This window comes from Silene latifolia, chromosome 4 (assembly GCF_048544455.1).
Source record: "Silene latifolia isolate original U9 population chromosome 4, ASM4854445v1, whole genome shotgun sequence".
NCBI classification, from domain to species: domain Eukaryota; kingdom Viridiplantae; phylum Streptophyta; class Magnoliopsida; order Caryophyllales; family Caryophyllaceae; genus Silene; species Silene latifolia.
Genome location: NC_133529.1, coordinates 1422942 through 1567120, shown reverse-complemented (window position 1 = coordinate 1567120; position 144179 = coordinate 1422942). Strand labels below are relative to the sequence as shown.

The 144179-nt window shown below is 37.6% G+C and overlaps 8 protein-coding genes and 2 long non-coding RNA genes across 16 annotated transcripts; 2 read left to right on the top strand and 8 right to left on the bottom strand.

Moving 5' to 3' along the window:
• The first annotated feature begins 18603 nt into the window (after positions 1–18603).
• Positions 18604–22558, top strand: LOC141652497 (uncharacterized). The gene is made up of 3 exons (XM_074460005.1): positions 18604–18982; positions 19782–19911; positions 21569–22558. Exons 1-3 carry the CDS (start codon positions 18850–18852, stop codon positions 22329–22331), a joined length of 1026 nt encoding a protein of 341 aa, XP_074316106.1. The 5' UTR covers positions 18604–18849; the 3' UTR covers positions 22332–22558.
• Positions 22559–29219: 6661 nt separating this feature from the next.
• Positions 29220–30332, bottom strand: LOC141652498 (uncharacterized). Its single transcript, XR_012547212.1, has 2 exons — positions 30044–30332; positions 29220–29961 (listed from the first exon to the last, which is right to left on the bottom strand). It is a non-coding gene; the product is annotated as an uncharacterized LOC141652498 (long non-coding RNA).
• Positions 30333–31114: 782 nt separating this feature from the next.
• Positions 31115–31933, bottom strand: LOC141653873 (uncharacterized). Its single transcript, XM_074461740.1, has one exon. It carries the CDS (start codon positions 31931–31933, stop codon positions 31115–31117), a length of 819 nt encoding a protein of 272 aa, XP_074317841.1.
• Positions 31934–32647: 714 nt separating this feature from the next.
• LOC141652496 (pre-mRNA-splicing factor SLU7-A-like) lies at positions 32648–38713 on the bottom strand. Its single transcript, XM_074460004.1, has 9 exons — positions 38573–38713; positions 37105–37268; positions 36891–37003; positions 35420–35845; positions 34497–34632; positions 34114–34413; positions 33604–33820; positions 33184–33287; positions 32648–33052 (listed from the first exon to the last, which is right to left on the bottom strand). The coding sequence occupies exons 1-9, from the start codon at positions 38586–38588 to the stop codon at positions 32909–32911; spliced, it is 1620 nt and encodes a 539-aa protein (XP_074316105.1). The 5' UTR covers positions 38589–38713; the 3' UTR covers positions 32648–32908.
• A 24514-nt stretch (positions 38714–63227) lies between these two features.
• On the bottom strand, positions 63228–65738 carry LOC141651968 (patellin-4-like). The gene is made up of 4 exons (XM_074459653.1): positions 65479–65738; positions 64803–64927; positions 64168–64309; positions 63228–63516 (listed from the first exon to the last, which is right to left on the bottom strand). Exons 1-4 carry the CDS (start codon positions 65653–65655, stop codon positions 63241–63243), a joined length of 720 nt encoding a protein of 239 aa, XP_074315754.1. The 5' UTR covers positions 65656–65738; the 3' UTR covers positions 63228–63240.
• Positions 65739–69376: 3638 nt separating this feature from the next.
• LOC141652495 (stromal processing peptidase, chloroplastic) lies at positions 69377–85947 on the top strand. 4 transcript variants are annotated; one of them, XM_074460002.1, is made up of 26 exons: positions 69377–69697; positions 69791–70069; positions 71083–71326; positions 72366–72613; positions 73198–73396; positions 73536–73583; positions 73709–73816; positions 73916–74104; positions 74203–74496; positions 74712–74813; positions 75295–75429; positions 75534–75758; positions 76457–76660; positions 76752–76919; positions 77386–77535; positions 77883–78020; positions 78593–78820; positions 78920–79069; positions 79238–79340; positions 81380–81503; positions 82381–82501; positions 82604–82684; positions 83154–83255; positions 83387–83537; positions 85308–85445; positions 85632–85947. In XM_074460002.1, the coding sequence occupies exons 2-25, from the start codon at positions 69861–69863 to the stop codon at positions 85388–85390; spliced, it is 3804 nt and encodes a 1267-aa protein (XP_074316103.1). In that variant the 5' UTR covers positions 69377–69697; positions 69791–69860; the 3' UTR covers positions 85391–85445; positions 85632–85947. The 4 variants fall into 4 exon arrangements, with proteins under 4 accessions (XP_074316103.1, XP_074316104.1, XP_074316101.1 ...); XM_074460003.1 differs by having other exon boundaries at positions 69491–69697; positions 85734–85947; XM_074460000.1 differs by having other exon boundaries at positions 69491–69697; positions 85293–85445.
• A 23958-nt stretch (positions 85948–109905) lies between these two features.
• Positions 109906–112015, bottom strand: LOC141651967 (uncharacterized). Its single transcript, XR_012546917.1, has 3 exons — positions 111831–112015; positions 111623–111732; positions 109906–109930 (listed from the first exon to the last, which is right to left on the bottom strand). It is a non-coding gene; the product is annotated as an uncharacterized LOC141651967 (long non-coding RNA).
• A 2100-nt stretch (positions 112016–114115) lies between these two features.
• On the bottom strand, positions 114116–120573 carry LOC141652494 (casein kinase 1-like protein 10). 2 transcript variants are annotated; one of them, XR_012547211.1, is made up of 15 exons: positions 119823–120553; positions 119594–119634; positions 118583–118652; positions 117937–118085; positions 117745–117840; positions 117573–117643; positions 117369–117430; positions 117199–117262; positions 116989–117073; positions 116355–116481; positions 116153–116226; positions 115999–116062; positions 115342–115466; positions 115045–115192; positions 114481–114587 (listed from the first exon to the last, which is right to left on the bottom strand). XR_012547211.1 is itself a non-coding variant. In XM_074459998.1 (14 exons), the coding sequence occupies exons 1-14, from the start codon at positions 119896–119898 to the stop codon at positions 114315–114317; spliced, it is 1377 nt and encodes a 458-aa protein (XP_074316099.1). In that variant the 5' UTR covers positions 119899–120573; the 3' UTR covers positions 114116–114314. The 2 variants fall into 2 exon arrangements, 1 of the variants encoding a protein (XP_074316099.1); XM_074459998.1 differs by lacking the exon at positions 115045–115192 and having other exon boundaries at positions 114116–114587; positions 119823–120573.
• Positions 120574–122374: 1801 nt separating this feature from the next.
• Positions 122375–132182, bottom strand: LOC141652491 (uncharacterized). 3 transcript variants are annotated; one of them, XM_074459994.1, is made up of 15 exons: positions 131942–132182; positions 130894–130979; positions 130556–130786; positions 129743–129917; positions 129303–129386; positions 128898–129139; positions 128588–128801; positions 128308–128387; positions 127587–127671; positions 127080–127211; positions 126875–126988; positions 126737–126784; positions 126563–126650; positions 125066–125122; positions 122375–122645 (listed from the first exon to the last, which is right to left on the bottom strand). In XM_074459994.1, exons 2-15 carry the CDS (start codon positions 130896–130898, stop codon positions 122530–122532), a joined length of 1671 nt encoding a protein of 556 aa, XP_074316095.1. In that variant the 5' UTR covers positions 130899–130979; positions 131942–132182; the 3' UTR covers positions 122375–122529. The 3 variants fall into 3 exon arrangements, with proteins under 3 accessions (XP_074316095.1, XP_074316096.1, XP_074316097.1); XM_074459995.1 differs by having other exon boundaries at positions 130884–130979; positions 131942–132158; XM_074459996.1 differs by lacking the exon at positions 130894–130979 and having other exon boundaries at positions 131942–132012.
• A 2329-nt stretch (positions 132183–134511) lies between these two features.
• Positions 134512–139907, bottom strand: LOC141652493 (biotin carboxyl carrier protein of acetyl-CoA carboxylase, chloroplastic-like). Its single transcript, XM_074459997.1, has 7 exons — positions 139435–139907; positions 138089–138133; positions 137819–137982; positions 136491–136797; positions 136158–136229; positions 135260–135325; positions 134512–134778 (listed from the first exon to the last, which is right to left on the bottom strand). Exons 1-7 carry the CDS (start codon positions 139582–139584, stop codon positions 134755–134757), a joined length of 828 nt encoding a protein of 275 aa, XP_074316098.1. The 5' UTR covers positions 139585–139907; the 3' UTR covers positions 134512–134754.
• Positions 139908–144179: the final 4272 nt, after the last annotated feature.

Sequence of the window (144179 nt, the reverse complement as noted above, 5' to 3'; positions counted from 1 at the left end):
GTTCCGGTCATTTGTTGTCCTTTTCCATTTTTGGATGTCTCAGTCATTTGTTATCCTTTCTATTTTAAGAATGAACTTGATGAGTAATTTGATCATTCACATTCAATTTGTTCCACTTGTCATTTAGTTATTGGGCCTCTCCTCTTTCCTTGGTCTTTCCGCCAAAACCAAAGGACAACAATTGACCGGGACGAGTACTATTGTAAGCCCTAGATGGCTAGTTAAAATGTTTCAACTATATGGTGTCGGTCACTAAGTCATGATCAATTATGCATCAACTATCAAGTGGAGATAAAGTGCGATTATCATAAAATTAGTTAGGTTTTATGTTAGTTAATTACTTTGATTTAATCATATGATTGGTTCTTCATTAAAATAATGGGATTAGGAAGCATGCAACTAGGCGTGTACGCCCCCATTTCCCGTCCCAATTACTCTGGCGGCCACTATGTAGCCATCTTCGCGATCATTGTATGATAGATGATTTCGATTTTAATCATTTATTTATTTTTGATTAAAATACTAAACAAATGATTGAGATGCAGGGAATAATTTATTTTCCAATGCAAAATCTTATTGGTAAGCATAATTCTGAATCAAGACTACGTCTCATAATTGTAAGTTGTATTTATATACTCCCTCCTATCCACCGTTTTTTTCCCATATGAAAAGGGCACAAAGTTTAAGGGTTGGAGTATTATAATGGTTAAAGTACAAAAGTGGGGTTGAGATATTGTTGAAGGGTAGTGGTAATTAGTAATAAAGCAAATACAATTAAGACTTAATAAAGCAAGTGCACTTTTTGTTAGTACTAATTATTTTCCCAATTAATACCTGTTGGAATTACTCCAAAACAGCATACAACTTTAACAACTACACTAATTAAGTTACAATAATTAATAAAAATACATTCATTTTTTTTGGAGACATGCCTCCAATTAATAAAATTACATTGTTTGTTTCAAACTAAGTACCGAAAACAGAAATTACATTAATTAAGTTACAACAGTTAACAAAATGAGACGATTTTTTTTGTGATTCATGGACTTCAGATTCTGTCTTGGGGTTTCTTCCTCCTCTTCAACCAAGTTGGTTGTCCTTGAAGCATAACCATAAGTGTCAAAGTCTAGTTACTTGGATGCAAGTTGCCATAATTAGAATTTTGGCACCAATATTCAAAGATTTTTGGCACCAATATTCAAAAATTTCAAAGAAACATTTCATTTCAAATAAAATTTATGTTCAAAGATTGTGCAAAGTTCAGATGGGTATATAAAGTATAGGTAGATCATTTATTACATCCAAACAAAAACAAACTTTCATTTACTCCAGCAAAACAAAAACAAACTTTCAATAAATGAAGATAAAGAATCTCACAAATGCAGAAAGGTCAAGAATATCACAGATTTTACTGGAAAGATGTACAGATGGAAAACCAAAACATGGAACAATGTCAGAAATAGCATTACAATTTGGGGTTTGCAGGAAGACAATCACAAACATATGGAATATAGCAAGGAAACAGTATGCAGCAGGCCAAGCAATCAATGTCAACAGCAAACTTAAAGGCAGAAATATGGCTCACAGATGCAAGTTTGACACTGAAAAGCTTGAACAGCTTGACATGCTTAAGAGGACAACACAGGAAGAAGTTGGAGCGGTTTGGGTGTAAGTCGATCAACAATAAGCGGATGGGTAAAAGCAGATTTAATAGACTCTCATACTAATGCAATCAAGCCAGGTTTGACAGACAACAACATACTTGCTAGATTAGTTTATTGTCTTGAACATTTGCATTATGATCATGTGACTAAAAAATTTACTTTCAAAGATCAAGGTAATGTTATTCACATAGATGAGAAATGGTTTTTCATAACCAAACCTTCTCAAAGATTTTATGTAGGTAAAAATGAAAAAAGACCACATAGAACATGTCAATCAAAGAGATTCATTACCAAAGTTATGTTTATGTGTGCTGTTGCAAGACCCAAATATGGGCCTAATCAGGAAATTATTTGTGATGGGAAATTGGGTTGTTGGCCATTTGTAATGGAGGTACCAAATTCGAGAGGAAATCAAAAAACAGATGTGCAGGAACATTAGAAACCAAGTGTATTGAGTCAATCACAAAGCAAGTTACTAAGGATATGTTAATCAATCAAGTGATTCCAAAGAATTAAAGCTCAATGGCCTTCTACTTGCAGCAAGCACATTCTCATACAACAGGATAATGCAAGACCACACATTAACAACAAAGATGCAGATTTTAGAAGGGCAGGAACAGAAGATGGGTGGAATATTGAGTTCACTCATCAACCACCAAATTCCCAGATTTAAATGTACTTGGACTTGGGTTTTTTTAGAGCTATTCAAATCACTCCAACAAAAGAAAAAGTCTAAAGTAGTAAAAGATCTTGTTGACAATACCATGAAAGCATTTGAAGAGTTGGAAGTCAAAAAACTCAACTATGTGTTCATCACATTGCAAGCATGTATGTTAGAAATTATGAAGCTTAAAGGTGGGAATGACTATCCTCTGCCTCATATGCACAAGTCTAAACTAGCAGCTGCTGGTTTACTACCCGACTATTTGAATGCTGACATAGAAATGGTGAAGGATTGCGTAAGATATGTACAGAATGTTGGGGATGCAAGTTCTATAAGTGAGTTAGTAGAATCACTAGGTAGTCTAGGTAACAGTTCAGAAATAGGGGAAACAAGTTGCAGTAATGACCCAACAGGTGACATCGAGCCTGTTGGTAGCCTTACTGAGGATTATGGTGTTACTAATGCAAACGGTCTTACTAATGTAATGCGGTTGAAGATGATGCACCATGTATGAAGTACAGTAGAATCAGATGGACGTGACACATTTTGCAGCAAGAATGAAGCAGTCAATTTCACAAGTGAAAACAGCAGTCCATCAAAATCAAGTAAAACAACAAGTATTTTGAACTGTATTTTGAACTTTGCACAATGTTTTTTATGTCATTTGGAACTTCCAGATCAATGAAACGTTAATGGCATTACTGCATTTATAGTACGACTTCAACAACATTTACGATTATTGACCAGGCAACACAATCCATGCATAGCCTCATCACAATCACTTGTGGTGGCGTAATGCATGGATTATCTTGGCAAAGTAGTGCCCTCAAAATTGTCATTGGGCACTACAAGTGAAAATTAAGAGGAAAAAACAGAAAATTCTCGCAATAATCATCACCAGTCCATCTAAAAACAACAAAAAAGAAAAGGAAACAGAAATAGACCTTCCTAGCATTCCCACAATCCAGATCTTCCGTTATCTGGTCCTGCATGCACGTTTCAGGAACCCACTCATCAAGTTCCCCATACGAATCAGGTACAAAATCTTGTGAATCAGGGACAGGAACCGATTCTTCAGGGAAACCAACAGAATCTTCAGGGAAACCAACAGAATCAAGCGCATAACGAAATATTGGAAATATTTTTGAAAGCTCGGTCAAAAACCAAAGTTGATTTTCAGGACTTTCACGCCTCGCAATCATCTTCTTCAATCGCCTCTCAGAATCAAGCCTTAAAAACTCCGCCATTTCTTCCCTTGCTTTTTCATCATCGTCTTCTCCCAAGATCTCCGACTTCACATGATTTCTCTTCTCCCCATCATAATCTTCACCAACACCATCAAATTCAACAGTAGAGTTGTTGAACAAACATGGACCTTCTTCAATTTCTCGAGTAGTAACAACTCGGATCCGGAGTTATATTAGCAAGGACATCAATTTTATCGCGATTATGAAAATAAGACATCGACATGACGCTAGTTTGATTCGATGAGAATAACGAAAGGGGAGATCGAAAAGAAAGGGGAGATCGAAAAAGAAAGGAGAGATCGAAATGAAAGGGGAGATCGAAAAGGGAGGAGAGAATTTGTGAAAATGGCGGAAGGGAGATAGTGAAAATGGCGGAAGAGAGAGAGGGTGAGATAGGATTAGGGTTTCTGGTGGGGGGGTTTAAAAAGGCGCGAGAGATTAGTGGGTTGGGTTAGTGGGGTAATTAGTTGGGCTGGGTTAATTGGGTCTGCTAATTTTGTTGATTTGGGTTAAGTTGGTGTTGAATTGTTGGGTTAATATGGGGCATAGTGTGTAAATATAAAAACATAACAAGGGTATTGTGGTAACTTTACAAAAAAAAACTTTCCAATTATGGAAATAGGGAACAAAACCTGAATATTCCGTTTTAGGAAAAAGGGAACAAAACCATGGATAGGAGGGAGTATTACTTTAAAAAAAAGTTGTATTTATATATGTTCCGGGTGTAAATCCAGAGCAGATGTTTGATACCACTCGTAGCTAGTAGAATGATGTCCTTGCTAGAATCCTTCCTGCGGTCTCCTGAAACGATGAACAAACTGAGGGCTCGGCTTTGGCCGAGCGTACTCACTCCGACGCTCAAGTCAGTAAACTTAGAGAGGTAAGTCGTTGTTACTTGGCTAAGAGTGTATCGTAGAGAGATAAGGAAGATATTACCAGATGAATAGTGGTTATTAGGTCAATTTGTGGATCCTTTCCTCAATGAAGGTTGAGGAGTATTTATAGGCATTCACCTTTTGTCACGTAGTGGCCAAGTGGCCAAGTGGCTCATTAGGTGGAAAGACCGTTTTACCCTCGGCCGATGGACCTGAGGAGGCTAGCCGAGGGTCTTGGATATGAGTACGCGGATATGCGTCCCTACCGCTAGTTATGTCTGCCGAGACCCAGTGACAGGCCGATGGATTGTGTCGGCTAGGCTGTCTAAGTCGTTGATTTTGCTATGGATACCCTTGACCTTGCTCGATATGTTGACTTGGTCAGCGGTGCAGAATATGCCCCATCAATTTGCCCCCAGCGTAGTCTATGCCGTGGCATGGGCTCCGATGTATGTTGAGCGTATATTCTGCAAATATTTTGCAAAAGTTTTTGCGTCGGCTTCTTCTGATGCATCGGCTTGATCATTCGTAGGCCTACTATATCCCCCCTCCATATGGATGCGTAAAGGGTATCCGATGTGGGAAAGAATGATGATGCTTGCGAGACCAGTGGTCCGTGAGTGCTTAGGTTATTTCGATTGCCCCGGCCGTGCTTCATGGGTTGGTCGATCGTGTGGCCGGCGGAGAGCGGGAACTTAGGAATTTTCTGAGGGAGATGAACAGGCGGAGAGATGTGAATGGGCGTGTTGAATACGCTTGGTAACTGTAGTATTGATTGACATTCAACTGTTGCAACGATTGACATTCCATGGTTGCATGTCTGACACGTGTTTGCTTGCTGATTGGTTGACGCTTCATGGGCTGTGCCCTGATTGGTCCTTCTTTATGGGCTTTTTCCTATAAATAGGGCAGTTATTCCGTGATTTTGGCCATTACTTTCATTTCCTCAAATTTTCGAAAATTTTCTCCCAAAATCTTCATCTCTCTAAACTTTCAGGGGCTTTCTTTTCTTCAAATTCTCGATCTTCGATCCGGCGAGTGTTTTTCTCTGAGGTAAACAAACAAATTTTCTCTTATTTCGCTAGTAATTTGTTGTGAACATGTCTTCTGCTGATGCTGGGACCAGTGCTTCTGCGCCGGGGGGTTCCTCGCCGCGTTTTGAGGAGGAGGGGATACTAGATGCCGTCCCGTTAAGACACTGGGGCCCTAGGTCCCCTTCTCCCGTAGCTGATTTGCCCCTCGTGGAGGAGTTGGAGGATGAGGATGATGTTGATGTTGTTAATGATGACGGTGATGAGAGGGCTCCTGTTGGTGGTGGAAGGACGACCATCTCGGATCATGGCGAGGCTTGCACGACTGGCCTCGACCGTGTGTTTACAAATAAATTCGCAAGCAGCTCCGGAGAGACTCTTTTCGGAGATCATTTCTTCTTCGGTGAGGGGTATAAAATTGTTATCCCTAAGGAGGGTCAGGCGGTCTGCTGTCCTCCCCCGGGTCATATCGGCGTACATATTAGGCATCTGGAGTTTGGGCTCCGGTTCCCTTTGAATGAACACGTCATGGCCATTGTCAAAGCTATGAACGTCGCCGTGGCCCAACTGCATCCGTTGGCCATGAGGACGATAGTCAGCTTTGTATGGACCTGTCTGTTTCGGGGAGGTTCCATCAGTTAACTTGTTTCGTCGCCTCCATAGCCTTCGGCCGTCAAAATCTGGCAAAGTGGGGTGGTACAGCGTACAGACGGAACCAGGCTATGTCACCGTGAACAAGCTTACCTCTTGCAAGGACTGGCAGGGGCGATGGGTGTACGTCCGAGTGCCGGAGGACTACCCATTGCCTCGGTCTTTCCAGAACCCCGTTTACTTACGGTGTGAGACCCGGGAGGAGTACGAGAGACACGTCACCCAGGGTAGCAAGGTTAAGATGGACGCTTCATTCGTCCCTCTTACCTCGGATGAGGAGCGGGCAATGCGGCTATTTGATGCTTTGAGGAGGGTTGGTCGCCCCGACTCGTTATTCTTCGAGATGAGTGTTATGCCGCGTCGGCCTCATACCGCCCTCACCGGGGTGAGTGGGGTCGGTGTGAGGCCCACCTTTGCTTGTTGTGCCCCTTTCTTCAGAGCTTTGTTTTCTTTCCTTTATGTAACCCTTGTTTTGATTTCTTGCAGATCGGTTTGGGCGGGATCTGTCTGAGAAGGACTTGAAGAGGCTAGGGCTTGATAAAGACGGGAAGGTTGTTACCCGGCATCCTACGGCTGATTCGAAAGATCGCAGGCTAGCTCCCAACGAAATCATGGAGAAACAGACGAGGGGGTTAGATCGGGAGACGGCCAGGTCACGGGTTCTTGGGGGCGTGCCGAAAAGATCGAAGAAGGCAGCGTCCAAATCGGCGGCGGTATCAACGCCAACTCCCTCTTCTACCCCGGTGGTCCAAAAGGATCATGTGGAGGTGATCAACATTACCGAGGAGGAGGCGACCGTTGCTAAGGTCCCTTCTCCGAAGAAAAGGAAAGACCCACCGTCTGCCTCCACCGCTGCCGGGGAGAATCCTGCCTCCACCAGCCCTCCAAAAAAGAGGGTCCAAACTGGTACGGATCTAACCTGCAGTTCGGATTTAGCCGGTTCATTGGACGTTCCTGATGACAGACTTTCTGATGTGTCCATGCACGGTGACATGGATGCTCTGTGTAAATTTTTTGTAGATCCATCATCGGCAGCCGGCGTTCTCACTGAACGTCAAGCAGGGAAGCAGCCTGAGAAGGCGACTGAGAAGGCGGGTGACAGGAATGTCACCGTTGACTCCACACCCCGAGAGGCTACTCCTCCGAACTCGTGGCGGAGGGTGAGAGAATATACAAGAGTTTGGGGAAATGGAGCCGTCTAGCCGCCTCCCTCATCATGGAGCGGAAAAAAAGCCGCGAGCAATCTGGGCCACTGATTGCAAAGCTCAAGCTTGATATCTCTGCTGCGAAAGGGGAAGCCGGGAAGGCTAAGCGCGATCTCGGTCTTTGCCGAGAAGCGTGTGGAGGAGGTTGAGAGGCTGCTGAAGGCCGAGAGGGCCAAAGTTGAGGAGGCTGATGGTGCCACGGCCAAGATGATGGCGGAGCGGGATAGGTATAAGGAAACCTACGACGTTGTGGTTGCCAAGAGGGATGAGTGGGAGGATCTGTTCCGGAAGCAGGCGGAGGTGCTCAGGGACACACAGGCTATCCTTGCTCAAAAGGAGAAGGATATTGACATGCTTCAAGGTGATCTCCTCCCTAAAATGTGCGCCCAATTCCGGGACCAGGCCGAGGAGGCGGCCAAGGAGGCAATAAGAAAGCTCGTGGAGGCAGGCTCTATCCCCGATGGCTTCCCGTGGGATAAGTATGACCAGCTCCTCGATGAGATGGCCGAGGTCGATGGAAACAGCCGCCGAGAAGGAGGAGCTGGCGAAGGAGGAGCTGGCTAAGGCGGCCTGTGAGGCAAAGGAGGCCGAGAAGGAGACTGAGAATGTCGGGCCCTCCTTTGGGCCGGTCACCGTAGACGCTGCTGCCTCTGATGGAGGGCGGCATGAGGCATAGGGAGACGGGCGGTCGTCACCAGACTCACCCGGCGTCTCGGATAGCCTTAGCTGTTCGGGGGCCAACTATTGAGCCTTTCCTCCCTGCCATCTTTTGGCGCTTCAATTGATATGCTTGTAATCTTTTGCTTTTCTTTTTCCTTGTTTGTAAACAAAACAACTTTCTTGGTAGGTTGTGTTTAGGCTTGCCCTTATGGGGACTACCGTCGTCGTATTCTTCTCTTAACTTTTTTTTTTTTTAACAAAGTTTATCCTTTCGGCCTCTGGCTTGGCCGAGGCATTGATCTACCACCTTTGTTTGTCCTTTTGCGTTTATTAATTGAGTGCCTTCGTTTTTGCCCTTGGTATGGCCGAGGCGGTTTGAATGCACATCTCAACTGAGTAACGTCTTTTATGTACTGACCGATCGTCCTTGTCGCCTTGACCAATTGTCAAGGTAACGGGGTTATGGCTCGCAGCAATTCTTCTAGCGTAACGGTCATTGTGTCCCCGTCGCTCTCGGCCAATTGCCAAGGTAACGGGGTTATGGCTCGGCAAAGAATTCTTCTAGCGTAACGGTCATTGTGTCCCCGTCGCTCTCGGCCAATTGCCAAGGTAACGGGGTTATGGCTCGATAGCAAATTCTTCTAGCGTACCGGTCATTGTGTCCCCGTCGCTCTCGGCCAATTGCCAAGGTAACGGGGTTATGGCTCGGCAGCAATTCTTCTAGCGTACCGGTCATTGTGTCCCCGTCGCTCTCGGCCAATTGCCAAGGTAACGGGGTTATGGCTCGGCAGCAATTCTTCTAGCGTACCGGTCATTGTGTCCCCGTCGCTCTCGGCCAATTGCCAAGGTAACGGGGTTATGGCTCGGCAGCAATTCTTCTATTTGGGTGGCAAACTACGGAGGGGACAAGCAGTTGGATGGAAAAACTTGGTTGTTTCTTTATTTAAGATCACGCGTTGGGGTGTCCACATTGGGTTTTGACACCTCCGCCGCTACACAAAGTACTTTCTCAAGTTGTCGGTGTTCCAATGGCTCATCAAAGGCACACCCTCCATATCTCGTCGGCCGGTATGTACCGGCCTCATTTCTTCAACCACCTTGTAGGGACCCTCCCGATTGGCGTCGGTTTGCCGTGAATATTTCCTTTGTTGGTGGCGGCCGACTTTCTTAGGACTAGGTCTCCTACTTTTAAGTCCCTTTTGTGGACTCTTCGGTTGTAGGCTCTTCTCATACGATTTTGGTATCTTTGCCAAATTGAGGCGTCTTGTATCCCGGCTTTCTTCGACCAGATCTAGGGAGGCTTTAAGGCCTTCCTCATTTTCGACCGGGTTAAAGGTAGCCGTTCAATGTTGGCACCGTCGCCTCAATCGGTAGGGACTCGCTTCGGATCCATAGACTAAGTGGAAAGGGGAGTACCCCGTTGCTTCTTTCTCCGTGGTTCGTAGGGACCATAGGACGCCGGGTAGTTCGTCGGCCCACCTTCCTTTAAGGTCTTCCACTGTCTTCTTCAAACCGTTGAGGATCGTTTTATTGGTCGCCCCGCCCGTCCGTTGCTCTCGTGGGTGGCGGAGACGGAGGAGTATGCGTACTTGATGCCAAGCTCTTCTAACCGTTCATTATCGTCACTCCAAAATTCTCGGCCGTGGTCGAACACCATGACTTGGGGCAATCCGAAACGGGTTATAACATTTTCCCAGATTACCTTTCGACGGCCGCCGTGGTCTTCGCCGAATCGCTACGCTTCAACCCATTTGGTGAAGTAATCAACGGCGACGATCAAAAACTTCCTTCCTCCGGAGGCCGTTGGAAATGGCCCTAGCATGTCCATCCCCCATTGTGCGAAAGGGAGGGGGCTAAGCACCGCGAGGTCTCGGGAAGGAGCGTGTATTACCGGGGCGTGCATCTGGCAGTTTGCGCATTTCTTGGTCTTCGTTCTGGAGTCCTGAAGCATGGTGGGCCAGAAGTAGCCGGCTCGGAGAGCTTTGTGGGCTAGCATTCTTGCCCCCATGTGGTGTCCGCAAATGCCCTCATGAATCTCTGTCAAGATAGCTCTGCGTCGGTTGGACCGACACATTTCAAGAGTGGTCTTATTACGGACCTTCATACGTTCCCCTTCGAATACCAAGTACCTGGCGGCGATCCTTTTGAGCTTAGCCGAGAGATTGCGGTTATCCCAAGCAACTCACTTGTGAGCTTGTATTTCATTATCGGAGTCATCCACGTTGTCTCGGTTTCTACGTTGCCCATCATGCCGACGTCCTCGATGATACTCTTCGTATTCCGATATCTACCAAAGACGGTTCGGTGATGTTCTTGATGGTTGAGTTGGCAAGTTTGGAGAGAGCGTCGGCCCGGTTGTTCTCGGACCTGGGGATGCACTGAATTTTGAAAAACTTCAATTTTGCTGTGTCGGCTTTTACCCTTTCCAGGTATCTTACCATCCCATCGTCTCGCGCCTCGAACTCTCCTCTGATTTGGTTGGTAACCAATAGTGAGTCCGTCTTTAACACAATGTGTTACGCTCCGTGACCCCGGCTAGTTCCACCCCCGTTATTATCGCCGTATTCGGATTCGTTGTTTGAGGCCGGGAAGGTGAACTTCAAAGCGTACTCAAACTCGTCCCCGTTTGGGCTGATGATAAGGATGCGGCGCTGCTGCGCTGTTGGTTGTGGAGGACCCGTCGGTGAATACCTCCCATACACCGGGTGTATCTCCTCTTGATATGTGCACTCGGCCAGAAATCGCAAGTGCTTGCCCCTTTATCGAAGGCCTTGGTTTGTATTCAATGCCGGCGGATAGCTCCACCGCCCACTTGACGAGTCTGCCGGATTGTTCGAATTTTTCCAGTGCTTTCTCTAATGGCTGGTCGGTTAGGACCGTCACGGGATGGGCATCGAAGTAGGGTTTTAACTTTCTTGCGGCAATGACGACGGCGAAAGCCGCTTTTTCAATCAGCGGGTAATTCCTTTCGGCTGGCAACAGTGTGTGGCTGACAAAGTAGATTGGATGTTGCTGTTTGTCTTCTTCCCTGATGATCACGGCGCTGACCGTGGCCGAGGTAACTGCTATGTAAAGGTATAACGTCTCCCCTAGCATCGGCCTGGACAGGGTCGGGAGGGTCTGAAGATGAGCTTTTAGTTGTTTGAAAGCTGTGCTCTGTTCTTCCCCCCAGCTGAAGTCTTTATTCCCTTTTAACACTTTGAAGAATGGGGTGCTCTTGTCGGCTGATCGAGAGATGAAACGGGCGAGAGCCGCCATTCTCCCGGTCAGTACCATAACCTCTTTTCGGTTCCTTGGTTCCGGCAGTTTTAAGATTGCTTGGATTTTATCTCGGGTTGGCATCAATGCCTCTGCACCGACGAGTACACCGAGGAATTTACTCGCTTCGGACACCGGTTGCACTTCATTGGGTTGAGCTTCATCCTGTACTTCCTTAGTGAACAGAATGTTTCCCGTAAGTCGGCCAAGTGCTCGCTGTCGGACTTGCTTTTCACAATAGCGTCGTCGACGTAAGCCTCGATGTTTCGCCCTTTTTGACTTTGGAAAACTTTGTCCACCAGTCTGGTGTACGTTGCACCGGCGTTTTTCAAACCAAACGGCATCATTTTGTACATGTATGTGCCGTTCGCGGTAATGAACGCGCATTTAGGCATGTCCTCCTCATCCATGAATACCTGGTGATATCCCGAGAAGGCGTCTAGCGAGCTCGGCATGGTGTAGCCTGCCGTGGCGTCGATTAAGCTATCTATCCGAGGCAAAGGGTAACAATCCTTGGGGCATGCTTTATTAAGGTTGGTAAAATCTACGCACATTCTCCATGCCCCCGATGACTTCTTTACCATTACGACGTTGGCTAACCACTCAGGGTAAGTACAAGGCGTGATGAAGCCCGCTTCTAGTAATTTATCTACCTCGGCCTTGATGGCGTCATCTTTCTCGGCTGAGGAGTTTCTCATCCTTTGCTTGACAGGGCGAGCGGTGGGGAGCACGTTTAGCTTGTGGATGATTACCTCCCGGCTCACGCCTGGCATCTCGGCCGCTGAGTAGGCGAAGACGTCTTTGTTCTCCCTCAGCAGATCTAGGAGAGCGGCTCTGAATTTTGGTTCCAGGTCGACGCCGATAGTCACGGTGCGGCCTGGATCAATCTCTACCTCCTCGGTCTCCGCTCCCTCCACCATGCCGACGGTGGTATCAATGGGTTTGCCATCCTGTCGCAAGGATGGGCTTTTCCCCTTTTCTGATTTCTTCGCCGTTTTGAAGGATTGCAGGTCGCACCCTCTGGCGGATGCCTGGATATTTACCACCTCGTCGTTCTCGTTCTTCGAGGTGAGTTTATGCGCTTCCCCCCGGTCCGAGACATACATCAATGTCAGAGCTCGGATGGACATCACGGCGTCAGCCGCACTCAGGGTGTCTCGGCCTATGAGGACGTTGTAGGCGGATGAGCCGTCAATGACCACGAATTCCGACATAACGTTCTTGGCTGCACCTCGTTCTCCGAACATCACTGGCAGTCTGATTGACCCCAGGGGTACCATGCCGGCCCCAGAGAAGCTGTACAATGGGCTGGTGCAGGGGGTCAAGTCTTCAACCTTCAGACCGAGGCTAAGAAAGCATTCTCCGTACATAATATTTGTGTAAGCGCCTGTGTCAATTAGGCACCTCTTCACCAAGTGGTTGGCTATGTCTAGGTGGACTGTAAGTGGGTCGCTGTGAGGAGCGACGACTCCTTCGTAGTCCTTCTTTCCGATGGTCATATCGGGGATGTTGGAAGCGGGGGTTGCTAGGTTGGGCACAAAATTGATGGCCTGATATAGCTCATTCAGGTGCCGCTTGTACCCACGAGTGGACTCGCCGTTCACGTTGCCCCCGATGACGACATTAATTACTCCTTTCCGTTCTAAAACGGGTTTCCTATTCGATCCGCCGGCATCCGTTCTTCGGCCTCCGGCGATATATCTGCCTAGGCTCCCCTTTCGGATCGGTTCTCAATGGCATCTTTCAGATGTCGACAATCGTTTGTTAAGTGGCCGGTGGAGCCGTGGTACGCGCAATATTGGCTGGTGTCGCCGTCGCCCCTTGGCTTAGGGGGCCTTTCCCACTTCTGACCTTCGCTCCTGCTCAGGGCGAAGACTTCGCGCGCGGATACAACCGGGGGGTGTGATCATTGTATCGCTTTCGGTAGTATGGTCTTGAACTCCCCGGCGCCCGTCAAGTTCTCGTTTCTGGTGGGTTTATCGGACCGTGACCTATTGTCGCCACGGTGCCTTTCTTCCGGCCGTCCTCCCGTGCTTTTCTTTTCTCGAGGGCTCGCTCGCTGGGCCTACCTGTTTTGTGGTAGTCTTCTACTTTGATGGCCTGATCGGTCATTTTCCTGACGGCACTCAGCCCCAAACCTCCGTGTTTGATGAGCTCGTCTTTTAAGTTTCCCTTCGGGAGGCCTTTCATCAGTGCGAAAGCCGCTAGTTCGGGGTTGATCTCCCGAATCTGTTGGACCTTGCCGTCGAACCTCTTCACGTAGCTTCGTAGAGACTCGCCCTCCTCCTGTTTGATAGTCAGGAGGTCCGACGTCTCCACGACCGTCCTTTTGTTGCAAGAATACTGGGCTAAGAAGGCGTCCTTTAGGTCGGCGAAACAATATATCGAGCCGTCGGGGAGCCCCTTGTACCAACTCGAGCCATCCCATGCGGGTCGTTGGGAAGACCCGCACTGGACTTCATCGGGCTGCTCCCATACCGACATGTGAGACTCAAAGGCCTCGGCGTGGTCGGTTGGGTCACTATCTCCTTTGTATGTGAGCGCCGGCAACTTCAGCTTGGGTGGCACGGCGATGTCTAGGACATAGTCGCTTAGGGGCTGCTTGACCACGTGTCGGATGACGCGCGGCGACCGACTCCTCGCATTTCTCGTCCGGCTCCTCTCCTCGTAGCGAGAAGGACTCCTTCTTTGATTTGGACTTCCTCTCCGACTCTCATGAGTCGGACTTCGCTGGTTCCCCCGGGGTGTGCCTCGTCGGTGTTGCGGCGACGCTGTCCTCTCCCGAGTGCGAGATGGACTTATGTTTACCACGACCACCTTGGGCTCCTCCGGCGTCTTGATATGGTCTGCTTCTCCCGGTGCTCCGTTCAAGTTTCTTGGAGTCACGTTAAGGCCCCGTTCTCTGGACGCCCGCCGCTTGTGTTGGCGTACTGTGTGAGTGGTGTACTCCCGATCAGGTCTAGGAGTGTCTTCAGTTTCGCTATGTCAACCACCTGTCCCATGATGGTGACCTGGTTGACGGGCGGCGGTGTGTCCGGTAATGTCGGCATTCCGAATTCCGGTTGGATTATTCCGCCGGTGGAGGTTTGCACTACTCCAGAATGGTGAAATGTATCATCTTGGTGTGGCTCGGTTTCGTCGGTCACGACTACTTGTTGCTTTGACATCTTAGCTTTTGGGGTGGGTTTTTCTTGTGTTTTTGTTTTTGTTGTTTTGGGAATGAATGTGACTAGCTTTTAGTGTCTAATTCCCACAGACGGCGCCAATTGTTCCGGGTGTAAATCCAGAGCAGATGTTTGATACCACTCGTAGCTAGTAGAATGATGTCCTTGCTAGAATCCTTCCTGCGGTCTCCTGAAACGATGAACAAACTGAGGGCTCGGCTTTGGCCGAGCGTACTCACTCCGACGCTCAAGTCAGTAAACTTAGAGAGGTAAGTCGTTGTTACTTGGCTAAGAGTGTATCGTAGAGAGATAAGGAAGATATTACCAGATGAATAGTGGTTATTAGGTCAATTTGTGGATCCTTTCCTCAATGAAGGTTGAGGAGTATTTATAGGCATTCACCTTTTGTCACGTAGTGGCCAAGTGGCCAAGTGGCTCATTAGGTGGAAAGACCGTTTTACCCTCGGCCGATGGACCTGAGGAGGCTAGCCGAGGGTCTTGGATATGAGTACGCGGATATGCGTCCCGGCAGCTAGTTATCCGGCGAGACCAGTGTGACAGTAGATGGATTGTGTCGGCTAGGCTGTCTAAGTCGTTGATTTTGCTATGGATACCCTTGACCTTGCTCGATATGTTGACTTGGTCAGCGGTGCAGAATATGCCCCATCAATATATGAACTAATTGATTATCTAACATGGTTGAGGCTGTTGAGCAAGACTAGATCTCGATGTTGTTTAAGGTTTACTATATCAAACTGAATTGAGAACGACAATTAGTAGTTAGACATGGCTCATCAATGACTAAATTTGAATGTTATAGTTTACGCTTAAGTAGTCGATACGAAATAAACGACATACGAGGTATAAATTATATAACAATTAAATGGATGTAAAATTTCGGATTAATTTACGCTTATTTGCGGGAAAAAAGAAAATATTGGCCAAGGCCAGGTAAGGCTCGGGTTGATATTTATGCGTCATTTTCTAGATATTGACATACTTCACTTACGCTCTGTTTGGCAAAACTACCTGAAAAGGTAGCTGAAATCTGAAAAGGTAGCTGAAAACTAAAAAGCTAACTAAAACCTGAAAAGCTAACTGATAAGGTAGCTGAAAATTAGGAGCTGATAAGGTAACTGATTATATAAAAATGTGTTTGACAAACTAGCTGAAAAGGTAGCTGATTTTGGTAAAATGACGTAAAAGGATATGAAAATTATTTAATATTATAGAATAAAGGGTACAAAATGGAAAATAAGTCATTTCAGATACCTGATTTCTCAAATGCTACCTGATGTAGCATTTCATTTCAGGTACCTTATTTGACCAAATAAGCTAGTTGCCAAACACTTGCAAAAAAATCAGGTAGCTGAAATTTTGGTCAAATAAGCTACTTTGGTCAAATAAGCTACCTGAAGTGTCGTGCCAAACGGAGCCTTAATCATAAATATCAACCCGAGCCTTACCCTGACAACCTTTTTTTTTTTTTCTTTTTTTTTTTGTATATAAATATTTGGGTAAGACGGTCTTACAAAAGTACAATATATTATAAAATGGTTTTATGGCAACTACGAAGTGTTTTTTTACACTAATATAAGCATGGTTTTCTTGTAATTTAGATTTGTTTCATACTCTACAATTCTTGTGTAAAAATCGCCTTACACCAGAGTATATCAGATATAATTATAACACAATTTTTGAGTAGGTCTCCTGATAGACGGTCTCTTAATAAGTTTATTGAAAGACTATTTCATAATTTTTAGAAAAAGTGGTACTAAAGGTAATAAAATAGTACAAATTATGATTAAAAATAAAATGGGTACTTTATATTATGTAAGTAGGTACGAAATTACTATGTCACGATCAACAACAAAAGGGTCACAAAATACAAATAAAAGATTACGAAAGATTGGTCTATCAATAACTTATTGAAAGATCGTTTCTCTCAAGTTTTAGTGCAAATTATTTGGGGTTTTGGTTCAAGATTAATGCCCTGGTTTTTTTAGAATGAAATTGTGTGAATTGAACTGAAGGTTAAGTTATAGAATAGAAAGGAATATGAAATTATGGAAATGTTAGATTCCGAATTGATTTCTTCTTAAAATTGTTTGTTTCATTTTAAACTTGTAAAGGGGGAAGAAATGGAGTTTGAAACCAAGAAGGGAAGGTGAGTATATGATTTTAAGGGTTGGAGCGAGATTAGAATCCATCGAGTATCTTAACACCATTCCAAAATATCTTAACTAAACCATAGAATGGATCAAATCCATTTCATTTCATTCCAAAATAGTCAATCGAACGTCCCCTAAAGACTTCATCTAATATCGATGGCATAAACCAACGATCGTGGCACGTTTGGCCAAAACACAGATACATAGTTAAGACGAAAACCAGTATAGCGCAAGAAGGTAAACAACGCTCATAGCCACGTAAGGCGTCTACACATTAGGGTTCACATTCTTAACTTATAGTATCATATTACATAATTAATCGCTAAATTTATCGATTTAATTCGTTCAAAGCATCCCAAGATCGTACATTAGATGCGATAAATTTTTATCAAATAACAAGAGATAATAAAGCGAGATACCAAGCTATTTCCGACTTCCTGATTAATTGGAGTACACCGAATCTAAACATCATTGGATAGCGAATCGTAGTCCTAATAATAGTAATTTCTATATGTAATATTTTGGTATAACAAATCTAATCCAATACAATCTCATTTGATATAGTCCTAAAAACCAAACTTAAATGTCCTATGCAAAAAAGTAAAACTATCTCATTATGAAATCAGTTTAAATCTCGATCAATACCCAAATACAAACGTTTTCACACAAATTTTGTACTATTTTTAAGGAATGTAGTCAAATCAAAATTGCAAATACTTCAAAATCATCGAAAAAGAAACAATCTCCCTTTAATTCCCAAACAAACTTGGACTAACAACAATGAATAAAATGCGGTATTTTAATGACCAAGCACACCCAAAACGAGTAGGCCTTTCACACAAATTTGAACTAGAGTGAGTTCCTATTTTGATTTTTTTAAAACGGACATACACACTTTAAAATCAGAAAAAAGAAATAATATACATATACATATGTATACATGGAAAAGTTTTATGCTAATCCCTAATCATTTTCACAAATTCTTTTCTTAGATGGACATATCTATCTTAAACATTAATAAATTAAATAGATAGATGAAACAGAAAGTAAAAATATTAGGGACATGACAAAATCTTTACCATCTATAACGGAGTAGTATTTGTCCCTTTACCCTTAAAACGGATATATTAGTTTTAAAGAATCAATTGAATTATTCGACTTTTGGGGGTGTTTGGTAGCCGACATATTGAGCGATTTTTAACATATTCAAGGACTTTAACATGTTTGACCAATCAATATGCTAATTTCAGTGTTTGACAAACACTAAACTGTTAAATCATGCAAATGGGTCTGGGCCTTACCCGGATGGAGGAGAGACGGACCACTCAACAACACAAGGGAGGTTCATCCTAAAACCAATTGGCAATATGAGGAGTAGCCCCCTTGGTTATAAAGTGGTACAATCTCTCTTTCTCCTTCAATGTGGGACACTCACATATGGGATAATATGAGATTCTTCACAAAACACCATATTGAAACAACATATTTTGGGTCAATATGCTGTTTTACAATATACTGCTTACCGAGCATATTGATTAGCATATTCTAAACTTACAACATATTTTGGGTCAATATGCTATTTTACAATATACTGCTTACCGAGCATATTGATTAGCATATTCTAAACTAGTCTTATGATAAAATCTGCCATTTATATAATCTGCTTTTTATATTATTCGATGTTTATAAATTTTAAACAATACAATATACAATTAGTCTTGCTGAAGACGGGTCAGAGTAAGTGACGGATAATGTCACTCACAAAACGGATAGGGGGGACAAGGTGGGACACCCCCATATGCTTCCCTCTCTCCTCTATTTGGGTCATTTATGAGGGAAAATGGTATCCGTCACTTCAAAGTGACGGATACGTGCCGTCACAAATGAAATTTTGTGTACAATATATTCGTCTTAAATTACAAGCCGATATTTTTCATTATATCACCCCTTTTTTTCATGCATTGTGGGTTGTGGGCCCAAAATAATATAATAGTGACATAATTCAGAGTATTTAAATTGCACTAAAAACATATTCTCTGTGTATTTGGGAAGTAGTGAGACACATTTAACCCCCATTGTAAAAATCACAAAATAGAGAGAGATTTTAGAGAGTTTTAATTTTCTCTCATAAACACAAGAACTTTATCAATTAATCTCATTTTCTTCATTCATTTAATCTCATTTTCCTCAAAAAAATTAAAACTGAAGTATATTTAATCAAGAGATTAAAAGGGTTTAATTTAAATTAATTATAGAAAAATGGGAAGAGCTCCATGTTGTGAAAAAATGGGATTGAAAAAAGGTCCATGGACTCCTGAAGAAGATCATATTCTTATCAATTATATTCGTCAAAATGGTCATAATAATTGGCGTGCTCTTCCTAAACAAGCAGGTAAATTTATTTATCTTTACTTTTCCGTTATATAAATGAGTCGTAAGGTCAGTACAATTAATCAGGACTCGACCGACACTTCCTCGGTCGAGGATCTACATTGGGTGACATCGAAAACCCCAATAAAATTCTTCTATGTGGATTATGTGCATGGAATTTATATCATGTTTTGTTAATTGAAATTAATTTAATTAATTAATTAATTAATTAATTAATTAATTAACATTTGGGTTATTTTGTTTTCCGCAAATTCTTGTTTCAGACGGCGAATACATCATGTTTTGTTAAGTGAAATTAATTTAATTATGTGAAGAAACCCAATAAATCCCAAATGCAAGTGTTTGACCCAAACCCGTTTCCATGATTTAACAAATTAATTAACATTTGTGGGTTTTTTCCCCGCAAATTCTTATTTTAGACGGATGAAATTAACCCGGATAAAAAGTGAATATCAATTTTTTTTAGAAATTGACAATTTTAGTCATAACTTTTTACAGCAAGTCTAGCTATAGACGGATATATCCGATATCCGTCTATAGCAAGAGACGGGTCAAATACCCATAAAGTGGTGACATTTTTGGGCCCCACTACGCAAGTTGTTGTTTGTCTTATGCGTAATGTGGTATGTTACTTGGCCCGTCTTTAGTTATAGACGAATAGTTGCGGTCTATAATGAGATTTTGTGAACTTTTTACTATTAAATGGTTACTTTTTAATATAAAAGTGGTGATATTTTACCTGTGTTAAGTTAAAACCGTTTTAAGGTAGATTTGACGGATTTTTTTATGGTAAATGGTAGGATTGTTGAGGTGTGGTAAAAGTTGTAGACTGCGTTGGACAAATTACTTGAGACCAGATATTAAGAGGGGTAACTTTACTCAAGAAGAGGAAGAAACTATCATCAAATTGCATGAAATGCTTGGAAATAGGTATGTTTTGTCTTCCAATGTGAAAACATTATTGAATTGTTTGTTATAAATTCAAGTTTTTTAATTAGTTTGTTAGCTAAAAAATTGATGTATTGTTTGGTCAAACTACCTTGTTTATTGATGATTTCTTTGCATTGTTGTTCAGAAAGTTTGACTATTTTTTTTACGCTGACCGGCACAAAATATCATAGACTTGTGCCGGTCAGCGTAAATGTTAATGTAAAAGGTTAAATTGTCTATATCACTTATTCTATGCGAATATTAATTATCAATTTTTCTAATCTGAGTATAAAACGAGTGATACCGTATATATATCATAGTATATCTGAGTGTCAATAATTATGGTAGAAAATAACTCAATTTTGGTATCATATTTTCTTGATTTTTTAGGTTAAAAATTAAGACTAATTATCATAAAAATCCTAATATTTCCTTCTAATTAAAGCCCATTTCTGATTTATTGCTCGTTTTGTCAAAATTGGCATGCGCATTTACATTTTAGTCAAAAAAGAAAAATCTAATTTTTTTTTGTAAATTATGAATAAATTGACTATTCTTTAAAGTCATGACCGCATAATTCTTTTCAAATGCGGTGCATGAATCTTGCCTTGACTAGTAACATTTCCGAGATCAATTATCATTAAAATGCATGCCAAAATTGAAACATTTGTTTCATACAATTGTTCAAACATTTGCATCTCAAATATTATGACATATTGACAATGTAATCAGAATTGAGAACTGTCACACTTGCATCATTAATACATTAAAATGTTATTAGAAAATAGGAGTACTTATTTAATGCGAGTATTTTTTGGTTACATATTTTCATAAATTATAGAATAAGACGGTCTATTTATATAAAAACTATTCATTTAATACTAATAAATGATGTATTTTTTCATATAATAAGATCGTCTCAAAGCAAGACTGTCTCACACATTAAATATTGTATTATTTTATGTGTTGTTAGCATTAATCCATCATGATTCACGATGATGTGGGCCTCATTATATTTCGTCGGATACCCAATTGACTATTAATATATATGGGCTACTTATTAAAAGATTCCTGAATTTTTCTGACTGAAATATATTCATTTGCAAATATTGCAAGTTGCATTTTAATGCTAATACATTAACACAAATTCTCATTGAAGACATGACATATCCGTCACAAGCTGAAGACGGATACCATTTTACCTCACAATGTACCCACTTTTTCTCTCTCTGCAACACTATTCATGTGGTCCCCTTTCTCCACTAACCCATTTTGTTACCATTTTATCTCACAAAATATCCGTCACAAATGGTAACCCGTCACAAGGGAGACCAATTGTACATTAATCACAAAATTCATTGAAGACGGCACCTAACCGTCACTTTGGAGTGACGGATACCATTTCCTCTCACAAATAACCCAAATAGAGGAGAGAGGGAAGCACATGGGGGTGCCCCCACCTTGTCCTCTCTATTCGTTTTGTGAGTGATATTATCCGCCACTTGTTCCGACCCGTCTTTAGCTAGACTACTTGTACATTAATTAGGCACTAAAACTGGTTGATTTGATTAATTATTTAACAAATCAAGTCGGACTATTCCGTTTTAAAAGAGACTTACGGATCTAAACTAGCACGGAAATCTTTTGAAAATCTCAGGTGGTCGGCTATAGCAGCAAGGCTCCCAGGACGAACTGATAACGAAATTAAGAACGTGTGGCACACTCACTTAAAGAAAAGGCTACCTCCTCCGACCGACAATCCCGACAGTGGCGGCTCCACCACAACCACCACCACCGGCTCTCCTGCTTCCACAGTGGTTAATGTGGTTACGGGACCGACAAAGAAGCGGTCCCGAAAAGTGAATGTGTCCAAAAGGAATGAGGTTCCCAAGAAAAGGGTATCAACAACTCACGAGAAGAGCAAGGAACCAAGTGGCATTATTATGGGGTCTAGTGACATTAATGTCAAGACAATGTCTACAAGTTCAATTAAGATTGAACCTGTCTTACCACAACAATGCACTAGTTCAATTAAAATTGAACCCGTCTCACCTCGACCGTGTACTAGTGAAGTATCAACCGTCACTAGCACCAGTACTAGTAATAATAGCGAAAATGACACTAATCAAGTTGAAAACGACCCTAATCAAGTCGAAAACCCGGGTTTTAATCAAGATTACTTGGGTGATTTGCCTGAAATTAACGACGATTTTTGGATGGAAGTGTTGTCGGTCGAAGATACGGCCATTTCTACCGTCGAAGACTTGCCTAACATTTCGGAATCCAAGGATGGTATTTTGGGCACAGAGCCGGTGTTCGAGACTGAGTTTCCTAATGATAATGCTGAAGATATGGATGTTTTCTGGCATAATCTGTTGACGGAATCGGAAGATTTGCCCGAAATTACAGAAATGTTGTAGAGATCTCTAGTGTTGTTTAATTGAGTTTAGTTAGATTATTATGAGAAGTTGTTGATTTAACACAGTAGTGAGATATCATCCATATGTAGCTTGTGTAAAACCAGGTTTGGATGTCAAGAGAAACTTAAACTAGTCCATTTTGTTACATAACTTTTTATTGGAGTTATTTAGTTAATTAATTAGCTAGAATTTTATACAGAGAGCTAATTTAAGTATTTTGTCACCAATTTTAGTTTGTATTTTCGTTTTAAGTTAAAGTCTCGTTATTCTTTGGTTTTTATGATGGAATAATGATGTAAAGGGATATACGAGTACTTGATTAATCCGGATTTGATTTGTTGTAAAGTCGCAATCACTCAATATTCATGATGGGGGCATCCAAAATTTACCATTTTGTATTGTGAGTATTGCAACAAAGGTGGTAAAGTTACATACATTCGACTCTTTTTTGGTCTTCCTTGTCATTTGCGGAAGAACCAAAGTACCCGAAGTCTAAAATATTATACATAGTACCCGAAGTCTGAAATATTATACATGATAGCCTGCAATTCGCGTATAGTGGGCTAACTGTTTTTTTACCAGGTGATAGATTTCAAACTTGGAATTCAAATATATGGACTATCGATAGACGGTAAATTGTTCAAAAGTTTTAATCACTAGACTCTGCTCTTGTGAGGTTTTACATATTTTATGGCGAAGTTTTCCCAAATCATAATCACAAAATCTCATTTGTGACGGCACGTATCCGTCACTTGCTCCGACCCGTCTCTCACAAATGACCCAAATAGAGGAAAGAGGGAAACACATGGAGGTGCCCCCACCTTATCCCCCCTATTCGTTTTGTGAGTGACATTACCCGTCACTTGCTCCGACCCGTCTTCAGCAAGACTAATTGAATCATAATACCATTAATGAATAGTTTATAATACTAATTAAACTAATCGACATCTTATATTACGGATCTGTAACAATGACGAAAAGCAATATACTCAACACATAAGCCTATATGAATGATGTTAATCACTATTGATACACATAATCTTTTCTCCTAAAAAATAAAACCATACAATTGTAAATTTGTAATAATTGTCGGACAAAATCCAAATCATTAATTTGTATTTTTATCAAATTCTGGGCTGATTTTGTTCATAAGATTCCTGATTAAAGCAGATTTTATTGAGATTTGTCTCTGAGTATTTCGTCATTATATGGTTAATTAATCAGTGAGTAAAACGTGTCGTTTTGTGTCTTTATTTAGTGGGCTTTGGGAGCCTGGGAGGCCCACTAAAGGAACCATGCGCCCAAACTAACAACGGCGGCCGTTTTGGAAGAACCCGCAAAACGCACAAATTGTATTTTTATTGCACAAATTGTCACCTATAAAACGGACTTCTTATTACTAAAAACAATCGAATAATAATAAATTTTATTACGGTTTTTCTAATAACTTATGCCCACTAGGCATAGGATAAAAAACCCAAAAAGGAAAGAAATAAATGCATTCTTGTAAAAAAAAAGTAAAAAGTGATAGAATATTACAATTTTCCATGAAAATAACATTTAATTCTTTCCTTTTTGGGTTTCTTATCCTATGTCTAGTGGGCATAGGTTAGAAAAACCCATTTTATAAATAGAAGTAAAATTACTTCGTATAAATTTATAGTTGTATCATTATATATGAATTATGATATAAAGTAATGTAATGACCAACATGTTTAAATTGGTTCATTGTCATCATAGTAACAACCCTACTAGCTTAATTCTCCACATCACATTTTTGAGCTAGACACTTTTAAGCTACAAATTTTCCCAATGGTTAAGCTATAAGAGTTGTTGCTTAAATTGACTTATATACATTTATTTAATTGGCACATATCTCTTTGTGGGTCCATTTGAGCTACTAGCTCCATGGAGCTAGTTGCTCAAACTAAGCTAGTTCATGTGAAGCTCTCCAATGGTTGAGCAACTAGCTTGAAACTTTTAGATTTTGCAAGCAAGTCCTTTTGTTCAACCATTGGAGATGCTCTAACAAGTTCATGTGTTTGATAAATAAATGAGATATTAATATGGAATAGTATATTGGTCAGAATGTACTATTTCAAAGAATGCATTACTTTAAAGATGCTTATAGTATCATATTCAATTTATACATGAAAAATAATAAATTTTGACATATAATCTGCTAATTATAAAATATTTTTCTTAATCATGTCAATTAGATTTGGGTATAGTTTGGCAATCAACAGAAGGCTTCAGAAGCAGATTTTAAATAAAAAATAATAGTAGCATAATGTAGTTAGCAGATTGATTAGCAGCACATTTTATTAGTAGATTTAGAAAATGTGTTTGGTAAATAACACATTTTATTAACTTAAGTTAAACTTATGTATTAGTGAATATATATTGCAACTAGCGTCATATTGAAAAGCGGTAGATTATACTGGCATAAATCTACTAACCAAACTTACCATTTACCACACACATTTTTTAGCATATTGATAAGTCTATTTACTTTTTAATCCCGATGTATTTTTTCTTTCCAGTATATTGTTTACTGAATGGGGCCTTGATAGTTATAGCTATCACTAAAATTTGTTAATCATATACTACTAATAAATTTTGGTGAAATAATCAAGAAAAATTAAGCAATGAGATTTAATTTCACTTCTCGACTAAAGTTATTGAGGTTGATTGCTATAAATGAAATTTAAGGGGGTTTTATTTCGCTATTGAACATAACTCCAAGGAAAAATTAGCACTTTCACGTTATCCGCAAAAGTGACAAGTTAAATAAATAATTTAAACATAGATTCATCCAATTGATTGAAAAAATAAAAGTGGTCATGTTTGCTAAACAAACTAGTTTAGTTTGCTTATTAATACAATATTTTTGTATGGATGGTCATGAAGTTGAGCTCCAATAAAGTCCGTCGTTATTATTTTGGTAGTGCATCGGTCCAATATGTCTTCCTCATAATGGAATCGTGGAACAATGAGATTAAGAAGGCCGCATTATTGGAAACTAATCATCTAATTTTGAGTTTAGTGATGTGGAATAATTAATTGGATAACCACTCACCCGATTTATTTCCTCGGATGTCGAAATTATATAAATTAATAATATAGCTCCCGTTTAAATGCACGGTATTTTAGATATAGATATTAGAGAATTTGACAAATAATTAAACTAATGCAGTTTACTTCAATTTCAAAAAGGGTAGAAAATTTGTATATATAACTCCAGTGAGATATTTTATTAGCATTATTTATGTAAAAATTAAACAATGATTGATGTTATAAAATTAATTAGTAGATAAATATTATTTAATAGTAAATATAGATAGTGAATACTAATTAATTAGGAAATAAATATTGTCAAATACAATATCACTTAGGCGGGAAATTTAAGGGGGAAAATTTGGAGATGTGTTAAGAGTTGGGATCCTCTGTCCCATTTGGTGTCCCAATGTGTGTGTCACTCCAATCACCTTCTAACACATCAACAAATTAATATAATTATTGCAATATTTTATTTTGCAACAAGTGATGTGTCAAGAGATAAGTGGAATGGTACACATAATGGGACATAAAAGGGGGACAGAGGATCCTTACTGATGTGTTAATCTTTTAGTATATATATATATATAGAGGATAGGGGATTGTTATTATAATTATTAGTTACCTTACTTAGTTAATGTATATATAATTGTTATTAGTTACCTTATTTAGAAATATTAAATTGATGTCATATGACTTTTTTATTCATTTTTTATACACTATATCTGGTCAAGTTTGACATATTAAATTGATGCCATATGACTTTTTATTAATGAAATTACCTATTTGTTCAAAAAATAGTATCCGCTAGCTAGATGAGAATTATAAGTGAGTATTTTAATTGGTATATTGATCGTGCAGTCTAGTACATACAATAATAAAAGGTACACAATATTCACTTAATACGCATTTTTCACCTTTTATGATTAAACCTACAATAAAACTTAGGCCCTGTTCTTTCTGGCTTTTTAGAGTTTAATTGAATCAATCAATCAATGGAGTCAATCAATCAATCGAAATAATCAATCAATGGAGCCGAATCAAATCAATCAATCAATCGAATGGAGCTGAGCTGATCAATCAATCAATAGAGCTGAAATAATCAATCAATCAATAAAGTCAATTGAATCAAATAATCATATTAATATTAATAATAATAATAATATTTAATATTATTGTTATTATCAACTGTACTAATAATAATATTCATAGTATAATACTATTTATACTAAAATTAATATTTTTAAGAAAAAAATTATAATATTATACTCCTCTCCCTAATTTGTTGTCCTATTTCATTTTGGGGTGTCTCATTCAATTATTGTCCTTTCTATTTTAAGAATGAACTTGATGATCAATTTGATCATTCACACTCAATTTGGTCCGCTTGTCATTTATAATTGGCCCCTCCTCTTTCCTTGGTCTTTGTGCCAAAAACCAAAGGACAACAATTGACCGGGGTAGAGGGAGGAGTATATGAATAATCATAAATTATAATAATGAAAAAATAGTAATTTTTTACTAATAATATTCTTAATAACAATAATAAATAATAATGTCAATATTAATAATGATATTAGTAAAAATAATTGTTTCGAATAAAAACACTCAAGTAAGCGTTGCTCGAATCCGGGTCGGGTCAACGCGCTCCTTTCAGACGATGACACCTCGAACCTATGCTTGCTCTCTCCGGATGGATCTTTCACTCGTAACAAATATGGCCTCGGAGGGTTAGCAATAGGTCCTTCTCTGATGCCTTACGGTACTGGTGGATAGTTGGGACCTTGCTTGAAGCTAAGGTTTCCGTGCCTTCTCATAGTAGCTCGAGTAGTCTTACTTCTAGAGAGAGGAAGTTGTTGGTAAGAAGTATTTTACCATTGATGGGTGAATAATAAGGTATTTATAGATTTCTATGTGTACCTCAAATGATGGCTGGCAAGCATGGTTACCATATTCGCTATGAATACGCCTTATCGATTCGCGATTCGCTTATAGAAAATGTGTTATATGTATTTTCGAATCGAGTTGATAGAATTCGCTTTTAACAATTCGTGATTCGTAGAGTATCAATCGAATCCGTAACCATGTTGGCAAGCGTGTTGACTTGTATGACCCCGTATTGGCTATTGGGTCAAGTCGGTTGAGCGTGCCCCATCAATAATATTAATAATAAATGTTATTAATTTTAATAATAATACCAATAATTATAACAACCACAACAACAACAACAATACTAATAATAATAATAATAATAACAATAATAATAATAAATAATATTATTATTAACATTAATAACATTATTATTCATTTTAACAACAACAACAACAACAACAACAACAACATCATTATTATTCATTTTAATAATAATATTCATAATAATAATAATAATAATAATAATATTCATAATAATAATAATAATAAATAAATTATTAATAACATTATTATTAAATATAATAATAATAATAATAATAATAATAATAATAATAATAATAATAAGAGTTTGGTTCTTGTGAGTTTTGTTTCTTATGGTGAGTTGTGAGTTTGTGCTTTGAAATCTCAGCCACTAGATTATATTAGAGATGAATGGCCAAGATCTAATCTTACCTCTCATATAAAATCACTATCATTTACTTATTTTCTCTTTTTTCTAGTGCTACTTTTTTTTTTTTCTTTTTTTTTTATCTCCTTTTTTTTATCTCGTGTTATTATGCTTTTTTACAACTTAATTTTTTTTTTCTCTTATGTTTTTCTCTAATTTTCTCATTATGTTACCTTTTTTTTCTTTTTCTTTTTTGTACCATATTTTTTTTTACTTGAATTTTTTTTACTCTTATTTTTTTTACCTCGTGTTATTATGCTGTTATTTTGCTTGTTTTTTTTTTTACGACTTTGATTTTTTTTCTCTTTTTTTTACCACATGTTATTGTGCTGTTATTGTTATTCCGCTGTTATTGTGATGTTATTCTGCTTTTACTTTAATTTTTTTACGACTTTGATTTTTTTTTCTATATTTTACCACATGTTATTGTGCTGTTATTCTACTGTTATTGTGATGTTATTCCGATGTCACTTTGATTTTTTTTACTACTTTGATTTTTTTTACTATTTTGATTTTTTTACTGTTTTTTACTGCGTGTTATTGTGCTGTTATTCTGGTGTTATTGTGATGTTATTCCGGTGCCACTTTCATTTTTTTACGACTTTGATTTTTTTTTTCTTTTTTTTTACCACGTGTTATTGTGCTGTTATTCTACTGTTATTCTGTTGTTATTGTGATGTTATTCCGGTGTCACTTTTGTTTTTTTTACTACTTTGATTTTTTTTTCTCTTTTTTTTTTTACCGCATGTTATTGTGCTGTTATTCTGGTGTTATTGTGATGTTATTCCGGTGTCACTTTGATTTTTTTTACCACTTTGATTTTTTTACCCTTTTTTTCCGTGTTATTGCGTTGTTATTGTAGTGTTATTGTAGTGTTATCCGTTTGTGATCTACAACTCTACCATCTACTATTTGTTTTGGTAGTAGTTCAGCGGATAATTCCATTTGGATATTTTTGGGTTACTTGAAACACACGTGAAAACTCATAATGCTGGTACAATTATGACTGCTTACTTGAAGACCGTACTTGTACAAAACAATTCAGCTTTCTCAACTCTTGGATAGATCAGCCTGATTACCTGTAAACTGTTCAGGATAATTGGCTTAAGAGCTGTAGTGGGTCTGTTATGTATAGACTATTTAGAATAGTAGTGATATTTCTGAAAGGGTGAGGAATGCTAAGGAGTTGCTTTTAGATTGCCAAACAGAGTCATTAAGTCAGCCTACTAATATAATATCAATCTCATGGACCTAGACTCCAATTTATTTATTGGATAAGTACACATTACTGAAAAATTCTGAGATGAACATCTTGTATCAAAGGGCTATGATACAACATATCAAACTTAAAGATTGGTCCTCTAGTTATTTCTTTGCTAGAATAGCTAAAAGAAGACAACAATGAGTCACAAATGACTCATTTGTATACGATCTCAACCTCGACCAGCATATTTCCAAGAGCACTCCGACAGTGCAGGTACAAGACATCATCATGAGGCACCAACGTCTTAAGTAGCCTACAGAACTCCAACAGCATCATAGCACAATACGCACTCCCGCTTCTGCTCTTTCCCCCCAAGCTCAGAAAACGTCTAATGCACTCATCCGCGCACTCCTGCTTCTTCTTCTCCGTCGACCTATACATCATAACTAACGCCTGAGCAACCGCAACTCCGAGTCAAACACACCAATTTCATCTCAGACCCCCACCCCCACCACCACCTGCGCTTGCGCCAACCGCAATCAACATCCCGTTAAACTCAGGCGAAACCCCTCATCATCAAGCTCATTTCCAGCAGCCAATAACTGCCCCTTCACGCACCAATTATCAATTATGAATCCGACTCAATTCCACCAGCAGCTGTCACCAATTCGACAACCGCTTACGCAACTCTGCTCATCCTTGTTTGACAATGTCGAGCACAACCTCAATACCGACTATCGAGCCAAACCATGGCCCAAAGTGAGGCTTAACTGAGTAAATTAAAAAGCACATAATGAAGCAATGATAGGAGCGAAATCGAAGGCACGACGAGAATCATTAGAGGCTGCATACCTAATTAATAATTTTGATGATAATTCCAGGAATTGATTTTTGATTTCGAATTGCTAATAAAATCAGGAGAGTTTGTATGAAGAAGCTTTCTTGATAAATTGTGTTCATGTGCGTCGTCTTCATCTCCAATTTCCTTGAACATTTATTGGTAAGTGTCATTGGAATGTGTTTTTAGGATGGAGATTTGGGACATTATACCAGAGAATTAATAGAAGAGAGAGAGAGAAAAAGTAAACAGGGAGATCCAGGATGATTGATGAGTAAAAAGTCGCGCCAATTATTTATTCGTTGGTTGCTTGGTGCAATCTCAGTCATAAGATTTTTTTTATCTTTACCATAAAAGACAGGCTTGTTTGTTCATTCAATCTCAGCCATCTATTTCCTCTTATTTAATGGTTGAGATTTTCCAAACTCACAACTCACCATAAGAACCAAACTCACGAGATCCCGCCTCTAATAATAATAATAATAATAATAATAATAATACTATTAAAGAATAATATTAAAAAATAGTATTATTGATAACAAAATTAATAATAACTATTAAATTTAAGATGAGTAAGACAAAATGAAATTTGAACTTAATGGAAATTAATCAAGTGAATCAATCAATGGAGTGAAATGAAATGAATCAATCAATCAATGGATGGAATGAATCGAATCGAATGGAATCAATCAATCAATCGAATGAATCAATCAAGTAAAATAAGTTCAAAATAAGCCAGAAAGAACAGGTTAGTCATGTAAATTTAGAGTTGATCAAACTGTAAATGAATATTGACACTTCTGTAGAAAATGGAGGGTTCATTTTTAACGGTTCAAAATTTATACCGAAAAATAAAAGAAAAAAGCTTTGAAAAGAGAAACATAATATGCACTATTATATTTTCTTGTAAGAGGAAATGAACCGGCCCATACATACTACTGTAACTAGCTATGGACTGACCACATACAAAAACAAACAAATGAAGAAACAAAGGCAAATTATTTTTCCTTAACAAACCCTCACAAACAATATAAAATGTAAACAAAATATTGAAACGGAACCACAGACGGAATAGTAGGTAAAATCTAGAGGGATGGACAAAACCAAAATGGAGTACAATAAGAGGAATTTGATCTATGTCCATCGTAAAATGGACGAATTGTTCTATCATTCATCTTGAATATACCCATATCATGCCCTCTGAACCCGTTTGTAGGCGGAGCTCGATAATCATCGCAATAATATATGCAATTAGTTTCACAACCAACCTCCGTACTACACACGGAGATAGTAGCATTAGCACCCACAAACAATGCAACTTTACCCAAATCATGTATTTCTTTTAAATTATTGGAATGAGACTTAATCTTATGAACCCTAAAATTGAAAGTCAAATAACCCTTAAATTCACCATAATCTTCAATTTTAAAATCTTTGTAGTAATCAACACGTGACCTTGGCATTATGTAGCGTGTAATTATAAGCGTTTCGCCACCCGACTCAACAAAGTAGAATTTAATAGACCGCATTGACGGTTTTTCCATCCAATTTTTTCCACCTTTAGCATACGGTCTCAGAACTTGAGGATGTTCAATGTCACCAAGGTCGCAAATAAACAGCTTCATATCACTGTCGATAAATAGCAACGATCTTAAACGAGTGGAATATGTGACGTCCACCAAGTATGTAAAGTTGTTATCGTGGCTAGATCGCCTAAGAATTGGTGTCCATGGCGAATCCCCTGGCTTGGCAATAGAAGCAAGCATATCATTGTGTAATACGACCACAAGCCAAATACCATTATTGTAATCAGTAGCGGAACAAGGTGAGTCGCGGCTTATATGACTATGACTATGACAACCATTGTCTCGAGGCACTAGTAGTAAGACAGCTCTTTCCATCATTGTTGTCAGAATCCCGATTCAATCATAACCCTTGACATAGTCTTTAACATTAAATCGTCTCACATCATAGCTTCTCAACGCTGTATAGACATAGAAACTCCTAGGCTTCTTCATAACATCATAGATCTCAGTGTTGCCATCAGTTAGCATTAGCAATGGCATTTGACGAGTCCACTTTTTTCTTAGTTCTGACTTATCCGAATCAGTAACCGAGTACCAAGATTGACAAACACAAGAGAACATGACATAATCTTCGACTGTTGCCATATAATTCTCAACAATTCGCCTCAATAAATCATCCGGAAGTCTAGACCAATCAACCCTTGTCATCTTATTAGTTTTCTTCTGAATTTTCTTGAATCACAAAATAATTGAGAGAATAATAATATTTTTTTTTTTTTGATTTCACAATAAGGAATAATAATAATATCAGTGTTACCAACATTAAAGATCACAAGATATATGGAGTATAAATATTGAGATCATATCACATTAATTAATCAAATATATACATTTCCCATATGGTATCAATTAAAGTGACCAAATAATATAATATCTTTTGTAATGTAATAAAGGAGAAGGTTGAAGACGACAGAGTAAGAGAAGGTCGATAGCAATTCACAACAAATAAAGTGTGTTTAAAAGACTATTATTGCCTGATGATTTGATAGTTTAATACCTCGAGATTCTTTTCGTTTTACCCAAAACAATTCATTTCTTTTTGAAGCGAAAGGAATGATAAAAATAGATTAACCACGGAAAACCTTGTTCTATCGTGTCAAACATACAAACTTTCTTAATACATAAGCTTTTACATCGTATTCTAGTATGGTAAACACATGAACGGAAGGAATTCGACAATCCAGTTCCTCTTTAACGACATTATCAAGGAAAATAAATCAAAAGAAATCGTCAAAGAAAATTTCCGTTTTTAACTATTTAGCAGTAAGCACAGATTCACTTAAAAAGGAGACCTCACAGGAAATCCTTCATTGGATCTTCATGATGCACCCTCTTCATTCTATATGCTTCCATCTCTTCTGGCGTCACGCCATCATCGTATTTCACATTAAACTTCCTCTTCCTTTCATCTGTCTCTTCTCTCTTCCTTTTATCCTCCTACACAAGCAGATTAATATACAGAAACGGATGAGAACATTCCTAATCAAATTATATGGTTAATGGGTTGATCTCACATGTACGACTTGTCTCTTTTTGTGTATCATAATTTATACTTAGGAGGTCGTTACCTTCTTAAGAGCTTCAGCCAGTTTCTTGTCGTTGAGAACCAAATCATCAGGCACGTCAGTTCCCCAAGTGGCAAGCCTTCTTTCCTCAGCAACTACTGGTTTATCTGTTGCCATACACAAAATAAGAAGCAGTAAGCAATTATGAGAGAGGATACTGCCTCCGTTCCATTATATTGTCCCGATTCTTACTTTAGAAGCCAAACGATCTGGGCTTTGATTGATATTTTCTCATAATGCACACTAAATGCAGCATTGTTCAAATCTTGATATGGAAACAATACGAGTAGTTTCAATGAACAAAGATGGAAAATACCAACTGTTTCAGAAATTAATGTCAAAGTTGAGATCACTTGACCGACAATGATCATGTCGACAGTGAACAAAGTGGATCAACCACTGAAACAGATCAAAGAAACACACCTTCAGAGGCTTCTTTACGTGCAATATTTGCCTTCATCAAATCAGCTGATGCTTCAGCAGCCTCTATACCAGCAGCACCAGTACAATAGCTGTTTCGAATTGTCTGCTTGCAGCATTTGTATCCCCACTGGAAGTCTTTCCACCATGACCCCCAAACACTTGTGTGATTATTTGCGTAAACATCTTCTTCGTATTTACTCTTCGGAAGTTCCATTTCCTATCAATTGCATACAAGTCAAATGTACAGTAAGTCACCAAAAATGTTTTATATCCCAATCTGCTACAGCTAAGATGAATTAAATAGTTTAAGTTTGCTTTGAATTGTATTTTATGTAAGCCCATGAAATTCGACTACGACGTCTCACTTTCCCTCGGACTAAAGTGACAAAACATGTCTAGAATTGAAACGTAAACTACTGATCAGATCAACCAAAATGAAAAAGTGAACTGCTGATCAGATCACTCAAAATGGAAAATGTAAATAATCAGAGAGTAGTTGACAGAAATTACCTGGCCCTTGATTATACGTCCAGCGCGATCGTATTCAACTTGATTCTCACTTTGACCAAGCAGGAGCTCCCGTGGAATCTCCTCCTCCGTTGCAGCATTACCATATTTCTCCTCTATAGTATCCTTGACACGGGACTTCAACTGCTCTTTAGCAACCTTAAAATTCTTGTAACATAACTCAGCTTGAGATGGAGCTGCTTGCATGTGAACATCTTGGCCCTTGTCAAATGCCTCCCAAGCATGTAAGTTCAACTGCTTGAACTCCAAAGCTTGACCACTGAGCCTGTTTTGATTATCACCCTAAATAGAGAAGTATGTTATCAGAAGACAGATGTAAAGACAACTTAATCATGCAAGCAGCTAAATTTAACGTATTAACTTACTGCGTAAAACTTCTCATTGGGATCAGCATCTGGAAGAGGATCTTCACGCATTGACCGTGTTTTAGGGTCATAGTAGGCAGAATTGACGTCAAGATTTAAAAGATACTTTGCTGTATCCTCCCGAATACGCAAGTTCCTAAAAATTTTACAGACAGGCCAAGTTAAGAACAAGATGTAGCATTACTTTGAAAGACAGAGTAACTTTTCAATCTAAATTTTATTAGAAACTAAGCCCACAAGGCCACAAGCAAAGGCGACGCCAATGAAGAACACAAAATGAAGACTAGGAAGCAATGAAATCTCCTTATTCCTTCACCAAATCAACTGACTCTATGAAGGGTACACCGAAAAGTCTACAAAATCAAGCAAAATTCTCCTTTTGACATATCATGAAATGACTGTTTTGCAGTTTGCACGACCAACATCTTTATGAGTTCCTGGCTTAGCCAATGCATCTCTACTATTCATCCTTCTTTCACTGCTTAAACATGTGCCATCAGCAAACTACATAACAAACAAACCACCAAGCGAGCTACAACAACAGTTTGAGCGAATAAATTTCTATTATTGTTTCTTCTTTCAGCTTCTTGGGCACATCTACTTATTAACGAGTAACAAGCCAATGCATCAAACATTCAAACGACGATGACATTTTAAGTGTGTGTAACTGAAGCGCCCAACATTACTCCAAAAACTGTAGACATCTACTTATCTATGAATACCAATCACGACCCTTAATATACACGACATTGCATAGTACAGTGATAAGTTTTGTAAGTTACAGAAATCAGGGAGCGAGGCAAATGATTCTGATAAGCACTCGAGTTGCCTCTGGCAGAGCTAGGTCATTTGCATAGAGCCCAAAAAGTTGATGGCCTTACATTGTAAGACCAACCGAGATACTTTCAAGAGAGATAACTCACCTCACGGTTCCAGTACTTCCTCCACCAGTTGTACGCACACGCTTCTCAACTTTTGCAAAATCCATCTGCTTGCTCTCATCAACCTTTGCCTCATCAACTTTCAAGTCGTCATCATCATCTTCTTCTTCTTCATCAATAGCAACCAAGGCCTCAACCTCCTCAACTGTCTTGTTCTTTTCTTCCAGCTTTTTCAGTTGTTGTTCCTTGAGATACTTTCTCCTTGCTTCCTCCTTAGCCTCGTGTCGATGAACAACATAAGCATAACTTGCGGGATCAAAACCATTCCATCTATCACGCTTTCCATCAAAATTTAGTTCAAACTCCTCTATTATTTCATCAGCAGCAATGTGTTTCCCGGTGAATTTTGCTCCCAGTTTCCGAGGTCTATCCATGCACGATTTTACATCATGAGTCATGGCACCACAACTGCAGAAGTGCGGATCCATTGGAGAAATTAGATGGATGAAAAAATACTAAAATCATCACCGAGGAAATAAGATCCACTAAACTAAGTTTTAATACTAGTATACTAGTGGTAGTAGACTAATGGTACCAGACACAACAGAACATAGAATAGGATGATTTGACTGTACTTAACAACATCATCAACTGTCCTACCATAGATTTAGGGTCTGTTTGGATAGGAGAATTTGGAGGGAAAAAGAGGGGAGGGAAAGGAAGGGATGATAAATCCTTTGTTTGGTTAGCAAAATGGAGGTGGAGGGATTTTGAGGGGAGGGAAAATGAATCCCTCCACTTCCCCCCTCCAAGCCAAATTATTTCCTCTCCAACAAAGGCAAAATTTGGAGGGAAAATGACCTCCTCCATTCTCCCTCCCCTTCCCTTCCATCCCTTTCTCTTCCCTCCTTCTCCCTCCCCTCCCTTTCCCTCCACTTTTGCTATCCAAACACACCCTTAGGGAATCTAAGCCCAAGTATTTTGGGCTTTAAACTTACTGGAAGGTACAGCATTAAGTAGAATAATCATACAGGTCTAACTAAGGGCAGTCCTATAAAGGAAAATGATTTTGTCCACAGTACTCACTTGTCAGAATTACAACTCTAAGGGTGTGCTTGGATGGAGGGATTTGGAGGGAAAGGAATGGGAGGGAGAGTAAGGGATTTAAAATCCCTTATTTGGGTAACAAATAAAGGTGGAGGGAAGTGGAGGGGAGGGGGAATTTGAAGGGACTCCATCTTCCCTCCTCTGAGGCAAATGAAAATCCATCCACCATAGGAAAGATTTGGAGGGAAATTGTATCCAAACATACACTCCCCATTCCCCCTCCTCTTCCTTTCCCTTTCCTTCCTACCTTGGTATCTAAACAAGGCCTAAAATAAGGATAGGCAGAACTTACACTTGTGTTACCAACAATAGCAATTTTAACAGCTTTAAAAGACTACAGAACAACAAAATCAAAGTACACACACGAAACTAGTGCGGGCAGGAGTAGAAAATAAGCAAAACTTACTTGGCACAGGCACCCTTCCGATACTTAGTTGCCTGAAAGCCCTTTTCGCCTCTATTATACCACGACTTGGTATAATTAGGATCAGATTTCCATTTCCTTTGATGTTTCAAACTCTGAATGGAACAGAAGATAAAAACTTGTAAGTTCTCAGCTTTACATGTCACATAATCAAATCACACATAAAAAAGAAGTCTGCTAATGGGTTATAACTTACAGGTTTATCTGAATTAAGGTACCACGGAGCAGAAGACATATACTGTGGAATGTGAGGATTAATTTCCTTTCCATCTTCATCGACCTCGGCTGGCGCAAGCCCAGCTTTACGAGCTTCCTCCAATTCCAGCTGCTTTCTATGGTCTTCTCTGGACTTAAATGCCACTGCAATAGGTTTCCAGGAAGTTAAGTCAAATTGTAAGTAGCAAGCTTCACTTTCACACACATCATATACCACATATACGCAAAACAGAACAAACCATATTTTCCCTCCACTCCAAATCCTACACCCCCAGTCCCCCACCCACTGTGCCAATCGAACAAAGGAAATCGTCTCCCTCAAAATCCCCCTCCCCCCTCCTCCTTCTTTCTATTTCCATTTCCCTTCAAATTCCGCTATCCAAAAAAAGGGTAAGCGCTTATTTGAATAGGGAGTATTTGTTAAGGTGTAACAGAAAACATGACTTGAGGAAAAAAAAAAGGAGAGAAGTGAGGCCGGTGAAGGGAAAATAAAGAGATGATGAAGGGTGTAGAGAAACTGTTACACTCCTATATGGGGGGTAATGCATTATGCTAGGGAGGTTAAATGAGGAAGATACGTTTTCCCTTCCAATACTAAATTCCCTACGTCATCTTTTTCTTCTATCCCCATCATCACTAAATTCCCTACGTTTTCCCTTCCAATACTCCATACAATTACCCCAATCCAAACAAGCCTATCAAAAATAACATCATAAGAACTCTGACAAAAATCATAGGTAACCCGGACCATCCCAAAGGCTAGTCAGATTGTCAGAGGTATGTTTCCATTTCACCGGTGGCATATACCGCATTTACACACACAGATAACCACAGTTTCTTCACTGATATATATGAAGGGAGTGCTTGGATTGGGGATCCTTATCTAAATTTACACAGTATGTAAAAGAACTCGACGAAAATCACAAGCAAGTTAATAACTTTCGAAGTAAAGCAGGCAAATTCAATCTAACAACGACAAAAACAACGTATAGGATGTCGAATTCTATAACATAAGTGCACTACCTCGAACCCTAACTTCGGAAAACAAGCACATAACCCCAATTAGATGACTTAATTCAATAACTATAGACAAAATCATATGCAACCTAATATCTTTCGACCTAAAGCAGGCAAATTCAATCTAACAACGCAAATCGAATTCTATAACATAAGTGCACTACCTCGAACCCTAACTTCGAAAAACAAGCACATAACCCCAATTAGATGACTTAATTCAATAACTATAGACAATCAAATCAAAACCCAATACAATCAAATCAAATTCAATTCAAAATCCAACTAATACGAGCATTTATTCGTTTATTGGCGCAATTTTAAGTAAAAACGACACAAAATTGCGCAAAATAGATCAAATTGACACCTAAAACAAATTACTGTACATGCGAAAATTAAGAAGAAATCGAGGAAAACGTTAATTGAAGACATACTTGATGCAGTAGCCATGTTTGGCGAAAATTGGGATTGAAATCAAATTGGGGTTTTAAATTGATTGGATGATAAAGAGGGGGAAACAAATAAACCCAGCAATTACAATGGCCTGAAAAAAATTGGGTATTTCAAGGTATATAAACTTAAATCAAATTGGTCTAATTGGGTATTTGGTTCAGTCGATATTTGGAGAGACGGTTCCTCAAAAAATTTACTGGTCGAAGACTAAATTATGATTTGATGTTCTCAGAAATGATACCAAAAATGATAAATTGGGTATTGGGTTAATAGGGGTGTTTATCGGTCCAAAATCGGACCGGACCAGATGAACCCGCGGACCGAATAACCACATATCTCAAGACTGCAGACCAGACCGGTTAGGAGGGGACCCGGACCGGACCGGAACCCTTTCGATCCAGTTTTTTCCGGGTATGGACCGAACCGGTACTAATTTATAAGGCAAATCTTATCTATCTATATTAATACAAAAGACAATACTCATTCCTCAAATTCAAGTGCCACGTCATTAATGCAAAACTTTTTTTTGAAATTCAAGTATGTTATGGTGGGGCCGTTAGTGTCTGAATGTATTTATTTCTTCAGAATTCCATCTTTTCAAACATGCGATAAATTCCGTCTTAGACCAAATTCGATGAAATAATATTATGAAAAAATTCTATGAATCAATATTATAAAATAATTTTATACATCCCGAATAAATGAAATTAATAACATATAAGCAGAATGAATTACAAATCGGAATAAATGAAATTGAATTACATAATTTATAAAAAAAATTAAATAATAATAATGATGGGGCATATTCTGCACCCGCTGACCAAGTCAACCTATTGACCAAGGTCAAAGTTAAAAGACAACAAGTCAAAAGAAAAACGGCCTAACCGACAAAGCCTGTCGGCCTGTCACTTGGGTTTCGGCTCGGCAACTAGCCGGTCGAGAGGCATGTCCGTATACTCGCATCCAGTCCCCTCGGCATGGAGTCAACCAGGCTTGTCGGCCTGTCATGGGTCCCTCGGCCGAGGGTAAGACAGTCTTTCCACCTGCTACGCCACTTGGCCACTACGTGACAAAAGGTGAAAGTATATAAATACTCCATATCTCTCATTGAGAAAGACACTGGAAAATCTGGTATAAAACTCCCTTATCTCTCTACAATATACTTTGCCAAGTTAAACATACAACTTATCTCTCTAAGTTTACTGACTTGAGCGTCGGAGTGAGTACGCTCGGCCCCAAGCCGAGCCCTCAGTTTGTTCATCTTTACAGGAAAGAGTGAAAGGAAGAGACGAGCAACGACATCATTCTACAAGCTCAAGTGGTCACAATCCTGCTCCGGAATTACACCCGGAACAAATAAAATTACATAATTACGAGAATGAATTACATTTAATTACGGGATAGAACATAAAACGCGAATGAATTACATACATAATTTTTTAAAACTACATGGTATAATAATTTTTGTTTAAAAAATAAATTATGACGGGGTATTTACTTGGAGTATAAAACTCGGCAACTTAACTAATGTAGTGTATCATGAAAATTTTCAATTTTTAAAATAACTTGCACATGTTAAAGTTGATTATTAGATTATACTCCGTATTTCTTTTATACGGATGTAAAGTTTTGTATGTATGCAATTTTTATTTACAATAGTAGATTACGTTATTTCCTCATAAACCAGTGCATGTGAACACGTGTTTGTAACAAATTTAAACATTAATTATGTAGATCGTTGATTTAGACCAACTGGATAAGTACAATAGAAATGCAAAAAAAAAAAAATATACATCCAAAAACATTAATACCGGCCCAAATACATACCCGTGCAATTTTGCACGGGTTTAAAACTAGTTTAGTTTTATTTTTTAATGTGGACCGGACCGGAGACCGGTCACCATATTTTTTGGGACCCAGAGACCGGACTGGTATGTATCCGGTCTGAACCGGACGGACCGGCCAGTTCAGATCGGTCCGAACCACTTTTTGTTCACCCCTAAAAAAAATGGACAAGAATTTTTGTTTGAGTTCTATACCAATGATCGGTCCAGGTTAAAAAAAAGATGGTTCCGTTGGTACAAAAAAAAAATCAGGATACCTCATCTCTTTATATTCAAAAAAGATTTAAAGTGGGTAGAGAAATAACAAGAAGATATTGGAACATCTATTTGGAAGAGATGATGGAGGCGGGAGTTCAATTGGGTATACTCCGCATAATATATCAAGGTGTATTGATAAAAATGATTGGCAAGTTTGACCCCTGGCTAGTTGCTACTATGTAGCTCTCCCGTTAGAGGCAGTCTAACTTCAGGACCGACTTAGCCCGCTCGAACGCACCCCACCCATCAAGTCGATTTTGACCCAGTCGTGTGACTCGTGCCAGCCCAAACCGACTAGTCAAAAAGTAGGGGGGCTAGGGTCAACAAATCCAACCGGACCCCCCCCCCCCCTCGCCCTAGACCCGTCCCTTAACCTGTTCGGGGCCGATTCCGATTCCACGTCTAACAGGCCCGGCCCGATTCCACCTCTACTAGGCTCGGCTCGGCTCAATCCGGGTTGACCCCCTACGTCGGGCCCATTCTAGGTCCGCTTAGCCAAGCTCAGCCCGAACATATGACCACCCTTATCTCCGGGCTACAATGTACAATTCTTAACAATGCCACAATTGAAGAGTATGCCACCACTACAAATTTTGTTGTTCTTGAAAGGCCAGATGCATATAGCCCAAAATATATGCGATTTTGAACAATTCTTTTTGTTTGGGCCAATTAGTCAAATAGGTATCCATTGGCCCATTCAGTTTGAGTAAATCCGGTAGCCGGAAATGCGTGTGATACTGAAATGAGTGAAATCTATCGAACATCGATTAGGCTTAGGCTCCGTTTGGCAGGACAATTCAAGTAGCTTATTTGACCAAAGTAACTTATTTGACAAAAATTTCAGCTACCTAATTTTTTTGCAAGTGTTTGCCAAGTAGCTTATTAAGGTACCTGAAATGAAATGCTACCTCAGGTAGCATTTGAGAAATCAGGATCTGAAATGACTTATTTTCCATTTTGCACCCCTTCATTTTATAATATTAAATAATTTTCATATCCTTTTACGTCATTTACTAAAATCAGCTACCTTTTCAGCTAGTTTGACAAACACATTTTTATATAATCAGTTACCTTATCAGCTCATAATTTTCAGTAACTTATCGGTTACCTTTTCATGTTTCAGTTACCTTTTGAGTTCTGTTAAGAGAAGAGCGGAAAGGGTTCATATTGGCTTATTCCCTCATATATATGTTTTGAAGGCCGCATTAAACAATCTAACTATTTAGACTCATATTTTTTAGCTATCAGAGTATGAAATTGTATTATTTTTGTTGGGGAACTTTTTAATAGTTTCTATTAAGTACTCCCCTTCAATAATCACACTTAATATGCAGTTAGTAGTCTTTTTGAAGTCGTTGTGTGCTATGAAATACTCGTACAATCTAGCACGTTGTTATTGTCGTTAAAAACATGATATAATTATTCTAGATTAAATAATCATGGAATTCAACAAAGATACTAAAATTTGACTAATCAACGCGGGTTCGGAAACGGGCAAAAACCTTAGGGTATGTTTGGATTGGAGGATTTGGAGGGAAAAGAAAGGGAGGGAGAGTAGGTGATTTAAAATCCTTTGTTTGTATAGCAAATGAGGGGGGAGGGAAATGGAGGGGGAGAGATTTGGAGGGATCCAATTTCCCTCCTTTAAGCCTAATCAAAATCTCTTCAATTGTATTTCATTCTTTATAACGGTTTTTCAAATATATGTCATAACGACACACATTAATAAACTAAATATAGTCAAATCCATAAGATATTTCAAGGTGTTCCAGTGTTCCACTCATTATGATAAAAATGAGTTTATATTATACTTAACTACTATAACATCTTGTGAATATTTCCACATTGAAAAAAGAAATATTTAAAATACAAATAAAATACAACTATATCCTAAGTCTAAGGCAAAAATTATGATAATAATACATAAATTAAGGAGCTAAGTTAGGATAGTTAGCTACTCCATAGTAGTCCATACTACGGAGTAACATATAATAACAATATTTTATTATTTTATTATTATTATGCTAAAAATACGTATAATGAATGTAGATTTAGCTAATAGTTTCTTTATTCTTTCATTAATAATTTTTTTATTAGTCCGTAAATCCCGTAATATCAATCTCTTAATTTTTTGTTTTTTTTTTGTTTTGATAAATCTCAATATTAATTTCTTACGACGTGATTCATATGGGATCTAATTCCCTAATAAACCCTAGTAATCCTAGCTCCTCTATCATTCTCGAATTCAGCCGTAACGCACCTCCTTCGTCATCCGGCATCCATCTTCGGGTTGAAATTGAAAAGCGCATAATGACAAGGGGTGATTGGTCTAGACTTCCGGATGATTTATTGAGGCGAGTTGTTGAGAATTATATGGAAACAGTCGAAGATTATGTCATTTTCTCTTGTGTTTGTCAATCTTGGTACTTGTTTGCTCGTGGTTTGGATAAGTCTGACCTAAGAAAAAAATGGACTCGCCAAATGCCGTTGCTAATGCTAACTGATGGCAACACTGAGATCTATGATATTATGAAGAAGCGTATAAGGAGCTATAATGTCTATAAATCGGCGAAGCCGAAGGAGGATGATGAGAGACGAATATTTAATGTTAAAGACTATGTCAAGGATTATGAATTCGAGACAAATAGACATTATATTCAATGTTATCATCATAGTGATGAAGATGAGGATAATGATAACGATAATAATAATAATCCAATAAGATGTATGCTGAAGCTGAGTGGTGGGAAGAAAAAGTGTTACAGAGCAAGTCTCCCTGAAGCCTATGGTAGGTCTTGTTGGGGTTCGCGTTATGGTTGGATTGTGACCTTAGGTTGTGATCGACAAATGTGCTTATTAAACCCTTTTACCAAATCTACCCTCCCGCTCCCTTCCCAATGGACCTTCCGCTATCATTGGAAGCAAGCGAGTGGCAAAACTATTCGATGGACATTTATTGATAAAGCGGTCTTACTTCTATTGCCTCGAGACAATGGTTGTCATAATTATAGTCATATAAGCCACGACTCACCTTGTTCCGCTACTGGTTACAATAATGGTATTTGGCTTGTGGTGGTATTACACCATGATATTCTTGTTTCTATTGCCAAGCCAGGGGATTCGTCATGGACACCAATTCTTAGGCCATCTCGCCGTAATAGAAACTTTACTAACTTGATTGACGTCACCTATTGCGCTCGTTTGAGATCGCTATTATTTATAGATATTGATATGAAGGTATTTATTTGCGACCTTAGTGACATCGAACATCCTCAAGTTCTGAAACCGTATTTTCAGGGTCGAGAAAATTGGATGGATATACCGGCAGTGTTGTGTGATAAATTCTACTTTGTTGAGTCGGGTGGCGAAACGCTTATAATCTCACGCTACATGCTGTTGGAGGGCTATTATGGTTGTGACCCTGGTATTAAAATTGGAGACTATGGTGAATTTGAAAGTCACTTGACTTTCAATTTTAGGGTTCATAAGATTGAGTTTGAGACAAAAGAATTAAAAGAAATATATGATTTGGGTAACGTTGCATTGTTTGTGGGTGCTAATGCTACTTTTTCTGTATGTAGTACTAAGGTTGGTTGTGAAGCTAATTGCGTATATTTTTGCGATGATTATCAAGATCGACCTTTTAATAGGTATAATGGGCATGATATGGGTATGTTCAAGATGGATGATCGAACAGTTCGTCCCTTTTACGATGGACATAGATCACATTCCTCTTATTGTTGTCCATTTTGGTTTATTCCATCTCTCTAAATTTTACATGATAGTAGTTTATGTTTTGATTATTAATTTACTATTTGTACTTTTCAATTCTTTTGTAATTCCGTCATATGGTCTACACCAAATTTATAATAACCAGGTAGCTATTTTGCATACTTTAAAATTTACGGTTCTATCTATGTTGAACATTTTTATAGGTATATTGTCACTTACAACTCAAGCCTAACACAATTGGTAATATTCTTGATGCTGTTTTGTAAATCTACGTTACGCCAAATTGGTGCCTAAAAGGCTAAAAGTGTATATCGTCTATTATATATCATGTTTACGCATTCAAATTTGTTACTTTGAGTTAAATGATTTTATGTTGGATTGTCTATTTTTGTTTGCATTTTATGTACATTTACCGTATGTCACTCTTAAAAGAAAATTAGAAAATATGCAAGTAAGGCGATACTTAGGGCACAAGTCTTGCAGAAAAAAGAAAAAAGAAAATATAGTCTATGAAAGTTATGAAAACTCCAATCTAGCTTCTTTATTGAGTAACAATTTTGAAACATCATTTATATATTTTCTGTAGTATACCCGTACATTTTTGCACGGGTCTAAACTAGTACTCCGTAATAATTAATTTAATTGCCCGTGAGGTAGTTAATGGGATGGGAATAATTTGAGTATGTCGTGGTTGTTATTGCTTCGTTGTAAGCATGGCGGCATTGCTACTTGGCTTCTCTTGGCTTGACATACATGAAAAAAAAAAAACAATTATTTCAATTGAAACCAAATTTTACATAATTCAATTAAGATATTGAAATAACTACTTGTTTTACATGCAAATACCGATTCATAATTGAAAATCTTTGGTGAATTTTATTGATTTTAAAAGGGGAGAAGAGAGTTTAGGTTTCTTTATTGAAAAGAAGGGTATTGTATGGAAAGCAAATGGAAAAATATCCATTATTGAGTAAAATGTCTACATGAAAGAGCAACTACGTTAGTATACTAGTTTTAAACCCGTGCAAAAAAATGCACGGGTCGTATAGCAATTGCTATTATTAAATACATGGCATAAAAATGAGAGTAATCAAATGTGCAATGTCGTGATAATATAAATAGTTCACTATTGGAAATTCGACATACATATAATTTCAGTTACTATTTACTATTCACTACCATACGATGCAAATTATGTGCTACAAATGTATTAGTTTAAAACTTTATTAAATACTCAGAAATTTCATGTTGTCGTACTTGATGTACGCTTATTATTGTCGCATATCAATAGTTTCAGGCCTTGTTTGTTTGTAACCTTGGAGATAAGCACATAAAAATGTTCATGATTGAAGACCGGTTTTGGAATATAAATGCTTACTTTAGGTAAGAACTGGTCATGACTTTTGCTTATTGTCATCGCAAAACAAATAGCTATGGGGATTGCCTTCTATTGAAGTGGACTTAAAATTCATTGGAATCTGAAAGATAAGTGTAATGCGGGCAATATGCAGTCTATCACCGTCATGGCTCTAGTTAAAACTATACACCTAACTACGCGAGTCCCTAAATTTATCACTATTAATATAAAATTTAATGCATATAATACGGGTTATATGTACGAAAGATAAGTACGAAGTAAGTTAATAAAATAAATTTGAAATTTGGTAAACGATGAACCGTGTATACCTGTTAAAGTTTGACCTAGCCCAACCTGTCATTTTGAAGGTCATGTCCGACAAATCTTGACTTAGGACCCAATTAGGCCGAAAAAATACGTTAATTTAGGTTGAAACACCACTGACTCCCTGGATCAAAGATAAATGAATCTTAAATATGAATGTAAAACATATAAGTCACTAATATAATTTTTAAAAAGCTAATATTTATATAATCTAATTGATATAATAATTAAATATTAATAATAATACTTTAAATTGTACAACTAAAAATTCAGTTTTATGATAATTCTAAAAAATCAAATGAATAAGAGTACTGATTAATCAAACAATGCTAAAAAATAATAATAATTTTTTCACATATTACTCGGCGATATATTTCTCTTAATTAATAAGAGTACTGACTAATCAAACAATTCCCGAAAATAAAATTCCCCAACCCCATATACCCAATGCGGTTATTATGAGATAATCAAAATAAGTATGTATCTTATAAATGAAAATAAGAAAACTTTAGTTTTTATATTTATTTCTCTAAAAAAACGTAAGCGATAAATCTGATTTCATTATTAATATTAGATTTAGTGCAATTTTTTTAAAAAATTCGATCCAAAAAATATTATCAAAAACTCATTGTGACCCGTACACTGATCCTAACTCGACTCGTAACTCGTATAATCTTACTTATACTTTCACCCGACCTATATAACGTCATTTATTTAAGGCAATAATTATATGTTTAGGTAAAACCCTAACATATGTACTTGTCCATTCTAAAAATAAACAATGAGTTAATTAAGTCGGATAAGTCAGGGGCTAGAATCGAAACAATGAACATCACTTAAACAATGGGTCGAATTTGCCAGCACTTACCCACTATAAAACCTTGTTGATCCACCTTATAGATAAGCAATAAAACACACGTATTTCAATTGTTTTGATAATAGAAAAAAAAACCCTGATAATATACCACTCCTGATCATCTTATTGCCTTTCATTTCACTGCTATTATCATCCTTAGTCCATTTCTTAATTCTTTTCACCCAATTTAACTTGCTTCATTATAAAAAAAAAAATTCCCATAATACCGATCCTAAAACGGACTTAATACTTTGTCTAGATTTAATACTGCTTACTAATTATGTTACGGAGTATATTTTTGGTGGATGTTTTCTTTCTCAGTGGATGTTTTCTTTTTCATTTTTTTCTTGTTTTACAAAAATTTCTTTATAAAGGAAATTGAAGCACATGAAAAAAAAATATAATTGTGCCCAAACTTTCTGTTTTAATGGTTAGTAATATTTTTTTAGAATACTTTTTTATTATCATATTTTAATGAGCGAAAAGATTGAGATCTGGTACTTGCATGTTTATAATTTATTTTTTTTACTGCTAATGTGAAGTGTTTTTATAAATATGTGAGGATTTCACTTTTTTTTTTCATAAAGTGTAATTAATGAAAGAAAAGGAGAGAGAGTAATTAAAGATTGTGATGAACATGGAAGGCCCTACTTAAATAAAAGTTTTTTAAATCCTAAAAATTATTAACCAATCAAAAATCTTTAAAAAAAACCTAGCTTTTATACTAGATAGATTGGTAATTACTCTAGGAGGGTAATAGGGAGCCATCTTAATTAAAAAAAAAAGGTTTTCTAATCTATTATGTCGGTCTCCCATGAAACCTGCTGACCTACAATGCTATTGAGAAAATCAGGAAAATAAGGATTGGAATAATATAAGTACAATTCCTAAATTACCCTACCTTTTTATAAATAACTAGTTTAGATCCCGCGCAATGAATGCGCGGTATTTATAGAGTTTTTATTTTTATATTACTTAATAATGCTAAATTAATATCTCATTAATTTTTCATATTTCATGTCATTATATTTTGATATGAGATAAAAATTGAATTGTAAAATTATTCAAGAAAACCGAGTAAAATTGAACTGCAAATCATTTTCTCGTTATTGTATATTTTTCCGAGAAAAAAAATTAAAACTGAAAATTAGTCAAAGAGAATTGAGTAACGTGCTGAAATGTATTTTTTAAAAACTATTTTTTATACCACAAAGCTAATGATTCCAATTTATTAATTCTCTCATTTGTTTTTGTCATGAAAGTAATCAAAATAATTTATTGTTTTGTTTATACATAGTATGAGTCAAGTCATGTTCAAATAATAACATCAATAAAAGATTTAATAGTTAATAACTTTATATTATTTATATTTTAATTAAAATAGTATAGTTTAGTGTTTAGTGAAAATTATAAAATTTGATGAAAAAGTTAATATTTAATGAAAAAAATTATATAATGAAATACATTATAATTATTAATTACTTTATTATTTAGTGAATACAATTAAATTAGCAATAGTTTCCTTATTTATAAAGATGCTTTTTGGAGGGAAAATTTTGGAGTTCACCTATTCATTTAGTAAATAGGGGATTTCACACTCGAAATTTGGTGTAGGAAAATAAAAAATGCTAAATAATTTACCAAAATACTCGGGTTGTAAATAAATAATACTGTATATAATACTGAAAGGTTTTTTTTTAAAAACTCAAAAAAGAAAGAATTAAATATATTTATTGCAAGGAAATGTGAAAGTGAGAAAATATTGCAACTTTCCATAAAAATATCATTTAATTATTTCCTTTTTAGGTTAGAAAAACCGATACTGAAAATATCATAACTTTTTTCCTCAAAAAAAAAAATCTCAAAACTTCTACCGCACGAGAATATCTCCTACAAATGGATTATTTATGGTAAGTAAATAATACAAATACCATATTCTGTACCTACCAAAAATATGCACCCTATAATTTCATTAATAATATTCCCTATAATTCATTAATATATATTGCTGACCCCAACTTATTTTGGGATTAAAGGTCTGAGGTCTAAATGATACATTGATGGATATGATTGTTATCTCCTAGCTCTATCATTCATGGTCCCGCCTCCATCTTTGGGTTGCCGTAGACGTTTTATTGCTGGCCATTCCTTTACGTTTCACTTCCGCTCCATATTCTCGCCTCTACACGACTACGACTACATACACTTAAGGTATAGTAACTTATGTTTGCTTTTCTATCGATTTCACTACCATTTATTTTGTTAAACGGGTCCATACAACTAGTCGGGTTCCAAGTTTTATATCACGTTTTAGTATTGTTTTATCATTTCTGATCTTTAATTAAAGTCAGTTGTTATCGTATACTCCTAATAAGTTTATTAAAGTTAGGTTTTTTATTTTTTTAAGTGAAGAAATTGATAAGAACAATGACAAGGAGTGATTGGTCTAGACTTCCGGATGATTTATTGAGGCTAATTGTTGAGAATTATATGGCAACAGTCGAAGATTATGTTATGTTCTCTTGTGTTTGTCAATCTTGGTACTCGGTTGCTCGTGATTCGAATAAGTCTCAACTAAGAAAGAAGTGGAGTCGCCAAATGCCGTTGCTAATGCTAACTGATGGCAACACTGAGATCTATGATGTTATCTATGAATCAGCGATGGATTCTGAAGCAAGCGTGTTATTTAGAGTTAAAGACGTAGACTATGTCAAGAAGCATGAACTGCAGAGAATTAAATATCTTCATAGTGATGGAGATGATGATACAGATGATGAGAATAATAGTGAAGAGACGAATGCAACAAGATGTATGTTGAACCTGAGTGGTAGGAAGAATAAGTGCTACAAAGCAAGTCTCCCTGAAGCCTATGGGAGATCTTGTTGGGGGTCGCGTTATGGTTGGATTGTGACCTTAGGTTGTGATCGACAAATGTACTTGTTAAACCCTTTTACCAAATCTACTCTCCCGCTTCCTTCCCAATGGACGTTCCCCTTTCCATGGAAGGGAGCGAGTGGCAAAACTATTCGATTCACATTTATTGATAGAGCAGTCTTACTTCTAGTGCCTCGAGACAATGGTTGTCATAGTCATAGGCCCTGTTCTTTCTGGCTTTTTAGAGCCGAATCAATCAATGGAGCCAAAATCAATCGAGCCGAAATCGAATCAATGGAGTCAATCGAATCAATCAATCGAATGGAGCCGAGCTGATCAATCAATCGAATCAGCTAGAGCTGAATCAATCAATCAATAAAGTCAATTGAGTTTGAATCGAATCAAATAATCATATTAATATTAATAATAATAATATTTAATATTATTGTTATTATCAACTGTACTAATAATAATATTCATAGTATAATACTATTTATACTAAAATTAATATTTTTAAGAAAAAAAATTATAATATTATACTCCCTCTGTCCCGGTAATTTGTTGTCCTATTTCATTTTGGGGTGTCTCATTCAATTATTGTCCTTTCTATTTTAAGAATGAACTTGATGAGCAATTTGATCATTCACACTCAATTTGGTCCGCTTGTCATTTATAATTGGCCCTTCCTCTTTCCTTGGTCTTTGTGCCAAAAACCAAAGGACAACAATTGACCGAGATAGAGGGAGGAGTATATGAATAATCATAAATTATAATAATGAAAAAATAGTAATTTTTTACTAATAATATTCTTAATAACAATAATAAATAATAATGTCAATATTAATAATGATATTAGTAAAAATAATTGTTTCGAATAAAAACACTCAAGTAAGCGTAATTGCTCGAATCCGGGTCGGGTCAACGCGCTCCTTTCAAACGATGGCACCTCGAACCTATGCTTGCTCTCTCCGGATGGATCTTTCACGCGTAACAAATAGGGCCTCGGAGGGTTCGCAATAGGTCCTTCTCTGATGCCTTACGGTACTGGTGGATAGTTGGGACCTTGCTTGAAGCTAAGGTTTTCGTGCTTTTTCATAGTAGCTCGAGTAGTCTTACTTCTAGAGAGAGGAAGTTGTTGGTGAGAAGTATTTTACCATTGATGGGTGAATAATGAGGTATTTATAGATTTCTATGTGTACCTCAAATGATGGCTGGCAAGCATGGTTACCATATTCGCTATGAATACGCCTTATCGATTCGCGATTCGCTTATAGAAAATGTGTTATATGTATTTTCGATGAATCGTTGATAGAATTCGCTTTTAACAATTCGTGATTCGTAGAGTATCAAGCGAATCAGTAACCATGTTGGCAAGCGTGTTGACTTGTATGACCCCGTATTGGCTATTGGGTCAAGTCGGTTGGGCGTGCCCCATCAATAATATTAATAATAAATGTTATTAATTTTAATAATAATAATACCAATAATTATAACAACCACAACAACAACAATACTAATAATAATAATAATAACAATAATAATAAATAATATTATTATTAACATTAATAACATTATTATTCATTTTAACAACAACAACAACAACAACAACAACAACAACAACAACAACAACAACAACATAATTATTCATTTTAATAATAATATTCATAATAATAATAATAATAAATAAATAAATTATTAATAACATTATTATTAAATATAATAATAATAATAATAATAATAATAATAATAAAGAATAATATTAAAAAATAGTATTATTGATAACAAAATTAATAATAACTATTAAATTTAAGATGAGTAAAGGTGAAATGAAATTTGAACTTAATGGAGCTCAATCAACAATCGAATCGAATGGAGCTGAGCTGAAATTGTGAATCAATCGAATGGAGTGAATCAATCGAATCAATCAATGGAGCTGAATCAATCGAATCGAGCCGAATCAATCGAATCGAACTGAATCGAATCAAGTAGGTGAAAATAAGCCAGAAAGAACAGGGCCATAGTCATATAAGCCTCGACTCACCTTGTTCCGCTACTGATTACAATAACGGTATTTGGCTTGTGGTGGCATTACACCATGGTATTATTGCTTCTATTGCCAAGCCAGGGGATTCCTCATGGACGCCAATTCTTAGGCCGTACCGCAGTGATAACAAATATTGTTACTTATCGGACGTCACATATTGCACTCATTTGAAATCGCTACTATTTGTCGACTGTGAAATGAAGGTATTTATTTGCGACCTTAGTGACATCGAACATCCACAAGTTATGACACTGTATTTTAAGGGTCGACAAAATTGGATGGAAAAACCGGTAAACATGCTGTGCTGTAAATTCTACTTTGTTGATTCCGGTGGCAAAACACTTATAATTTCACGTTACGTAATGGTAAGGCAAGAACTTGATTACTACGAAGATTTTAAAATTGAAGATTACCGTGAATTTGAGAGTCACTTGACTTTCTATTTTAAGGTTCACAAGATTAAGTCTCATTCCAATAATTTAAAAGAAATCCATGATTTGGGTAAGGTTGCATTGTTTGTGGGTCATAATGCTACTATTTCCGTGTGTAGTACGGAGGTTGGTTGTGAAGCTAATTGCATATATTTTTGCGATGATTGTGAAGGTCCGCGTACAAACAGGTTTAGTGGGCATGATATGGGTATGTTCAAGATGAATGATAAAAAAATTCGTCCATTTTACGATGGACATAGCTCAAATTCCTCTTATTGTTCTCCATTTTGGTTTTGTCCATCTCTCTAAATTTTATGTATTACTCATTTACGTACTCCCTTCGTGGGCCCGTCTCATTATTTTGTTTACATTTTTTATTGTTTCTTAGTATATTTAAAGGAAAAATAAATGGGACAAATAATTTACACCTTTGTATAATACTCTTAGTGTGTATCTTTTGGTTGTCCATCCCTGAAGTAAAACGCTGAAGACTTGATTTTTGGACAAATAAGACTCAAAAATGGAAACTAAATTGAACGAAAATGGACTCAACAAATGGATTGATTTGAACACAAATAAATGCTAACCACTTGATGTGAATATGCATTTGAGTTTAAACTCATCAATATACTCAAATTGAACACTAAAACGGATTGTTTTAAGGACCAACAAAGAACGCAAGGACTGATTCAAACGCAAAGAAAGGACTCAATCAAAGCAAAACAACAAAACAGCTTGTTTAGATGAGTTAAACATCTCAATTGAGTTGATTAACATGACTGGAAACAATGGAAATGGAATTACAACAATGAAAGTAAGATTGTAATAAACATTCAAATGACAACTTCCTTGGTTGTAATGGGATTCGAAAACATAAGCTGGTTGGGACAATAATGAACTCAATTAAATAGACTAAAATGATTACAATTCAGACTAAGATGTGAACATATATGGGAGAGGATATCATATATGTTAATAAAAATAAAATGATACCATCTTAAACTGAAATGTAACCATAATAACAATCCTTAATTGGTCTTAAAAATGTCAACAATTAAGTGAGAAATGTGACCACTCTAAAAGATGTTATGCAGGATTTGAAAAAATGTTATAGTGACAACATTTGTGCATGAACGTAGTGACATAAAACAATAGGTGACAATGTAACCATGTTAGCTTATGTTGTTACACACTAAGATGGTAACATTGTAACACATTCTTTTTTTTTATGCATTTTCAGGTGATAAATTTTGAACACAAATAAATATGTGACTATATGTTTATGAAAAGATGTTATGCAGGATTTGAAAGAATGTTACAGTGGCAATATTCCGCAGCTTTTATTCCAAGTAAATTCCCTCAAAGATCACTACATATGACAAGAGCAACCAAATATGCAACTTCGATTAAAATGGTAACACTGTACACTAAAATGGTAACATAATAAGACTGACGGTATAAACTTTTCCAACCAAATTTGCATCTTATACCGTTGAATTCTTTGTGCTCTTCCTCGCCTCCATCTTTTCACTGTGGTTTCAAAGATCCCAAAGAACGCAGGAAGTGGTCTTTGAAGCTTGAAAATCCATCGCATAGTTTGTACTCTCACTAAATATGGTCACAATGAATGCTAAAATGGTAACCTTTATGCTGACTCTATACACATATATGTTAATCTTCATATTCATCAATAATCTTTATCTAAAATTGAATCTACAACAACACCCATGCTCCAAATTTCCATTTAAAATATTGCTCTAAAATCTCATCAACAAAGACAACAACTTAAAGAAGAAATAACAAACCATTACTCATCAACATCGTCACAAAATTACCGTCATTACCAGCAACCAATATTTGTGCAATTTTAGATGTAGATTTGGAAAGAAAATGGTTTATTTGTTGTTGTTTTAATTTTACATGAAGGATCTTAGATGAAGATGAAGATGAGTATTTGGAGGTTAAGCATTTTTTAACAAAGAAAACATGTTACAATAAGAAAGAAAGATTGGGGAAACATAAGAAGGAAAGAAAACAAACCTTTTATTCATCAACATCGTTACAAATCACTACTACAAATCCAGGCAACTACAACGTCCCTTTAACAACGCTTATTAACGAAAATCACCATAAGACGTTGTAGAATGGATGGCACAAATTTTACTAAACTTAATTACAACGGTTATGTGTTGATAACCGTTGTTATAGGTTTTAACAACGGGTCAAACTTGCACAACCGTTGTTAATATAAAAACTAATAACAACAGTTTACTCTGTAATACATTATAACCGTTGTTAATAATTTGGCGCAAAGTTAGTGAAAAGTAATTACAACGGTTATATATAAACCAGTTGTTAATACTTTTTAATAACGGTTTTATAAGGACCCGTTGTTAATATATTCTCTAATGACAACGGGTTTATATGTAAAAACCGTTGTCAATACTTTCCATAATATAAACCACACAAACATAGATCAGCTACAGCCACAAACACAAACCTAACAGAAACATACACAAACACAAACACACACTTTCTCATCATCTCTTTCTCATCGTCGCTTTATCATCTCCGTCACTGTCGTTGTCATCGTCTCTTACTTTCTCTAATTATCAGGTAAATATGCATGGTTTAATTTAGGTTTTGTCATCTCAGTCATTATTTTCTTTCTCTAATTATTTCATTTGCGTGTGTTTTTATTGATCATTATGTTCTTTCTCTAAGTATTATTCGCTTAATTAGTGTTGTCACTGTTGTTTTTCTGTGTTTATTAGCTTGTAAAACAAATTAAATAAAATAAAACAAAGAAGAAGATGATAGATAGGAATGCATAATAAACTTAATTAATTAATATATATATATATATATATATATATATATATATATATATATATATATATATATACATAAAAAACGAATTACATTGCTAAAAATGCAATTCTTAGATATGCATAGAGAGTCTTATTCTCTTCTATGATATTCATCCTCTCCTCCTTTGCTATTTGGAGGTTTCTTTCAGCAGTTGCTATTTCGTCATATAGCTGCAACATCTGCTGCTCTGTCAAGCCATTTTTTTTGGCGTCCTTGAGTGCGATCAGAGCTTTCTCAAGGTAGCTGCTTCTGAACCTGTCCTCGATGTCTAGCAACCGGCGGATGAAACTCTTGTTGTACTTGGTCATAATACACGTCTTACGGATGGTATCATTTATTGTTGAAGGAAGTTTGGAGTTTGTTTGAAAGATTTAGGGTTTGGAGTTTATTTTAGCAGTTTAGGTTTTGGAGATAGTGAGATAATGGAATGGTTATTGAGATAATGCATAAATTTATACTTAGTAATGTGTCGTTTGAGTTGTTAATTAATATATGTTTAGGAAGTTGTGCCATCATATCTGCTTCAAATCTTATAACCTTTCTCATTCCATATATTGTCCTTTCATATGCAGGGATTTGGCAGTAATAATGCATGCATCGGAATTATAACGGGCCTAATGCATGCATCTAGTAATATATAATTTAATTTAAATTTTTTTTTAAATCAACAACGGTTATTTAAAAAAACTCGTTGTCTTTAGTTATAACAACGGTTTTTTCTACTGTAACCGTTGTTATAACTTTCCCACCAAAATTTAGTCACACTTTCCACAACGGTTTTTTCTACTTTAAACTGTTGTTAATAGTTTTCACAACGGGTTACTTAGAAAACCAACCGTTGTTAAAACCTTTAATAACGTCCGCTTTTTTATATAACAACGGTTTTTAACCGTCTACCACTACACTATCCTCGTTCTCAATACGATCAATATAATCGTCTAAAACCATCTCTAAAACCAAGCTACCATGTTCATCTGACATTTTTTTTTTCGGAAAATGCACGCGATGCCCTTGAACTTTGATGTTTTGCCCGAAATACCCAATTTTTTAATCCGGAAATCTTTAAGAGGCTATAACTCATGTTTACGTGCTCAGAAAGTGACGATTTTTTTTTTCAAATTGATTATCTTTTCGAGAACTACGACTTGAAAAAAAAAATTGTCGTGTTTGGAATTCGTGACCAAGAGATATGGTCACTCAAAGTTTTTCGGTAAAAAAACTTGGACGTACAAAAACTCCTAGCCACGAGATCCAAATACGACAATTTTTTTTTTCAAATCGTAGTTCTCGGAAAGATAATCGATTTGAAAAAAAAATTTATCACTTTCTGAACTCGTAGACACGAGCTATAGCCTCTTAAAGTTTTCCGGAACAAAAAATTGGGTATTTCGGGCAAAATTCGAAACTTCAAGGGCACCACGTGCATTTTCCCTTTTTTTTTAGTGAATAGTATTTGTGCAATTTTAGATGTAGATTGTTGTTTGAATTTTACATGAAAGATCTTAGAAGGGGATGGAGATAAATATTTGGAGGTTGAGCATTTTTGAACAAAAAAAATATACTGATGGGGAAGTGGCTCACATCAAAATAAAAGGTGATATGTTGGGGTGGGGTTGGTACTTTATCAATAAAATAATACTCCCTCCTATTCACAATAAACCTCTCATTTCATTTTGACACAAAAATTAAAGAAACACACTACCCCACCATATAATTAAATTTGGACCACACAAATACACTACCCCACCATACAATTAAATTTGGACCACACAAACACTTACCAAAAAAGGAAATAGGAAATTTATTGTGAATAGACGGAAAAGGAAATAGGGAAGTTTATTGTGAATAGGAGGGAGTACTCTACCAACAAACCCATATACAATAAACAATAAGCCTATAAACAATAATCATAAACAACTCAACCCACTTGCATTTGACCCGCCCCATTTCCTACGGATACAGCACTATTCGATCTGTCTCTCCCTTGTGACGGATATAGACCGTCTTCAATGAGAATTTGTGTTTATTTAATTAGCCTCTCTTCTCAACTCAATTCTTATTTCTATCTCCTATTTATATTTTAATTACTTATGTTAAAACATAAGTTAAAATGTCACAATTTACATAAAATGTTGCAATTTACATACATTCAACGGGTCTAACATATCAAATACCTTTAATATAATTCTAATAAATGATGGTTGTATATTATCTGATATTCAAATCTAATATTTATCAAATATTCGAATTTCCAAATATGGACTATTTATATTGTCAAGGTATTGAACACTTAATCACGCTCAATTATATGTTCATGTATCTAATGATAGCGCCTGCTATTACGACCCGTGTATTTTTATACCGGTATAAAACTAGTTATCTAAAAAGCTAAACCAAATTTCTTAAAAGTCAAAAAAACCATCTTGTTGCCCATAGAAATAGAAACAACAATTTGTTGCTTATTAAGCTTGAAAAACAAAAAACTCATTTTCAATAAGTTAGGCCAAACATGCTCTATAGACGAAATGGTGAAGGGAAGGTAAAAGAGAGTAAAATGGAATTATGACCGAATAATAACTAGTAAAAAAATGATTTTTTTAAACTATTAAAAAAAGGATTTTAAACAAGGGTTACCGGTTGAATAGGTAGCCTTTCCATTTGTTCTATTATGCGAGAAGGGTTGTAGTAGTTGGTAGTATTCTTAGCTAATTTAAAGTATAGCGTATTTTAAGAAGGACACTAATAGTTCAGAATATTCATATAAAATAATTCTAATAAAAATGGTTGGTGGGTTATACCCCCTTGGCTAGTTGCTACTACGTACCTCTCCCATTAAAGGTAGTCAAGCCTCATGACCAACTCAGCCCGCTCGAACCCGCCTCACCCATCAGGTCAATCTTGACCTAGCTGTGTGACTCATGAGTCATGCCAGCCCAAGCCAACCAATCAAACGGTAGGGGGCTAGGGTCAACAAATCCAACCTGACCCACCCTCGCCCTAGACCAGTCCCCTTAACTTGCCCAAGTAGATTTCGATTCCACCTTTACCAGGCTTGGCTTGGCTCGACTCGGCCCGGGTTGACCCCTCCCCCTCCTCCGGACCCGTTTTAGGTCTGCCAAGCCAATCCCAGTCCGCACTCTGGGTCAGTTCGACTCAGCCCAGCCCGTATATATGACCACCCTTACGACCTTACCCCGGGCTACAAGTACAATTCTTAACAATGCCACGACCAAAAAGAACGGCACCACTACAAATTTTGAAGGCCCAGATGCCTATAGCTCAAAATACATCCACTTTTGAACAATTCTTTTTGTTTGGTTCAATACGACAATTAGGTACCTCGTACCCCCATTGGCCTACTCACTTTGAGTAAATTCGGTAGTCGAAAATGTGTGTGATACTATAATCTATTGAATATCGATTATGCTTAAGCTATGTTCTTTTTAACTTCATCTCAATTTTGGACCTTTGAATTCATCGATTAAGAGAAGAGATGCAAAAGGGTTCATATTGTCGTATTCATTCCCTCAGTGCATGGAATGATTGTTGGATTAAATAAAGTTGACTTTTCCAACTTTTGAAGGGTGTGGGTTTGAGTTATTCTCTTGATTTATCCTTGAAAGTTGATGACCTTCTTAATGATTCTAGAGACTAAGATTTAAGTAAGATTGATTTTATTCAGTCTGACGAGATTCGAAACAAAATTCTTGCTACTATAGCACTATTATCCCAAGGGATGAGATTGATGATACCTTCTACTGGAAATACTCTCCTAAGGAAATTTATATTGTCAAGACGAGTTACTTTGTGGTGTTATCTCGTGAGAGGATAATATATTCTTCAGCTAAGATCAGTCGAGAATGAATACGAATATTATAAGCTACTGCAAAAGCAAGTTTTTTTTTTTTTTTTGATGACGAGGGGTTGAATCCCCCCCGAGCCCATGCATTCCCGCACCACCAGTACATGGACCATGTAAGCCACCCCTTTCGGAGCTGCAGTGGCCAAGTGATCATCGCCCCAGTTGGGAGTCGAATCCGGGACCTCTTAACTCCTGCATTTCTGCAAGTTTCAAGGTTTAACCCGACTACCACTGGACTAACACCACTTGGTTAACAAGAGACTTTAGAGCAAGTTTTGCATCTTTATGTCTTGAGTAAATACGAAATCTATTATTTGGAAAATTTTAGCAGGTGTTTTACCTTCTGAATATGAATGTATGAAGAGCAGACTACCTGGTGATTAACTCTGTTTATTCTGTGATTCTTCCTTAAGCTGCTTAGAGACTTTGGAGCATATGTTTAGGGACTGTCCCTTCTCGCATAAAGTCTGGTTTGGTTACCTCTTGGGTATTAAAGTTAGCATTGAAGATAATGCTGTAATTAGGGTATGGATTTTGAATTGGCTGCTTTACTTTGGAAAGATTAAGGATGGAACCTCTCTTATCCAATCTTTTATTGATACTCTCTGGTAGATATGGGTTGCTAGGATTGATACTCTTTTTAAGTGAAAGGGAACTGTTTGATCAAATTAGAGAGACCTCTTCCATTATGTGGTCTACGTGTAATAGTTTTAACCAGAAGGTTGGTGCTATGATGTGTTTGAATGATGATTATGATGAAGAATAGAGCTCTAAAATCATAAACTATTTTCCATTTAACATTACTGGTTCTCCATGCCCTGGTAAGTCTCTTGGAATAAAAAGTGATACAACCTGGACTCGTGATAGAACGGTTGTAGCAAGTCGGGTTGTCTTTGATCAGCATGGGCAAATCAATGAATGTAGGAATTTGAGTTGTTATGCCTCCTCTCCACTACAGGCTGAATCAAGGGCCATGATGGAATCAATCAACAGGTCAAGATAGTATATCAACGGATAATAAAGTGTGTATTAAAAAAAATTAAAAGTCTCGCTAAGTATTTTTATTGTCTTACTCTTAGTTTTATCCCTAGGACTCTAGGAGCCATAATAGAATACATCACTCCATAGCCCATAGGCAATGTAAGCTATTTATTTTCTCTTGTAAAAAAACAAAAAAAAACCTCCCCTTCAATAATCACAATTAATTATGCAGTTAGTACTCTTTTTGAAGTCGTTGTGTGCTATGAAATACTCGTATAATCTAGCACGTTGTTATTACCGTTATAAGCATGGTAAATAACGTGAAACAAAGTCTATAATAAAAATGATAATAATTCTACATGAAATAATCATGGAATTCAACAGATATACTAGAATTTAACAAACCAACGCGAGTTTAAAAATGGGCAAAAACCTTAGAAAAAAAGCAATCACGGGCTTATCAAAAACTGGTTTTGACAACAATTAAACTTACATTCATTGTTTAGGAAAGTGAGCATGCAAATATTGCCAATAGAAACCAACAATTAAACCATCATTCACGTATGGGTTTTTATATGATTGTATTTTACTTGGTCATTCTTTATAACGGTTTTTCAAATATGTGTCCTAAAGACACGCATTAATCAACTAAATGTAGTATGATTCATAAGATATTTCCATGTGTTCCACTAATTATGATAAAAATGAGATTATATTATACTTAACTATAACATCTTGTGAATATTTCCACATTAAAAAAAATAAAAAACGTATGGAGATGGACTTAGGCCGTGTGATAAAGGTGTGGGATCCGGACGAAAGTGTTTGACTTTCACCAAAACACTTTCTTAAATTTTCTTTTAAATGTCTGTTGTAAATTTGTAATATATGAGTGAATATTAGTACATAAAGACATACTCATAAATATAAAACTGAGTCTCGTTTTTACTAATAGAGTCATTTTCGATTATAGTTATTCTTTGTAAGTGTCGTATGACGTTCTATTAATGAAATTATTCTTCTATTTCAAAAAAACAAAAAAAAACTATAGTCAAAACCTCATCTCGAGGAGCAAAAGCTGTCAAAACAAAATGGTTGATGTATAATTTTTTATTGTTTATGTATTATTATATATGAGTGTTAGAGAAGAGTATATATTAATGAAAAGGAGAAAAATAAAAAAAATTGACGACAACAACCACAATAATAACAATTGTCATAGTAAAATACTAATAATCGTAATAATAGTCGTGGCAAAACCTAATAATTTGTGGCAAAATTTTAGTAAATTTATTGAACTTCGGTCATGTGATAAAGGTGTGGGATCCGTATGGACGAAAGTGTTTCACTTACACCAAAACACTTTCTTAAATTTTCTTTTAAATTAATGTCTCTTGTAATATATGAGTGAATATTAGTACGTAGAGACATACTCATAAATATAAAACCGAGTCTCGTTTTTACTAATAGATTCGTTTTCGATTATAGTTATTCTTTGTAAGTGTCGTATGACGTTCTATTAATGAAATTATTCTTCTATTTAAAAAAAAAAACTATAGTCAAAACCTCACCTCGAGAAGCGAAAACTGTCATAACAAAATGACTGGAGTATAATTTTTTATTTGTTTGCGTATTATTATGTATGAGTGTTGGGGAAGAGTATATATTAATGAAAAGTAAGAAAACAAAAAAAATCGACGACAACAACCATAGTAATAACAATTGTCATGGTAAAATACTATTAATCGTAACAATAATCATAATAAATTTGTTGGATTTCATTTTTCACCAACACTTGCGTACAATCCCGTAGAAACCCTATACCCAACAACCAAAATCCTAAACATGGCTATCCCTCGAACACCCTAGCATACCCTGTTGGATGCTAGTTACGGTCCATTTAACAATGTTCAGGAAGCGAATTTCGCGTCTCTCCATATCCCACAAAACAACATGAGTTTTTACTCCATTCAGCAACTCGATGAAGCACTTGTCTATCGGATGGTTGTAACTCGACATGATTATACCGATCGATCCGCAAAACAATCGTCTTGAGTTTTACCTAATTCGGACTGACGCATTGGATGCATGGGATCCACGTTTTAGGAGCTGGTGGTCATTCAAATTCGTGACCAAGAACAATGGCGAGAAAATTATTCAATGCAGTTGGAAACCATTTCGCAACTCGCACAGACTTGGTGTAAACGACGTTATGGAGTTTCTAGATGTTAGGAAACTTAGTAGAAATTTCCTTGTAGTTCTCTTGAGGTTCATTGCTTATTGATAATATTCACAAATTTGAAATGCTTTATTAGTAAGTTTGATGATAAAATTCGCATCGAATTTAGTAGCTCTTTGAATATACATGCATTATAAGTTACATTACGGCGAAAGTGGTAATTTAGCCCCATTATTTTGGCTAATCGTGAGATCAAACCCCTTAATTTTGGATTGTAGCAATTAAGCTCCATAAGTGACGCAAAAGATGAAATTAAGTCCCTTATTCAAGATCTCATGATAAATTCAATATATTATTTTACATAATTGAAATTGATTACACTTTTTATAATATATACAATCAAAATAAAATCTAACAATAAAATCAAAATTTAAAATGAATTAGCATCAATTAAATAAGATTTAAAATTATTTCATAAAAATAAAAAAATTTATGTTTTATTAAAGACCTAAATATTTTTCTTAAATTTGTTAACAATTCTTTACGAAATAATATATATATATATATATATATATATATAATATTTTTTTAATTTTTTTAATTTTTTTTTGTGAAAAAATGAGAAATACAAAAGATATACGTGCTTAGATTTTTTTGATGATGGAGATATTTTTAACAAAAATGACGATTTTTTCGAAAAAGGTAAAATAAAACTAAAGTTTTTATTTTTCGGAATTTTAAAATGTTGTATTTGTTTACATTTTAAAAAAAAATATGCATTTTTCTTTAAACAAATTATAACCTAATTGAGTTTTTTGTGGTATGAGAAATGAATTTCTCATGAAATTTTGGGTAATGGATTTAATTTCACCTTTTGCATAACTTACGGGCTTAATTGCTACAATCTAAAGTTAAGGGGTCTGATCTCACAATTAGCCAAAATAATGGGGCTAAATTACCACTTTCACGGCTACATTACTTATATTTAAACAATAAGTAGTAACAACGCTTTTCTTAATTAAAGCTAAGAAAAAATTCATTGATTTTGTTCACATATAGACATATAAACAGGCAAAGTAATCTTACTTTTATGTCTAATAAAAACTCTTTTTTTCATATAGGTACCATTTTTTATGCTAATTAATATCTTCCCGGGCTCATTTATGTAAAATGAGTTTCTTACACTCTCTTCAATTTTCTTCTCCTTGTGAAGTAGAATCTTGTATGAGCCTTCATCGTCGGGGATGAATTCGTCCTTGTATGTGACATCCCACCCAACTACCATTACTTCCCATGTTATGGTTACCTTTCCCTTAAAAAGCAAACAAACAAAATAAATGTATTTTTTTAGTAAAAAAAAAATCTATTAATGACTCCCTTTAGTCCAGTCAAAACTTAAGGTAACACCTTCCTTATTCGGACAATTCAATCTGTCCATTCATTATTAAATTAAATGAAAAATGTCAACATTATCTTTACAATATAGCCATGTTTACAACAAAAGTCATTCGTTAAATATGCTCAATCCAACTCTCTATTTTATACTTTGCTAATACACTATATTTAGCAAAAGATTATACCTTAATATTTGTGCAAAAAGGCATATTAGCTTTGGATTCGTTATAGGTAGGCTTAACTTCAGGCACAAATTCTCATTTGTGACGGGCATATCCGTCGCACGCTTGTGACGGGTCAAGTACTACTCATGTGAGTTGATAAGACAAATATAGATTGCTACTCCTTATGCACTATACTTTTGTCTTATCTACCCACATGGGTAGTACTTGACACGTCGCAGGCTTGTGACGGATATACGCGTCACAAGAGAGACTTGTTGAACTTCAGGAAGGAACTATTAGGTAATTTGTAAATGGTATCTGGCTCTAGGTGTACTTAATAACTAAGGTATGAATTTAGACGATAAGATTAAAAAAAAAAAACAATAGAGTGTAAAAATGTGTACCTCTGATAATGGTAGTTGGAAAGTAGAGACTGCCCCTGCTCGAATACCAAATTCTAAAACAACATCTTCAGATGTAAATTCTTGATCATTTGCTCGTCTTAGGCCGCCATATTGTAGTGGAATATTTTCAGGAGGTATATACCTAAATATAGACCGAAACAAATTATTTAATGCAAGCACTTGTGTGTTTTTCATATTTTTCCTAATTTAATTATGCATAATTTAACCTGTTGAATTTGGAGTTATTTATGCGGTAAATATGAAAGATGAGACATTTCATAATAAATTTATGGGTATGAAGATAAGTATATTGTTAGATTTGTTTGTCTCTTAATTATGGTCACTAAATTGGAAAATAAAAGGGCATAACTTAATTAAGTATGAATGTATTAATTTATTAAGGGTTTTTCTAACCTATGCCCACTAGGCATAGGATAAGAAAACAAAAATGGAAAGAAATAAATGTATTTATTGTAAAGAAAAGTAAAAGTAATAGGATATTCCAATTTCCCATAAAAACATCAATTAATTCTTTCCATTTTTGTTTTCTTATCCTATGCCTAGTGGGCATAGGTTAGAAAAACCGATTTATTAATATGTCAAAGTATATTTGAGAAAAATTATGTATAACTTACTTTAGCAGTGTTTCGGTAAGATTATGAGGCCTTGAAAATACAAATTTTTTACGAGTCCCATGCGAACAATAATGCGTGATTAAACCATGGTACATATAGTACCAAAAAGGAGCATTTATCACGATCTGTAAAGGCATATCAAAGAAAGAAGTCATAACCTTTATTACATTTGGATTCGACCGTAATTATTGAAGACTCTATGCATTCCAAATGAATAGTTGATATATAAATATAGTAAAAATTATCAAAGGTATACGATAGAGCTAGAGTCCCCATGACAGTAAAGTGTGCGATACCATAAAAAGAATCATATATCTTCATTATACGCTTGTTTGACATTACGATTGTTGATGGCCTCAATAATTTACACAAAGAAGATTTCAAATTATCATATTACACGTACAGAAACAATAAGGCATAAAAAACAAATGCCATTCAAATTTCGGTTTTTATTTTCGTGTTGATAAACTTACCAACAAGTCTCTCTTATGACAGACATATCTGTCACAAGTTTGCGACGGGTCAAGTAATACCCATTTGGGCAGATAAGACAAACCAGATTGCTACTCCCTAAGCATTCTGATTTTGACTTATCTACTCCACATGGATAATACTTAACCCGTCACAAGATTGCGACGGATACACCCGTCACAAATGAGAATTTCTGTAAACTTACATGTTTATAAATAAGCTCAGGATAATATTGTTGAAAAATTGAAACCACGTCTTTGCTAATAGGATCAAGCTCGCTAATTCGATTAGTAGGGCCAGGAGCATTCTTCATATCACTAATCAATAGAAATGAATCCACCCCGCCAATTTTAAAACTCAATTTCTTAATACTTTTCTCCATAAACTGAATTCTCCACCTTAAAAATTCTCTCCTACTTTTTTCTGTCCCAAATGTTTTCTTATACAAAGTCTTATTTGTGAATACCCCATATAAGTTGAAAAATAAAGGATGTCCTTCTCTATCTGAGCTCTCTACATAAATCACTTTGTTAAGTTCTTCTTCATCCCCTAAATTTTCTTCCATAATATGATCAATGTTCTCTTTTGCCCTCCAAATTAAAGTTTGTCTAAGCGATTCTAAGGCCTCTTCGACCTTATAACCTTGGGCTTTTAAGAATTTTAGTAGGATAATATCCGTCCCTTCGTCTTCTTTACTTGGTAATAATGACACCCCCCAAAGATTAATATCCTTTTGATTTTGGACCATTAAAGCATGCTCTTCTTGGTTGAATAAAGTATTATTATTGAGATCATCTTCTAATCTCGACTTTAATTCAAACAATGCCTTCCTAGATTTCCCCTTCCTCCACCTCTTAAATATCTTCCCTTTTCGCCTTTCAGATCGTTTTTTTGTTGAAATTATATTGGTTACGTTTTTGTCAAATTCATTTATTTCCCCTTCAAAACCATCATCAAAATCTATATCTTCTTCACTATGGCTTGTTTCGTCATCGTCACTCAAATCATCTTGAAATTCACCGTCATAAGACTCTTCTGAATGAGGTATGATTTGCAAATTATCTGCCATTTTTGGATACAAAGGAATGGATTACCAAAGGGTCAAGATGTTTAATGTTTTATCTTCCCTTTATTTAATTGAGGTTTCTAATTCTCCGATTGAGAGGATCATGCAAAATATAAAATGTTTCTTTTTAAAAAAATATCAACGTGATGTCTCATGCCTCTCTTATTGTTTGTTATTACACAATAATAACAATTTGGCTATATTAAGAAAAGAAATTTAGAGACATAAATTTTAATAGAAAAATAAAATGTTCTCGCCTAATTCTTATGTTATCACTACTAAAAATATACAATCGTCACATTTCCTATCTCTTAACTTTAGTACAAAATATGCATAAGAATCACCCAATTTCTTTGATAACGAGAGAATTCGCGAGCACTACCCTTTTTTAATAGGCCCACACTAAGTAAATAACCGAGTATATGTAAGTTGTATCAGCCTGCAAATCACGCACACTATGTGAACCACCTATTTTTCATGGTAAGTTGGTAACAAGCTCGATGTATATAAAGTATATATATAACCTCAATTCAAGATAACTCAAATAAGATTGCTACTTGATAGACTCAAACTTATAATTTTTTGGTTGAGACAAGATTACTATTGGATAGACTCATAGACTCAAACTTGATAAAAAAATTCAAAATATATCTCCATTATAAGACGTGTTACTAGCTCTATTGTAAGATGTGTTTCCAACTTATATAAAACCAACTATAGATAACAATGTTTGTAACCCTGGGATGCGCAATGCATGATCACATATTTATCGATTATAACAAGCATCATTGCTTGTAACATAATCTTGGTTTAGTATCTGGTTTGTATATTGATATAGCCAAATTATATTTCTCAATATTTGTTTATATTACAAAGAGTAAACATTATAAAAATGACATATTATTACAATATTACAAAATAGAGAATAATTCATAAAGCTAATTAGTAAAGTTTTTAAGAAGTTATATGTATAAACTCAGTAAAATTTAATATACAGGTCAAATACATACCAAATCATTCTTCGTGGTATTCAGGCCGGGTTCATTCAGGGATTGGAGGTAGGAAAGGATAAAGTGGTGTTAAGTCATCTTCAATTCGCAGACGATACTCTTGTTTTCTGCCCAGCTTCGTCTCAGGTCTTGACAAATATTAGACGTCTACTTGATATCTTTCAGAGAGCTTCTGGCTTGACAATTAATTTCAAGAAGTCGGCTCTTTTGGTCATGGGTAGGAACCGAGAATGGGGTGAGAGGAATGCTCAAAAATTAGGATGCCAATTGCTGCAGTTACCTGTGAAATATTTGGGTATACCTTTGGGGTGCAATCCGAACAAAATTTCGTCTTGGGACTCAGTAATTCAAAGGGTGAAGGTCAGGCTAGCTTCTTGGAAGGTTGGGTTATTGTCGAAAGCGGGTAGGGTGGTGCTTATCAAATCGGTCCTGAACTCGCTACCCCTTTATTTTATGTCTCTATTCAAAATTCCTAAAGGCGTCTTGAATAAAATCATCAGTCTTCAAAGGAGTTTTTACTGGGGAAAAGGAAATGAAAAGAAAGGAATACCATTAATCAGCTGGGAAATCATTCAAAGACCAAAAGACCTGGGTGGCTTGGGCGTGGGTGATCTCCAGATCAAAAATGTCGGCCTGCTTTTTAAGTGGTGGTGGCGTTTTTCTCAGGAGCATGAATCGCTTTGGAAGAGAGTTGTTTGCTCAGTTCATGAAATTAACCCGGAGAGTGTGTTTAGGAGTGATGCAATGGTACCAAAGTTTGGACTCTGGAAGTCAATATGTTCTGTGAAATCGTGGAATTCCACTATTGCTGAGGTCTTGGCGCAAGGTACAAAAATCCGAGTAGGAGCAGGGTCTAAAATCCGGTTCTGGGATGATAAATGGGTTGGTGATTCAGCTCTTAAGGATGCATTCCCACGTTTGTTTAGCGTCTCTAACCAGAAAAACGAGTATATAGCGGACCTGGGTTGTTGGCAGAATGGCGTGTGGAGATGGCAGTTGACTTGGAGGAGGCGTTTATTCCAATGGGAACTGGGCCTGGTTGATCAATTGATGTCACTAATTGAGGACTTTACGCCGCTTCCAAATGATGTGGATCGTGTGTACTGGGAATTTGACAAGGCAGACGGGTATACAGCTAAATCTTTTGTCAATGCCTTTTATAATCTAAAATATGAAGATGTGGAGCGGAAACAATGGTTTACGCTAATTTGGAAAAATCTAGCCCCACCACGTTATGAAATTATTCTATGGGCTATTTTGTGGAAGAGAGTAAATACAAAAGATCGGATTTTGAAGTGGAAGACACTTTCTTGGGATGAGATGACGTGTGTTTTTTGCCGAGATGTTTTGGAAACCCCTAATCATTTATTCCTTCACTGTCGATATTCTTGGAAGTTATGGATGGATTGTTGTGATGAGTGGAGTATAAATTGGATTTGCCCCATGGAGATTGAGGACGCTTTTATATGGTGGAATGACTCCCCTTTTGTTGGTTTTGAAAGACGGATTTGGGAGGCTATGTTCGTTGCTATTGTGACCCTTATTTGGGAGGTGAGGAATGAATGCATTTTTGAAAACAAAGCACCGAATTGGTTATGTATGACAGACAAAGTGGTTTTACGGGTGGGGATGTGGAGTAAAGCTTGGAAAGACAAAATGCCATACTCGTTAGAAGATTGGATGAACAATTGGAAAACGTTAAGGTCGTGGAGGGGATAAAGTTTTTAGGGTCGAATGCTTTGTATTTGGTCTGATGTTGTATGGCTGCTTGTAGCTTTATTTTGTTTTTTGTTTCTTCTTTTTGGGACTCTACTCGCTGTAGGTCTTCGGGTTAACCCCCTTCTTAATCAAAAAAAAAAAACATACCAAATCATTCTCTATTAGCATCATGTGGGTAATATTTGACCCGTTTTAAGATTTTAAGGCGATACTCGTTCTTAAGCAAGACTTACTAAACCTAACATTACTCGAAATCCAAATTGACCCATGCATTCCGACAATAATTTACCCTAAAATAACTTTATACTATATACCAAATAAAACTGCATCCGAATAACTCCACTAAAAAATTAAATTAAATTAACGGTGATATAACCACACAATCAACTACTATAATTTCAACAAAATTATTTATTACTTGTACTTAGTAGTAGTAGTTAGTAGTACCGGTTTCCAAAAGATAATTATTGAAAGATTCATGGTGTTCATCGATAGCCGGTAAATATATAATACCAAACTTAGAACAACCACCAGAAGTCCTCTTTTCCCCTTTTCCTTCCTTCAATTTAATCAACAACCTCAATTAAACCCTAATTTCAATTCAACTTCAATTGCCTTTCTCTCCTCCGGTAAATTACTTTAATTTCTCGTGAATTTCATTAAATTACGGTAAAATTACTTTAATCTTTATACTTTCGTCGTTTTTTTTGATTTTTTTGCAGGTTTGAGGAGTGAATTTGGTGATATAGTGGCTGAATTAAGTTAATTTAAGTTATTTTGGTAAGTTTCGTAATGGCGGCGACGTTAGCTTCTGCTTCGGCGGTTGTTGGCGGCGTTTCGAAACTGAATATTAGTGATAAGAGGTTTAGTAACCGAAACGCCGGTGGCGAGTTTTCGAGAAGTCAATTTAATGGTGGGATGTTGTGTTCGTCGTCTCGAAAATTCCCAATTTATCCTCGGTTGTCGATTTGTCGGCCTTCTGCTGGATTTTCTAAGTGCAGGTATGGTTATAGCTGTGTTGTTGATTGACTTACGAGCTAGTTTCGCTTAAGACCGTCTTAATTGGACCCGTAGTATGGAAAAAGGCCGTCTCACCCTAAGACGGTCTTATCTTTTTATTGTTCAAGTGCTGTTTTAGTTATGATACCTGGTTGTGTTGCAAAGAAATGGTGTTTTTGCTATAGCAATGAAAAAGGTGAAATTAGTATTTGAAATAAGGGAATTGTCGAGCTCGAAAGGAAGTGAAAAAAGGAAAAGTGAAAGCAGTTACGAATGATTGAATCTTGTTGAAAATTGGGAGTTTATAGTGTGTAATTGGTTATCGTAATTGAATTTTTGTTTGTGATGACCTAAATCCCTAATGGAAGAGGTAATCTTTGGAGTAAATGTCGGATTTTTTAAATAAAATAAATGAGAAATAAATGGCGCCTCTTCAGTTTGTTTCAAATTCCAAATTTAGTGGAAGGAAACTAGGAGGACTTTGGTTTTGGGGCTCGTAACCGCAGTTGTCTTGAACATATTCTAAGACCAAAAGCTCATTACTTGGCAATTCACAACTTTGTTTTAAATGGAAGGAAACTGGGTGATTGGAACTGAGGCGCATGGTACACAACCTAGGCACACGTCCTTTTGCTAACAAATTTGTTTAGTCAATGTAAACTATTGTGCACTCTTTAGTCAGATTTTTCATATGGTTTATTTAGTAATGATCTTTGTCTGGGTATAGTGGTGTACGTGCCATGGACAGGAACCTTATTATCAGACATAAGTAGGGTTAGGACTTAATGAGAAATTAGTGTTTAGTATTCATCTCTACTGTGCAACTGTGAGCTAGGTGTATTGGTACTCCAACTACACAAATTCAATTGCCTATAGATGCTTTTTTATTCGCCATGAAGATTTATCGTCCTTTGCTTTTTCATTGGCATTTAAGTAATATCATTGCTTATCTATCTTGATATATATTCATTAGATAACTGTGCATTTCTGTAATATTGTCTCTTTTGGATGAAAGGTGGTCACACGATGGCCTATCTAGCACGTCTACTGCACTTAGTATGAGAAATAACCTGTGGAAGCAGAAAGGTGCAGTTTTTCCAGAGGGGCGGCCGTTGGCAACCCCTTCAGAAGATAGGATGCACAGGTGCTGCAACCATATTAGTCGTAGGAGGGGTTCATATACCAAGTGTTTAAGTTCAAGATTTACAGCTGACAGATCAACATTTCCATTGTCAAAGATTCTGCCTGAGGGCATTTCCGTAAGTGCCTATCTCTCTCTCTCTCATGTATGCATGTCAGGAGCTAATTTCCTGTAATTTTATACTAAGTTTCTTGAGATAAATGAACTTGCTATCAAAGATATTAGTGCATCTATTTTTTGTGAACTTCTGTTGTCTTGGAATCAACTTGTGGATATTGTTACTGCCTAGTGTACAAAAGCAGCTGAATCCGGAATTAGTATTAGTATTCTTAAAAGAGCCAAGAGAGGTACTGTTGGCTGAGGAGTGAGAGCGATATTGGTCTATTAGGAGAGCTTTTAAGGTAGAACTTCTTCCATTCAGTGCAGTTCTTACCATCCTACTAAAGCATAAACATGCAAATGTCAGTAACTTGTTTCAGTTTCACATTCTTTTTTAAAATGGCTTCCGACGCCAATCTCATTTGTATAAAAAAGTGGCTAAATTGTCAGGCGTCAGATCGATTGTGGGATATAAGAAAGGTGACATACATATACTTTGATACTATTAAATGGTGTGAACTATGAAGCTATTAGTGACTCGCCAGCTTGAACAGCCAGTTCCGATAAAGTGTCTGCTGATGCTGATGTTCCAACACTTCCAAGCATTAATGGGGTTATGGCACTATATTCACAATTTATTCGTGTTACAATAGTGTCCGTTTCACTATTGTTTATGATTGTGTAACATTGTATTTATTCGTTCTTTACTTGGGGGGTTTTAGGGGCGGTGGTGGGGATGGTGTTATTGTAATGAGGCTATCTCGTTTGACTTACATTGGGTCATCGATGTTACGAGTTTAGACAAGTCATGATAAAGGATGGGAAGGAAAAAGAGAAACCTTTTTTTGGTAGGATGGGGAGAGACTTATTTCAAATCATATGCTTGGACTACTAGTAAATTAGTCTCAAACTCCTCGACTCATTGTTCGGTTTGTGAAAAGGTTCAATTTTATCATAGATGTAGTTGCGTTCCAGTGGCTGAAAATGCTGGATAGTTGCCTTTTTTTTTATAATTTTTTTGTATCCCTTTTTTAGTGTCATGTTTGTTTATTCTTTAGGTGAAGAAACATCGTGCGCAATGCTCCGCTGTTGGTCCGGATGAACCACATGCAGTGAGCACAAGTTGGCCCGAAGAAACGTTGGAGAAGCCTGGATTGGACTATCTGGAGGATGAAGTAAGAAGAGTAGAGGGAGAGGTAGAGGAATTTTTGGATGTTGAACTTCCATCACACCCCAAATTATACCGTGGACAACTAAAAAATGGACTGCGCTATATTATTTTGCCCAATAAAGTTCCACCAAACAGGTATTTCCATCTACGCCCAAGTGTCCCCTTCAGAATTATGATTGATAGTCAAACTGGCTGCATATTACTACCGTGGCAAATGTTATGTTACTTCTGTTGAACACTATATATATTTTATTTAACTTTAGGTGCTACGAGCCGTATGACTCCTTGCAATGATGATTTTGTTTCGCTGTAATAAGTAATTGACGAGAAGGTTTCGCTTTGTGCTGTGAAAAAAGAACCCGCGAGTAAGGTTTAGTTAGTGTTGTGACTGTCGTCCGGGGACAAGTCATTTAGCTTGCTCACTTTTTTCTTTTCTTTCAACTAAGAGTTAGTTTTTCATAGTGAGCCTGAGAGACAAACGTAATGCTATTTATTTATGAAGCTAAGATCCTCGAGAAGTTATCACTTTGATCTTCCATAGACAGTGATTTACTTTGAGCCTCTCATTGACTCAATCTAAGTTCTCAGATCCATTTTTTTTTTGTCTTGAAGCTAACCTTGAATAGTTGAAGTTTGTTCATAAGTCATGCGTAGGCTTTCATATATATTCCTTTCGTTGTATTGGCATACATGTTTACAGATATTTTATTTCGTCTAAGGTTTGAAGCTCATATGGAAGTTCATGTTGGGTCTATCGATGAGGAAGATGATGAGCAGGGGATAGCACATATGATAGAACATGTTGCATTTCTTGGAAGTAAGAAACGGGAGAAGTTGCTTGGGACAGGAGCACGATCTAATGCTTACACAGACTTCCACCACACTGTCTTTCATATCCATTCTCCAACTCGTGCAAAGGTTTGTTGCATTTCATCAAGTCTTTGTTGTTTGATTCTAGTGGTTCAATCTTTGGTTGACTTTTGGTTTTTACACTGATCACATTCATGTGTATTTCATATACATTACAAACTGACTATGTATGCGTGGTATTTGGCAGGAAGCTGATGGTGATCTACTTCCTTTTGTGCTCGATGCATTAAATGAGGTACCAATTGACACTGTGGTGCAATCACTTGAATGACTAGGATTGGACTTCTTGTTTTTCGGTGCAAAACCAAGGAGCTGTATGAGAGATCTTGTAACAATGCTTCTTGTTTTTTTCTTTTTCAGATAGCTTTCCATCCTAAATTTCTTGCATCAAGAGTTGAGAAGGAAAGGCGAGCCATATTATCAGAACTTCAGATGATGAACACTATTGAATATCGCGTTGACTGCCAGGTGGATGAAGATTTTCCATTTTCCCAATACCCTTTGTTTCTCTATAATAATGTAGTTGTTACCAATTTATAACTCTTGTTTGTCTTGCCATTTATGCAGCTGTTGCAGCATTTGCATTCAGAAAACAAGCTGAGTGAAAGGTTTCCAATAGGATTAGAGGAGCAGATTAAGAAGTGGGATGCTGATAAAATTAGAAAATTTCATGAGCGGTGGTACTTTCCAGCAAATGCCACCTTGTACATTGTGGGGGATATAGATAATATCTCCAAGACAATTTATCAGATAGAGGTGAGTTACTTTTGTCTGGATTGGTTTAAACTTTAACTTGATTGTGTTTATTTCTGCTTCTTAGTTGCTGGTCTCATTTTACTGTTTTTAAACTGTAGACTGTGTTTAGCCAGACTGGTTTGGAGAAAGAAGTAGAGGCCTCTCCACCTTCAACAACTAATGCCTTTGGTGCTATGGCTAGTTTCCTTGTGCCAAAGTTGTCAGTTGGGCTCGGGGGAACTGCTCAAGAAAAAAACTCAGGTGGTTCCAAGATTATTAAAAAGGAAAGACATGCAATACGGCCACCTGTTCAGCATAATTGGTCTCTACCTGGAAGGGGTAGTGTCCCTGATCCTCCCCAGATTTTTCAGCATGAGTTGCTTCAAAACTTTTCTTTCAATATGTTCTGCAAGGTAAACAAGCATCTCATGTTCTAATCTACTATTTGCCAGTATATTTTTGTTGAATTATGCTTCTGTTTTTCACTTTTTCTTACCCCCCAACCATTACAACAACAAAAGGCTTATTCCTAAGTATGCAATGGTGCATGTTCTAATCAGTAACTCACCTGTTCCTGCTTTTCATTTTGTTTTGACATTATCGTTCTTGTGGTTTGTATTTGAAACAGGTGCCTGTGAGTAAGGTCAAGACATTTGGTGATTTGCGAAATGTACTTATGAAGAGGATTGTTCTTTCTGCCTTACATTTCAGGATTAACACCCGATATAAGGTCCTTTATCAGAGAACATATTTATTGTTTTATCATCTTTTTGCAACGTATGTCTTACGTTTCCCAATTTATGGAATTCTGATGTTCATAAGTTGGTTCGCATATTAACACGCATTTACAGTTTAAAGTAGTTTGAGCAAAGTTTATTTTGGTTATAATTCTCGAAGAACGTGGCTAATAGACTTTATTTATTGCATATTACATTGCGCTGTCACTTTCAAAAAAGTGGCTTTGCTTTCCCAGATATTCCGTCAGGAGTACTGCTTATAAAGTTATAATCCACACATACGCAAGAAATCCTTGCTTAATACTCATCTTTTTCATATAATCTCTTTAATATGTTTTTGTTTCTTATTAGTCTGCTACTTATAAAGTGATAATCCACGCATACGCAAGAAATCGTTGCTTAACACTCCTCTTTTTCATATTACAGTTTAATAGTTATTTTTCCTGCCTGAGCTAGTTTATTGAAAATGTGCAGAGTTCAAACCCCCCTTTCACTGCAATTGAGTTGGACCACAGTGATTCTGGAAGAGAAGGCTGTACTGTCACCACACTTACTGTCACTGCAGAACCTAAAAATTGGCGTGATGCAATTAAAGTTGCAGTTCAGGAGGTTTGTGCTTAAATGTGTTAGTTCATTGCATAACCATAGCTGCTATCCCTTTATTGAATGAATCACATTCTTACCAAACTAGTTGTAATGCTTTCTGTATGCAGGTGCGGAGGCTGAAAGAATTTGGCGTGACAAAAGGTGAATTAGCTCGTTACAGGGACGCCTTGTTGAAAGACAGTGAACATTTAGCTGCCATGATTGATAATGTACCATCGGTGGACAATTTGGATTTTGTAATGGAAAGTGATGCATTGGGTCATAAAGTGATGGACCAACTGCAGGGTCATGAGTGTTTGGTGGCTGTTGCTGGAACTGTAACCCAAGAAGAGGTATATGCTATGTATTGAGAATTATTCATTTTAAACTATGCTTCTGACCTTGCATTGATTTTCTTGATTTGCTCAGTAAACACATGTGCGGGAATTTTTGAAATCGTCCACATTGAATTTTTTTTTTTTGAGGATTGAAATCATCCACATGTGTGTTTGTTAAGGTGTGGTTATGGCCATATAAGCCTTGTCTCTTAAACCAAGGTTTGCTGGGTCGGCAATGTTCCCCAGGCACCGGGAGGCAATGCAGCTTATATGACCTCATGAGTTGCCTCCTGATACACCATCATTTTAAACTTTGCATGTGGGAAACGGAGAGCTGAGAGAGAGAGTGCTTCACAACTAAGCTTGTGTTCTTTGTTGTGGCTGTCAGTGATCCTATGTGTGGAATTGGTTAGTCTTATGTTCTAAATTGAATTTATAGACATTTGGCCAATTTATGATACCATGGTTTTTTAGTGAAATGATTTAGATATTGCAAGCTTCACATTATCTGAATTAAATTGACTAACGGACATGAGTTGTGGCTGATTATTAATCATCCAATTGCTACCAACCCACTGTTGTAATTAATGAGGACAATTATGCAGGATTCTGCTGTTTGCATGGTCTCCTGTAGTTGCATTTTATATTCTCTGCCTCTCTGGTATGTATAATTCTTCAATAGTGTACTGACTAACTCCTGGTTTTGTGTTAAGGTCAACTCCATTGGCGCGGAAGTGTTGGAGTTCATCTCTGATTTTGGCAAATCAACTGCCCCTGCTCCTGCAGCAATTGTTGCATGCGTCCCTAAGAAAGTACATAATGACGGTTCTGGTGAAACTGATTTCAAAATATCCCCGACTGAGATTTCCGAAGCCATAAGAGCAGGATTGGAGCAACCTATTGAGGCTGAACCAGAGGTGCGATGAGTGAAAATTAGAGTTTTTCTTATTAAATTTGTTTTATGTTTCAGTTTTTAACATTTACTTACTTATTGGATGTGTTTTCTAGCTTGAGGTGCCGAAGGACCTTATAAATTCATCAGAGCTAAATGAATTAAGATTGCAACGCAACCCCATGTTCTTACCAGTGGTAGCAGAACATGGAACTAAATCGTTTGACAAAGAGACAGGGATTACTCAGCGCCGTCTTTCCAATGGTATTTCAGTAAATTACAAGGTATTCCTAGCTCTGTTCGCCTCTCTAGCATGATTGTACCAGAAGGTTCATTAACTGTGTAGCTTTCCTATATCTCCTGAGTATTTCTTGTATATGTTCTGGTCATGGTATTAGATATCGTCCACCACTCCGCATTGCAACCAGGTAAGGATTGGAAGGTTCTGTTAGCACAATTTGAGGCGGTAGTATCAACTGCTTTATGGAGTAATGGCTGACAACTGATTTCGAGATCATGTCTTTAACCGATATTTAATACCATGTTCTAGGGCTGTCATTTAAATTTACTGTTCAGAAAAGAAACAAACACCTGCTTTTCGGTTCTTTATCATTGAAAATTGAGGAAGATGCAATACTGCACGGAGTGATTTTAGCTCAACCTTGTGGTGGCCTTCCCCCACGCTTTGTGTCTTGACTATTATGTTTGTCCTTTTCACTTTTGACGTGATCAACTCTATTGTCATTGTAGATCTCCAGACATGAAAGCCAGAGTGGTGTCATGCGGCTCATAGTTGGTGGTGGACGAGCTGTTGAGAGCTCAAATGAGAAAGGCTCTGTTGTAGTTGGAGTCCGGACTCTCAGTGAGGGTGGCCGTGTTGGAAACTTTTCAAGAGAGCAGGTGAAGTTCATCTATTTATGTGGTTTGTTTAAATCCTTGGATGATATAGGTGGTGTTATAGTCTACACTGCTTTACTGTAGTTTTAAAACTTAGTTGCAGTTTGCAAGTGAGAATATTAGCAAAAGCCTATCTTTTGTTTGAGTGACAGGGGATTGGATTCGTAAGTTGCTAGTGAAATTTTGTGCACCTCTTTTTGACGACATTCCTAGGGTTTTAGTGATCTTTATGAGTAATATATGTGTTTGATAAGGTGTTTGCACTACGTCATATACCACCATATGTTAAGTTATTAGGTTTGCCTTTCTAAGCTTGTACTAATTACTCTAATTTTCCATGCTTCTGGCAGGTTGAGCTTTTCTGTGTGAATCATTTGATAAACTGCTCTCTGGAATCCACAGAGGAGTTTATCTGTATGGAATTTCGTTTTACATTGAGAGATAATGGAATGCGCGCTGCTTTCCAGTTGTTGCACATGGTTCTTGAGGTACTTACAATAGCTCATAGTCTTCTTAGCGTAGATTTGTGGAAGATCCTTGTGATTTGAGTGCAATGTGTTACCTGATTTTATGCTATTAAAAGCATGGTTACATGCTCTGAAGACATTTCATTTTTTACTTTTGACATTGACGGCATTAAGAGCGCTCTCTGCTGCACTGATTATCACTTCTATTGCTAAATTTTCTAGTCAATTTAGGTTGCCAAAATAGACCGATCTATTTCAATTGAGCCCTGTATATTAAAAAGATTATAATGTATTATCTTGATTTTTTTTCTCTTTAGTAGATTCAGAACTACACTATTGGGTTTCGTGTGTGTTTGGAACTTTGGACATTTTGGTAAATGTTCTCTAATCAGAGATTCTCTTAGAAATTTCAAATTCGAATTTGATGTACATACGATGATGCAAAACTGTAAGTGCTCATTTGATGGTATATGGTGGTTAGATCTGGTGTGTAATTGTTGATAATTTGGCGTGCTGGTAAATTGATGTAGCCTGTTCTTTGTTTTGAAATTCATGATCTTTTTCATTCCAAAATGTTCTTTTTGGATTTTCAGCATAGTGTATGGCTGGATGATGCATTTGATAGAGCAAGACAGCTGTACTTGTCATACTATCGGTCAATTCCTAAAAGTTTAGAGCGATCTACAGCTCATAAGCTTATGGTTGCTATGTTAAATGGCGATGAACGTTTTGTCGAGCCCACGCCCGAGTCATTGCAGAAATTAACATTGCAGTCTGTGAAAGAGGCTGTAATGAATCAGTTTGTGGGTGGTAACATGGAGGTAATTTCCTAACACCTTTTTTTTTTTTCCTTTTTAAAAAAAAATTAAAGCATCTTTTATATGAAGTTAATCAAGTTATTGTTTTTTCTGAATGGTCAGGTCAGCATTGTTGGAGACTTCTCAGAGGAGGAAATTGAATCTTGCATTCTTGATTACCTTGGGACAGTTAGCACAGCTCGTGATTTTGATAAGGAGCTTATTATTGACCCAATTACTTTCCGTCCACCATCTGATATGCAATTTCAGCAGGTAAACGAAGAGCACGTGTTGGTATTGTTAATAGTCCCCAGACTATTAGACATAGCTTTTGAAGCTGAGCTCTCATGTGACGAGTTAGCGTTTTGCCTTCGACATCTAATTGCGGGTCCTCTAAAAATGAGTCTACTGAAGTCATGTGGGTTTTGTCAAAATTTGCAGGTCTTTCTAAAAGACACGGATGAAAGAGCTTGTGCCTATATTGCTGGCCCTGCACCAAACAGATGGGGCCTTACTGTTGATGGGGTGGATCTTTTTGAATCAAGTGAGTTCTTGTCATTTGAACCTTATAATTTGTCATTTTTCTATTATTTTAGCAAATTTTGTGGCGGTGAATGCCTTTGGTGTGCTTGTTCTTGTTGTGCACCGTGCACATTTTGATATTGATATCTTCATTTGAAACAAAAACAAGCTAAATTATATGAGCAAAAACCTGTTGTATTCTTAAATATTACTCCCTCCACACCAGGGGCGGACCGAGGAAAATTTCTTTGGTGTAGCAAAATCAAGCAGTAACTAAACATGCACTAATCATCCTTGCTTATACGGAATAATAACAAGTTCTCCGTATAGGGATGTCATTAATTGGGGCGGGGCGGTGGTAGGTCTCCCATGCCCGCTCCACCATCCGTGGCGGGTACAAGTTTCCAAAACTATTCCCGTCCCAACGGGTGAAAATATGAAACCGTACCCGCCTTGCTTACCTATTAACCCGTTGCACCATAATTTTATTCGATAAATTTTTTCAAAAAAGTTGATTTAATCACCTATTAATTTCCATTTTTTTGTGAATTTAACTTTATAAGGTTAGTTTTTCACCAAAGAAGAAAGTAAAAAACTTTACAATATAGCTATTATTAGCATTATATCTTAATTATAACTAAATAAGATTTTAAAAAGTCCTCATAATCATAATAATTTTTTTAATGATTGACGAGTAGGCGGGTATGTGGTGAGTAAGATGCAAAATCCATCTCCGCCCCATTATCCATGGCGGGTACAATTTTCGTACCCGCACACGCCCCACCACCCGCCAAAGCTCTACCCTTCTCCGCTGACATTCCTAACTCCGTATAAAACAATTCATATACTTTATCTTAAAAACTAATTTCTATCTCAAAATAATCTATAGTAGTATGAGTTTACACATTTTTCACGAAGTCATTCGGAGTTGATTTTTGCCCGTTTATACATTTTTTTCCGTTAAAATTTTATTCTTCGAGATTTATTTACAATTATTTATTTCGATGATGCTATTGCAATGTTAGAGATTATAAGCTAGATGCAGTTCTTTTTTTCGTTTACACTCTCATTTATTAGTTACAGTAAATGAGTGTTTTTATATACGGAGTACTTTATATAAAAATCGTTTTATACTATAAGACGATCTTACACAACAATTATTTTTAACTCAATACATAATCAATTTAACAAATATTTATCAATTCTGGTATCTAGAAATAGGAATAAATGGATTTCAAAAAAAAAAATAGGAATAAATAATGGGTGTTTACTATACCATACTAATACTCGTACAGTCGTGCTAAATAATTACACAAGAGTATTTAATACTCTTTTCTTACCTCTAGGCATGGAAGAGAGAATAGTAATGCTATGCATTGGAATTAGTGTAGGGAGAGTGAAGGAATGAATTATGGCGGTGAATTAGTGGAAGGAGATGAAAACAGAGTAGTATGGTGTAGCAAAATTTCAATTTCTCGCAACTTTTTCCTTTAATGGTGTAGCATTTGCTACATGATTGATCAACGTGGGTTCGCCCCTGCTCCACACACAAGCTTTCACCCCATTTCTCTAATATATGTTAGGAGTATTTTATTGAAATTGGGTGAAAATAGGTGTGTGGAGGGAGTAATAGGGTGCTTTCAAGTGATGATAAAGGCGTGTGTATGACCGATACTAAACAAGCTGCAATAAACCACACCATTGAGCTTGCCACTGCGTTATAGAATGCTACCACGATTTGTGATCTTTACCGCACTAGCAACTGGCACAAAGGTTTTGTTCCATGCTCTGGATCATATGTTGTCGACTGATAGATTATTTTTTAAAATTCAATTCAGTCCAGTATGTCCTTGCTGTTGATAGGCATGACTGCTTAACTTACATTTTTTATGTTTGATACTCTTTGTGCTTCAAAACTTGCATTTCCTATGCATAGCTTTGGCCATGTTATATACTAGAAGTCACAAAGAACTTGCTAATGAATCTTTGTTCGAAGATACGACATTTTGACTTAGGATATCAATCAGACAGCTGAACTGCTGTTGTTATTGTTTTTTCTAGTTGAGCAAACAAAATCTATGGTACCATCACTGGATGGCTCGAATAAACTGCAAAGCAAAATTCAAGGCCACCCTCTCTTCTTTGGCATCACGATGGGGTTATTGGCAGAAGTTATCAATTCCAGGTAACTGAGCTAATGTTATTTGTGAAAATTTATAGTTTCACTTTCAATTCATTGGTATCTTATTGTTCACACACTGGAGAGTTTGGTTTAAAGTGTATGGCTACTATGGGTAAAGTTGCTGTCAGCCTGTCATTATGAAGTACTTTTAACCCCTTTTACTGTAATATTTTAGTACTTCACTAGATTAATGCACTGGCAGATGCTTCTGGCTGTGGTAATAATTTGGGATCTCTAAGGCAAAAACTTTTCATTTTTTGTATGGGAGTGAACTTTTATTTTTATTTATGTAGACCCCTTTGTCAACAATCTGACTGACGCTAAATTTTTGTGCCTTGTACTATACTGCAAGTGCCACATAAAGCCTCCAAACTTGCCAGTTGCCACCATTATATGCTCCATTCACTTATGGAAATCGAGCCCTTAAAGCATTTCATGTATTATATTGTGTCAAAGTAGAAACAACATGCTCATGTTTCTTTCATTATTGATGGATGATATTCTTCTGATCCTGGTCCCTCAAACGGCTCTTGGTGGTTCGAAAATGATTGAGTGATCGTTAAAGGCAATTTGGGGATTTATTACCTTTTTCTGCACGTTTGATGCATTAACCAGTGTTAAAAGTTCACAAAGAATTGTCATATGAAACTATTGTTATCCACAGGCAGTGGCTGGCAAAGATCTCTCTCTTTTGCAGAATTGGTACATGTCGATGTATTACCGTTCTTTTATTACATGGCGGAGCCCTCTAATATATGTGGCTCTGAGTTAACTACACTTGTTTGTGTCCATTCTTTTTGCGAGTTGTGATGCAAGAGGTTGTTTTTTATTTTTATTTTTTTATTTTTTAATTTAAATCCTGTTTGCTTTCTTGTTGCAGGCTTTTCACTACAGTTAGGGATTCTCTGGGATTGACATATGATGTATCTTTCGAGTTAAACTTATTTGATAGGCTAAACTTTGGGTGGTATGTGATATCAGTGACATCGACCCCAGGAAAGGTGTGCACTATGTTTGAAGCTTGAATCCTGTACTCCCAACTTTATTTTGTCATTGTTTTTTTTTAGTTATTTACCCCCACATCTAATCACCAGAATGGTCAGGTACATAAAGCAGTTGATGCTTGCAAGAATGTTCTCAGAGGCCTGCATAGCAACAAAATTGCTCCAAGGGAGCTTGACAGGGTTAGTACAATTGCAAATCTGGGAAAGTTTGTCGGTCGCAAAATATAGCACTCGTAGTATTTATCTTTCTATTTTTCTTTTAACGACAGCTTCTGTTGTTGCTAGTTCCACACTTTTACTTATCCAGCATTGTTTCTTTGTACAAAGCATGCTCGTATTAGTATGAAAATATTCTATTGGCATACTTAAGATGACATTAAGATGACAAATCTGTTACCACTCATGATTGAAGTTTACCATTGCCCGTCTCATTCTGCATGCCATGTCCTCGGATTCTCAGAACAACCTGGATAATTTGAAGAATAGCATCTTCTTTTACCCTAGTCTATCCTTTATTTTGGTCAGGCTAGCTTGTAGTTTCTGCTTGTCTTAGCCCTTTGGTTATATCTTCCATATGGTGGCTGCTTTTGTTAGTATTTGACTTATGATATCGTCGTCTGATAAAACATATTTGTGGTCTAATCTGCAGGCAAAGAGGACATTATTGATGAAACATGAAGCTGAGATAAAGGCAAATGCGTACTGGCTTGGGCTGCTAGCCCATTTACAAGCGGATTCTGTTCCAAGGAAGGTAACATGGATTGCCTTCTAAGATTATTTCTCCTTTGGTTTCTTCTTGTTGTCTTTATGCTCATTTACAGCTTGTATGCCTTTTCACTTGCTGGCATCTTTAAGATCTAATATATCCCTTCTCTCTACTAGGACTTAACTTGCATAAAAGATCTGATTTTCCTCTACGAGTCTGCCACAATAGAGGATGTATATTTTGCGTATGAGCAGTTGAAGGTGGACGAAGATTCTTTGTTTTCTTGCATTGGGGTTGCTGGAGCTCAAGCCGGAGATGATATTTCAGGTGATTAGATCTGGATTTATTTTGTTTTATTGTATCACGAATGTGTCAATTTAGAGTTTGACCCATTAAATGTTCAGGAAGCCTTTTTATAAGCACGCTAGAGTTGCTTGACAGTAAACCCCTTGTCTCTATAGGGGAGTAAATGGGCCGAACCAAGCTTAATTGATCGATCGGACTCATTAGGGTTCGTACTCTCGCTTGCAACAATCAGTAAATCATTCTACATTAATATGCGAGTATATGATACTCTGTAGTAGGATACAAACTTGAAACCCGGAAGTTTAATATCATCGCAGCAAGTCACAAACTCGAGAATTTGAATCCCTATGAATCTACATTGTTATACTGGAAAAACAAAAGCGAACTACCGGGATTATGCAAGCCGAGTTTCTTTTTTTTTTTTTTCTTTTTTTTTTTTTTTTTTTTTTTTGTCAGCTGTAAAAGAAGGTTCTACAGTTTCATGGCTTGCTTAGCAAGGTTATGCGCAATGCCATTCATCTGCCTCGGAATAAAATTGAAACATAAACAGTGAAAGAAACTAAAAGAACCCCTAAGGTCTTCCAAGAGCCCTGCGATCTTGTGATTATCCTTGTCCACTCCTGCTATTTGGCTGATAAGTTGCAAGCAGTTCGACGAGATATCCAGATGTAAAATCTGCTCTTCACATGCCCACTCCACGATATCCCGAACCCCCAGGGCTTCAGCTTGTATCGGTGATTCAGCTCTGGTGCGTACTTGTCTACGACCTATTTCCTGCCCCGTGCCATCATAAGCAATCCACCCGAAAGCCGCCTCAAAAGTCTGGTTCCAGCTAGCATCCACTTTTACGCGTACCACCGTACAGCCGGATGGCTTACCTACAACACACACCGGGTGTCCGTTGCGAATATCGGCCACGTCCCTTTGGCAGGCTCCTTCTTCCTCACATCGCAGTTCACTCCGAGTTTCAGTGATAGGATTTGGGTCTTTTTGCATTGAGCTCAGTTAATTTGAGTTTCAGGGCAGCTTTGATTGAATCGACCATAGTGAACCAGCTTTGTTAAGTTACAAGTCTTACAACCACCTACGTGTTGCCTTTATAGATGTCTTGGTTTGTCTTCCCCAAAAATATAAGAAAATCTCCCCATATATGTCTCGAATAGGCAAGAGAATGTCTGCTTGTTAGCAGATTCCTTTAGGGACGTGCTAAATCCCGCACATTTTTTCATCTTATTCCGAATTTACTCCTCTCATTTCGCACCCCAAAAAGTCAACAACCCTTCCCCACCCCTGCCACCACCGACCACCCCTGACCGCCCCATACCCGCGCCGATCATCCCTTCTAGCCCACATCCCTGCCCCGAGCACCCTCTGTCCACCATTATCGCCGCCTTGACTCAGACGCAATCATCATTCAATCTATCTTCGGGCGCAACGAAGGTGTTGAATAGACGGCAGGGTTGGGATGAAGTTGACGGCGGGGATAAGGAGGTCGGCGCCGAGGGTAGGCGGCCGGTGCTGGTGGAGGGTGATTGGGGTTGTCGGGATTGGGATTTGGGTGTTTGTTAATTTTTTTTTTCTTTTTTTCTTTTTCTTTTAAATGAAGGGTAATAGTGGAAAAAACAGGCAAATTGTGTTGGATTGAGTAAAATGACGTGTTGGATTTAGCAATTGGGTTCCTTTATTTGAATGATTGAATCCCTGTTTTTTCTGTGCGCATTTTACATGCGTTCCCTTCATTATAAAGCCAGTGAGAGATATTTATTTGATTCATAGGTGTTGCTTCTGTAGAGGTTGAAGAGTCAATTGAAGGAATTCAAGGACTCATGCCTGCGGGTCGCGGCTTGTCTACAATGACTAGGCCTACTACCTGAAGTTCAGTGAACAATTCAGCTGATTCAACTGGCAAAATTATTTCGATGCATTAAGGTGTGTATTTGGTGATCTAACATAATACACGTCTGTTATGATTTCGTTAAGGGTAGTCATGAGATTAAAAGCATAACATTACGATGGTTTAAAAATATTTTTTATACTAATTGCATTATGTTAGTGTTTTTTTTTCTCATAATTATTCTATTGGCCCCGTTGTTGTGGTCAACTAAATATTTGTAGGCATACCGTGTACACCCTCTAGCGGTGTAGGTGACCAGGTGTTCTATGGAAGTTGTCTTAGCAAATGCTGATGAGGTAAAAATTAAGGTTTCGGTTTTCCAGGAATTGAAGGTCAGTTGAAGTTGATCATGAACGAATATCTTGTTATGTACATTAAGGCTCGAGACCAAAGGAAGTATGTTTCGAGCCGAAGGAAATACTACACATTTCATAGTTTTAGTTATTCATTTTCCAAGTTTTATATACTTGGTGTATATTTGTTTTTGTAATCCTCATAAAATTTCTTGAACCTTCAATAAAATTTTATTCTTTTTAAGCTCGACGAATACACATGGTTGATCGTAAAATTTTATTCTTACTGAAAAAATGCAAACTCGAACAACATTTATGTGGAGTAGTCATGTGATAGCGGATGTAGATTGTGTTAGAATGGTTGTAGACTTGTAGTACTTGAGACATTGTACTTTGTATAATTTATTTCATATTAATCATTAAATTTTGACTTTAATAAATGTTGCTTAATTGGAGTTTTGATGCACTATCTCAGATAACCGAGAGAGTGACACTCCTAATTACGTTGGCGGGGTAATTAGGGGTGTTACATCACTCTTCCCGAAAAAACTTTAAAAGGAAGGACTTTGTGGGGTTGTGCTTCCACTTCGAGGCCCGGAACCCTCGCCCCCCAAAACCAAACCAATTAATCAATCCCTCTTCTCTTGTACTTATGAGATGGCTCACCAGCACTTCACTCTACTCATTCAACTACTGAAATTCGGAGCAATGAACAACCTTAATCACCGTGTAGCTTCTTGTGAGTTGAAAACGAAGGAAAACACTAATGATGATGTAGAAAAGAGAGATGAGGAGTACATCGTATGGGAGAGCAATTTAGGGATAACAATGGCGGAATGGCAATAAGTTGAAAAGGTTGAACAAATTCTATTGGTTGTTGACTTGTTGTTAAGGTATAAACCGTTGATTGGGTCAAACAGGTGTGATGGATTAACATGTCGCAATAGTGGTGTGGCGGGTTTTCTTCCAACATTTTCTGTTTAGTTTCAACTTCCGGTAATGACGATATGTTCTAAGAAAAAAGGACTATTAGTACTGTGATTATAAAGCGTGGGTTAGAGGTGGTCAAATGAGTGGGTCGTAGGACCTGGCAAAACGGGTTAACGTGTCGAGCCAACTCGGGGTCGGGTCAGTTTGAGTCTTTCATTGATTTCGGGTTAATTTGGGTCGGGACAGGTCATTTCGGGTCAAGCGAGTGGGGTTGTTTAAGGTCGGGTCATTTTCGGATGAATGAATAACAGAGAAAAGGTCATTTCAAGTCCTTTCGGTTCAATTAGAGTTATATTTTGTCGTGTCATTTTCGGGTTTGGTGGTTTCGGATCGGGTTATTTTTGGGTTGGTTCGGTTACGGGTCAAGAAGCTCGGGTCGGGTCAATTCGGGTGATATAGTTCAGGTCACTTCGGGGCTCGAGTCAGGTTTTTCGGGTCGGGTCAATAGCATCGGGTTGTTGCCACTTGCCACTTGCCAGGTCTAAACACAAATGTATAGCATCGGGTTGATGCCGTCTTCTATTCATTGAAAAGATTATCATTATCATCATCAATAAACACGTTCAACCTTCTTCCCCCAAATACATTCATCTCCCTATAAACAAACACTCTCGATTTTCCGCCTTCGCGAACTAACAATGTCATCGTTATCATCATCAACTCCTAAAGGTAATTCCCATCGCTACTGCTGCCTGCTACAATCTCTTAATTAATTAATTTGTTTTATTTATTTATTTTGTAGATACCGAAAGAATTGACAAGATTTTAGGGGTTTCGGTTGAAGGATATTTGTTAGACATATCACTGTCGACCGGTTTGAGTCAGGTATTAATCGAAAGTAATAACCCTATTAATGGTTGTTCCTTTTCCCCTCCCATTAATAATCGTTCCGTTTATATGGTTGGGGGTTAAAGGATTATGTCGATAATTCTGATTTGCTTGTTTTTTGCTACGATTTGGTGGATTTTACAATCCAAAAAGGCCCCGTAACTGAGAGTCCTAAATTCCAACCTAAATTAATTCTCTTAGGATCAAAGTTGTTCTCCTTTTCCGCCTATAGATACTTTTCTCAGCATATATGTGAGGTGTTAGATACTACATCACCATCACCAGTATGACGTCAATTGAAATTTTTTCCAAATCTTCCCTTTTTTAAGGATAACTAGTTCTATTACCCGTGCAATTCACGGTTTTAACTATATTGTTACATTAGTGGTGTTATACAAGCTCAATCACATTGTCTATGAGACAAAAGGCTCTCGTAAGAAAAAAAAAAGTATTAATCAATACATATATATATATTGTCAAAATATATTTGTGTTATGTAAATGTCCACAAAATACTAAACTTTTGCTACAGATTATTAGTATTTTGTCACGAATATTTCTATATTTATTAATATTTTGCCACAAATATTGTTATTGTTGTTGTTGTCTTCGATTTTCTTATTCCATTTTATTATTATACTCCATCTATCTCGGTCATTTTTTGCCTATTATTGTCCTTTCATCAAAAATAGTTGAGTTATGTACTTAATTCGACCTAAAAAAGATTTTCAAAATAGAAATATGTATATTTTTATTTGCGAACTCCAATTCAAGGTAGACTGAATAGTTAACATTATCTTGAAATAATATGGTGAGAACTATAAACGCTGAAGAAAATAAATGATGATTATCCATAAAATATATTCTAAAAATAAAATTCTAAAATATATTTGATGTTTAATGCTTGTTTCAACATTTTTTCCTTATAAAAAAATCTATACATGATACGTTTTTTTTATATAAAAAAATGATTTATAATTGACAAACACCAATACAAATATGCCTTTTATTATTTTTTGTCGGTCACTAATTCAATTATCATTCAATATATTTTTTTTGGAGTAAAAATTATCCATCAATGTTGTATTATAATCAAATACTAAATACAAATTAATGGTAAAAGTGGCACGTGAAATAATTTTTATGCTTTAGGTCAATTTTTAATTATATTGTATAGATTTAGTAAAAATTAGAATGATGTGGCGTGACTTTTATTTGTCTTATATAGATTAGTCTAACAAAATTAACCTAAAACTAAGTTTGCACCCGCGAAAATCGCGGACTTGTTCTATTTGTCCCATTTATTTGCTTTTGTTGACGTCCATCTGTAACTAAAATGTAAATTTTTTTTATCGCGAATAAGCTATAAACCAAACATTTGTAAATATTTACTTCTTTTACATTATTTTTCATGATCATAGTAATATAGATAGAAGTTTTCATTTGAATTTCATTTCCATATATTTTAATACATGTTAATATTATTCATGAATATTTTGTAGTCAACACTTTAATGTAGCTAATTTTATAACTATAAATGTTTGTTTAAATTTTTTACAAATTTGTTATTTTTATGTATTTATGATGTACGTCATAAATAATTAAGCTAAAAACGGTTGCGTTGTTAGATCGATAAACAAAGCACTCCAAGATCGCGGTTACATATCTGATAGGTTTTTAAGAAAGTTAAATAGATACTATTAATTTAACTTTTCCTCAAAATCTATACTGTTTATCAAAAATATACATGTAAAATAGAGAATCTCGCCGATGATGAATGGTGATGCTTTGTAAGCCAGCTAAAACAGTAAAAAATATGTTTTCGTTTTTCAAATTTAGATCCAAATATGTAATCTCCACTTTTTAATAGCCTCCTCACAATCATTAATCTGCAAATTGAGATAGTTAAAATTAAAATTAAAATTAAATAAGCATCATCTTAATTACAAAACTAACTATACAACTTATTAAACATTTAAAATTTTAAAATCTTAAAAGATAGAAATATGGAGTACTTTTAAGAAGACTATGAACGTTTGAATCACATTCACATATACACCTTAGTTTTCACTTTTTCGCCAGTGTGTTAATTACAATATTTAAGATGGTTTTGAAATAAATCAAAAGTAACAATATGAGAAATTGTGAAGCTTCATAATCCAAGTTATTGGATTTTTCATTTACCACATATAAGACTTTTTAACTACTATTTTTATTACTATTGAGGAATTATATGGATAAATTTTAAGATTTAAATTTTAAATAATGAGAGTAAATTCTTAATTTATTTTTGTAATTTAGCACATGATCTTATGGTTTCCACTAAAAAATATTATTAGTAGCTTTATAATCCAAATTATTAGACTTTGTATTTACTAAATATAAGACCTTTTAACTACTATCTCTATGGTTAATGAAGAGTTAGATGGACAAATTGTATGATTTAAATGATGAGAGTAAATTGTTAATTAAGTTTTATAATTTAAATCATGATCGGTATTATGATTTCCATCAAAAAATATTAGTAAATCTTATGAAGAATTTTAATAAATAAGTATGATGTAGCCTTAATATTAACCAATATAAAAATGACATGTGAATTAAAATTAGATTATTTAAGTAGCCTTTTAACTATATTGTATTTTTTTTTTACAGAAACAAAGTTATAAAAAAAAAACAATTTACTAAGGTCCTCTAAATTCGAATTAAAAACTAAAAGTATTTTGTTTTTATATCAAGTGAGACAATTACGTACCAAATAAGTTTTAATATCATTAGAACATGGTTCAAAGACAGATATCAAGTTTTTGTTCAACTAAATCCTTCTGTTGCCTACACATTTCTCATGTAGTTTTTTTTTAACACACTATGTTAATATTATGAGAAGACAAAGGAAGCATCACCTACAAAAATAGAATAAGAAGCAAACATACATTTTGATGGGGCATATTCTGCACCGCTAACCAAGTCAACACACTGAGCAAGGTCAAAGATATCCACAGCAAGTCAACGACTTAGACAGCCTAGCCGATGCAGCCCATCGGCCTGTTAGCCAGGGTCTCGGCGCGACAACCTGCCAAATGGACACATACCCGCGTACTCATATCCAAGACCCGTCGGCCGGCCTGCCATAGGTCCATCGGCCGAGGGTAGAACGGTCTTTCCACCTGCTAGCCACTTGGCCACTTGGCCACTACGTGACAAAAGGTGAAAGCCTATAAATACTCCTCAACCTTCTTTGAGGGGAGGATCCAAGAACTTAACCTAAATATACTATTCATCTGGTAATATCTCCCTTATCTCTCTACAATACATACCTAGCCAAGTAACACAGCTTAATCCTTTAAGTTTACTAACTTGAGCGTCGGAGTGAGTACGCTTGGCACAAAGCCAAGCCCTCAGTTCGTTCATTGTTGCAGGAGAGGCCGAGAGGGACGATAGAAGCAAGAAGGTTTCAACTCAAGACATTATTCTGCAAGCCACGGGTGGTAACGATACTTGCTCTGGAATTACACCCGGAACAATTGGCGCCGTCTGTGGGGATAGACACTAGAAGCTAGTCACATTCATTCCCAAACAAAAATATACACACAAAAAACCCACCCAAAAAGCTAAGAAGATGTCGAAACAACAAGACGCAGTCGTGACTGACGAAACCGCTTTCTACCAAGATGATACTTTCAACAATTCTGGGGTCGTACAGCCCTCCACCGGCGGAGTAATCCAACCAGAGTTCGGGATGCCAATAATACCCGACACGCCGGTGCCAGCCAACCAGGTCACCATCATGGGACATGTGGTTGACGTAGCAAGGGCCGAAAATGCTCCCGGACCTAATCGATACGCCCGCTCACACTGTCACGCCGACAAGAGCGGCGGAAATCGTCCAGGAAACCAGGGCCCAAAACGTGACTCCGAGAAATTTGAACGGAGCACTAGGAGAAGCCGACCCAGTCAAGACGCCGGGGGAGCCCAAAGTGGGCGCGGTAGACCTAAGTCCTTCCCGCACTCGTGGGAGGACAGCGTCCCCGCCGCACGAACGAGGCTTACCCCAAAGGAGCCGTAGGAGTCCGACTCGGCGGAGCCGGAGAAGAAGTCCGAGTCGAAGAAGGAGCCCCTCCCGCTACGGGGAGGAGCCGGTTAGGGATGCAAGGAGCCGATCGCCGCGTGTCGTTCGACACGTGGTTAGGCAGCCCCTCAACGCCTACGTCCTAGAAGTCCCGGTGCCAACTAAGCTCAAGTTGCCACCTCTGTCATACAAGGGAGATAGTGATCCAGCCGACCACGCTGAGGCTTTCGAGTCTTACATGTCGGTATGGGAGCAGCCCGATGAGGTCTGGTGCCGAATTTTCCCAACAACTTTGCATGGGATGGCTCAGAGCTGGTACAAAGGGCTTCCCGATGGCTCGGTGTACTATTACGCCGACCTGAAGGGCGCTTTACTAGCCCATTACTCCTGCAATAAGAGAAGGGCCGTAGAGACATCTGACCTCCTAACTATCAGACAGGAGGGGGGCGAGTCTCTCCGGAGCTATGTGAAGAGATTCGACGGAAAGGTCCAACAGATTCGGGAAATCAATCCCGAATCGCGCAGCCGCAGACGATGAAGGGCCTCCCAAGGGGAGATTTAAAAATGAGCTCATCAAGTGCGGAGGCCGAGCATGGACGCCGCCAGCGGTTGGCGACCAAGCCATCAAGGTAGAAGACTATCACAAGACCTGGGTAGGCCCCAGCGAGGCCGAGCACTCAGGGAAAAAGAGCCGCCGGGAGGACAGCCCGGAGGAAAGGCGCCGTGGCGACAACGGGTCACGGTCCGATGAAAGACGCCGTAGGAACGATAGGTCACGGTCAGACAAGCCTGCCTGGAAACGAAGCTCGGCGGATGCCGGGGGGAGCTCGGGAACGTACTACAAAAAACGGCACGAAGATCACACCCCCCTAGTCGTATCGGCCGCCGAGGTTTTCGCTTTGAGCAAGAACGAGGACCGAAATGGGAAAGACCCCTAGGCCGAGGAGTGACGGTGACACGAGCCAAGATCTTGTGAGTACCACGGCCACACCGGACACCTAACCAACGATTTCCGGACCGAAGGATGCCATTGAAGAACCGATCCGAAAGGGGAGCCTCGGCAAATATGTTGCCGAGGCCAAAAACCGATGCCGGCGGATCGAATAGCAAGTCGACCTACGAGCGGGTAGGAGTAGTCAATGTCGTCATCGGGGACAACGAGCAGCGGTGGGTCCGCTCATGAGCACAAACGGCCCCAGGATGAACCTTATCCGGCCATCAACTTTGTGCCCAACACAAAGAACCCCGCTCCCAAAGATCCCGGACATGACCATCGGACAAGGGGACTACGATGGAGTCGTCGCTCTTCATAGCGACCCACTTACGATCCGCTGGACATAACCAACCACTTGGTGAAGAGGTGCCCGATTGACACAGCGCCTACACAAACGTTATGTACAGAGAATGCTTTCGGCCTCGGGCCGAGGATCGAAGATTTGAGCCCCCGCACCAACCCGTTGTACGACTTTTCTGGGACGGCCTGGTACCCCCAGGGTCGGTCAGATTGCGGTGAGGTTTGGCGAGGGGAGTGCGAGCCAAAAGTGTTATGTCCGAATTCATAGTCATCGACGGCACATCCGCCCACAACGTTCTCATAGGCCGGGTCACTCGAGCGAAATCGACGCCGTGATATCCATCGGGGCCCGACACGATATATGTCTCGGACCGGGGAGGCGCGAGCTCACCTCGAGAACGAGGATCCCGATTTATGGGAGGTTTACGCTAATGGCCCCTCCGCGACGAATAGCTCGAAAGCCGACATCGTTATTATCAGCCCAAACGGAGACGTGTTTGAGCACGCCTTAAAACTTACCTCATTGGCCTCAAACAATGAATCCAAATACGAGGCGGTAATAACCGGAGTTAAGCTAGCTAAAACCGCCGGAGCAGAGCGTATCATGGTGACGACAGACTCCCTCTTAGTGACCAACCAGATCAAAGGAGAGTGCGAAGCCCAGGACTACGGGACGATAAGGTATCTAGTGAGGGTGAGAGCGTCGCGCAACTAAAAAATCCTTCCTGGATACAAGACACCCCCGCATCCGGAACGATCGGACCATCGGCATGGTCGAAGGAGCAGAGACCGAGGAGGTAGAGATTGACCCGGGCCGCACCGTAACCGTCGGTGTCAACCTGGAACCAAAATTCAGGGCCGACCTCCTGGATCTGCTGAGGAAGAATAAAGATGTTTTCGCATACTCAGCGGCCGAGATGCCAGGCGTGAGCCGGGAGGTGATTGTTCACAAGCTGAACGTACTCTCCACCGCTCGCCCGATCAAGCGAGAGAATGAGGAACTCCTCCGCCGAGAAGGACGAGGCCATCAAAGCCGAAGTAGATAAATTACTAGCGGCGGGTTTTATCATGCCTTGTACTTATCCTGAATGGTTAGCCAATGTTGTAATGGTGAAGAAGTCATCGGGGGCATGGAGAATGTGTGTAGACTTTACCAACCTTAATAAAGCATGCCCCAAAGATTGCTATCCCTTGCCTCGAATAGATAGTTTGATCGACGCCACGGCGGGCTACACCATGCTGAGCCTGCTGGACGCCTTCTCAGGGTATCACCAAGTGTTTATGGCCGAAGAAGACATGCCTAAATGCGCATTTATCACCGCCAACGGCACATACATGTACAAAATGATGCCGTTTGGTTTGAAGAACGCCGGAGCAACGTACACGAGGTTGGTGGACAAAGTGTTCCAAAACCAAAAAGGGCGAAACATTGAGGCTTACGTCGACGATGCCATCGTAAAAAGCAAGTCCGACAGCGAGCATCTGGCCGATTTACACGAGACATTTTGTTCACTAAGGAAATACAAGATGAAGCTCAACCCAATGAAATGCAACTTCGGTGTCCGGGCAGGTAAATTCCTAGGTGTACTTGTCAGTGCCAGGGGCATAGATGCCAATCCAGACAAAGTCCGAACAATCCTAGACCTGCCGGAACCAAGGAATCGAAAAGAGGTTATGATGCTGACCGGGAGAATGGCGGCTCTCGCTCGTTTCATCTCTCGGTCAGCCGACAAAAGCACCCCATTCTTCAAGGTGTTGAAAGGAAATAAAGACTTCAGCTGGGGGGAGGAACAGAGCACGGCTTTCAAATAACTAAAAGCTCACCTTCGACTCTCCCAACTCGTCCAGGCCGATCTCGGGGAGACGCTATACCTATACATAGCAGCTTACCTCGGCCACGGTCGCCGCCGTTATCGTCAGGGAAGAAGACAAACAGCAACACCCAATCTACTTCGTCAGCCATACACTGTTGCCCGCCGAGAGAAATTACCCACTAATTGAAAAAGCAGCCTTCGCCGTTATCGTTGCCACAAGGAAGTTAAAACCCTACTTCGATGCACACCCCGTGACGGTCCTAACCGATCAGCCGTTGGAGAAAGCTTTGGAAAAATTCGAGCAATCCGGCAGGCTCATCAAATGGGCAGTGGAACTCTCTGGTTTCGGCATTCAGTACAAACCAAGGCCTTCGATAAAGGGGCAAGCGCTTGCAGATTTCCTGGCCGAATGCACGTATCAGGAAGAGCCAAACCCAGGCATATGGGAGGTCTACACCGACGGCTCCTCCACGACGAATAGCTCAGGAGCCGGCATCCTTATCATCAGCCCAAACGGGGACGAGTTTGAGTACGCCTTGAAATTCACCTTCTCAACCTCGAACAATGAGTCCGAATACGAGGCGGTGATAACCGGAGTCGAGCTAGCTAGGGCTGCCTGAGCAGAACACATTGTGTTGAAAACAGACTCGCTATTGGTTACCAACCAAATCAGAGGGGAGTATGAGGCTCGGGACGACGGAATGGTAAGATACCTAGAGAGGGTAAAAGCCGACGTAGCAAAATTGAAATCCTTCCAAATCCAGTGCGTTCCCAGATCCGAGAACAACCAGGCCGACGCTCTCTCCAAACCGCCACTCAACCATCAAAAATGTCACCCCGAACCGTCTTTGGTAGATATCGGAATGCGAAAAGCATCACTGAGACCGTCGGCATGGTGGGTAACATAGAGACCGAGACAACGTGGATGACTCCGATAATGAGATACAAGCTTACAGGTGAATTGCCGGAGGGCCGCAATCCCTCGGCCAAAATAAAAAAGATCGCCGCCAGGTACCTGGTGTTCGAAGGGGAACTGTACAGAAGATCCGTAATAAGACCACTCTTGAAGTGTGTCGGTCCGGCCGACGCAGAACTGATACTGACAGAAATTCATGAGGGCATCTGTGGACATCACATGGGGGCAAGAACACTAGCCCACAAAGCTCTCTGAGCTGGCTACTTCTGGCCCACCATGCTTCAAGATTCCAGAACGAAGACCAAGAAGTGCACGAACTGTCAGATGCATGCCCCGGTGATACACGCTCCCTCCAGAGAACTACAACCGGTGCTTAGTCCCCTTCCCTTCGCGCAATGGGGGATGGACATGCTAGGGCCATTCCCAACGGCCTCCGGAGGAAGGAAGTTCTTAATCGTCGCCGTTGACTACTTCACCAAATGGGTTGAGGCCGTAGCAGTACCAGCGAAGACCACAGCAGCCGTCAGAAAGGTAATCTGGGAAAACGTTATAACCCGCTTCGGATTGCCCCAAGTTATGGTATTTGACCACGGCCGAGAGTTTTGGAGCGACCTGATAATGAACTGGTTAGAGGAGCTTGGCATCAAGTTTGCGTATTCCTCCGTCTGCCACCCGCAGAGTAACGGCGGCGGAGGCGACCAACAAAACCATCCTCAACGGTTTGAAGAAGACAGTTGAAGACCTTAAGGGAAGGTGGGCCGATGAACTACCCGGCGTCCCGTGGTCCCTTCGAACCACGGAGAAAGAAGCAACGGATACACCCCTTCCACCTAGTCTACGGCTCGGCGGTCCTGCCGATCGAAGCGACGGTGCCGACATTCAGAACGGCCACTTTTGACCCAGTTGAAAACGAGGAGGGCCTAAGAGCTTCCCTAGACCTGGTCGAAGAGAGCCGAGACACGGCACGCCTCAACTTGGCCGTATATCAGAACCGGATGAAGAGAGCCTACAACCGAAGAGTCCACAAAAGGGACTTAAAAATAGGAGACCTAGTCCTAAGGAAGTCGGCTGCCACCAACAAAGGAAATATTCATGGGAAACTGACGGCCAACTGGGAGGGTCCCTACAAAGTGGTCGAAGAGATGAGGCCGGGTACATACCGGCTGACAGACATGGGAGGTGTGCCTTTGATGAGCCATTGGAACACCGATAACTTGAGAAAATACTTTGTATAGCGGCGGAGGTGTCCAAACCCATTGTGGACACCCCAACGCACGATCATAACAAACAAATGAATCGCCCAAGTTCTCCATCAAAGTGTCTGTCCCCTCCACAATTTGCCACCAGACGGAAACTCGAAGGGAAGAATCGCTATCGGAGCCGCAACCCCGATTACCTCGGTCAAAGCCGAGAGCGACGGGGAACACGCCGGCCGATACGCTAAGAAAAAAACGTATACTCAGCGCAATTGAGACGCCAATCTAAGCGGTCAATATGCCTACACAGTTACGAACGCTATCGAAGCCGCAACCCCGATTACCTCGGTCAAAGCCGAGAGCAACGGGGAACACGCCGGCCGATACGCTAAAAGGGAAACGTATACTCAGCGCAATTGAGACGCCAATCTAAGCGGTCAATATGCCTACGATTCTGAACGCCATCGAAGCCGCAACCCCGATTACCTCGGTCAAAGCCGAGAGCGACGGGGAACACGCCGGCCGATACGCTAAAAGGGAAACGTATACTCAGCGCAATTGAGACGCCAATCTAAGCGGTCAATATGCCTACACAGTTACGAACGCCATCGAAGCCGCAACCCCGATTACCTCGGTCAAAGCCGAGAGCGACGGGGAACACGCCGGCCGATACGCTAAAAGGAAAACGTATACTCAGCGCAATTGAGACGCCAATCTAAGCGGTCAATATGCCTACACAGTTACGAACGCTATCGAAGCCGCAACCCCGATTACCTCGGTCAAAGCCGAGAGCGACGGGGAACACGCCGGCCGATACGCTAAAAAAAAACGTATACTCGCCGCACCGAGAGACGCCAATCTAAGCGGTCAATATGCCTACACAGTTACGAACGCTATCGAAGCCGCAACCCCGATTACCTCGGTCAAAGCCGAGAGCGACGGGGAACACGCCGGCCGATACGCTAAAAGAGAAACGTATACTCAGCGCAATTGAGACGCCCATCTAGCGGTCAATATGCCTACACAGTTACGAACGCTAAAGACGTTGAACACAGTTGAGACATGCATTCAAACTGCCTCGGTCATGCCGAGTGTAAAAACGAACGCACTCAATTAGTAACGCGAAAAGACAAACGAGGAACTGTGATCGAAGCCCCGGCCAAGCCAAAGGCCGACAAGATAACTTTATTAAAGATGATTGCAAGGAGAGTACAAACGACGGCCGTCCCCATGAGGGTAGCCTAAACTTTACCTACCAAAGCTTTACAAAAAGCGAAGAAACAAAAAAGCAAAAGATTACAGACTTGGAATTTGAAGCGCCAAAAGGATGGCAGGGAGAGAAGGCTCAATAATTGGCCCCCGAACAGCTGAAGCTATCCGAGACGCCGGGTGAGTCTGGTGACGACCGCCCGTCTCCCTATGCCTGTCGTTGCCCTCCATCAGTAGCAACAGCATCTTCGGTGGCCGGCTTTGAGGAAGGCTGACCATCTTCAGGCAACTCCTTGGCCTCAGCTATCTGAGCCGCCTTCGCTGCCTCCGCCTTCACTGCAGCCGCTGTTTCTGCAGCATCGGCCATCTCATCCAGGAGCTGGTCAAATTTTTCCCACGGGAAGGAGCCGTCGGGGACAGCCCTTCTGATTGCCTCCCTGGTCGCCTCCTCGGCCTGGTCCCGGAACTGGACGCACATTTTAGGGAGGAGATCATCTTGAAGCATTTCAATATCCTTCTCTTTTTTAGCAAGGGTAGCCTGCATGTCCCTGAGCACCTCCGCCTGCTTCTGGAACCGATCCTCCCACTCGTCCCTCTTGGCAACCACAGCGTCGTAGGCACCTTTATACCTGTCCCGCTCCTCCATCATCTTGGCCGTGGCGCCATCAGCATCCTCAACTTTGGCCCTCTCGGCCCTCAGCAGCTTCTTAGCTTCCTCCGCACGCCTCTCGGCAGCATGAAGATCCAGCTTAGCCTTCCCGGCTTCCCCCCTCGCAGCAGAGAGATCAAGCTTGAGCTTTGCAATCAGCGGCCCAGATTGAGCCATGGCCTTTTCTTGCTCCATGATGAGGGAGGCGGCTAGACGACTCCATCTCCCCAACCTCTTATATATTTTCTCGCCCTCCGCCACGAGCTCGGTGGGAGTAACCTTCTGGGGTGAGGAGTCCACGACGACGTTTTGGTCACCCGCCTTCTCAATCGCCTTCTCAGGCTGCTTCCCTACTTGCCGTTCAGTGAGAACGGCAGCTGCCGACGGTGGATCTACAAAAAATTTACACAGAGCATCCATGTCACCATGCATTGACACGTCAGAAAGCCTGTCGTCAGGAATGTCCAACGAGCCGGCTAAATCCGAACCACAGTTAAATCCGTACCGTTCGAATCCTCTTAGTTGGAGGGTCAGGAAGCAGGTTTTTCCACGGCAACGGTGGAAGCGGACGGTGGGTCTTTCCTCTTCTTCGGAGAAGGGACCTTAGCAACGGTCACCTCCCCTCGCAAATGTTGATCACCTCCACACGATCCTTTTCGACCACCGGGGTCGAAGAGGGAGTTGCCATTGATACTGACCGCCGACTTGACGCTGCCCTCTTTGATCTCTTCGGCACGCCACCAAGAACCCGTGCTTGAGCCGTCTCCTGATCCAACGCCCTCGTCTGTTTGTCCATGAGTTCGTTAGGGGACAGTCGGCGATCACGCGCTTCAGCCGTAGGATGACGGATGAGAACCTTCCCGTCCTTATCAAGCCCAGCCTCTCCAAGTCTTTCTCCGACGATCCCGACCAAACCGATCTGCAAGGAATCAAACAAGAGTTACATAAAGGAAGTAAGAAAGCTACAAACAGAACATAACAAGCAAAGGTGGGCCTCACACCGACCCTACTCACCACGGCCGAGGGGTATGGATGAGGCCGACGCGCATAGCGGCTCGTCCCGAAGAATAATCCGAGTCGGGGCCCATCCCTCCTCAAAGATCAAATAGCCGCATTGCCCGCTTCTCATCCGCGATAAGGGGGACGAAAGAAGCGTCCATCTTAACCTTGCTACCCCGGAGACGTGTTTCTCATACTCTTCCCGGTCTCACACCGTAAGTAAACGGGGCTCGAAAAGACCGAGGCAATGGGTAGTCCTCCCAAGCACTGGACGTACACCCATCGCTCTTGCCGATCTTTGCGGGAGGTAAGCTTGTTTACGGAGACATATCCTGGCTCCGTCTGCACGCTGTACCACCCCACCTTTCGGGCGAATGACGGCCGAAGACTATGAAGTCGGCGGAATAAGTTGACCGTAGGGACCTCCTCTTTATAGAGACAGAGCCACACAAAGCCGATTATCGTCCTCATGGCCAACGGATGCAGTTGGGCCACGACAAGATTCATAGCTTTGATGATGGCCATGACGTGTTCGTTCAAAGGAAACCGGAGCCCGTACTCCAAATGCCTGATGTACACGCCGATATGACCCGGGGGAGGACAGCAGACCGCCTGACCCTCCCCAGGGAAAACAATTTTATACCCCTCACCAAGGAAGAAGTGATCTCCGAAAAGAGTTTCTCCGGAGCTGCTTGCGAATTTATTTGTCCAGACACGGTCGAGGCCAGTCGTGCAGGCCTCACCATGATCCGGAATAGTCATCCTCCCACCATCGACGGGAGCCCCCTCACCATGATCCGGAGTAGCAATCCTCCCACCATCACCGGGAGCCCCCTCATCATCATCAGCATCATCCTCATCCTCCAACTCCTCCAGGAGGGGCAGATCAGCTACGGGAGAAGGAGACCTAGGGCCCCCAAACCTTAGCGGGATGGCCTCCAGTCCCTCCTCATCAAGAAGCGACGGGAACCCCCGGCGCAAGTACCAAATCCGGCATCGAGGACATGATTCACAACAAATTACTAGCAAGAAAAATAAAAAGTTTGCTTGTTTACCTTAAAGAAAAACACTCGCCGGATCAAATACTCCGAAGATTAAGAAGACGAAGACAACCCTTGAAAGTTTGGAGAGATGAAGATTTTGGAGAAAATTTTCGAAAATAAAATGGAGGCCAAAATCACGGAATAACTGCCCTATTTATAGAGAAAAGCCCATGAAGAAGGACCAATCAGGGCACAGCCCATGAAGCGTCAACCAATCAGCGAACATACACGTGTCAAACATGCAACCGCGGGATGTCAATCGTTGCAACAGTCGAATGTCAATCAATGCAACAGTGACCAAGCGTCTTCAACACGCCCACTCACATCTCTTCGACTGTTCATCTTCCTCAACAAATTCCTAGGTATCTAGTCTCCGCCGGCCACCCGATCAACCAAGCTAGGAAGCACCGGCCGGGGGCAATCAAAATCAGCCGGCGCTCTCGGCCCGGTCTCGGCCAAAATCATGTCCTTTTCCACATCGGATACCCTTTACGCATCCATGTGGAGGGGGGATATGGTATATGGTACGGCCTAACAAGAGCCACGCCGATGCACAAGAAGAAGCCGATACAGAGAATTTGTGAAAATTACTTGCGCAGAATATACGCTCAAAAGTACATCGTAGCCCATACCACGGCATAGACTACGCTGGGGGCAAATTGATGGGGCATATTCTGCACCGCTGACCAAGTCAACACACTGAGCAAGGTCAAAGATATCCACAGCAAGTCAACGACTTAGACAGCCTAGCCGATGCAGCCCATCGGCCTGTTAGCCAGGGTCTCGGCGCGACAACCTGCCAGCCGGGACACATACCCGCGTACTCATATCCAAGACCCGCCGGCCGGCCTGCCATAGGTCCATCGGCCGAGGGTAGAACGGTCTTTCCTCCTGCTAGCCACTTGGCCACTTGGCCACTACGTGACAAAAGGTGAAAGCCTATAAATACTCCTCAACCTTCTTTGAGGGGAGGATCCAAGAACTTAACCTAAATATACTATTCATCTGGTAATATCTCCCTTATCTCTCTACAATACATACCTAGCCAAGTAACACAACTTAATCCTTTAAGTTTACTAACTTGAGCGTCGGAGTGAGTACGCTTGGCACAAAGCCAAGCCCTCAGTTCGTTCATTGTTGCAGGAGAGGCCGAGAGGGACGATAGAAGCAAGAAGGTTTCAACTCAAGACATTATTCTGCAAGCCACGGGTGGTAACGATACTTGCTCTGGAATTACACCCGGAACACATTTAATGATAATTCAATTAATCTTGTAAGAGGGTTTACATAAAGATAGTATAAAAGAAATCTACCACAAAGCGATATTAGTGGATAAATTACAAAAAACTGTGCATTTTACAATAAGCTTATATAAATTACACAAACAAAACTCGTAGAACATACCTTATGTATAACGTAATTAACTGCGCAATCTAACTTTGCAATAATAAGAAAATTGTACCATTTAATCTGCAAAAATAAATCAAGGTGAGAAATACAAGTTGACATCAATAAAAGTTATTTAAACAATACCAAATAAAACACAAATCTTATGTATGATATAACTTTTTTTTTTCACTAATGCAAATGATTAATAAAAATTATACACAATGGAAAGTTTCAATAACATATCAATATGCCAAAAGGTTAGAAAAAGAGGGTAAAAAATAAAAGTGCTTATTTTAAAGACTTTACTTATATTAACTTAGTATCAAATAAGAAGTTAAATTTTAAGGGGAGAAAGGAATCATCAAAAAAGAAAAGGAAGAGCTAAAGAGAAAATGAAGAGTTAGAGATAAATAAGGGGTCATAAACGTGATAATAAGTATTCTATCTTAATTATATGAATGGATATTATTTTTTTATTTTTTTTGAAAAATCCTAAGGTAGGATTATACTCTCATAGATAAATCGGTTTTAGCAACTTCAACGATGTGACGAGGGATAGACTCGCCAGCGATGAACCTACTTTCACCCACAGTACAAGAATGAGCGAGCATATGAGCTGCTCGGTTAGAAGTTCTACGAATATAAGACCAAGCTACGGAATTAAATTCAACACACAAATTTAAAATATTACTAATAACCATATGAAAATCACTACGCCCAGAACAGCGACTTTGAAGGGCTTCAATAACCGTCTTGCAATCACTCTCCACACGAATGCTTGGATGCTTCATCCTCTGAGCTTGTCGGAGCGCAATTAGAACAGCCTCTGCCTCCGCCACTCTTGCCTCATACTCCTCTCTACGACGCCCCTCCCATGCCCATAACAAACTCCCATTCTCATCCCGACAAAGCGCACCCAAACCCATACCTTCACCCTCCTTGACACCCGCATCCACACTGATAAGGACCTCCCCAGGCACCACCCTACTATCCCGCACTCCATACTCCCTTCCCCTGATTCTCCCTGACTCCGCCACATCCCGCATCTCCCCTCCGTTCTCCACACTTTTCAACTCATCCATGAGTCCCTTCACCTGCAGCACCACATCCTCCACCCGTACCACCCTATTCTCAAAAACAACCTTATTGCGCATCTCCCAAATTGCCCATACTCCCGTGATAAACACCCCAACATCCTCCCCATCGAGCTCCTCCAAAACATCCCCTACCCAGTCCTTCACCCTCTCATAACCCCATACCGGTCTCAAGTCCACTCCTAGGCCTTCCCACACCCCAGCCGTATAACCGCACCCGCCAGCAACATGGAGGCAGTCCTCGACAACATTCAAACAAACCGGGCATATGTCATCGACTTGTGGCATCCGGGATGCTAAATTCCTTTTAGTCACATATTATCAAATGAAAGTTTCTTAGTGATTCTACGCTATCGCATGTCTTATACATATGCTCAAGGTAGCCTTTTTATATTATTTTATAGATATGACATGTAGATTATGATAGGTAATTTAGCATAAGTTAGATATATAGATTTTGTATTTAGATTATAGAGTTATTGATTTTACATACATAAATATGGAGCAAGGAGAAATGTAATATAAAAGGTTTGCATGAGAGTGGTTTATAAATTATCTTATGAAATTAAAATAAGACATATAGTTGATGGTTGATAGTTTGGCTTACTTTTTAATTATATTTATAGATTATTATTATTATTAAATCCATTTTGCATGGGAGTTATTTAAAAATTATCCTATGAAATTAAAATGATCTAAATTTAGTTTTTTACCATTAATTATGAGAGTAACTTCTAAATGTGGAATTAATATTTTTTTTTTCATGTGTACTAGTATGCTAGTATTTCCACGTGGACTATATTTTGCCACGTCACAATTAATTGTTGCCATGTCACATTTGTCTGCGTGGCGTTTAATGTCTAGCCTTTTAATAATATTTATAGATCTTCCCTCCCACCGACATAATTCTCATATCTGCTACCATGTTGTTTCGTATGCAACTCATATGAACAATTTGTTTGTGTGCTTGGCTTGTATTTATACCTCAGTCAGTCTATGCTATAATGATTCTAATGACACTTGGAGTAATATCTCTGAAATGCCATTACCGTTTTACGGCCAAGGTAAATTTGTCGATGATATATGCTATGGATTTCCTATACCTGAAAACAAGTCCACCACCAACAACAACGTCATCACTCGTGGTGGCAACAACTATTACTTAGCCAGTTATAAGTTGTTAGTCAATTGGGAAAGTAGCTCCCCCATAGTTTCTTGTCAAGAGTTGGCTAAATATTCACTCTCTTCTATCACCCATTTGCCGTACAGCTCTTCTTTGTGTTCCTTTTTTGTTTCGTCTTCAAATGTCTTTACAATCATAAGAGAAGCAACAATCCCCAAACGACACTCCTCTGATGTTAAGAAACACTCCTTGCAAGTCGATGTTGTTCAGCTTTTATCATCCCCTACAATGAAAAGTCAATCCCCTACAATGAAAACACAGCTTTTAGCCCCTATAAAGAAAATAAATAGACCCCTTTCTCCACCTCTACACTCGCAATTCAATGAAATATCTGATCATCGACCACGCCGTCAATTCTATGAAAATCCATCTTATCGAGAGGTTCTTGAATCGTATCCGTATGTACTCCCTGCGACTGCTACTGCTACTGCTACTGAGACTACCGGGACTGATATCGACGACACTGAATACTCAAGTCAACTTTTGATGCACATGGATATTCTCCTTCCTCATCCTCTTGAAGGTATATATATACATATTTCACTTGACTGTTGTTTTCTTCTAACTGATAAAAACTTAACTTAACTTTACATGTTTTACTTGTTTCAGCGATTCTAGGCGATTATAACCCTGAGAGTTGAGAGTTGGATATCTGCACTATTATTTTCATCATTTGCGTTGATGTAATCTTATGTAGTAGAATTTGTCGTTCAGAATTGCCAACCACAATAGAGTCCCCTAGAACGACATCGTCATTGCCAACCACAATAGAGTCCCCTAGAACGACATCGTCAACTTCATCCTCAACAGTGACAATCATGCGTAGATTATTGGCTTCCATGTGTGACTATTTTTTTGGGATAAATAAATGTTATGGAGAACGAAACAAGTAGTGGAACGTTGATACGAAGATCGTCACATTTTGTTTGGTGATAAATAAAATGAGGGATTGAGATTTATAATTGTTGATGAAAATTGATTGTTTTGATCTGTGATGAAATGTGATGACAATGGAGAATTATTGTAGATGAAGACGTGCAGTAGGAATTTGTGTAGGTTTAGGTTAGAATAGAAAGAGGAAAATAAGAATTGTACTATTGCTATTATTATATTAAACACCTCAAATCACAGTATCTTACACAAATCACTTTTGGACGGCTCATTAATGACTTGTCCCACAAATTGCATTTTTCGGACGGGTTGTTTTATGCAATATGGGTGGGTTTGACCCGTCTTATTATTTCAGACGGATCGGCCGGTCTGAAATAAGAATTTGTGTTCATTATCAATTATCAACTACGTATTATGTACATTAATATTTTAATTTTAATATACGTATAGGTTAAAGTGTATGATATTTGATTTTCGTTTCGTCCCTATATCTTATGTACATTAATATTTTAATTTTAATATACGTATAGGTTAAAGTGTATGATATTTGATTTTCGTTTGGTCCCTATATCTCATAGTCTTCTGTCTCGATTGACAAATTCTTATTTAAAAAAAACGGAGGTACTCGTGTTAAAACTTAAAACTGGTCAAGTAGATATCAAATCATTTAACAAGTTACCTATGAAATTCCAAAAATTGTCTATATTAACAGTAATATTCAGAGTTGTTTTAGAAATAAAACAGATTCTCCGTCTTTAGTAGGACTTACACATCTTAACTACTTGTATTATGATCTCAATTGCGATGATTTTGTATTCTACATTTGTTGTTAAGGATTTTTTTTTTCAGAAACGCATTTTATTTTTGTACGAAGTTTTAAGTTATATTGCATCATAACAGTGTTTGAACTGAAGTATCTCATGGGCAAAAGCGCTCAATGTGATGTATCTGTTTACTAACCTCGTCAGATAATAATTTACTCTCATAAATATTTATGTATACTTCATTTATTTACACACTCAACTACTTCTACAGTTCTACACAATGTACTTACTTTCTCAACTTTATATATAGCCTATACTCTCTATAGCAGTACTCGTTCATCCTCATTATTCTCCTCCCATCTTTTTTTTCCCTTCCTTCTTCCTTCTTTTTTCAATACCATGGACAACTACAACTACAATAATAATAATAATAACTAGTTTTAAACCCGTGCAAAATTGCACGGGTTTGTATTTAGGACGGTATGAATGTTTTTTGATGAATATTTTATTTTTACATTTCTATTGTAATTATCTAATAGTTTTATATCAGTGATCTACATGTTTAATGTAGATCAGTGATCTAACTGGAAATGAATATTCTCCACGTAAATAGGATGCGTTAAAACCACAACTATCGGGTGAATGTTCATTTCCAGTTACAGACGGATTAACATCAGTAAGAGTTTCACCATATTCGGCACATAGATCTCTTACTAAGCGCTCAACAACATCGTAGTATCTAGTTTTAAAAATTATTTAAGTTATTTTATTTATTCGCATTGTTTGTAATAATTAATTTCATTAATTTTTGTAATATATTCCCATTATATGTAATTCATTCTCGTAATTAAATGTAATTTATTCTCGTAATTATGTAATTTTATTATTAATTATGTAATTCATTCCGATTATATGTAATTTATTTCATTTATTCCGATTTGTAATTCATTCCGATTATATGCAATTAATTTCATTTATTTCGATTGTATATAGTAATTATTTCATAAATTTTTTTTAAGACGGAAATTGTCGCATGGTTGTATTGACAGACGATTTGAAGAAATAAATTCTTTGCACACCAACGGGACCCACCATAACCTGAATTTCAAAAAAAAAAAGTTGTGTAAATGACGTGGCGCATTCTCCATTCAGCATTGTCTTCTGAATTAATAAAGATAAGATGAGAAAGAGTGAACATAACAAAAAATGAAAATTGTGGTTCGTACAGTTTTAGAATGATTTAGTCGTTTTGTTAAATATTCAAACCGTGATATTATCATATAAATATATAATAATTAAAAGTAAATCATATAAATAGTTAAAAGTTGTGTAAATAATCCATTTATATACCCTACCTAAATAAACAATTAAAATAATTGACAACTATTTCGACCAATTTTTATGACACAAAATTTCATTGAAGACAGACGTATCCATTTTAAGCTAAATACGGGTCAAGTATATTATATAAGACAAAAGTAAAACACAAATTCTCATTTGTGACGGGCATATCTGTCGCAAGCTTGCAACGGGTCAATTACTACCCATGTGGGTAGATAAGACAAAAGCAGAGTGCATAGGGAGTAACAATCTGTTTTGTCTTATATACCCACATGAGTAATACTTAACCCGTCAAAAACTTGTGTCGGATATACCCGTTAGAAGGAAAAGACTTGCTCAAAGTAAAATGCATCAAGGACTAAAATAAATATGGGTTTTTCTAAAATGTGCCCAATAAGCACATGTTAAGATGCTAAAAAAATAAAAATTTACATCAATATATCATGAGAAATTGAAATCCAAACTCATTATTACCATACTTAGAAAATCATTGATGTAAATCTTTCTTTTTTTTTAGCATCTTAACATTTGCTTATTTGGCACATTTTAGAAAAACCCAATAAATATTTATCTCATCTATATATATGACATATTATTCGACCCGTTTAATCTTAAAATAAATATATCCTCTTAAAAAACCAACTATTGTTATGAAATATTAACCCACGAAGAACAATATGTGAAACAAAGTGGGTCAAACATTACTATGTAAAAGAAATAGTTGGCCCAAAATCCAACACTAAAGCAGTCTTTTGAACGCCTCCACATATATATATAGTCACTCCTCTATAAACCCTCTTTCATATATTCCGATTTCCGCCGCTCACTGTTAATTCCATGTTTCAATCACTTTTTATTCTCCCTTTCATTTTTGATGATACTCCGTATGATTTATCTATTTTTATTCTTAACAACTTCAAGTATGTATATTCTTAATCTATTTTTATATCAATGTTTTTTTAAATTTGCATGTATCTTACCAAATTGATCTTGAACTCTTTGCATTCGTTTTGCATTTTAAAGAGTTCAATGCTATAGATATGTAATTTCTGGTATAATTTTCATGTAAAAGTATAATTTTTTGTTTTCGCATATTATAAAAAACACTTCTCGAGTATTTTAAGCATTTTAAAGCACTCATAAATTTTGTCTCATAAATGATGGAGTACTTGTTAAATTTATTTCTGTAATTTAAGCATTTTTTTTTCATTTCTTTTTGCATATATTATGATACTCGAGTATCATAGACGACTTAGTTCAGCATCTAGCCATTATAATTTATTTCCGTAATTTTGTCCCATAAATGATACTCGATCATCATTTTTTTATCTTTATTTTTCATTTATTTGAAAAAATTACTCAAGTTTATTCTCAAGTTTATTCTCTGGTCGTCTGTTTCTACTTTCTTGGCCCATTTCTTTAATTTTATTCAAATATTGTAATTTTTTTTCCGTAATTGTAAATTTGGTAGATCTGTAATTTTTGGTTTGATTTTCATGGAAAAATCATTTTTTTTGCTTTAACATGCTAAGAAAGCACTAAATTTTTTGAGTATTTTAAGCATTTGTTTCATTTGCTTTTTTTTTCGTTTGTGATTATAAAAAGAATATAAATGTTGCTGTTGTTGGACATACAATATTTAAAGTTTAGCATATTATGGAAATGCAGATGAAAAATTGTCGTTAAATATTCGAGAAAATTGTTGTAATTAACATTATCCTAATTAATTAAACAGTAAAATGAATAGTGTTTAATTAATTCTCATATAGGACGTGGGCCTAAAAATAGGGAAAGAAAGAGCTGCCTTTTGAGATTTTGACTTTCACCCACCCAAATTAATTCTTTTATACTTACAAAGGGCCCACCATTACAACTTTTTTAGAATAAAAAAATTAAATCTGTTTGTGATGACGTGGATGCACCAAATTGCTTGAAATGCTGTTGTATTAATAAAGATAAGATAATAACTATGACGACTTTAACAATAATGATAATAATAATAATAATAATAATAATAATAATAATAATAATAATAATAACAACAACAACAACAACATGAACAACGGTTTTGAGGATTTCTACTATGGCGGCCATAGGGTCCTTCGCACCGATCCTAATACGGGAAACATGTTTATTTTTGCTGTATATGGTCCGTTTCCGACACCGGCACATACGCAATTTGTGACACCCTTAAATTTTAGCCTAAAATAAAGACGTAAATTCTACGGAAAAACTGACAGGATATGTTTGTAATTGGTTCAATTAGACAAAACCTGTAATTTTTAAAACTTTCCTAAATCAACCACAAACATTTCCAACATTCCCAAGAGGAGGGTGCCAAAACCTGCAATGCTAACGAACTAATTTACATGCCATAGCTAACGATAAGAAAATGTAATGATACAAACCCAAAATAGAAAAGGGAGACATATGTCCCTTCAAATTATATACAAAACCAAAAGTTAAAAGGTTTACTATAAGAATAGCCAAACTAGGTCCAAGGTTCCTTATGCTCACTAGCTCGTCAAATGCCCGTGACCCCAACAAAGCATCAACAACCTGTCAATCGCATTTTATACAAACACGAAAGCCACAATTCAGTGGGGAGTAACTTCGAGTCCTCCCAGCCACGAATCGTCATAATTAATGTAACATGTAGTAAAACATGTAAACAAGATAATTAATCTAATTTCCAAGTATTATAACATATGAATACTAAATTGACCAATTTAAACTATCATGTGAAACATATAACAAATTGTAATCCAAACTTTATCAATTGTAACCGGCTTACATCTCACCTATTACAATTCATAAAATCACCATACAAGAAAGGGCAATATATCAAAGACAGGCATAAGTTCTTAGCACCGTCAATAGTCACTCTGTAACTCGAATCTATACCACGAGGTAGGGAAGGTAATCGAACCGGTATCTTGGCTCAGCGGTTAATATTAATAAAACATGGCCAAGACACAACACAACCCTAGCCTAAAATCTGCGCAGACCTAGACATGCGGATACACACCACCGCACCCAAGACCCACAATTTTTTTAAAACAAAGTGAGTACCCTAAGGAGTCCACCAAAGGGTTGGCTAGTACTTAAGCTGACCACTTACTATCAAAATAAGTAACGAGATCATGCCCCAACTTGGATATAAATCCATTAGTCATGAACACAAAGGCTATCAAGCAGTGAACATATACTCGTCAAAGACTATAAAAACCTATCTATGATGAAGGCCGAAATACTCACCTAGGATCTAGTCCCAGCTTGAATACTTTAGCCCACACCACACACGACAAGTAAGACACCCACTTAACCATAAGAGGGCAAAGAGTCCAACTTACCAACATAAATGCTAACATTCTATCATGTGAAAGGCTATATAAATGTCTATTCAGCAGACAATCCAACAGTATCCTCAATAAGTATTCAATACCAATTTCCAATTCTAACAATATTAACCATATTAAAGGCTTTAGGGGAATCTAGGGCCATTTCTACAATATAAGACACTATTAAATTCAATCAACTTTACATGTGAACTAAAACTTGATAAATGGCCTAAAACAAGAAAAAGGCCGATTATCCAATTCATATAAAATTTCATCCAACCGAATTTTTACCCGCAACCCCAGCCCTGCGACAGGTACGGGTTAAATTGCGGCTGACCAATCACTCGATTAACTGACATCGAATCAGTCAAAGGGACTAAGGCTCAGTTTTCGGCACAATCAACAAAACATTACAATTATCGCTATATAATTCATTCTGAGCCTAATCTTTACAATTTCATTTTCTAACCTATACTAACATATGCAACTACCAATATAAATATAATTTTTACCTTTAACATAATTTTTACTACTAATTTGATTTAATTCAAAAGTTTAACCATATGTTACTTATTCTAATTATATCATTAATGAACCTAAAATGCCGAACAATGCATGGAAAACCGCGAAACAAGCAACGAACTGACCCGGGCCAGCCGTGGGCCTGCCGGGCCTGCTGCCGCCACCCCCACACCTCCATTTTTCCATTTTTGTTCAGTATAAGACCATCTGAAACATAATTAATCGTCCCCAATACTAACATATTAACTTAAACTATCCAAAGGGCATGAATTAAACATGCATGCAATCATTTTAACATGTGAAATTAACTACTTAATTAAAAATCACAAAAACATACAAAAATCAAAGCATGTGACGATTTTTTGTCGAGTAACTCGAAATATGTTACCTTAAGCTAGAAAATGACCAATTAGCACCTTAAAACCCAAACCCTAACAAGCAACTATCCGCTATCCTCGACAATATACGAGTCCCCAAACTCGTCTTCCAATTCTTCACCTAAATAAACAATAAAAACACAATTATAAGTATAAATACCGAATTTGTGCCAAAATTCGTCTTAAAACAACTTCAAGAAAACTGAAATTAAATTATACCAGGTTGTAGATCTCGACGAGAGGATTCCGGAAATATAAATTATGCGAAAAACCGATAAGAAATGAGGAAGTTATGGCTAAATTAGCTTGAAATTGTTGAAAATGGTGTTTGTATTTTTAGAACCTTGAAGAAGATGATGGAAGCAAAGGAAAATCAGAAAAAAGAAAAGAAAGGGGGAGGGGGAGCCGCGGGTAAGGGAGAGGAAAGGAGGAAAGGAAGGAGCGGGTTTTTAGTCGGGATTTTTACGAGTCGGTTTTGGCTCGTTTCTATAATAATTAGAACCGTTGGTCAAATGCAAATTCCGACAAGACCAAAGTTCTTAAACACGAGATTACAAGAAAATTGAATACTCATACGACTCATTTCCAAAATCGTTTACCCAATATTCAATAGGTTTGTCATTTTTCCCCGAAATGCCCTTATTTCGAAATAAAAAATTTTTACACGGTTTAAACTATTTTTAAACATTTCGAAACTATCAAAATAAATACTTTTCTTCAAAATATAATAAAATTATATTTCTTTGAATTATTTTTACTTGAAATACATTAATATCAAATTTTATTTGATTAATAAATTATTTTCGAAATATATTAACGGTCCGAAATTACGGGGCGTTACACAATTTACTGAAATGCATCTCCTACAAAACAACATACATAACTATCAAATCCAAAATCATGATTTCTTTAGTAGAACTCTTAATGAAGGTGATATGAACAATAGGGCAACGTTAACTATAAATGATGTTTACAGCTGTAAAAAAAAAAAAAAAAAAAAAAAAACTATAAATGATGTTGAGTTCCCTGGCCGAGTCGATAACATTGTTAAAAGTATGGAGTCCTTATACTTACAACTGGTGGGAATTCGAACATGTTATCGACACTGCTGGTAATTATCTCAAGGGGTGGGCTGCATACATTTCAGGTCATGACCTTGTCGCCGGCGACCAGGTTAATTTTAAAACCGCGACTAATGTTGACATGATCAACGCTAATGAGTTTGTTCTAGCCCACCATGTCAAGATGATTTCTCAAGTTCCCAACCACCGAATCCCCATGGTGTAAGCAAATTATGGGTTATTACCCATTTTGTGAGCTCTAATTTCTCACAACATATGGTAAAGCTGACTTGGTCTGAATGTGAGCTGAACTGAATTTTCTAGAGTTATTTGTAGTAGTAGTAATTTTCCGTTTATCTTTATTGTGTTGGTTTGTACTTTGTAGTAGTAGTAGTAATTTTCCACTTGTCTTTATTGTGTAATTTTAAGTTATGGATTTTATGTAATAGTTTAAATTTTAAACGTCGTCCCCTTATGACGTGAACTATGTAGTAGTTTAAACGTCGGTCTGTTATGACGTGAATTATGTAATAGTTTAAACGTCGGTCCCTTATGACGTGATAATGTTATGGATTTTATGGCACCAGTATGTTAATTTTATTAATTCCTAGTTTAGCGTTATCGTATGATCGTAACAAATCGTCTAATACATATAAAAACATTTCGAATATAATCTAAATGATTAATCAATTGATGGTTTTTTTTGTAAGACTTTTTTTTTTTTTTTTTTGCAAATAATTAAACCAACTAGGTAATAATAGGTAACCAAATTGGTAAATTTTCCACATTGAATCTTAAATTTTTTTTTTTTTTTTTTCTTCAAAATGACCGTCATTTGTTCCTCGTTTGGTCCATATCTCCCTCAAATCAAAATATAGTCTTCCATCTTAATTATTTATCGTAACAAATCGTCTAATACATATAACTACTGCTTATGTACGATTTGTAACGTTAAGTTGGTGATTAAGAGACAAGTCGGGCAACCAAAACTTTCTGCTCAGGTATCGAACTAAAGGCAATTGTTTTTCAAATCGATTCTCTCTAATAGATCACGTGCCCAACTAGATGAGGACGTGGACGCAGCCAAGCAGGTGTTTAATGTCCAAACAAGTTATCAGTATAAAATGTTAGCTTATCAAAATAAATATTATATTATGTTTTAATTAAATAATTTAATTGGAACTTTTTTTTTACTATTAGGCTAGGTTTATAGAACAATTAGTATTAATCTTTTAACAAAAATTGAAAATATTGCGCCATTACTAGATTAAACTTTTAAGTATATCGGCGTAGAATATATGGGGTAACTTAAAAGACTTGCATAGTTACGATCCCATGCAAGTATGGGACCCGACTAACCAGATGATAGCATGCTAAAAAAAAAGACGAGACATGTAAAAATCCGACCCGAATAACATGTTCGCCAAGGTCTACACAGAATCATGAAGCGAACCCAATCACGTAGCGGAACAATCAAGTGATACACACCATATTGTCAAAAAAATCTTTCATGTAAGGCTAAAAGATAATGAAATAAGAATAGGCCATCAAAAGGCTAAGAATGGTTATACATTTGAGTAAGATAGCATCCGAAGCAAAGATAACTAAATGAGATTTTTTTACCCTTTTAGCTTGTGATTGATTACTTTCTAAGAGAAAGCAGTTCAAAACTACGGATATGGTCCTCGCGGGTGCCTCTTGTTGCAGACCCACGGGGTCTTGAGCTTGCCCTAGCCTCGGTTCCTAGCTGAAGTCGCTGTATGTTTGTGGATTGGCGGACCCCACTGGAAGGAAGTCGACCTGAACGGCTTTTTCCTAGTTCGCCGGAAGTGACTGGCCTGCTACTTGAGAAACCTGCAGCTCTTTTAGACGAGCTGCTAACTCTAGATACGTTTGCCTTCTCCGAGTCTCTTAGCTGACATTCATCAAGGTTAATGTCAAAACACATACTTATGCAAGCCAGTTTTCAACATAGGTATGTGAAATTGTATGCTACGGGACTTATTAACTATGTTACTCCGACACTTCACTTAGCTGCCGTGTCGAGTGTCCGACACCTATCTCGTCCGACACGACAGAATACTTTAGACCAAAAAATTGAAAAATTCGCATAAAATAGCCGTATCCGACACTCGACACGTGTCAGACACAACACCCACCAGTGTCCCGCCCTAATTTTTAGTAATCGTCATAATTTGTGGTGTGGGTATAGGAGTCTTTGATTAATGGTTATAAAATATCGTGTATGAAATCATCTTTATCATATCTAGTACGGTATTCCGTAAAAATCGTCTTACAAGAGACAGTCTGATGGCCAAATACGGACGGTCCCAACAGCCTAAAGCCCTAAATATTGAAATTATTATTACTACCTCATTTCTATAGGACATTCAAAAGCCTTTCCAGCAAAAGAAACCAGTTTGGGAAGAGGGGTCACTCTTCACAAACATGGGAAAGAAAATATGCTCTCCACAGCCAGACGAAAGGAGCACACGTGGTTATGCTTTTCTCCCTTTTTACCTGACGGGAGGGACACCATACATAAGAAAGAGAAGAGGACCATAGGATTCTATCTAGTTCACCACTGGTATGAACAGATATCTTTTACAGAAGCTCTGAATTCAGAGTGACATCTATCAGCAAAAATTAAGAAATCGTAAGAAAATTACCACGTCTCTAGTTTTAATCACGTCTTGAGAGCTCCTATGCTTAGAATGATCCCCAGAACCCAAAGTATTTCTACGAGAAATGGCCTCCACTGCACCAGAGAGTCTATCGCGAAGTTCTCGTCCCACTAGACAATACAGAACCAAGGATTTAGCCATGTAAAATATGAGAAGTGGCATTAGCTAATAACAAGTATATTTCTTAATGGAAGATTTAACATCTATTTATCAAATTAACATCTCTAGACATGGCCACTATTTTTTGGACCTAGAATAAGGGAAGCGGCGAGCCAGCTTTGGAGAGCTAGGGACACCAAATTGTAAATGATACGGTCGAGAGGGGGTAAAAAGGTAAAAATAAGGAAGAATGACCAAAAATGTTGGAAAAAAAAATGAACCCGTTGATGTGTAAGCCAGAACTACTCTATAGATAATGGGCAAGATAACACTAGGCAAAGACCTCCTTATGCCTCGTTCGGACAGCACGTATATAACTTTAGTACTCCCTCTCTGGAATTGCCAATTCTATTTGATTGGGGTAGTTAATTAAGAAAAGTGGGTTGTTGGGTCTTGGGTCTCGCCTCAACAGGAAATCAGTTGTATGCTGAAGACGACAAGGAACAAAAAAAAAAAAAAAAAAAAAAAAAAAAAAAAACCTACCTGAGGTCCTTTCCGGTCTTTCTGCAGATGGGCCGGGATTTAAAGCTGGTTTCGTAGCAGGATTCTGAAGGACACATAGAGAAACTTAAATTAGCAACATACAAGAATAAGCGGAGAGCCGAAGTACACCTAGCAAAGCGAAAGTAATACATACCCGTGCTCTCGAGCTACCACCAATCTGGGGATACTTCAGTTTTGTCCAGTCAAAGACATGATCAACCTGATAGCCTGTGGAACAAGCCAATACACGCCAATTTAAAAATTGATATACAAGAGTATAACCAATTAACAGGTTAACCGTGATCGAAAACATTGAGGGAGAAGAATAAATTAAAATACTATTAGCCTCACTTCACCTTCCCGAATAAATAAGTCCCGGAAAAGTCTCTTCAAATAAGCATAATCAGGTTTATCTTCAAAGCGTAATGATCGGCAATAGTGAAAATACGATACAAACTCTGATGGATATGATTTGCAAAGAACCTGCCACATAAATGCTCTAATGAGAAGTGAAAATCACTTTTAGGAGGAGAAATTGTCAAGTCATTTATAATTGAAGCCACTTTCAGAAAACAATAATTGAAAACTAAATGAGCACTGAAACTACTGTTTCCCTCCCTATATTCACACTCATGGTATTAAATCTAGGTCACCACCGCCAAGTTATCGAGGACTTTAAATATTACCAAAGGGGCCTCTGTGCTATCGGCCATGAATGACAGAGTTCAAGGCGTAACGACAGATTTCAAGATCAAGTCTCAAACTGAGGTTTAATACCATGATCATGCTGACGCTCAGCAGGCAACAACTAGCATGGAATTACATATTCTTGTCGAAGATGAAAGCATCATAAAGAGAACTGATGACAGCGAAAAACTAAGGACAGGACACATGAAAAAATTATGATGTCTAGTTGTCTAGGTAACTAAGGCATAAGATGTCTAGGTGCCGCAATGTTAAGCATATGCTCTCATAAAATAGGGAGCTCACCTCTATGGGGGTCATCATCTTCTTTTCACTTATTTTATCATATTTCTGCTTTTTGGTATTTGCATTAAGCCCCTGCCATGGTAGACTGGTTTGAAGAAAAACAAGGAATCAAGCCATTTATAATAACGAGCAGAAAAGCCACAACAAACAAAAAATTATCTCCAAAATATAGGATGCGGAAAAGCAACCAGAGTAGTTATGCAGACAAACCTTCCTCTTAAGAAATACATGAGTACATAACCAAGAGATTCAAGATCATCCCGTCTGCCTTGTTCTGGAAAATAATTTAACAAACTTGTCAAATTCCTCTTAAGAGTAAATTTATGAGTCGCCATTCAGGGTAATATGAAGGTAAGCCATTTTATGGACTAGTCACTAACCAATTCCCAGATGAGTATTGACACTCGCATAACGTGCAGTGCCTGTAAGGCTCTTGTTCTCTCTGTTGAAAGATAATCAATCAGTGATGGAAATGGTGATGGAAATGAAAAAAGTAACAACTGAGGACGTGGGTTTGCTTCTCGTAAAACCTCATAGATGATGTTAATTTTACAATAACAAAATGATAGTTCAATCCAAATAACCTGTATGGTATATGCTTATGAGTTTGAAGATCCCTGTATTTTTTAGCTAACCCAAAGTCAATAACGTATACCTACATCAAAATAAAACACAATAAGTCAATACCAGCTTCCACGTGCAGTTACAGACTGAAGGGTTGTGGCCGAGTAGCCATCCAAGCATAGTTGACCATACCTGGTTTGCTTTGCGACCAAGGCCCATTAGAAAGTTATCAGGTTTGATATCACGGTGTAGAAAACCTTTTGTATGCATGTACTCGACTCTACAAATCTGAAAGCAAACCAAAAAAAAGCAATAAAGCTAAGATCGAAAACAAGGTGATGTTCACAATGAGAGATATAGAAGAAAGAAAAAATTTGCACTTACTAACTGGTCAGCGAGCATCAATACTGTTTTTAAAGTGAATTTTCTATTGCAATAGTTAAATAGGTCTTCCAGGCTTGGTCCAAGGAGATCAATCACCATTACATTATGTTCGCCTTCAACTCCAAACCACTTAAGATGGGGAACTCCAGCTTCAACCAAGGAAAAATTTAAACAATAATCACATTTTCAGATAAGAGCTGTTTCTATAGCCAGATAACTAAGAACATTTGATAGAAAAAGTAGACTGTAGAGGACAAATAAATTTATATCACTGACCACAATACATATTACAATGAATGTGTAAGAGAGTGCTCTTATCGAGTCATTTTGGGAACTAGTCGCTTTGAGGAAGGTTATTTTCGGTTCAGCGATTAAGGGTCTAGTCAATCGTATCTGGTTGAAGACGTTTCGGGCCATATAGGAATAGGGAAATAAATGAAAAATAAATAAAACTAAATGAGCTGAAATCTCCGATTCATCGTTTATGTTTTTAGGAGAATACATTGTACAAATCATTTTGTTTTGCAGTATCATTTCTACTTCCTAGTATCCATTTACACAAGTGATCACCAAGGAAAAACAAAAGGCAAAAAAGAAAAACAAGTCTTCTCGACTGCAATATAGAAGTGCATGCTGATATACTTACTTCCTCCTTGCAGCAACATATATAGTTTTGATTCATAGTGAAGTTGCGGATGCTTAGTTTTCACAGATTCCTACAAGGCAATGCCAAAACAAATTAGCTTAAGAGAAATCACACACACAACAAGGTAAACTTGCATGAGCAACAAAAAGTATACATCATGAATCCTTACGAAATCTCCACGGTAATTAATAGCGCCTATAAGATAAGAGATCATAGCAAGACAATGCAGCATGCAATTTATTTTGTGAGGCAGCGGAAGCGGGTTAATTATAGAATCCAAGTGTCCCAAGACACCGTAAAGCCAACTGTTTTGTGCAATTTGCCAATTTTTTTGCTAGAAACCGTAAAAACTACTCCGTAAGTCAATTTTCTATCCAGTCCGTCTCATTATAGACGGCCACTATCTGTCTATAGCTATAGACGGATAGTGGCCCTCTCACAAACTTAAAGTGGGAGGGCAAGTGGGGGTATCCATTTCCCACCCACTTGCACTAACCACTTTCATTTGTGAAAAGGACACTATTCGTCTATAGCTATAGACGGATAGTGTCGTCTATAATGAGAATTTGTGTTTTCTATAATGATGTACTTGAAATATTCGAAAAGGGCCCCATGAAAACAAAAACTTTCTAGATCCATCATCGTTAGCAAGAACAGCGGCAAAACTGTTACATGTTTCAGGAGCAAAAAGACATCCACTAAATAAAACAGATACACAGACTAATAGCATATCTGATACTCTCTCAAAAAGACACCAACACGCCTCGCGGAAGAAAACGAACAGTTGCCAAAACCATAAACAGAAAAAGAACAAGCAATCGCATCGAATGCAACATTCATTCTGAGGACAGGTAATCCAGAAGTTTCAGAACATCTAATCTAAGTCAACTAATAATGTTCAATCCATCAAGTAAAGCTAATAGAGTTGAAAGCAACCATCCACAAAACAAGCTAAGACAATCAAAAGTTTCAACAATGACATCAAAATATAATCGAAAGACGATCATATACCATTTTGACAGCAACATCCTCTCCAGTTTGGACATTGATCCCTGATCAACCAACATACAAAAAAACATCAAAATTAACATCATCCATCAATAAACATCAAAATTTCCAAACAAAATTGTTAAGAGATATGTCGAGATATCGACATCAAATGATTAGGGTAATCATTTGATGTCGATATCTCGACATATATAACAAAAATGATCAACAAATCAAATCAAATCAACAATACCTAAATACAGCTCCCCAAATGATCCACTCCCAATTTTCTTCCCCATTTTAAACTTCCCACCAACAACATGATCCATCTTCAACTTCCCAAATTCTCTTTAGATCAATAACCAACCCCAAATTCAACAAAACCCCACTAAAATCAAATCTTTATTATACAAAATAACCCTAAAATCTCAACCAAAAAACAATTTTTCACCTCTTTTTCCCCAAAAAAATTGAGAAATCCCTCGACTTTCATGGATCAAACAATGAAAAATCCAATCAAATTAATACATTTTCTTACAAAACAAAGTCAAACGATTATATTATTATATAACAATAATAATACAGCCGGCTAAAAAAAAAAAAGGTAGTAAACCCTAAATCTAAAACAGAAATTAACCCCCAAAAAATGAATTTACACCCAGAAAACGAAAAAAGATGAGATTTTGATTAATGGATTTAAAATTAAAGAACAACCCAGATGAATAAATAGGTAAATGATGATGTGAAGAATGTTTCTAAGCTTGAAATTTTTTAATGAATCATTTGATTGAATAATGACAGCAATAAATTTACCGCATTTGCGCAAGTAAACAATGAGAGAGATGAGAAAGAGAAAGAGAAAGAGAGAGAGTCAGCGTGACTGCTGGAGACCAAATTGTATGAATGAATTCGTCAGAATTTAACGGAAATTTGTCGCCTGCATTACATTTCTCTTGTGTCGGCTTTTCCCTTTTTTCACTTTCTAAAATAAATTTGGATAAGGCGGTTTTATGTAAATATTACGATTTTAAATAAATAAGTGTTTCTTGTGAATTTGTGATGGGTTAAGTACTTAAGTATCATCTAGTGAATGACAAATAATTTGTCTTTATCTATTTATGTGGATTTTTTTTGACCCGTTAATATTAGTCGTCACAAATAGGGGTGAACAAAAAAGTGGCCTGGATCGGATACATACCGGTCTGGTCACCGGGTCCCCAAAAATATGGTGACCGGTCTCCGGGCCGGTCCACATTTAAAAAATAACTTAATTTGCCTTGTAAAGTTGTAGCGGTCCGGTCCAAACCCAATAAAAACCGGATCTAAAGGGTTCCGGTTCGGTCCGAGTCCCCCTCTAACCGGTCCCGTCCACGGTCTTGGGTTTGATGGTTAGCCGGTTTGGTCCAGTTTTGGACCAGCGAACACCCCTAGTCACAAAACGATAATTTGTAAAATTATTTAGTTCATTTACTTTAAAATATACCTTTTACAACGAATATATTAGGAGGAGAATTGGAGATGTCAATTAGCATAATTGGTAAATCTATGAGTGATGGTAGAGTGGTACTCTTGACCTGGTTCGAATTCAGTCAGAATCAAAATCGCCTTTATAATTCACAAAAAAAATGAATATATAGGTAAATAGATGAGTAGGGCAAATGGAGTAATTAGTACAAATATTCATTTTGTATTGTATTTATCTCGTTCAATTTTTTTTACACTTTGTCTTGGCTATTTTTTTAAAAAAATTTATTCATGTAAAAGTTGTTTTCTTTTCTATGTGCATGACACTTTTTTACCATATGTATATAAATTTAGAAGCATTTTCTCGTGATTGCTTAGTCTTTGTGATACAAGTAAACATAAAGAATCGAACAGGAAAGAAAATTACAATTATACTCACAAAAATAATTTTCATGTATACACCAATAAAAAAAACTTTGAAAGGCATTTTTATGAAAAAAAAAAAGTAGTATAAAACTTTTTTAGCATCTTTTTTGTAAGTCTACTTTACATAGTAAGTACGAAAGATTATTTATTGTTCAACTATGACTCTCTGAAGTGGTTTATACTAATTTAAATGTTAAACTAAAGCTAGTTACTCCGTATAAAAGGGTGAAAATACTCGTATTGCATCATTATAATGACAACCATATTAGTTTAAGGGATTTATATTGGATTACAGATACTGGCGATACTTGCAAAAATACATCTCATATTATTCGAAATGCAGTTTTAAGATGAAATATAATATAATCATTTTTATAGGAGATTTACCAAATGTTTTATGATATTTTATACAACATTCATTTTCTTAAAAAATTAATTCACTTGTATTTTATGACTCATTATTGGTGTGACCCTACAATTTGAAAAATCGAGCAAATAATTATTGAAAATCAGTACTTGGATCGTGTTCTCAATTTTTGAGGACAAATATGTTAAGAGGTGCAAAAAGAAAATAATAAAAGCATTAGTATTAGTATTGTAGGTATTAAACTCATTAATAATTGGATGGAATATGTTACGCACTATTTAAAATTTTTAATGTATCGTCTGAAAGAGGCTTCTTTTTTATGGACGAAAAAATTAAATCAAATTATAAATCTGATATAAAAAAAATTTATGCGTTTGCTCAATTGATAAAGTTAATGAAAAGATGTACGGATCTCTAAACTAAACTAGATCAACCAATATTACGCTATTGAGAGACCGTCTCTCCGGAGTTTTTGTGTTAATATTATGCTCAAGGTTTTCTTTCCTTTCTTCGCAATTGTGAATAAAATACATTTTCATGTTGACGGATGCAACAAAAAGAATGAGGGATTAATAATCAACATATAATGTCATTGTTCACTTTACAATTTTCCATTTTACATCATACAAAGAGAAAATTCCGAAAGAATTTCCTTAAATGGCATTACTTCCAAATGTATAATTTGCGTAAGAGTAACAAATACTTAAGGCATTTGGGAAGTTTTATTAAGTGAAGGATCTGATTGACTGTGAGACACTACTAACGTTGGAGATGAGAGAACGGCATTGGTCGCGGCTTCTGACGAATCTGACGACTCTTCTGCAAAAAAAAGAGAGGAATTATGTGACAAACATCCAAGTAAATTTCTAAATTACAGACTGTAGAAATTTGACAATGATGGCTTGCATTTACGCGTCAATATGACACAAAAGTTGAGTAGCTAGATTGAGTACAGATATAAAACTATGCTTGATTGGTAAATTGACAAAACCCGAATCAGGAAAGAACAACATGAACCGACTAAATGATCCGAAACAATCAAATCTGATAGGTATGACTCGAAAATGAGCCGATCATCTGTACTTGACTCAGATGACTTACTTGTAGACCTGTCAAACGGGTTGGGCGAGTCGGGTCGGGTTAGAATACGTGTCGGGTTATATACGGGTCGGGTTAGGGTCAGAATACGAGTCAAGAAATAATTTTTAACGCCATTTTTAAACGATTTTTTTAATTTAAAAAATATTTTTTTGAAAAGTAAAACATATTTAAAACTATTATTTTAATCATATTCAACATTTACATTAATTATATTGACATAATTATTAAAATAAAGTTTTTTTAATAATTATTTTATTATTAAATATTATAAAAGTTATATAAAATTGACTTTTTACTTGAATTTGCAATTTAACTAATAAAAAAAATAATTTTTTAACTATATTTTCAAATATAATATATAATAAATAGGGTTATTTCATAACAATAATCCATCATATTGGTGGTCTGCAATAATCACTCCATCCTATCAATAATCCCAATTAAATCCAACCTAAGCACCATACCTTCTAATAACGAACCAGCTCATATTTTTTTAAGTTTATATTGCAATATTTAATAGTTTTTGGACAACCTAGCTGGTATATGTGATGTTCATGTATAATATTTTCAAGTGATGAATCAAGTACTTGGTTTATTTGATACATATAAACATAAAAAAAATATCAGTCGGTTCGTTATTAGAAGGTATGGTGCTTAGGTTGGATTTAATTGAGATTATTGATAGGATGGAGTGATTATTACATACCACCAATAGGATGGATTATTGTTATGAAATAACCCTAATAAATATTAATATTTTTAATAAAATTCATGATTTTCCCTTGACCCTAAGAAAAACGGGTCGGGCGGGTCAAATAGGTCGCGGGTCGAAAAAACCGGGTTTATAACCCTAAGAAAAACGGGTCGGGCGGGTCGGGTTTCCTGGCCTGGTCGGGCGGGTTTTGACAGGTCTACTTGCTTGCATGCCCTGCAATGTCTAAACTCGGACTTGCTAGATCAATAGGTGCACGCAGCTCAAATATTAGAACTAATTTTGTCGTTGCCAAAAGAGAAATTAAATAAAAAAAATTAATCAACTTGCTTAATGAAGCGAAAATGACAGGCTGCAGGTAACAGCTTGACACACTATGATGGAGGACATAACTATCTATTCCAGGAATGTAGCTGAACTACCCCAGTTAGCAACTAGAATACATCTGTCACTGTTCTTAGCGACTTGTAGGCGTTGTAGCGTAGCTGTTATATAACCTTTCCTTAAAAAGTCTCAGTTCTAAGTTTCTAGGGCTACATTGTGTCTGGGGAAAAGGAGATGAGAAAAAAAGACGCAAATGCATCCATAAGTAGGCTAGTCGACAACCAGAATTACACAATGTTCAACCCAGAAAGGAGTTGGAAAAATAAAGAGACCAGAAAGCTGAGAATTTTATCCTGAAAGAAAAAACAGACGGCGAAATATGGATGGTTTCAGTACTATAAATCTCTTTTAAGGCATAAGGTGGCTGTATGATAGCATATGGTAATGTAAAACCACTAATTGAGGGGGAAAAATGATACTCCCATCCGTCCCGGTCAATTGTTGTTCTTTGGTTTTGGCACAAAGACCAAGGAAAGAGGAGAAGGCCTATGATAAGATGACAAGTGGACCAAATTGAGTGTGAATGATCAAATTGCTCATCAAATGCAATCCTAAAGTAGAAAGGACGACAATTGAGTGAAACACCCCAAAAGGGAAAAGGACAACAAATGACCAGGACGGAGGGAGTACTTCGTAGTTACTACAGTTGTACAGTAGTTAATATTGCCGAATAAAAAGATGGAATAATGAATGAAAAGTTAAAGTTTACTCCTGTAGGACAGTTCTACCGAGGTGGTTGAAGAGTGTTTATTTTAGAGGGTTGTGGTGTGGTCCGCGGTGTGGTCCGTAATTGTGGGGGCTCAAAAATCTGAGCAACACAGGTAAATTAATTCACTCTGTAACACGTTCAAGCAAGATCAGTTGCAAGATAGATTTATCTACATACATTAATTTAAGGGTTATCCAGAAACTGGCGCAAGAATTTTATCTCAAAAACCGACTATTTTTGACAAAGATCAGACTTATTAAGGTAGGCCTGAAACAAAATTTCGGCATAATGAAAACATAAGAACAGGGAATAACAAATGATGGGTAAACATACCGAAAAGTGATTTAATTGACGGCTTCTTATGTTTGGAGTCTTTCTTCTTCAATTCAGCTGCACGGTCATAATCAAGAAAATCGAATGTCAAACATCATGATATTGAATAGTTACGCAATGTGGAATCCGTTTCTATGTTGCATGCAGCATAGTTATGATCTGTTGAAGGCCTCGAAAAAGGACCCGCCTTGATAGTAACATCAAACAATGAAAAAACAAAAGCATGGAAGAGGCTGACAGTTATCCCACATGTTATTTGTATTATTACGGTTCAACAGCGCATCACCATGCTGGACAAAGATAAGTCCCAACTAAGAAGCAGATAACTATCTGTACGATCCTTTCGAAAAGTAGTACACTTCTTGATTATCCGGCAACATCAAGCACATTTTAAAGGAGAATTAAAGGACATGGGGTTCGATAGAAGTAACAAACTACAGTGAACTAAAATAAAAATCCTGACAATATTCGATTTAACATAAGTTCCTGTTGCCATTTTTTACTGAAACACATATTGGTCGAAGATGATGCTAGACTGCTAGAGTTAGAAGTTATTCAAGTATTAGGCTCCAAACTGAGTTGAATGAAGCTCAAATGTTGTTGTACGAAGAAAAAACTGGGTTTAAATAGCCTTTTCCGGGTTTAGGACTTCAGAGGATCAATAAGTCACAATATCTGGCGTTTGACACACCTAAGAACTCCAGATGGGATGAATGAATAATGAGAATCAACATCTTCTCAAGGGCTCCCACAAAATGCGTGGATAAGGGGAGGTCAGTTGTACGTGATAGATGAACCATCTCAACCAAAACCTTAAGGTTATGGTTGAGGCCCAACTATTATAAATATTCCTAATACGCTCCCTCACTCAAATGCCCGTCGGGCTTGAAGAGTGGTTAGTTGTGCACCGGCTCCCTCGTACCGTGTGCTGGGTTTCCACTTCGAGTTTTTGAGGAGTTTTGAGGTTGCCAGGATTTGAACCTGTGACCTTCGGTCACACTGGCTCTGATACCATGATAGATGAACCATCTCAACCAAAACCTTAAGGTTATGGTTGAGGCCCAACTATTATAAATATTCCTAATAGTACGCAACCTTACCCCAACATAGAGAGGCTGTTACTGGATGCCCCAAAATGAAGATTGCGTCGAGAATTGCATTATGCAACTATAACCTCACAATAAAAAGAAGCGTAACCAATTAGTGAGATATATCTTGTTTTATTCCATCAAATAATACTCCGTATAGAATAACAAGTCTTTGGCTCCACTGAAAATGAAACCAATGAAAGAACTAAAAAACCCATTATTGTTTCTACACAAAATAGGTATATCTGTATAAGTTAAAATTCAACATAGAGCACCCATACGGCAAGGAAAAAATAATGCCGATAGGCGATAGTCACATAAGATGCAATTCCAGTCGGACTCATAGAGAAATAAGAAACAAATGCACACAGAACTGTTGAGACAGAAAGGGAATCAAGATCAGGAATACCTATGCCAGGAAGTTGATGATAATCATTCACAATTTCAAAGTTTTTGTATGTGTATCCCACAAAATTAAGATCCTTGGATGATAGCATCTGCAGGACCAGGGCACATAAGGGATAATAATTATGTATGATTGAAACCAAAAACAAAAGGATAAGATCACGGTCAGCTTGCGCACCTTTCTCCAAGGACCAGTTTTTGAAGTTGATTGCGATTGATTTTCGGCCTACGAATTTCATGAAAATTGCAATGAGTCCAAATAAGTTCTACATAAAAGGTCCACAAATCAACAGAAGCCATACACGAGATTCAGTACCTCATCAAAATTCTCGAAATTCTGAGTGTCTAACTCATCAATGACCTCAGGAATAAAAGCAGCCTCTGTTTGGTATATCCTTTCCCAGTCAATACCATTGAACCAGGGATGAACCTGAAGTAACCAAAAGAAAGATAAATCATTTATATTTCTAGAGAATTCTCGAGTCTCTAAATATGCGTTAGAAGGATAAACCACACAACACCTTAATCTCATCAGCGCCATTTGAACCAAGTCTCTGGTCGACATTGCACAACAGTTTACTAATAAGATCTGTTGCTTCAGGAGTTAGCCTTGCTTCCTCAGGGTATTTCAAGTGAGTCCTCCAATTTACTATCTACAAAGTAAAGAGGAAGAGTTCCTTAAAACTTTACACGCGTCAACGATTAGCATGTACAATCCAGGTTATTATACTTGCATTAAGGGATTCAATAATGCCAAGAAACTTACATGATAGCTAAAATCATAGTTAGAAAATAGATCATGCAAAGATCTATACTTGTATTAAATTAACATGTACACTGCATGTTACAGTACTATTCTTGCATTAAGCATGTGCAATCCATGTTACTAAATGCTATTGTGATTAACGTCTGCTGACCACTGTCAATTGTCAAAAGAGAGAAAACAATTCCAGCGAACAAGATGCAGCATTTTCAGAACATGAAGCAACACTGATAAAGCAAAACAAGGGTGAAACCTCAGTATTTACCTTTCGACACGTTGTCATAGGGTCATCAGAGTAAAAAGGAGGATATCCTACAAGCATTTCAAACATAATTGCCCCGAGTGACCACCTGTGAATAGAAACATTCAAAGGCAACATCATCAAAAAAACATATTGAAGGCATCATTAACTAAGCAGAGAGCCTGTCATCGGCTATGAAATATAATGAAATAAAGCAAATAGATCACTAAACTGTTGATGCATTGTACGAAGCAGTTTTCAGAGGGTAAAGTTGCAGTGTTGCACACATCCATCCCCCATACCCCACAGGCAGAGCCAAACCCATTGAAGCAGTAAGGTGTTGTTAATGACTTTACTGCACACAAGTATTTGACTTTAACACAGGTTAAGGTTGTTCATGAGAAATTGGGGCAATGTTGTTGTATTAAGCACAATTTTTTTTCGGGTGAATTCAAGAAAAGCATTTTCTGAAGTGACCGGGTCAGATAAAGTGTTAAACAACAATTAAAACATTTTTATTTTATTCAGTGAATACAGAGTTTAGTAAAACGAAAGGACTGATTTACTGGACACTGGATCGAGTATCACCCATGTACCACTGAAAGACTTTGAAGGTGGACTGGTCAGGTATTCTACCATATTAAGATCAATGACCAGGTAAATCCCGCTTATAAACTTCTTAAGTTCTTATGTAATAGCATACTACGAAGTTGGCCAGAATTCAGATTGTTCATTAGTTTCTTACCAATCGCATTCCATTCCGTAACCCTTCTTTAATAAAACTTCTGGGGCAATGTAATCAGGTGTACCAACGGTGGAGTAAGCCTGCATGTTAGCATAATACACGCGTGAGAAAACTTGAGTCCCAGCCATCCAAACAAAAGCCATATAATATTTAGAACGACACCTGGTGCATGTATGTGTATACCTTGGATGCATGGACAATTATCAAGATTTAGTTTATATAAAATGAACTTATTAAACAAGAAAGAATCACTCCTCCAAAGAAAACACCGTGAACATACAAGCATTCTACGGTTCTTTTGCCAGTGCTGAAGTTGCTCTAACTGAGTACGCCTTGGCTTTGAAGAGCCATCATTAGTGGGAGATCCTCCAATTCCATTGGTAATTTCAAAGTCCTCTTCGAGGGTACTGCAATCTAATGGTTTACACAGACCAAAATCTGACAGCCTTAAGTGCCCAAATTTATCCAGTAGCAGGTTGTCAGGCTTAATGTCTCTGCAGTAGGTAACCATGAAAACTTAGCAAGTTAGCACGATTCATAAGCTAAATTATCGATCAATCAAGATCTAACTACAGAAATCAGTCATGGACCTGTGAATGTAGTGGTGTTTGTGAATAGATTCTATGGCCAATACAGTCTCTGCAATATAAAATCTTGCCTCATCCTCTGTCAATGTATCCTTCCTCATAAGTAACGTCATCATATCACCACCAGGAAGATACTCCATGACGAGATACAAGAATTCATCATCTTGAAAGGAACAATAAAGCTTAACAATACAATTGCTGTCAACTTCAGCAAGCAGATTTCTTTCCGCTTTCACATGTTCCACCTGTAATTCAAAGTAATGTGGCAGTATAAATATTGAAAGAATACTAATGTAATCATCTTAAGGAGCCTACTAATCATAGGAGTTATACATACACCATTATAGTTATTACAAATGGAGGCTACACAAAATGGAGACGGAATGTTGTAAATAGAAAAAGACATACTTGTCCCCGGCGAAGCATCTCTGACTTTTTAAGTTTTTTCATGGCATATACATGGCCAGTAGTAATTTCCCTACAAACTCTGACCTGAAACATACAGAGACCAGTTAATTGATACGAATGCATCTTACAACAACCATTTGTCGTAAAATAGATACAAGGATATCACAATTTTAAAATTTTAAAATTATTTTTCTTCTTCCTGCAGCTGTCACAAGATCTATGTACAGTTAATTAATTATATTAGATCAATGCATAAAAAAAATTACCATGATCATCAAGAACAAACCAAAAGTAATGAACACAAGGGTAAGGTTGCGTACATCCGAGCCCCTCCCTCCTTTACCTCGCAATTTGCGGGAGCCCTTGACCCTTGAGGCACTGGGGTAATGTTGTTGTAACAAAATCCAAACTTGTGAATTGAAAAGGCTAGAATTGCATACCTCGCCAAATGCACCCTTGCCGATCATTGTCAGTAACTCAAAATCATCAGCACCCATTTTATGCCTCTGTAGACGCATGTATTCGGTTTCTTTCTTCTCCAAAAACTTAAGTAGGTTGTACTGGTCTTCTTCAGACACATCCGCATCAGCTAACTTCTTCTCTAATATAATCCGACTGTTCACAGATGACAAACAGCACATGGTATAAATGTATAATCATATTGATCAAAATTGTTATCCTTTAACTCTACATCAGAACCCAGTTTTAATTAACAGAACATTCAGACATCAAAGAAAACATGCAATTTCACACTAACAATGGCAGTAAATAATGAAAAGAAAAGGGTAAGCGATCATATTTCTTCCTCCATCAGATTTATATTTTCCTCATTTGTTTAGATGTGACAATTAAGATTTAGTGATGAAATATCATTATTACCCACACGATCCTTACAATTCCCTACCCAATACGAGTATCAACGAGGTGGAGGGGCTTGTGTTGTGGAGTACATAGCTAGGGATTGCACCAGAAGTTCACTTTTGTATTGTACAGAGATATAGAAAGGGGACAACTACTTAGAGGTGCATTAAAAAAGAAAATGACGACTATATAAATGGGATGGAGCGTTGTGTATTCTATGTTAGAAGTTATACCCGTCTTCCTACAATGAAGTCACGATGATAGATATAACAGCTCAAGCAATCTCGACAAATGACACTATTATCAGACAGTCACAGAGAAGCTAAAAGTCGACCATTTGCAAAGTAATAAACCAGCATACAATTAGTTGTATCCAAGTTTCTAACGCATACCGTTCCTTCCTCTCTTGCAAATTTTTCATCTGATCTTTGTAATGCTTCTCTATAAATTGCTTTGCTGCTGCAACCCTTTGTCTAGTAATATTTGACGGTGTGTCATCATCTAATATCGAAGTTGAATCTTCCCTTCCCCCCATTTCAGAATAGGTTTTACACGTAGAGCTCAGTTTGTCACGCGACTGAAACTTATTTAACCAACTCTTGGCTGAATCCATTTTCTTTTCTCTATGAAACATTCACAAAAAAATAAAAATCAGTGGTCACACTAGTTTATCAGGATCTCACCATCACCTATCGGAAAAAAAAGTATAAAGAAACACACCAAAAACAACCTCATCTCATCTGTAAGTTGTAACTGCTCAGGTGAAAGCAATCCAATTTTGTTTTGCAAAAGGGAAAAATCCTACTCTCAAGTTACCTGCTTAAATCAAAATGGAAAAATACGCTAGTAAGACCATTTTACATAAGCATTATCGTAAAACTACATGTTATACCTATTCTAACTGTCATAAATCGTAAAACTACATGTTATACGCGTCTCTAAATGGTTTTCTGGTATCTTAATGTAAAATTGTTCTACATGAGACTTTCTATACAAAATTATCGATACCAATTAATTACAAACCACTAAAGTCTAACTTCAAAAATGAAAAATCAAATTAGGAAAAAAAAATCACTAGAATTCTTCTTCAAATATTATACCAAAAAAATACAAAATTCGAGTTTTTACAAGTAAGCCTCCATTGCAAAGGGGCTATTTTTTGCTAAATATGTCATTGATCCTAGAAAGATTATACTCAAATCTTAATCAAAATTTAACACCGAAAATTTCCTTTGTTCCATTTGATTGTATACGTTTTTCAAAATCAATAATCAATGGTTATGCCTTATGAGCTGGAATTAAAAATCATAATTCCTACTTCGTCTATTCCATTTGATTATATACGTTTTTCAAATTAATCCTAAATCCTACTTTCCTTATTAGAATTCAAGTTCCCTCTCGCATATTCTGAAAAACGTATACAATCAAACGTAGAGGTACTCTACTACTAGGTATTCCCTTCGTCCCAACTCTCAATCATTTGTTTATTTTTGATCAAAAATAACGTTTACAAAGAATATAAAAGGTAAACAAATGACTGGAACGAGTATTTCTTAACACAAGCTTAAAGCACAATGTTGGTCAAAACAAACTCAGATAAAAACAATAAGATCACACAAGAACATTATACGATCTAACATCGATCAACTAAAAAAATTTGAACATAAATTCATCACATTGATCATGTAATATACAATTTGAATATATAATAACACAAAATCAACAAAAAAATGCAAAATGTATAAGAAAAAATGCGGAATTAAAATGAAATAAAATACCGAGGGAAATTCGCAGACCGAAGATGAAGATGAAGATGAAAATGCAATGCTGATCGTCGGTCCGCGAAAATTTCCAGAAATTTTCCAAAAAATAAAATAAATAAATAAAAATTGAAGAAAAATGGAAGAATGATGAAGAAAGAAGAAATGAGAAATGCGAATAATTCGGAAGTATAATTCTAAATTATGGAGTTGGGATGATTGAATTTTTGTGAAATGTGTGTTATTTTGGGGGGAAATTTAAGATCACTCTTCTATTATTATTATATATAGTGCTCACATGGTCAATTGGTCATGGTGTTGGTCATGCCTCCCTCTATTATGTTATTTTTTTCATATTTACTTCCATTTTTTTTAAATATTTTTTTCTAATTTTTTAAATTATTTTTGAAAGGTGTTAGGTTTACTCCTTTTGTCCCGGTTGTGTGTTTGAACTTTCTCTTTTGTGAATGTTCTTTATGAGTAATTTGATCCGCCATGTATATTTTGGTCTGCTGTCATCCCGTTACGGTAAGTACAAATGGTTATATCCACTCTCCTTAGTCTTTATGTCATAAGTAAAGGTAAACAAATGATTTGAATGGAAAGAGTATAAATTTTACTTATTATAAAGTTACATTCATTGATGGAGTGTTTGGAAACATTGAGATTGATTATGTTTTAATGATTTCAGATGTATAGAGTAGGATATATTTTTATTCAGTTTCAGAAACTTGCTTGAGATCGTGTGGATTTTATTTTTGGGTTTCAACTTATTAATGATGTTTGGAAAACTCGTGTAGTTGGAATTGGGTGTGGCGGGTTTGGATCAAGGAAGGTCACATTTGTTACTCACACGGACATATCAAACAATTTTGCGATTAGAGGTCTAAATAGTGATAGAATTGAAATTAAATTATTATTATTATGAGGTAAGGATGTGAGAGTTTTAAAAATTTAACTAGGTTGGAATTGGATTCTAAGGCATCTAAAACAATTGTGATATAGGAGTATACTATTATCTATGGTAATTAGCGTAAGTTCTAAATTTCTAATTGTCTAGGGGAGTACGATGATATGGTATACCAGATGATCATATTAGTGAAAGTCTTTAGGTAGTTTTAAAATCTGTTAACATTAAATTGCACTTATAATAACTTGTTTTATAATAAGAAAAATCAACCGCGTAAATGTTATTGTTGTAATCTTAGAAAATCTAGTTAATAGAGTAAGTCAAACTCCCTTCACCCTATTTTTATTGTACCCTCTTCCCTTTAAATTTATCACAAAATTATAGTCTTCTTTCTAAATTTAATAACTATTTACACTATAAATCACTAAATTTCCAATTTTAATAGATTTCTTAAATCCACCAAAGATATAAAGCAGGATAATATAGATGAGATTAAGGGAGTATAGCCCGCAATGGTGGAATCTGTGGTTAAAACTTGGGTAAAATTTTCAGGATATCCAGGTTCAAGCCTCCCCAGGAGCAATCTTGTGGAGTATTCTTGACCCGAGTCCATTCCTCGGATGGTTCACCTGGTATACAGATTAAGGTTGTATAACAACGTGAATTCCTGGACAAATACGGTAGTAAATTTCTCGGATATATTTATCTCTGGATAAGATTTCCTACAGCTGTTATATTTAATATTTATGCGCTTTATCTACTAACTTTACATAGATGAAGATCTTATCCCGAGATAGAGCATTAACATGTAAAATGAAAGGGATTATCAATACTATATATATAATTCGGAAATCAAGGGACTTCAATGTAATTAAATAACCGGAAATTGCCCATGGTACCCCTTAATTTTGTCGGATTTCCAAGGTACCCTGCTTTTAAGAATCTGCCTATGATATCCTTGAGTTTCCATTTTTGTGGCCATAGTACCCCTAATGTAACAGCCGTTAAATGAACATTAACTTTTGATGACGTGGCAATACTAATCATTGATTAACTTGGGAGGGAAAATAAAAGAAAAATGACAACAATAGCCCCCGAGGGCGTTTGTTAAGGTGAAATGTAGTTACATGAATGCTTTATTCTCCTGAATGATAAGGACTAAATACTCGCTTTATTTTCATCATTTATTTATCTTTTAACTAAATGAAAAATAATAAACAATTCGGATTAAAGGTATCACTAAATACTTTCCAAAGTCTACTACTGACGAAAAAAAATACTCGTATGTAGAAGCGCCAGATTATAGGTTAAAGATTTCCTCAAATAGCAAGCTTTGCATGGGGTGATCCGTGATCATATGTTCTAAATTTCAATATGCGAAGGGTTATTGGTTCACACCAAATTGTGTTAATAGCAATGAATTCATACGTTAGTGTAATATGAATACCGTCTTAACTTAAGACGGTTCTAAACAAGATTTTAAGATTTGAAACCGTTTTTTTATTTTTGTTCAGGGGAGTTATTAAGGCAGTTTTAGCGCTACAACTTTTGGTATTGGCATGTGCTACCTTGTTTACTGCTGTCTGAGTATCTCGTCTTAGACTTCACCAACTAAACTCGCTAATAAAAGCACATTATATTATCATTTATCAACCCCGTGTTAAATGGTATCAAAATGTTTTTAAGATGAAAATACTTTGATTGCAAGCTATAAGTTATACAAAGCTCATTCTCAACCTGGTAATAGGAGAAGAAAATAAAAAAATATCCTGCCTCCTGTCGACGACTATAAACTTCAAGCTCAATACACCACTCTTAATACAAGAATAGTTAACATGGTGATGAACTTGGTGTATAACAGAGAAAATCAACGTAGAGCGCGCCTAAATGACCTAACGGTGAAGCGTGAGGAATGGCTTCTCTATGGCTGAATCGCGAATAGAGGCTGCAAAAGAACAGTCGAGATGTTAAAACGTCGGATGAAGATAATGGAGTGCAAGGATTAGGATTGGACTCATATCTGAGATCGTCTCATATAAGATTCACTATATGAGACAGTCTTACATGTGAGACCGGCTCTTATGAGAGACGGTTTTACATTTGAGGCCATCCTATCAATGCAATAATCACATGGTTTCACATTTGAGTCTCGTAAAATGATACTCCCTCCGTCCCCGTCAGTTGTTGTTCTTTGGTTTTGGCACAAAGATCAGGGAAATGGGAGGGGGCCAATTACTAAATGACAAGTGGAATAAATTGAGTGTGAATGATCAAATTACTCGTCAAATTCATTCTTAAAATAGAAATGACAACAAATGATGAGACACTCCAAAATGGAAAAGGACAACAAATGACCAGGACAGAGGGAGTACAACAATACAAAGCCTCACTGGAAGAAAAAATTCATAGTTGAGCAGGAGGCTTACCGAATCTTTGCTCACGGGTTTTGCATCTTCAGCAATCACTTCAACTATAGTTCCTGCTTGTTCAGCCTGCACAAGGATATTGATGAGAGAAGTGCGGTGTTTGAAGGATTGTTGATAATTAACCACGACGACAACTTCACCTTTGTGGCCGACAGGCAAACTATTACAGCAAACTTTCATAGAACGGTCTTATAATTTTTTTTCGATTTAGTTATATTATGGCACAAGACCAAGGACCTACAGAGAGTAAAGCCTAACACTACACACGATGAAAGAACATAAACAGATATAAGAGAGATGCATTAACCATATATTAAGTGGGAAATACATAAAGCATAAGGGTTAGTCTCACATGTGGGATCGTCTCATATAAGACGAGATGAATTCATATCGTGCAAGGTGGAAGTTTGTGAAATAATGCACACAACTACATTGTTTAAGATTTGATGAGGTGGTCCTCAAACCCAATCGTCCATACTAAAACCGACTTTTATCACCTTAGGTTGCTAGAGTTCCTTTTCGTTTGATACGAGTTGAATCCACTCCTCGAACCCAATAGGACCCATGCAACAGTAAATATGCTACTACCCTATAATATATAAATATGTCTCTCTTTTTCAAAGCAAATAGAAATTTGAATATGTCTAGTTATAGGTATTGTTTTTCCTGAATACAGTCCGTTCAACGTATTTAAGTAGGCATGAGGCAATCTATGTTCTACAAGAGAGACAGGGGAGAGCCAGACACACTTCTAGCGTGAATCACAACTTCCTTAGTCAATACGGAAGATGATCGCGTGAATCAATAAGACAATATTTGATCCCAGGAATAATGCTACGTATTTCACTGCAGGAACTCCTCAAATGGACATACATAGGCTCCACAAGGAATGACATACCTGAATTTCATTCATCAACTTCATGGCCTCGATAATGCATAGGACCTGTCCCTTCTGCACTTTATCTCCAACCTAGGGCAGTTTTGAAACTATTCTCAGCAAACTGATAGAGGGCAAAATAGAACAGAGGAGATAAAACCTATTGGAGTATCCGACTGTCCGCGCATTTGAGACTTCCGACATGGTTAAGAAAATTGGATACTTCATTTAACAAACATGAGATTTTTTCCATAAAATAACAGTCTGCCACTTGGACATGCACTGGTGTTGGAAAGTTTTTTATGGGTCTGAGACTCTGAGTAACATAGTTGAGATAAAGATATAACTACTTGCCTTCACAAACGGTGGCTCACCAGGACCTGGACAGCGATAAAATGTACCAGCCATAGGGCTTAGAGTAGGTGGAACTGATGATTTTGCTGACGTGGCAGCAGGAGCAGCAGGTTTTGGAGCCGGCAAAGCAGGGACGGAAGCAGGCGGTGGTGCATGCGAAGTTGGGGAGGCCATTGGTGGAGGAGACTGCATCATAGCATAAGGAGGAGGGCTTTGTGTTGGTTCAATGGCCAGTTTCTTCCTGATTAATATCTCACAGTCATGCTGCTTCAGTTGCAACTCCACAATGTCTCTGCAATCCACAAGCCTACAGAACAGTGTGTGATCAGTCCCGTCAAATTTTAGCTCATTAAAATCAACAAGGAATACCCCAATAACTGAAGAAAAATACTCCGTATACTCTAATTTCTTAATCTCTGTTCTCATCATCCTCCATCTTCTTTTAGCTCTTTGCCCGTAAACACAATCAAGAGGGCAGGATCTTGCTTTGAGCAGAGGGCCCCGGCCCTAATGACTTTTTTAAATCTCGCATTTTCATGTAAATTTTCGTACATAAACTCATCATTGACCCCTCCAGCTCATGGGTCCTTTTCAACATTAGGTCAAGGGTTCACATATAGGTCCCGTCCAATTATTATTCCAAGAACTCCCACTGACGACAATGTTTTAAGGAAAAGATATTCCCTCTCATTCTTTGGATTTGCACCATTTTTTAAAATTCGTAAGGAGAATTTGGAAAAATGGTGCAAAATCTACAAATCCAATGAGGCGGAGTAGTCTTTACGAAAAAGGATATTGTCAAAGTTTATCATTTGGATTTCCTGTAACTAGACAGAAATATAAGCAGTGCGGCAAAGTGACAAAGCTCATCACTGTAAATTCCAGAGTTACTTTCGCAAAAGGGTTATGATTGATAAAATTGGATATACTGTAATACAGATACTTATCCTTTCCTCTACATCCTATCAATCCATTTACCCTTCTCGTTACATCATTTCCTTGATTGCTATCACCAGTTCACTATTCACTAGTGCATGAAATTGGATATACTGTGATACTTATACTTTCATAGAAGAGGTGCATATTACTCCGCTCTCCATTCCATTTATAATATCCCAATTTTATAGGCTTCATATTATATGATTTCATGATGAAATGGTCACTCCATGACTTGCAAAATTTAACTGCAAGGTGCTGCATCACCCTCGCCATTTGTTACATAACGAGTAACAATATATGTTCTCTTTTTAAAGTTACTGGATATAGAAACAGGCCAATTATTTTGAGATGAACCAAAAAATGGAGACTATATAAGTGAGATGAAGTACTTGACAAGGTCGGAGACTTGATTTATGAAATCAGAAATAGATTCTTCTGACAATTCAGTAGCCGAAGATCCCTTGGTTGGTTCATCAATCTTTGTTTCTTTGACAGGTAATCCTGATTTAGCTTCCGAGGTAGCTGGAGCATTATTAGAACCTTCCACAGCAACCTTGCAATCAGAAATAAAATAGTGTATATGGTAAATTAACCCTTTAAAGGCATGATGTTAACCTCGGACAAAAAAATATTTCCCAACTGAATTCCAGAAGGATTACCTTGTTCAGTTGGGACTTCACTGCGACCATACGGCTTGGAAGAGGCTACAAGGATTACAGCAGGACAAAAAGCAATCAATTATATAAAACTAGATAGCAATTCCAGCAGGTAAACAACTTGTGTCTTAACTGTTCACCATCTATTGTCCATACAACTTCGCGTCCTGATGCAGCTCAGAGTCTCAGACTTCCCAAAATTTGACTGTTAATTGCTAACCAACTTAAGTCTTGAGATAAAATATGTTAAAAAATTAACTCCACATTTCGTATATATGGATTAACCAAAGAATGCAACTCAATCCGCCAACAGACCCTTCAACCTTATTCCTTCAAGCACACTCATAACTGGCTGATCCACCTTAAAGCACATGGATCCCCCAAAACATCGTAAAGAAACTTTTTTTGTGTGCATTCTGATCTAATTTGTTCTTGAAACAAGATAATATAATTGCTACATGGTAATCATTAATAAATTTTCAACTCATAGGTCATAACCATAAACTAAATTTTCGACGTTGAGGTAATAGTCATGAAAACAGATGTTATACTACTGCATAATGCATCAAGATCCACTTGGCGCTTTAGAGGAATACCATAGCTCATTAGATCCCCAATTTCCAATTAGCAAGTCTCCAATTTAGTATCAATCATAGCTCAATGATGGCACCAGTGGTGGAGCTAGAACCTCCCCCTCTGAAATTTTCGAATTTTTTAGCTAAATTTTTCGAATTTTTTTCGAGTGCACCTTATATTATTATTACTCATCCCCCCCCCTTCAAATTTTTCGCACCCCCTGAGCTCAATTCCTGGCTCCGCCACTGGATGGCACAGGATTCGAACTCAAGACCTAATGTCCACAATGTTTCCGTCTTAACCACCCGAGCTTAAAGAAAAACAACAAAAACAAACTCCCAATTCCCAATTTAGTGTCAAGCATTAATTGGTTCATTCGGATTTGGGAAGGTTTTTAGGCTCATAAGCTAATAAAATGAGGAGACAGGACTCAGACTCAGATTCGAACCCGAGACCTAATGTACTCAATACCTCTGTCTTAACCCCTCATGGGCTAACCTAGTCTAGAGCATGAATTGGTTCATTGGGAAGGTTTTTAGGGTCATAGGCTAATACAATAACGAGACAGGAATCGGACTCGGACTCAAACCCGATGCCTGCTGTTCACAATACCTCCGTCTTAACCACTCGAGTCTTGACATAAACAAACAATTCCAAATACCCAATACATTACAGATCAGATATCACCAATTGCACAAAAACCCAAATCAAAACAAATCACATTAATGAAATGAAACAATTACCCAGATAATAAAAATCCAAAGAGGTTATACCTTTGATGAAAAAAGACGAAGCTTGGGTTTTGGAGAAACAGGAAAAGAAAGCTTAGGAGGAGAATGATGATAAAAATGGCGTCTTGTTGTTGATATTTTAGCAACAACAGTTGATGAAGATGAAGTTGTTGCTGGAAATGAGGCCGCCATTGTTGTAATTAAACTTGAGTTCTTTGTTGTTGTTGTTAAACAATGTAATGTAACAATGGAGGAATGAAGATGAGATGAGATGGGTAGTTGTTTTGTTTGTGTTGTTGGAAATTAAAGACTAAAATAATAATAATAATTGGTATTGGTATTCATGGATTGAAGCATGAGGTCGATGATTTCGATGAACAAGATGAGACTCCCAACCTTTTTTTTTTTTTTTTTTTTTTTTGAGGATCGATGATTCCAATGTTATGTGAAAAATAGTGTCATAGTGTGTAGTGTGCATGGGTTCGAACCTGGATACTACGTAAGACTCTTAAATCTCGATAGGTGATTGCTCCAAATGGAGTCACATTCAACTCTTTCGAGATGATTTGAAAATCGTCACTGATTCGAAAGGATGAGATAAGTAAGGATGACAATTATGACCCAAACCGAATCCGAATCGAACCGAAGGAAAAAATTCGATCCAAACCCACTCTTTAAAAACCCATTCCCGATCCACTATTTAAAAACCCATATCCATATCCGCTATTGGAAAACCCGAACCAAATCCAAACCCGATCCATTCATACCCGAACCTAATCTAAATGGATATTATTGAAAATTTAGGCTTTATTAACCTTGAAATTTATATTTTCTTATATAAGATTAAATTTTTATGTTGTCAAATCAAGTTTCGTATTGGGTTTTGAATTATGTAGTAGATCGGGTATAATACCCCGTATTTTATATAATCGAATAAACGGGTATTTTTATATATTAATTATTATGTATTTTTATATTACTAATTATGTCGGGTTACTTGTTAGTCGAGAATTATGTTAAGTTATCGAGCTAAGTTATTTAAGACGGGTTTATAAGGAATTCGAAAGGTGAGCTAAACAATTAATCATCGACCCATTTGAGCTGGCCCAATAACATGTCCAGCCCAATAACCCTAACCCAATTTAACCCTAACCCTAAACCCTAAACCTAATTTACCCTAACCTCCCTCAACCCGCCTCCCTCATTCACGCCTCCCTTCTTCACCAGCTCCAAACTCAACCTTCACGCAATTCGAGAGAGAGAGAGATAGAGGTGGTTGACGGCGCGACAAGGAGGAGCACGAGTGGTTGTCGATCTTTGTGAGGCTACCGTAGTGGCGGTTTTCGTGGCGATTAGGTAAGCGATTAACTCCCTTCCTCCTGTTTCGTATTTTTACGTCGGGTTTTGTTGGGGTTGTGCGTGTCTTGGTGAGGTTCTTTGGTGGTTGTTGACGGGGTATTTGGGTAGTGGGGTATGTGACGAGTATAGTGGTGGTGGTTAGGGTGGTTTTGGGTGGTGGAAATGGCGGCGGGAGGTGTTGTCGACGGGGGTAGACACACGGGTTTACATGTGCGTTTTTCGAGACGAGTTTAGGTGATTAGATTTGGGGTGGCGCCACCGTGGACTAGGGGGAGGTCGAAACGGTGGCGCCATGTCGTCTGGGTTTGTGGGATGGCGGCGAGTAGGCGGGTGGTGGTATGGCGGGGTTGAGTAACGATTGCGGTGGTTGCGGGGAGGAGAACATAGGGCGTTTGGTGAGGCTCGGTGTTGAACCGAGCCGCCGACGGCCGTGGTTCACCTCGCCGGCGAGGGTCGACTCCGATAGGGGTGGTTCTTTGGTGGTCGGGTCGAGTGGGTGTTGGGGCTGGTGGTTGACACGGCCTCACGGTGGCCTGTGGTGGCGGGTGAGTGCGTGTGAAGGGGGTGGTGTAGGTGACGAGTTGTTCTTCGTTTTGAAACGGGTTTCGTGATAGTTAATCGTTATATTTCGATAATGGGTCACATGTTTAATTAATTAATTTAATTCCGAGTGATTTAATTAAAATATTTAAAGACGGGTTTTAAGTCGGGTTGTTGAATTGTTTTATGTTTGATTCAGGTTTTCTTAAAACGTTTAATTCGTTTAATATTTTATTATCACATTAGTTATTTAATTTAACTCCCGAGTCATTTGAATAAATTATGGGTTTTTCTAACCTATGCCCACTGGGCATAGGTTAAGAAAACCAAAAAAAGAAAGAATTTAATGATATCTTTATTGGAAATTGTAATATACAATTACTTTTATTTTTTTTCCAAGGAAAATATTTAAATCTTTCTATTTTTGCTTTCTTAACCTATGCCCAGTGGGCATAGGATAGAAAACCCGATAAATTATTCCCGAGTCAATTAAATAATTTATTTAATTTAATTCCCGAGCTGATTAAAATAATTAGAGATGGATTTTGAGTCGGGACTGGTTAAAGTGGAAAGTTACTATTTCGGGAAAGCTTCTATTTTGGGAGATTGCTATATTTAGTAGTTAGTAATTATAATTATTATAATTATTCTAGGTGACGAATTCGTGAAGGATCGGTAACCAGATTCATTGCTTACTTTCTGGACTGCTTAACTGCTTAATTGGATTTGCTGGTACTTTGAGGTAGGGAAATACACTTGTCCTATTATCGTTGTTATTGAATTGAGTTGACTTGATTCGTGGTTGTTGATTTACGTTATGTTTCATATACGAGAAGGTGATTGACTGAATTGACTATATTGAGTATGATATCACAACATCGGGTAAATGGCATGATTTTATGATTTATCAGTTCAATGTTTTACATATTGCATTGCATTAATTACTGTTGAGCATTTCATGTGCATTGGAGTTGGAGGAGGATGTGGTGGTGACGATGTTGGGATACGATGCGATGTTGTGATAAGGCCCAGGCGGGTTCTGCAGGACTTGCCCTGGTGTCCTCAAAGGTATGAGTGGCAGATCGGCTACGGTCGATATATATATATAGTCTACCGGGATCGGTATGGTTGGTTGTCCGGGTATGAGATGAGATATGAGTTGAGATGGAGATGGAGGTGACGGAGGAGCATGCATATCATATTTATTGTTTCATTGTTTTCCCTACTCAACCTCGTGGTTGACCACTGTATTCGTGAACACCGTGATGAACCATAATGGGAGCAGATTTGGATGTACTAAAGTTTAGGCGACTTGGGAGCTATGGGATGCGTGAGGACTTGGCCAATCTACCTAGAAGTCTAGACCACCTAGAAGATTTTATCACTTTATTTATTTTCCATTGCGGGTTGTATTTATTTCATATTAAGTATTAGTTGGATAATTTGTAATAAACACGTAATCGTTAAGTTTTAATTTAAAGTACTTTGGCATTGTTGTACTTTGTTATTCACTACCTCGGGAAACCGAGATGATAACAGTCCGGTTTATTAGGGAATGTCTTGCTAAAGGCTCCTTCATAAACCGGGGTGTTACAAAGTGGTATCAGAGAAAAACGATCCTCAGGCCTAAACCAATGAACCCAATGAACGTAGGATGTGTCCAAGTAAAATGAACCCCTGGGAATAAACTGATAGGAGCTCACAGTGCGGTTAAGAAGGCGCCCTTAATACGTGCTCTTTTGCCCTCTCGATTTTGAACCAGTAACCCGAGAGAAATTGAGTGAATGGGTAGTTAGAAGGAAAGCCTTGAATATAATCGAGTGGATGTACACCTTGAGACCCATATGTTCTAACCATTCTACAGGACAACGTTACGGTAAGTATTTTGTATGAATGATGATGTGATCATATGATGTTGTGGAAATGAGAAATAAATCTTCGTGTTCAGATTGATAATCAATGAAGTGTTGGAATGTGGTAATCGTGAGCGTGAAAATAATTACGAAATTATGATATATTTACCTAGGTGGATGTTGAATGATGTGCTGATAGTACTATTATGTCTAGTGATATGCGGTTATGTGATCCCAAAGCCATGCTAGTATAGTCTTGTGATAGTAATAAGAAACACTATTGAATTGCATGTTTCTAGTCATAGCAATCATGATTAGATTTAAGGAGTAGATCGAGATGCAACGGGATTCTATGGGGTAGATGTTACGAAGGTATACAGTGTGAGATTTAAGTTAGGATGAGTTAGTATCGATAGTGTGGTTGTAAGAGCTTGGAACATAGTAGATGAATGACCTAGTGCTGAAACACGTTTGTTTGATTTTACTCCCTAATTGATCTTGCTGTCATTTCTTTTCTGTTAATCCCCTATGGATGAAAATTTTGTGAGAGGTAGCCTCGTGAGTTAGTGTTCATTTGGCGTTGGTTTCATGCTTATATGATATACGGATTAGGAGTAATAAATATTTTAGTGGGCTGTGGTCAGGAAGATCCTGTGCAGTGATGTTTTGACCAATGAATTAGTAAAAAATCCTCATTTAAATTGTATTGATAGTTTTTGCATAATTCCAACTCCATCGATCAGAAGATTCGCATATGTTTTCAAATTGTTAAGCCACGAAAATTCTTGATGTTTCTATATTAAATGGTACGTTTTGCAAACTGACCCAAGTTTCGAACCAATTGCCGTCACATACTTATTTGGAACAACTGAGTTGTAAAATGCTTTAAAAATGAAATTCTTGTACTTTAGACATAATTTTTTTTTTCCCTATGTTTTAACTCTCGGTATGTTATAAAAAGTAATCTAACTCAAGTATTCGTTGGACGGTTATTTATTTGTGATTTTTGAAAGTTACAACGTGAATCATGACTTG

Excerpts from the sequence above, each read along its gene's own strand:
- LOC141652497 (XM_074460005.1), top strand. The coding sequence starts at position 18,850 with ATGGGAAGAGCTCCATGTTGTGAAAAAATGGGATTGAAAAAAGGTCCA. Across the intron at positions 18,983-19,781 it reads TGCTCTTCCTAAACAAGCAG|GATTGTTGAGGTGTGGTAAA; the intron begins GTAAATTTATTT and ends GGTAAATGGTAG. Across the intron at positions 19,912-21,568 it reads CATGAAATGCTTGGAAATAG|GTGGTCGGCTATAGCAGCAA; the intron begins GTATGTTTTGTC and ends TGAAAATCTCAG.
- LOC141653873 (XM_074461740.1), bottom strand. The coding sequence starts at position 31,933 with ATGATGGAAAGAGCTGTCTTACTACTAGTGCCTCGAGACAATGGTTGT.
- LOC141652496 (XM_074460004.1), bottom strand. Across the intron at positions 37,004-37,104 it reads ACCTTAATTCAGATAAACCT|AGTTTGAAACATCAAAGGAA; the intron begins GTAAGTTATAAC and ends TGTTCCATTCAG. Across the intron at positions 33,288-33,603 it reads ACGTAAAGAAGCCTCTGAAG|ATAAACCAGTAGTTGCTGAG; the intron begins GTGTGTTTCTTT and ends GTATGGCAACAG.
- LOC141651968 (XM_074459653.1), bottom strand. The coding sequence starts at position 65,655 with ATGGAGAAAAGTATTAAGAAATTGAGTTTTAAAATTGGCGGGGTGGAT. Across the intron at positions 64,928-65,478 it reads CTGAGCTTATTTATAAACAT|ATCGTGATAAATGCTCCTTT; the intron begins GTAAGTTTACAG and ends ATGCCTTTACAG. Across the intron at positions 63,517-64,167 it reads TCCAACTACCATTATCAGAG|GGAAAGGTAACCATAACATG; the intron begins GTACACATTTTT and ends TTGCTTTTTAAG.
- LOC141652495 (XM_074460000.1), top strand. The coding sequence starts at position 69,861 with ATGGCGGCGACGTTAGCTTCTGCTTCGGCGGTTGTTGGCGGCGTTTCG. Across the intron at positions 71,327-72,365 it reads TTCTGCCTGAGGGCATTTCC|GTGAAGAAACATCGTGCGCA; the intron begins GTAAGTGCCTAT and ends TTTATTCTTTAG. Across the intron at positions 77,536-77,882 it reads GAAACTTTTCAAGAGAGCAG|GTTGAGCTTTTCTGTGTGAA; the intron begins GTGAAGTTCATC and ends TGCTTCTGGCAG.
- LOC141652494 (XM_074459998.1), bottom strand. The coding sequence starts at position 119,898 with ATGGATCATGTTGTTGGTGGGAAGTTTAAAATGGGGAAGAAAATTGGG. Across the intron at positions 117,263-117,368 it reads CAATACTCATCTGGGAATTG|AACAAGGCAGACGGGATGAT; the intron begins GTTAGTGACTAG and ends ATTATTTTCCAG. Across the intron at positions 116,063-116,152 it reads GTGGTAGCTCGAGAGCACGG|AATCCTGCTACGAAACCAGC; the intron begins GTATGTATTACT and ends TGTGTCCTTCAG.
- LOC141652491 (XM_074459994.1), bottom strand. Across the intron at positions 125,123-126,562 it reads TCATCAACTTCCTGGCATAG|CTGAATTGAAGAAGAAAGAC; the intron begins GTATTCCTGATC and ends ATGACCGTGCAG. Across the intron at positions 122,646-125,065 it reads GTCAATTAAATCACTTTTCG|AAGAGTCGTCAGATTCGTCA; the intron begins GTATGTTTACCC and ends TTTTTTTTGCAG.
- LOC141652493 (XM_074459997.1), bottom strand. The coding sequence starts at position 139,584 with ATGGCGGCCTCATTTCCAGCAACAACTTCATCTTCATCAACTGTTGTT. Across the intron at positions 137,983-138,088 it reads TGAAGTCCCAACTGAACAAG|GTTGCTGTGGAAGGTTCTAA; the intron begins GTAATCCTTCTG and ends TCTGATTGCAAG. Across the intron at positions 136,230-136,490 it reads GTGAGCCACCGTTTGTGAAG|GTTGGAGATAAAGTGCAGAA; the intron begins GCAAGTAGTTAT and ends AAACTGCCCTAG.